The sequence below is a fragment of the Protomyctophum bolini genome, assembly GCF_963924005.1.
Source record: "Protomyctophum bolini genome assembly, chromosome: 11".
NCBI classification, from domain to species: Eukaryota; Metazoa; Chordata; class Actinopteri; order Myctophiformes; family Myctophidae; genus Protomyctophum; species Protomyctophum bolini.
In genome coordinates this window covers 24,389,971-24,532,615 of record NC_137872.1, presented here as the reverse complement: position 1 = coordinate 24,532,615, position 142,645 = coordinate 24,389,971, and the positions used below count along the sequence as shown (strand labels likewise).

Below are 142,645 nucleotides of genomic sequence, written 5' to 3'. Positions count from 1 at the left end.
GGGTTTAGAAACAACAGTATAACCCGCCATCATGTATTCCATCTGGGGTACAGATCATATCACTAGGGGTCCGTGCAGGAAGGAAGAGGTTCAGGTTCAGCCTTCAAGCAAACAGTGAATGTATGCACAAACCCCTCCCATGTTCTCCACCGGGAAAAAATCATTAAAGGGATTGAGGTCGCTTATCTCGTTCAGTTAGGTCCCACAGTCCCAAGTATTTTCTTATCTCCCTCTATTCCTCATCCATGTTATCACACTGCATTTCCCTCGTAGCGCCTGCATCATCTTTGATCTAAATGAACTCGGATTTCTTACAAGCACTTTTGCAGAGAGAACAATACTGTGTTTCCATCTCCACAAATGCAAACACATTATGCTCTCTCTCTTTCTCTCTCTGCATGCACACATGCACGCACGCGCACACACACACACACACACACACACACACACACACACACACACACACACACACACACACACACACACACACACACACACACACACACACACACACACACAATGTAAACAAGAGCCAACACTAGTCTACAAGATGCTTTGGCGTGTTAGGAGCACCATTACCTAAATTCTGCCTGCAGTGCTGTGCATGCAATATGCTCCAAAAATAAACTGGTTCTGTCTGTGACAACTAGGACCTCTGTATGCTCAGACTACTGTATGTTTTTGTGTTGAAAGGTGATGCATTTCCCACTTGTTGATCTCTGTTCTGTTAGCAGCATGAAAACAAATGGCACCTCAGTGCAGCTTATATTGGTGGATTCATCAACACAGCCACAGCCGGCTATAGGGCAGCTATAGGGCAGGGGTTCCCAAACATTTTTCAGCTCGAATCAAGAACCAAAAGAGAAATTAGCTGTCTGCCAGTCCCCGGGACCCAAAATACGTTACGAATTAATCACTTAAGTCCTGCAAAAACAGCCGTGTGTCTGTGTGTGTCTCTGAACGGCTAATCACATGGCACCGCTGGAACGTTTGGCATGAAACCTTGCACGCACACTCCCAGTAGGCCAAGGGACACAGTCAAATCCTCAGTGTTCCTCAAATTACTTATTTGAACGCACACGCACACATTATACAAATGTATGCTTGTAGAGTAGGAAAAAACAGCGAGACATGAGACCTTAGGTGCGTCAAAATAGCTTTACTAATGTTTCCACATGAAAGGAAATTACAGTACACTAGGTCTGCATTAAACAACAATACTTCGCAACCGGAAATCACTCTTCTTAACCTGTGCTCTTAAAGGCACACACCCTCTTTTTTCGTAGGCACACACCCCCTCTCAATATGTCTCTATCTCTATAAACGTTGGTCACCACACATGCTCAGTGCTCACACAAAAGAGGTCAACTGTGAACCACTTATGGGTGAAGCAGAACATACTGTTCAGCCGGCCCATGAGACCAACTGGGAACGCATGTCCAAACGCTGGTGGTCCTGGTTTGTTGCTGCTCGTCTCATTAGACAGGACAGCCATACAGTGTTATTGTTTCTCTTATCTGCTGTCTGTCTGCACATTGTAAAAGGACACCCAGCTCTGCCTCGTCCCTCTCATTGCTGATGGGGAAAACATGTAAAAATGCAGTGCTGACATTCTAATTGCACTCATGAGAAACCCAACAGAAGCCAGATATGGTACAATTTACCATACAATTAACATTTTAGGCATTTAGCAGATAATAATCCATAATCCAGAATGATTTACAAAGTGCAAGATCAAGAGTAAATCTTGAGCCCTATAGTCAACAAAGTAGAGTGCAAATAAATTAATAAAGAAACCTATAGAGCATCACAGTCCCGCCCCCTTTCATGATGACGCCAGGCCCAGGAAATGAATCCCAATGTATTTTTCCCATAGACATTTCAAAACGTATTTATTTAAAGACCTTATAAGCCTTATAAGCCAAATCATGACAACAAACACAATATTTTGGACGAAACAAATAATTACAAAGAAGAAGAACAACAAAAAAGTGTTGTAACCTGCCGTTTTCTTCTTCTTTCTAATTATTTGTTCAGCCCGAAAAATTTTGTTTGTTGTCATGATTTTTCACAACAAGAGTTGGCGTTTGTCCACGGCATAACCGTCTTTAAATAAATACTTTCTGAAAAGTCTATGAGGAAAATTAACAGGGATTTATTTTCCGGGTCTCTCGAGGGGACGGGACTGCGACGCTCTCTATACTGTAGCAGAAAACTATGAAACCTTGCGTTTTTGACACCGAACCCACTTTCCCTAGGTCGTACCCCAGCAGTACGACCTAGTGCTGGTTGCTTATAGTGTTCTAAGCATACCCTTGAGCAGACCACCGTTGGGTGGTCAAGCACACACACACACACGCACACACACACACACACACACACACACACACACACACACACACATACAAACCCAAGCACAAACCCAGACACAACCTACCCACCCAGTAACAAACACAAGCACACATCCAGACAACCAGACACTCGTGTGTGTGTGTGTGCGTGCGTTTGTGCAATTTGTGTACGTGTGCAGACAGTTTTGTCTGGATGTGTTGGTGCTCATTTCAGCTGTGCAATCATGTAAATCGTCATAAACAAGTCTGGTTCTACTCTTGTGCAGATATTTGAGGTCACCATGCAATGTTCCCAGAACAATCCTGTCTGTTTTTTGTTTTTTTTTGTGGCTTTCGACTTTATTATATATTTTTTATGGAGAGACAGACAGTAGGCTGACAGAGAATGGGGAGAGAGAGATGGGGGGAAGACATGCAGTAAGGGCCGTCAGGATCGGGAGTCAAACCCGCGGCACACTGCCAGACTGAATTACCAGCCAAGGTGCCTGGACCACTGAGCCATGGCCCAGGCCCCTGTCTGCACTTTTAGTTGAACTTAAGTGAATTAACTCTCCGGATTTTGTCATGTGCTAACGTAATCAGCAAACGGAGACTTAATTGGGCAGTAAAACAGATGTGAACACAAGCACAGCATACTATGTGAGCGTGCACACGTAATACAAACAACAGATCCATCACCCTCAAGCTCAGTGTCAGTACACAGAACTACATAACCATTACTTTAAGCACCAACGACACTAGTGTGTGGGGTCAACGGCAGGGACATGCTGGGCCTCTCTACTTCAGCCTGGGAAATGGAGTTGGAGAGGCCCTTCGGCCACGCGCAGAAAAGAAAAATTGCCATCCGGCGGCGCGGACCCAAATACTAACCGGTGAACGGTGACAGTGATTTGGCCTCTAATTCAGCCTGGGAAAGCACGTGGCTGAATTATATAGGCCTATATACAAAATATTTTTCCTAAAACGGCCAGCCTGGTTCAGACTGGACTGGACCAGCCGTTTCCTAATGGTCAGCACGTCCCTAAGGGCAGTGGTTCTCATGTCAAGGACCCGCAGATGCATATATGCATTTTGCCGCGGGCCCCCCGTTTGAAAATGCTTTTAGAATAGTGGTTGTGAAGCATTTGGCCACGGAGCCCCATTTGAAAAGACGTTAGAGACCCCATGACAGAATATCTGTCAACATTTTTCAATAGATCCCCAGACTTCTCCTTATTGAACATCAGAAAGCCTCAAACGGGTATTTTTATGTACCACTTTTTCTATTTGTAGTCGTTGCTGTCGGGTGGACTGTTACTTTTCAGGATCAAAGTAAAAAATAGCAAAACCTTTGAGCTTGTATGGCTACTTTTGTTACTTTTGAATATTGTGACACGTACTGTACAGAAGTTAGTGTAGTATGATAAAGTAGGGCATGAATTTATGATGGGGATAATTTAAATGCTAAAATATGGAGATAAGAGATGATGCATTACTTTGATTAAATTAACTCCAGTTTATGTTCCTTTCTTTGAGCAAAACGATCAATATGACCTAAGAAATACATCCTATTTGGTTTTGTTTTGTTTAATGAACAGTTTCTGCCCTTTTTTGCTATATACTCGTGTAATACCTTGAGGGCTTGAACTGCATTATCGAAAACCCATATTTGATGCATCAAAGCTTTTACTATTGCTCTGTTAAAACACAATTCACTCTTTATTGATTAGGTGTGGTGATCAAGGAATGAGAAAAAACTGAAAAAAGTGAAAATGGAAGGAAATGGATATCTACTGCATTACATCTCCCTATAATTTATGAACTAGCAACTGGCAATGTAGATAAAGCAGTGGACGTGTAAAGTTCACTCCATGATGGAACTGCAGGGATTCCAGCCCCCGTCTTAATCCTGCTGAGATGTGAATCAAGTCCCTCAGTATAGTCAGTAAGCTGTGTAGTACAAAGCACTACATGGCTTTGGGGTAACGGATTGATAAAATATGAAGATGTCCTCTTTCTCGCCGCCTCTTTCTAATCATGAGGATTGTCATCTTAACCGGAGCGCTGACATTAAAGAACACCACTGCTGAATTGAACTTTATTTTTCAATGCTGATCAAAACTTATTAAACTTATTTTACTGCTGAAACCAACACTACCACTTATGCATGGATGGTGCTGGCCTGTCAGAGTAACTCAGACATCAGCAAGTGGTGTATGTGTTAAGGTCGCCCCTCCCGAAAACTTCTGGGAACTCGGACTACAGATTACTACAGACTGGCAGTCGGATGAAGTCAACAGCAGATTCAACAGTGTACCCACTGCTGCTTTCCAACAATTACCGCCGACATCGGTATGGTGGAGAGCTACCTTTAAAGGTGGAAGAATGCCAGATATTTGGGTCCTAGACGAACCAATATTTTGACCAATATTTGTCAACGCTATGTTTTATTGATTTAAACTGTGGGGAAACTTTTGAAAACGTTTGAAATCTTTCGGCTAATGTCATCATGCCCAAAGTAGGGAGGTCAGTTTGAAAGCGTGACACGTTTGGCTGCATAATTGCAGATACAGACACTATGAAAAATGTCAAATAATGGACGATATATCGTCAGTCTGTCTCTAGTGTGTGTTTGTGTGCATGCATGTGCATACACATACACTTACATGTATGTGCAACCTCTATCCACACAGTGTGGGTGGATAGAGATCAATGTCCCCCGCTGTGTGTACACAGCACCTGAAGGTCCATTGTCCATACCCCCCCCCCCCCCACACACACACACACACACACACAGGTCCTTACCACGCTGACCTCAGCGCTCCAGTCAGTGACGCAGGTTGACAGGTTGAAAATGCTTTTGTGCCAGGGACCCCATAAGAGATTTGTCAACATGATTATTGCCACTTCAGTGATGCTTGCGGAACTCGACTACGTCTCGTTCCTGACCGCATCACTGTCGTGGCAATAATCACGTTAAACCACACCCTCTCGTGTAATTGGTTGCTTAAGTAACTAACTAGTAACTAGTAAGTTTTCAAATAATTGTAGTGGAGTCGAAGTACAATATTTGCCTCTGAGCTGTAGTGGAGTAGAAGTACAAGTACTGACATTTTGAAATACTCCAGTAAAGTAAAAGTACCTAAGTAAATACTTGAGTAGTCTACATAGTTACATTCCACCACTGGAAGCTATGTCCCTTGGGGCAAAGGAATGATTGCGACACTTTCCAGCTGAGCAGTTACTCAGATAGAATGACTGTTTGTGCTCTGTACTGTGATAATAGGCTGTGTTGGGGAGCAAAGAGAAACTCCACTTGTCCTTCGACCCCACACAGGGAGGAGGGAATATTTTTAGTGCAGCACCAACATACCATAGATCTGAAGGGAAAACTACAAAAGAAAAAAAGAAAAACACGCAATGGATCAATACCTTTATCTCCTCAAGGGTTTATAAAGAGCTTTGGGGAAAATGCTAAACCTTGCTGTGTTCATGTGTCTTTTCAATCCGCCCCGGTGGTTTTGTGGCTGTTTATCGATTCTACTTTGATATCCACCTTTTTGTATTTCCATCTCCAGTTCCACCTCTCATCTTACACAGATGTATCACAGTGTTCACTGAATGGGAGAGTCTGAAATAGAATATAGATGGTCCTACAGTACAGTACAGTACAGTACAGTACAGTACAGTACAGTACAGTACACCAGTGGTTCCCAATGGAAATGTTCAAACTGTTTTACATTGTTGAAACCTGCTACCAATAAACATATATATATATATATATATATATATAAAAAACAGTAAACAAACCAACATACAGTATACACTATACAGGGTATCTGGCTGCACAGGACTTTTAAGACCTTTTTAATACCAAATTGGCCAAATTGTAAGAGGCAAACAGTGTGAAAATAGCTCACAACACCTAGTGCAGTACAATGCAGTGCATATAAAATGGGTAAAGGCCCTAAAGGGTATTCCAATGAACTCAAGTTATATTGATCTGTGTAGCCGGTGCGGTTCCTTAGCAAGTAGTCATGTAGCCACCCTCTGGTGGTGTGTACAGTAACTCATCTGGAAGTAGTGCAATGGGGCCAAAAGTTGACAAGGAATGTGCTTAGCCTTCCATCATAGTGACATGTTGGTTTTGCATGTGTTGAATACTGTATAGGTTATTTCAGCCATGACCCTCTTAAAGTCAATCTGCTATGCCTTTTACACCAATCAAATCTAATTGGCAGAATGTAAAGTAACTAAACAATGCTATAAATCCCTTCCTGCTGTACAAATCCCTTCCTGCTGTTGTAGAGGTTTAGAGGAAAGAAAGACCCCTTCAGAACACTTGAAGGGGAGTAGTTGGCCTAATTATGAATATTTGAGTTTGAAGGAATTACTGTATTGGCTGAGTGCTCTCGCCCTCTCTCATTATAGTTGATCTTATGCAACAAATGCTGATTTGGTATTCAAATATGAAACTAAGAATTGCAGAGTTGCATAGAAAATGGCAATATAATAGATCTTAAATTGATCTTAAAACCTGGAAAGCATCAGTGTAATTTGAGATATTTTGGCTATTCAAAAATAGTAGATATACAAGCTCATAGCGTGGCACTTTGTGCCGTGCTTGAGCTTGGAGATTTGCTATTTCTTTTTTAAACCCTGTAGCCTATTTTGATTGAGATTTGGTATAGAGAGAAAAAGGATGGGGCCAAGTAGAGAGCCCTGGGGGACGCCAGTCAATGAAGTATATGGTTAAGCCCTGATTATCTCTGTGCCTACCTTTCATTTATATGGTTAAGCCCTGATTATCTCTGTGCCTACCTTTCATTTTGGGTCTTTAGGTGATTATCTTAACACAGGAAGGATGTGTTTCAGAATTACATCACTTTAGAGGCTGTTACCCAACGGCAAAAGTTGCAAAACCCATAAACAAGAACACGGAAATGCAATGGAGGATGACTTCTCTCCAAGGTTTCTCTCCAAAGAACTGCACATTCAATTTGTTTCTGCAATGTAACAAGTGCGCTCCTATGGGAAGTTGATGTTCTGGGGCCTGACAATAGACGCTATTATACTGAAGTCTCAATAGCCTGAATAATGTTAGGTTAGAGTTTGGGTTATAGTGCGTACCGTGAGGGCAATGGTCATGCCGGACTAATGTTTACGATCCAGTTACAAAACACACACATGGACACACACAAGCATGCACACATGTGTTAGGTGCATGCATGCATAATTGCATATGCACGCACGCACACGTGCACACACACCACACACACACACACACACACACACACACACACACACACACACACACACACACACACACACACACACACACACACACACACACACACACACACACACACACAGTCACATTCTACTATTATATATACAGTACACAATCTGATTATCTCCCCTGTGAGATTCAAGGCTTGGTTCTTAATTTGCTCCAGAGATTCAGCAGTGGCATAAATCCTCATTTACAGTATAATCCCTAATACAAAAGGTATTATTGGTGAAAATAATGATTGTCTAGCTAACAAGCTTGTTAGCTCGAACATCAGATATCTACTTCCAAAAGCGCTAAGCTACTCATAGACAGACAGACAGCTACTCATAGACAATTGGGCAGGCAGGCAGACAGCTACTCATAGACAGACAGCTACTCATGGACAATTGGACAGGCAGGAAGGCAGACAGCTACTCATAGACAGGCAGACAGACAGCTACTCATGGACAATTAGGCAGGCAGGCAGACAGCTACTCATAGACAGGCAGACAGACAGCTACTCATGGACAATTAGGCAGGCAGGCAGAGAGCTACTCAGACAGGCAGACAGACAGCTACTCATGGACAATTGGACAGGCAGGCAGGCAGACAGACAGACAGCTACTCATAGACAGGCAGGCAGACAGCTACTCATAGACAGGCAGACAGTAAGACAGCTACTCATTGACAGACAGACAAATAACTACTCATGGACAGACAGACAGACAGGCAGGCAGGCAGGCAAAGAGCTACTCATGTTATGTTATTATGTTATTATAACAGCTACTCATGTTTTCTGCAATAATTTGTGCAGTTATGGAAACAGCTCTTTGTGTTTATGCAAGAAAATGTAACACATTTATTTATTTACATATTGTGTGCATGCCATGCACATTGTACTTTGATACATTTTGCGAAAATAAAGCAATTGAAAGAGAGAAGTTATCAAGTATCATTAATGTCGTAATTTTATCTACTGGCCCCTGGCCCCTTGCCATTTTTGTAATGTGGCCCACAGGTAAATCTATTTGAGTATCCCTGTTGTAAGGCACGCCGTACTGTTGCTATACCCACTATTTTAAATTGAAACATTTGCTTTTGAATTGTCTTTTGTATCTAGTTATGCTGTTGAAACGACAAAAGTCCTCCCATAATTATCTTGAAAATCAGCTTGCTTTGTCTGTATGTTTCACAAAAACACGATAGAATACTAAAGTATTAAACCAAACCGTTTTCCCATGAATACAACAGTATGCATGATGTGACTGTGTGCAGTACAGTTTCTCTGTCACAACATTATGCGTGTACTTACTACTGTACGTGTTTATTGCCCTATAAAAATCTGATATCAATAATTGCATTTTCTGCAGGAGATAAAGAGCTCTGCTTGAAGAGCTTTCATTATAGCAGACCGACAGTTGTACTTTGCGACTTGCACACTACGTGTGCTTGGTAAGATTTAATAAACTCACAGCTTATCCGTTTAAAGCTGCACGTGCCTGAAGGGCGCGCAACATAATCAGCTATCAAACAGAGGCTAGTAGCAACATGGGAGTCGATGTCAATTCAATCAGGTATTTCCTAAACCGCTAACAGGAAAGGATTGGTTCTGATCCTTCCCATTCAATTGTGTATAAAACATTGGATTGGATTTGTGCGTGTGCGTGTGACTGTGTGTAGGACGTATCAGTGATGGAAGAAGTACTCACGTGTTTAACTCAAGTAAAAGTACTGCAACGTGGATAGGCTCTGTTACAAGTAGAAGTCCCGTATTCAAAATGTACTTGAGTAAAAGTGCCAGAAGTAAATGTGCTCATTGTGCAGAATGTCCCATTTCACAAGTTTCCAAATCTATACAACAACAAATGTATACAACAATGCAACGCGCATGTGAGATCGGCTATTTTCGAGTATGCATAGGGTTGAAGTGGTTAAGAATAAACCAGCCAGAGGACAAACACACACTTATAAGGTGCTGCCACACTTACTAACCGCAGACGTTCTCGGCTGTCCACAGCTTCTTTTCCATATTTTTAGACAGCTGGTGGATGGAAATTAAGCTCCACCTCGAGAGCGTTTCCAGGAATCTGTCCGTCGTGGCAGTCAGGTGGAGCTTCTTTTCCATCCACCAGCTGTCTAAAAACTGTCCGCGGCTGTCGGCCGTTTTCCGCTCAGGTGTGGAAACACCTATAGGGGAGCAACAACAGGTGGACTCCATAGGGGGTGTGGTCGTCACGTTGATTGGTTTTTCATCAGGAAAAACCAATCAATTTTGCCATTTCGAGGCAGGTAACCATGCATAATATACAAATATAACCAGAATAAGTAAACATTCAATGCACAAGATGTGTTTACTGTTTAGCTATGTGCAATAATAAATACATTTTAAGTCATTGGTTAAATATTTGTAATAGCATTTTTATATTAATTTAAGAGATTTAAATACATTTTATAAATATTAGAAAACATCTAGAAAAGCTGGGGAGACAGAATATATTAGTTTTACAGAGAAAACACTCAAAACACTATGAAAGGTAAATAAATTAAATGGAACAGGGCAGTTCTTTGGTCAAACTCCTGAAAGAGAGAAGGCCGAATTGGTAGGGCACCTGAGGGTCTGTTATATTATAGACCATACTAATGTAATTACTGTACAATTCAAGTGGCAAGAAGATACATTTCGATATCATAAATAGAACCCATATTCAAAAAAGATTTACATTTGCAGTAAACACTGGAGGACACAGGTAGAGGGGAATGGGTTTGAAAAAAAGGTTTGCTAACTTTAAGCTCTACTAGCTGTCATAGGAAAACTGTTAAGGCCGTAATAAGAGCCAAGGGTTGATATCCAGTAGGATTCTCTCTCCAGGAGTGCTTTGTCTTCTGTTGGCAGGGACCTTTTCGATGCCTATATAACGGAGAGCAGAGATATGATGGCCAGCCTATAGTGTGTAGCAACAGGAGAAGAAAGATTTTACATCTAATGGCACTGCAGTGCTCACTAATACGGGTCTTAAGGCCACGTGTGGTTTTGCCCACATAATATTTGCCACAAGGACAATAGATTACTGTATATATATCACCCCTTGTGTAGTACATGTGATAATACTTTTAATGGGAATGTTTTTACCTGAATGTGGGTGCTTGAAACTTGTGCATTTTACAGTGCTGTTGCACTGGGCACAGGCACCACATTTGTAGTTTCCCTGTGGGATGGGGGTCAAAGTGCGCTGAGAGGGGGGAGATCTGAATGGACAAGTGAGTCCCTCAGATTTCTCCCTCGTTGGAACACAACTCGAGGGGGGTCAGTGAAAACATTACACAACTGTGGATCCGTTTGAAGTGGTTACAGTAATGTATGTGGTTATGGTTATGTATGTGGGGTAATGTACATGTGGTTACAGTAATGCATGTTTTGTAATATTCGTCAAAATCTAGAGTAGAAGTAGAATATCTTCTTCTGAGATCGATGTAGTGGAGTAGAACTAAAAGTATTGAAATTGTAAATACTGAAGAAAGTAAAGAAATACCTCACGTATGTACATAGTTACACAAAGTGTGTGCGTGTGTGCGTGCATGCGTGTGCTCACCAACGTATGCTTGGTGTGTGTGTGGGTGCGAGGTGAACATTACTGAGCTGATATTGGCAGACACACATGGCTGAGTGGAGCCCATGCAGGCCAGCAGCCGTATCCAGACAGGCCCTTATCGTCTTTCTGGCATTTGCTCTGTGGAAATACGGGCTGACAGCCTTTTGTAGTGGAGGCTATTCTTAGACCTCCAGGTCAATCAGAAGGGGACCGTTTAAACCTGAGACCACACGTGTGTGTGTGTGTGTGTGTGTGTGTGTGTGTGTGTGTGTGTGTGTGCGTGTGCGTGCGCGCGTGTGTGAATTTTATCCATGTTTCAGTCTCTCTTTCTGCTGCATTCTTTCTATCACATCTATCAATCTGTTGATACATTACCAATACCATGCACTGTTCTTGCTTATAAATCACTCTGGATTAAGAGCGTCTGTAATCTTGTCCTACAATTGAAAGCCCACACTATGAACCCATCCAGTCCTACTTTCTCAAAACCTTTCTTTCACCTGTCTCTCAACTCGATCCAGAACCTGATAGACAGTGGTATGTGGTAGGCGTGGTTAAATTCGTTTTTTAAGCCTTGACTAAACGACCGGCTTCAATCTTTTCAGTGTTAAATATCTGATACCCTGCACTAACCTAATTACAAGTCCAGGAAATCAAACGTATGTATTTGCATTTTCTTACCAGTGGCCAAGCCATAAGTGGTAAGAATGAGTATAGCCGACCCCATGGGAATGCACCACACCTCTTTGATATTCTACAGGGCTTCCTCTTGTCGTAGTTGATTTGACAAGACTTGACAACATGTTCCAGATCAAAGAGGTACAGTGAAGCCAAAGAAAGCCTACGTTGGCCTGTGGAATTGACCTCAGCACTTTTGACCATGATCTCATGGTACTCTTCTGTTCACAAAAAGATGACTATAGATTCCCTGTTCTCCTGTGATCTTCAAGTAGACTATAGATTCCCTCTTCTCCTGTGATCTTCAAGTAAACCAAGCAGTATGAGAAACTGTTGTAGCCAGCATGTAATTGTCTACGCCAGGCCGAAGGCATAGCCGAGGCTATGTTTTCACCCCAGTCTGTGTGTGTGTGTGTGTGTGTGTGTGTGTGTGTGTGTGTGTGTGTGTGTGTGTGTGTGCTCGCGTGCGTGTCCGTTTGTGTAAAGCTAATTTCCGACACCTTTGGCCCGATCGACATGAAACTGCACACACACACTCCCTGCAGTGTATTTTTCACATTGGCCTGTTACAGCGCCACCAGGAGGCCGCTTTACAAAGGAACAAATTGCTGTATTACTCTTGCAGATGTTGTCCAAAACATCCTGCAAATTGATACACATTATATAGTCATGTCATCAAGATGGACCTGTCTGATTGTTTCATATTTCATCCCGATTGGCTAAGAAGATTGACTTCTACTACCTGGCCTGGTGGAGACCTGGACAGCACATTTTTGTAGTTACTCATCTTATTTGCAGACTATGACAACATCAACTGTCATTATATCCCACTGTGCACTGGGAATGCAAACCCCCATGCCTGCACCAAGCAAAGCTACTGCATTTGAAGTCTAAGCTCTAATTGTAATTTGCACAATGCATTATTAAGGAAGAACTTAACATTTTAAAAGTGAGTGTTTCACTAACAGATCTGAGAAACACTTAGAGGTCTCAGTTTCCTGTCAGAACAGAAGCGATCGAGTCCAGCTCTAGTCTGTGACACATCAATTGATGTAGGGAGAGACAGTGAATGAGAGAGCAAGATGTTATTCAACCTGCAATGGCAATAAAGACCTGTCATATGGACCCCGCGGATCCATAATGTTGGCAGGTCTATTTGGTTCTCAATTAAAAGAGAGAAGTTTACTCTCCTCAAGGCTTAATTATAGTCAATTAACCACTAGGCTTTTACAGTGGATGTTGACGAGAATCAAAACTATGTAATGTATTAATCATGAATACAACCTATAATCCTTCAACAACATTTCCATAAACATACATTAAAGCCTTTGCTTTGCTGACCATAGCGCGGTGTTTGCAGAAGATTACACAGTTCATCATAAGGGCACTAAAGCCTGAGTTACTGTAATACTTATTTGTGTGTGTGGGTGTTGATGTGCACTGAAAATAGCAGCTCTACAAGCTCACAACGCGTCACAGCGTGGCGCATTGTGAGCTTGTAGAGCTGCAATTTTCGGTGCACACGACACCGGCGAGCCACTAAGTATAAAACGGGCTTAATGTGTGTTTTGCATGCATTGGGAGTATCCGTGCGGGCTGGACTGCTAATATTTGCAAATTAACTCAAAGACATACAGCATCGCATCGCTAATTCATCGAGTGTGCACCTGTATAAACAGGCTAATGCGCGGCTAGGGAACATGCATCACTGACAGTTGATGGCTTCAGCAGATGTGCTACGGTCGGTGGCCAGCCATGAATATATTTGCTCAGTCAGTTAGCCACGTGTGGAGTTTACCAGACAATAGTAGCAAGTATAGCTGCACTCAGTGTAATGGAATATGACATGCTTGGGGAGGGGGGGGGGGGGCTGTGCACTCTCACATACAGTAGGCTACATGGTTCAAGTGAATCTAATTGGAGAAAATTACTTTTCAGACAATTAACTCCTCTGTGAATTGAATTGAATATGAATAATTGTCAAAGGCTTTTGACAATTATTTTACAATTTTCTGATTGACATACTGTAGCTACTAAAAAGAAGTTGAACACATTGGCCAGTAGAGTGTGCAGACTCTACTGTTGAATGTAAAGGGAGGACGGAGGAGAGACATCCACACCCCAAATTGGGAAGGGTGCTAAGCGAAAAAATATGACATGAGAACTAGAAAGAGAACGCTCACACACTGTAGGCTCCAGTTGTAGGTTATTTTTTTATTGCACCTGCATGAGTGCTGCTGTGATGTTTCAGGCTCTCGCCCTTCCTCAGACTAAAGTGAATACAGAGAGACCCCCATGATATACAAACAACATGATCACACAATAGTGATCACAAATAGTGATCTGACTGTTAGGGATCTAAGTACCCGAATCAATCCGGCAGTTTAAATCCAAGACCTGTCAAATCTACCAAACACAGTTGACGCTCAGTTGACACTCAGGAGCTCCCGCACACCTCCGCACACCTAGACCTCTCCACTTTCTCTCTACTAAGCATCTTTTGCATACACAATGCATTGCAGCTGTGGATTGCAGACTACTGTTGACCAGTGAAAAGTTTGCATTGGTAGGCCTACCACTTAGTGCAGTGCACCGGTGGAGTTCACGAGTCATGTCAATTTGATGAACGGTTCTCAAGACATGCAACAGACACACAGACACATAGCCTACATACATACTGTATGTAGATACATACGCATACGCACACGCACACACACACACACACACACACACACACACACACACACACACACACACACACACACACACACACACACACACACACACACAGAGATATGTAGATATTGGTATGAAGAAGACTCTCTCACATCTATAGCTCATGATGTAAATGTGTCTCTTGTGGTGCGTGATCTTTTGCTGTACATCTTCACTGCCTGAAATCAGCACCAGTATTATCAAACATTTATACAAAGCTATCATTACAGACTGTTCTACCCAGTAGTAGAGAAAAACACTTCCAAGTAGAGGTCATATCAGTTTTGAGGGGTTTCGCCAATGTTTTCATCTTAGGCAGACCACTTCTGGTATTGCATGGTTTTGGACTTGATCTGTTTTGGTTTTGACTCAATGAGGTGATCTTGACTTTGGCTACAGCCAGCCCATATGTCAATATGTAACATAATAATAGAAATTATAATAATCATTATACATTATGTAGGCTATAGGCTAAGTCAAAGTCACTAGTTTTCCATTAATAAATCCAGTTAACAGAAAACTAAAAACGTGATGCTGGCTGAAAATTCAGCTGGGAATTTTTTTACCAAGAAACATACAGATAGACTTATTAGCTTTAATTCGATCTTTTGGATTTGTAATATGTTTATAGGCTTATAGGGGTAAAACATTACTTTTGTATCACTTTTTTGTTTTCAATCTGTGTAAATTAAGATAGCTTGTAATTGTGTCATCCAACTGAGTCTGAGTTATTTTGATAGTTATTTTAATTGATAGGTTTAATCTAATGATATTCTATTCACCCAGTGTACAGTGTTTAAACAACAATCAGCTGCTGAAACCATTAATCTCCGCAGCAGTGAGTGACTAACATTTGTCCAAATGCCAAGGAGCAACTGGTCCCGATAAATAAATTAATATAGGCCTACCACTGACAGCATGAGGTTCCGCTTGTTTCCCAGTCTCCACTTCACATTCGCGACTGCTCATCTTCTGAGAGGCATTTTCCTTTCAGCTGCGCGCTGTAATCCAACTTTCAAAACAACGCCAACTACTGCAACGTCAACTGACAAACGGGTCAAAACTCACGTTGTAAAGTGCAGAAAGCTTCGCTGCCTCTGTGTGTATCAGAGTGAGACGCACTGAGAGGAGCGGCTCTCGGCGGCTTGTGTTTGTAGACCTACTTGAGCCTCTTACTCCCGTGTGTGACGTCACGAGGGGTCCGTAGCTGGAGAACTGGAGAAGTAAAAGGAAAGTGAAATTACAGCCCCGCGCATCACCGCTGTGTGCTTGTGCTGTGTGTATACCTCGAGTCTGCACTTCTGTGGAAGAGAGAGAGAGGCATTAAAAATGCATGGTTTCCTTGTGTCCATGCGCGCGCGTTTGAGACGAGCGTGTGTGTGTGTGTGTGTGTGTCACGTGTGTGTGTGTGTGTGTGTGTGTGTGTGTGTGTGTGTGTGTGTGTGTGTGTGTGTGCGTGCGTGCGTGCGTGCATGTGCACTTGTGTGGTGGTGTGTGTAGTGGTTGTGGTTCCCAAAGTGGGGTCCGTCCGGGGACCCCCATGAGCCTCCCAGGGGTCCTTGAGGGAGTTCCAGGGGGTCCCCAGCTAAATTATAGTTTGGAACCAAATGGACCCTTATGGGTCTGTAACTCTGAGAGTGGACAAATGGAACCATTCAATTAACATTGATTTTACAAAATAAATTGGGGTCTCAGAGATGGAAATGCCATTAAATGGGGGTCCGTAGGCTAATGCATGTCAAACCTGTGGTCCTTGAAATTAAATGGGTTGATCGAAAACGGGTTTTTATGGATAGAGCCATAAAAATCTTATCATATGGGGGTCCCTGGCACATCTTTTCAAATAGGGGTCAGCGGGCCAATTAGTGCCAATTTGGAAGTACATGAAAAAGGAACCACTGGTGTATAGGCTATAAAGCCTCGTGTGTGGATGGGGAGCAGAGCAGAGCACGTGCACATATTGTCCCGTGAAACCTCCTATAGGTTTTCATATCACATGGTCACAGTCACCACATAAATAATTGGTTGATTCAGTGAGATATTATACCCACTGGAATAGTAGTCTATTGTTCCCTGTTGTCAGCTGGCATCTTTATTTGTGCCCCTCATCTCTTGATGATCAAAGTGTTCTGTTCTCTTTGGAGAACAATCATGTTTTATATTGTTTTCTTCGTGCCCAAATGTTCAAATATCTTCTTTATAATTGATTGATTGATTGAATACTTATTAGTCAGAAATGTAAACAGCCATGGTACAGTCAACAAAAAAAGTTCTGGGACTTGTTTACACAGTATATGTAATTCAATTCATCAACATAGCATGAAGAATAACACAGTAATATCAACAACAAATACAAAACACTGTACAAAGGGGAAAAGGTAAATCATTGAAATGCTGGTGATAAACAATTGTTGCTATATGTCCAATGAAGTTATGTTTCGATCAAAGAATCTATCTTAACGGTGCAATTTGTAAGTTGTAACTTATTGCATTTGAGGGAGAAGTTACTACCTGACAGTGTTTGTTACACATTGACATGTCAAATATGACCTTTGAACCCCCCTATGGGCAAAGTTCACATTTAGAAGAGTGAGGATTTTGAAACAGTTACACCAGGAATTCCTGTTTTTCCAAATAAGCGGATAAGCAAATAAGCTGCTTGTGTGGTTTTCTGGTACAATAGTGATATGACTACAACAACATTGCAATCTACTGTACATTTCTCACCACGTGCAGTAGTTTGTATAGTTTGTTGTTGATGTTGTAGGAGCCAGTGGCCTTATGGTGAGAGTGTCCGCCTCCCTGCTTGGCACTCATGCAGCATGAACGATTGGATTGGGGAGTCAAATCAATGAATCAAATGATGACGATGACGATATGCAAAAAAACAACAACAACAACAACAACAACAACAACACAGAGAGCAGGCCTAGGCCCATAGCAAGACATTAATCAGATTACTTGAGTCATGCAAACTTGAATGCAATTTAACATTAAAGCCTTAAAGCCATTGTCCTAGATTCCCTATAACATTGAATTTAGGTTTAGAGCCATGCAAACATTGGATTCTAGTTTACTATGGAAGCATGCACACATGAATTTTAGTTCAACATTAAATGTACATGTTTGAGTAATGCAAGACTCAAAACTATAAGGTGGAGGCTGGGGTGGTGGAGGTAAGCTGTGCTAGCAGCAGCAGCAGCGTGTGGCAGAAATTGAAAAGCTGAGATCCAGTGAAGGAGGTAACCATATTTAAATAGACCGCCTTGTTTGAGACAATGAGGTGTGGTCATATTGTAGAGTTATAAATAATAGTCGGCACCGGAACTCCCCTCCCATCCACTTGCATAGAGTTGCTCACCCAGCGCATACTCCCTTTTCTCCCCTTCTTCCGGGTTGGAAAAGTGGTGGGCTCGGCCCATTTTGGGCCTAAAAACGTCATATATTTGAATTCATGAATGCGCCGGGCCGAAAGCATGAATAAGCACTGCGAATCGCTCGTGCGTGCGTGCGCGTGAGAGTCACGAACGAGCACCGCCACTGTGGAGTGGGCGGAGCAGAGCGTGCATTCATGTTTTATGCCCGGTTTAGCTCAAGCTGCAGTACCTACGATTTGGCTTCAATGATTCCTCTCGGTGGCCGGCGCTTGGGTGTGGTTCGTGTGTGGAAAAGCATGGCTGATTGAAATTCGCAAGTTGTATGACTTGTGTGCCCTGCATGAACTAATGCGATGCTTCATTTATAATGCTGGACTGGACTGGACAGCAATAGTAGCCATCAGCCACAGATTAGGCCTACTGTAGTTACACTGTCTGTCTGGTCATTTGACCCAAAATGAGCCTGAAAAAGAGAACACTTTCTAAACTACTTAACATGGTAACGTACATCAAAGACATTTTAAATACTAAATTGGATTACTAAATAATTTAATAAAATAAAATATAAATAGCCTGCTCTGGGTTCATGGAGATTGGTGCTGAAAAATCTCCTGGAAAAGGAATACAGTGCAGGCTATCTGAATCCCTTTGGTCGGAAAACGTTTAACCATTTAAACCATTTAAACCCTGACAGGAGTGTGTGTGTGTGTGTGTGTGTGTGTGTGTGTGTGTGTGTGTGTGTGTGTGTGTGTGTGTGTGTGTGTGTGTGCGCACGCGCGTGTTTGCGTGTGTGCACGGTGCATGTGTGGCTGAACAAGCATCCAGCAGAGGGAGACAGTGAGGTCAGACAGCAGTGTTTCATTGCTTTTTATTTGGTGCAGGGTGTTGATTTTGACAGCATTTTTTAAATCATAGTCTTTTGAACAAAATTCTGTTTAGTTTTAGTCATATTTTAGTCATCTGAAATGTTTTAGTCTAGCTTTAGTCTAAGATTCTTGTCGACTGACCTAGGCCTATACAAAAATGGTAAATGGACTGCATTAATATATAAATGGAGGTCCATTTACCAGTTTTAACAATTAAATACAAATACCGGTAGTTTAGACTGAGTCTAGATAAGAAATCCTGTGCTATAGCCTACTGCACATTATTCGGTGCTCTCTGGTCTCTCTGATCAGTATTAGGAATGGGTTTTTTTGTTCTTTTATTTGAAATCAGTCTACACAAATACAACTCCCAACTACAACTGTCTCAGGTTTTATACCGTCATGTCAAATGAAACACAACATTCTTATTCCCGTCTCCTTTTCCTCTTACTGCTTATTCTCTCTCTCTCTCTCTCTCTCTCTCTCTCTCTCTCTCTCTCTCTCTCTCTCTCTCTCTCTCTCTCTCTCTCTCTCTACATGCTCTCTCTCTCTCTCTACAGGCTATTATCTTATTTAATGTTACTCTGCTGTCAGGCATTAAAAAAAATGCACATAAAGTGCACAAAGACCCGCACATACACCGTCTGCACTTGCAATATGAACAATTTTATTTGGCAATGTTTCGGTCAAAGACCTTCTTCAGCATTATTTGGACTCTGCTGTCGGGTAACATTAAAAGCACACCATCCCTGAAGGACTGCCTGAAGGGAGATATGTCTGCAAATGCGGAATAGACTGAATTTATAGTTCCACAAATTAGGCCTCTGAGAAAAGAAAACTGATGGTTTCTTTAGCTTTAAAGGATGATACAAAAAAAGACATTTTTAATGAACTCACTTGACTGTAAAACTAAATTACAAGAAGGCAATTGCATTGGATTCATTTCATTTTTAAATGCATTTACTTTAGTTGCCTTTTAAACCGTATTTATTTGGTTCCATCTACCTCATCATATCCACAATATCCTTACTTTGATGTCCAACAAATATTTAAAGATGTCCTCGCCTCGATGCACGTCGCGCTGGAAGGAGACCCCTGCATGGGCAGACCAAGGATGAGGGTTCACTGGAAGGAGACCCCTGCATGGGCAGACCAAGGATGAGGGTTCACTGGAAGGAGACCCCTGCATGGGCAGACCAAGGATGAGGGTTCACTGGAAGGAGACCCCTGCATGGGCAGACCAAGGATGAGGGTTCACTGGAAGGAGACCCCTGCATGGGCAGACCAAGGATGAGGGTTCACTGGAAGGAGACCCCTGCATGGGCAGACCAAGGATGAGGGTTCACTGGAAGGAGACCCCTGCATGGGCAGACCAAGGATGAGGGTTCACTGGAAGGAGACCCCTGCATGGGCAGACCAAGGATGAGGGTTCACTGGAAGGAGACCCCTGCATGGGCAGACCAAGGATGAGGGTTCTGAAGGAGACCCCTGCATGGGCAGACCAAGGATGAGGGTTCACTGGAAGGAGACCCCTGCATGGGCAGACCAAGGATGAGGGTTCTGGAAGGAGACCCCTGCATGGGCAGACCAAGGATGAGGGTTCTGAAGGAGACCCCTGCATGGGCAGACCAAGGATGAGGGTTCTGAAGGAGACCCCTGCATGGGCAGACCAAGGATGAGGGTTCTGAAGGAGACCCCTGCATGGGCAGACAAGGATGAGGGTTCTGAAGGAGACCCCTGCATGGGCAGACCAAGGATGAGGGTTCTGAAGGAGACCCCTGCATGGGCAGACAAGGATGAGGGTTCTGAAGGAGACCCCTGCATGGGCAGACCAAGGATGAGGGTTCTGAAGGAGACCCCTGCATGGGCAGACCAAGGATGAGGGTTCTGAAGGAGACCCCTGCATGGGCAGACCAAGGATGAGGGTTCTGAAGGAGACCCCTGCATGGGCAGACCAAGGATGAGGGTTCTGCCGGAAACGCCTCGTTGCATGAAGTTACTAATGTCTGGAGCTCATATGTTGGTAGGCCTACCATAGGAGGGATAACAGGCAAACGTTCAAAATAACCATTCTTCTTTAACTCTAACTTCTAATTAACTCTTGAGAGTGTAAAATGAAACATGTTATACTCTCAAGAGTTAAAGACCTATAAGGGTCCATTTGGTTACCTATAGGCCTACTCTCCATCATTTACAGTAGCTGGGGACCAACTGGAACCCCCTCAAGGACCACTGGTTGAAAACCACTGCCGTAGATTTATTACTGTATCCTTTTGTCGCTTCAGGACCTCAGTCCCTATACCGGTATATTCACATCTTGAATATTTTATATGATTCTAAATTGACTGTTCTCTTCAGTTAATTTCAACAGCTGATGGTGGTTGGTGGGGTGGATGGGTGAGCATTCTGAGCAAGCTATCTGGGTATGAATGTATTTCAGTTTGTGTTCAAACCACACTGACACATCATGTCCACCACTGATATTACGAATACAAATAACTATCCCATTTCCTTGGGTGCTGTTTTTGGATGTAAATAAATTGCTCATGGAAATTGGAGATGGGAGGCAATATTCACTGCAGAGGGAAAGCCAGCGGGCCAGGCAAAAATGTCATGCTCGCCAGCCATTGCATACCACACCAAAAACAATATGTGAGAACTCAGTGTTGAGAAATCAGCACACGTTCAGAGAGTGAAACCGTTATTTTTACTCTTAGGCCTATGTACAAGATGAACCTTATGGTGGCATTTCAGTGAGTCTGTCTGCACAGCAAAATCCCAAATTGACATTCAGGTCAAGTTTTCTGAAAAACTTGACAAGTTTTATGTTGCCATAGGTCTGTCTGTGTCTGTGCCATAGGTCTGTCTGTGTCGGGTGGAAACATGTCCAAAACTGTTACTTTTCAGGATTCAAATTCAAAAGCATCAAAAGTAGCCAATTCTAAAAGCTCGGAATGTGGCACGAAGCGGCACGTTTTGAGCTTGTGGATCTGCTCTGCTTTTGTGTGACGCTGTAGTATGATCAAGTATACTGTAGGTGTAACGGTGACTGAGAAGTACCAGTAAAGTCTTTTTCAACTTTGAGTGCGGTTTCCTGTCCCGTTTATATGTTATGTTTACCCATTTATCCCCAGACATTCTGGGTCGTAACATACAAACATAGGGGGTTAGGGTTAATTGAACTCTAACCCCTATTGCTCCTGTGCAAGGTTGGTGCCTTTCATGGTTTCCTCTGTATGTATGAATGTGTGTGTGTGTGTGTGTGTGTGTGTGTGTGTGTGTGTGTGTGTGTGTGTGTGTGTGTGTGTGTGTGTGTGTGTGTGTGTGTGTGTGTGTGCATGCGTGCGCACGTGCGCACGTGAGTGTGAATGGGTGAATGTAATGCACAATTTATTATAAATGCACCATTTACTATTCATGCTGCATGGGGACAGGCTTGCACGGTGATTCAGGAACTATATAAAAGGAAACAAGCAGTAAATGAAAGTAATTAACCTTTGCACATTTGACATTGAAAATAAATGTAGCTCGAAGCAGATTTTACTTTGGCTAATGGAAACCTTATTGTGAATGGGTGAATGTAATGCACAATTTATTATAAATGCACCATTTACTATTCCTGCTGCATGGGGACAGGCTTGCGTTCTGAATCTGTGTCAGTGTCAGTGTTACCATGGCCCTCATATAACTTCCTTTACACTTTCAAATATGATTGGTTGGACGTGGGCTTTTGTTTATGTGATTGCTCATGTTCCATCACATCACAAGACGAATGAGATAACTAATTCAGTTCTCAGTGAGAACTGAATTTGTTAACTCATTCATTTTACTATATCTTCTCACACAATCCTATAGTACATTTACAAGTACTGTACTCTATTTATCACTGGTGTCATTTCATACTGTCCGCTGTACAATGTTTATTGTTTTCCTGTAAGAGCCATTTGAGCCATGCATCTATTCTGTGCCGTCATTGAAGGACTTGTCAATCAAGGCCTTGGTTACCATGGTTACAGGGAGGGGTATTTAACCATGGCCCTAATCAGGTGCAGGTGTTGCTGACATGCAGAGGCAAACCGTTTTTAGACTGTGTTTGGAGGGCTCATTGTCTACCGGTATATTCTTTTGACTTATGTAAAAGTATAGGGCTTTGGCAGCTATTAAATATACATCAACTGAATGGACATGTTTGGACATCACTTTCTGGAGCACACGTACGTCATAACTTCAATCCTGGCTGTTGGCAACCAGTAATAATTTTTAAGATCCTGCTCAAGGACTACAGATGTAAATTAGCTTCTGGCTAACTCTGGCCCATTTACATGGATGTGAAAACTGACATGTTGATTAATGCGCATTGTCCTTGTCAAATAAAAAAATAAATACTTAAGTACAATTTTGAGGTATTTTGTACTTTCAAATGTCCAATACTTTTGCTATACTTCACTACATCTCAGAGGCAAATATTGTACTTTTACTGCACTACATTTGTTTGAAAACATTAGTTACTACTAGTTACATTTGAATTATTATTACAAAACATAGGCTACATTAACCACTGCAGCCCTATTTAAACTTTGGTTATTTGAAAATGGCTGAAATGCAAGCTCACAAGAGAGCTTGTAGACCAGCTATTTCATTTGAATAAAATCTTTTGAAAATAGCCGATTTATATCGGCTATTTTCATAATGTATAAAATTGTTTTATTCATATGATACCTTGTGAAACGGGACAATAATGGGTACTTTTACTTTTGTACTTTAAGTAGGCTTACATTTTGATACCAATACTTTTGTACTTTAACTTATTTTGAATTCTGGACTTTTACTTTTAGTAACATTGCTGTATTGATACTTTTACTGCAGTATAATTGCATTCTTCACCATTCACTCACCCTTCCTAGAAACCGTATACGGAGGTATGAAATGTAGGACAGGGCTCTGTTGAAGTATATGCCTATTGACGTGAAGGTCACATTCTTCTTCCTTGCTTTTCACATCATTTGAAAGATTTAAGTGTTATTCATGAACCCACACAAAATGTTGCATATTATGATATACAGTGAGGAATATAAGAGCGTGAAGTACAATGCAGGCCATCTGCTTTCAAACTAATGAAAAAAGGAGCCGAGCCATAAATGCAGGGCACATGGTTCGGCTATTGTGCTCTTTCAGAAAACTTTCACCAATTCATCACTGCTAAATAGGCCCCGCGTGACGGTGATTCAGGAACTATATAAAAGGAAACAAGCAGTAAATGAAAGTAATTAACCTTTGCACATTTGACATTGAAAAGAAATGAAGCTCAAAGCAGATTTTCCTTTGGCTAATTGAAACCTTAGGTAATAGGTACTTATTGGCAGAGAAATAATATCCGCATGCCACACAGGCATTCCCATTCAGCGGACCTCAAGGCATTGTGTGTGTGTGTGTGTGTGTGTGTGTGTGTGTGTGAGTGAAGGGGTGTTACTGAACTGAGAGGAGAGGAGATATGACAGATATGTCTATAGTCAGACTGAAAAAGCAAAGCTGTGCTCGTGGAAATGAACACCCTACAGTAATTGATCATACAAAAGCATCAAAAGTAGCAGATATGCAAGTTCAAAACATGGCGCAAAAAACCGTTCAAGCTTGTGGAACTGCTACTTTTGCTTTTTTTTTTTAAAACTTCAATCCAGTTCATGAGGTTTCCACCCGATTCACAAAACTGTTCGGATTTAGCAGGTGTTTATAGAATCGGCCTCGGGTCTCAATGTGTTAACCCTATACCTATAGCATCCCTATTCTGGGCATTTCATAATAGGCGAAGGGATTTTTGGTATAGAGGAGAAAAGGAGGGGAATGCCCTTTATATCGTATTTATTGCATCTCTTTATTGTATTCTATGCATTATTATGTTTTTATTGTTTGAAGGCAGAAGGCATATATTCAATCAGCCTCCTAGGCTTCAAACAGGTCAATCTTTTAATTTTCAGACTTCAATGAATACTTCACAGTGTATTTGAGAATGAGAGCGGTGCTTTCTCAAACAGATTCCAGTGTGTACAATCAGTCTGAGAACTGTGGCAGGTGTTTATGCTATATGCACTGTCAGATAGAATAGAGCTGTGTATGTACATCACCTTACAGACGTGGAACAGAGTGACCCTGACCATAAAAATAACCTTTTGTTTGACACATTGCCTGTTATCTCTCTCTCCACATTTCACCACCTGACTGACAGTCGATTATTCAATATCTTACCCCAGTGATGGAAGAATTACCTACCGTACATTTATTTAATTATTTTGGAGTGGTGACCACTCCATTGCGGAGCTATGTGTGTCCGTCCGACCCAGGCCCCTACTTACGCAAGGAAAAGTATCATAATGTACAAATTAGAATTCAGTACCGTGGCTGTACACCATTTAAATAGTAAATAGCAGCAAACCCATTTCTCCTTCTTGAAAATGTATTCCACACAGACATATTGGTGGATTAAGATACATAATGCAAGTGTAAGTTAAAGGACTGGCTGCTAAAGGGGACTGGAGAAGCAATTTCTCTCATGAATACACTGACGGAGAGTTCCTGATTCGAGATCTGGCTAAATGTGACAGCTATAGTACTAAATGAAATGTCATTGTAGTTATTGGTTTATCATCAGCCGGAGAATCGGAGTGGCAGGGGCGGTATTGCAGTCGCTGTGCACTGTTGTGACGTAAAGAGAGTTAAGAGCCAGAAGGCAGAGCTCTCTGTCTACAGAGCAATCTTCGTTCCTACTCTTACCTATGGTCATGAAGTGTGGGTCATGACCGAAAGAATAAGGTCGCGAATACAAGCGGCCGAAATTAGTTTTCTTCGACGGGTGGCTGGCATCTCCCAGATAAGGTGAGAAGTTCAGTCACACGAGAGAGACTCGGAGTAGAACCACTGCTCCTTCGCCTGGGAAGGAGCCAGCTGAGGTGGTTCGGGCATCTGGTTAGGATGCCTCTCGGGCCTCGCACCTTTCACACATGAGCCCTCTTGCTCCCCTTTTCGGAAAAAACTTTCCAGGTATACAGCATACTTTGACTGGCTGAAAATTAGTTATCCCACCTACTAACTACTGTTCTGAGGAAAGATACTGAAGATGGTTTTAGTGACTTCCGAACTACAGAATTTGAACTACTTTTCTGTAGTGATTCTATAGTGAATTCAATGTTTGCATTTTGACCAGACTTCAAGAGCCTCAAGGCTTCACGGTCTGGCTTGAGACGTTATTGTCTCCACCAGGCCAAAGGCATGGGGAGAGAGTATGTTTTGCACTCTGTCCGTGTGTGTGTCGTCCGTGTGTGCGTCCGTCCGTCCTTCTGTTACCAGTTAATCTCCGGCACCGTTAACCCGGTGGATGCCAAATTTTGCACACACACTCCCTGGATGCCAACGATGAACCTCTGCCCCAAATTCTCCAGAACGACCTGTTATAGTGCCACCAGGAGGCCGACTTTTGTAAAACATTTTTTTTATATTACTCCAGATACTGTCCAAAAAACGTTACACAGTATCTCTATAATCAAGTGTTCAAGACAGATCTGTCCGATATTTCATATTCCATCCTAATTGGCTAACATTGGCTTTCAAAGTTTGCTTTCAAGATTGGCCCGTTTTGAACAAAATCAAATCAAATCATGAACGCATTTACGTGAAATCTTTCACAGACTTTCTTACTAGGCTGAGGAATATATCCCACCCTTTTCACATTGGCCTGTTATAGCGCCATCAACAGGTGGATTTTTGGAAAACACATTTTTAGAACAAAATGTCTCAAATCATCAAATTGCCATCCAAGGCGTATAAGAAGAAATGGCACCCTTTTCACATTGGCCTATTATTTCCACCTGTGATGAGAATGAAACACTGAAGATGTCAAAGTCATAGTTCTATTCATGTGTCACATTCAACACATGTGAAGCTTGGAATTCAACATTTGTGAACTTCACCAATAAGAAGTGCCTTGGTTGTAACCACTTGGGACTGGGAGGCATTTTGCTTGTAGTTTTCTTTCTTTTCTTCCCACAACCCACAAGACAACATAGGAAATCGAGGAGATTTACACCTCGGCATGCATTGGCCATTTGGCCATAATGCTTCTGATCCACATACTGTATGTGACCGTACGTACCCATATCGGCACGTGGTTTTCTGTGTGGGGACTGTCTGAGGACCTCATGTATTGTCTTGGTGATGTTTTGTGCTTCATGGTGTTGTTCTTCTTGTTGCTTTTGGAACAGACTGTGAAGACAAATATCTTTCGGGATTTCCACTAAAGAGGAGAGGCTGGTCTGAGTTCTATGTGAGATTTAAAAGCGAAAGTAGTAGAGCCTTACTGCAGCAGTAAGGCTATGGACCAGAGCTAGGAGACCACTATAAGGTAATAGATGTGCAGTAAAATGTTCCAAGAGGAGGGGGAGAATCAGACGTTCACTCCTGTTTTGGTGTGATGCTTGATTCATTTATGACAGAGAGAGCCAAGTAATGTGTGCATCAAATTGGGATCTAAATGGCTGCCGACCAAAACTAGAAATATTTAAACATAAAATTACATTCAAAGTGTCTTATTATGGATATATAATATAATCCCACTGAAGTGGTCTGGTTAGTATCGTTGTCATGCATGATAAAGAGCGTAACGGTAGCCAATATCTTTCGGAATCATGCATGATAATGTATGCTCTGCAAATGTGCTCCAAGGAGCCAATGCATATTAAAAGATATTTGCACATTTGATATACTGTAGATCATAATGGGAGAAAGTGACAGATGTGTCAGAGAATCAGGAGATATAATTATGGACCTGAGAACCCACTCCTACACTGAACACTCCATTCAAAGCTGTTTAAACGTCTCTCTCTCGCTCTCTCTTTTGTGCTAGTTCTGGACAACCGGAAATGCAGAGTACCCATTCCAATATGTCTCTCTGTGACTGTCCCTTTATTCCTATGGAGTTCTGTGTCATGCCCAAATATGGAGTGTCACAACAGGCCAGCTCCATATATGGACCTTGGGCAGGGGCCCGGTCCAAAGCCCGGGCAGGGGCCTTTTTATGGCGGTTCTGGACAACCGTGGGTCGACCGACTCGACACCCGGCACTGCACTCCCTGTGGGGGTGTGGAACGCGTGTGTCCAATTTGAGGTTGGGCGAACGGTTCTCGAGTTACGTGGATTACAGACGTACACACGTACAGACATACACAGACAGAAACATGGTGCATTTATAGTTAGATGCATAATCGCTAACTGTTGATTTATTGCAAAATGAACTCTATTAAGTAGCGAATCCCAAATTAATTACTCTAATCATCCCTTCAACTAATGGCTATAATTATGGTAAATTATCTATATTTAGAATGCCATAATTAAAGGGGGGATTTAATTAATAGAATAGAATAGAATAGAATTAATAGAATTAACTATTTGTAGAATTTCCTTGTATCACTTCTTGTTGCCTATTTTGATATTACATCTCTCCCATGCAGAACTGTGAGGGGTTAATCCACACATCTCCAAGCTGCAGGTAAAGGTAATGAAAACATCTGCACTATATGCCATAAAGGTTAAATGTTAATGAAAGCCTGAGACCTGAAAACCTTATATTTTGAAAACAAAGCAATACTCCTCATCAAAATTGTCAATTACTTGCATAAGAGGGGGTGAGGTGGTGGAGTTAGTTGTTTTAGCAGACAGTTTGAGGGTCCAATGGAGTTAAGAGGTTTTGTCCGAAGCGCTTTTTACTACTTTACTACTACCAAAAAATAATCTAAAACCTCACAAATTGAGTTAGGTGGTTTCCTCCCGACAGCAACGTTATTGTATATAACCTCTGTCTTTTTATCTGTATCCTCACTTGTTCTCTCTCTTTTGTTTAATATGTTCTTCTTTCTTCTGTCTGAGACACAGCGCAGGCTTTGTGATTGATTATGCTTTCAGACGGTATCTGCTTTAAAAATAAAGGTTTCAGTTTCAATCTGTGCGAAGGGAACATTTTATATTGAATAGGCATGGGATGAAACTGATGAATAAACGACTCTAATAGGATTATCAATACAGAAATAATAACTGAGTGGACCCCAGGTAGAGTGAAGGTTTGAAGTGATCAGAACAATCTAAACCACTGCCGTTTTCAGCATTGCTTCTAAAATCCTGCAATGATTTATACTTATTTTTGCGCAGTTGTCTCCCACTGAAAAATAGCAGATCTATAAGCTCACACAACACGTCGCTTCACCACACGTTGTCTGTGACACTGTGCAATGCAAGTAAAATCAGGGGTAATGCGGAAAAGTGATTTCCTTCTGCTCCAGTAGAAAGACAGCCCCACTGTCTACAGTCTACACAGTAAAGTCCTCTGAATTAATCTATACATTTGTAACTCTGAGATAATGGACCCTGTAACAGCTATTTAGTGATGCCTGTCATGGCCATCTCTCTGGGCATGCACCAGGCCCTCACCATGCACATACACCAGATATGGCACTTAGGATGAGATCTCCTTGACAGGACACAGACGGGTGATGTGATGTGTTTGGTGGTGTAAGTGCCAGCAGAGCAGCAGAGTATAACTTCTCTCTCTGTTGAATGATTGAACACAGTACCACTGGTAGGCTACACACTACCAATGTCACCCTTCTGTCAGAGTTTAATGTACCCACTCAGATCATAATATTATACATAATATATACACCTCGATGCAGTTCCTCGATGCAGTTCATTCTGATGCTGTCGACCTCTGTCACAATGTACTGTACAAAAAAGGAAAGTATTGAGTTCACAAGTTCACAATACGTTGTGAAACTAATTATTGTGAAGCGTCTTGTCCATCTGACATAACTGATCAGCCCACGGGTGTATGTTTGGTTTTCATATTTGTGGAGAAAGATGTTTTGTTTTCTGTTTGTTGTTTCTGTCTCTCTCTCGACTGTCACTCGAAAAGCCAAAAATATCTTAAATTAAAAGGAATTGCAGCACCCATTTCCACAAATGACTTGATTTTGTTTCTCATAATTGCATGGTTTTCCTCACAGTGACATACAGTATCTCATAGATTCTCAGTATTTTCTCTCTGAGAAAGAAAACCGCCTCCAAATTCGACATTCCAAAGTGTTTATGTGGAGGATTCGAGGTTCCATTATATGACACTGGTAGAAATGACTATATGCTAGTGGGTCCTGCATGGGGATCTTAGTACAATCTGATTTTCAATTGGAATTGACTTTAAATCAAACTATAAGATCCATGACCCTTAGAATGGATCAAGCTTCGGCCTCTTTCGGAGGGTTTTAGGTGGTGTTACTGAGTTAAGTTTCAATCACTGCTGCTAGCTCACCTGAGAAAGAGAAGCCATGAAGTAAACAATCAAAAGTCGTGCTGTTTTTCCACTTCACCGTATATTGATTTTTGTAAACGTTATCTCTTTTATTTTGTTTTGGATGAGATGCCTGTAAGGCACAGATGGCCTGCTCTGCCCTCAGCTGTCTGCACCAGCAGCCATAATCTGACCTCCCTCCACCAGAGAAGCAGGGATGACAAACAGCATCAGACAGATAAGACATAACACTGACGAACTATAAGCTTACAGCGCGTCACATCTGCATTTTCGGCACACGACACCGTATGACAGAGCATAGAAGTATTGCTTGAATATTAGTACATTTAGGTAGGGTATAAAAGAGTGTCTGTCATAGACCCTACTTTCTCCATTGCCAATATATGTAATATTCTTCAGTTGAGATTCTTGGTCACTAGTGTTTAGTCTTTTTCTTTACATGAGTTTTCCCTATAGGCACATATAGGTTGGCTATGTATGCCTTTTGCGCAAGAAAACATCTTTCCTCACCAGGTAAATGGAGGGTCAGAGACATATTTGTCAGTGTTTGATGGCTTGTCTGAATACATTGGTTTCTTCTATGAAATCAACACCTGCATGCTGGTCCTTTCCTTCCTTCCCCCGTCATATACTGTACAGTACACCAAACCATCCAACAGTATCACAGTGTCAGGAAGTGAAGCCGTTTCTTTCCCGGGGACTACTGTAACTGGGTCATTCCCCTTCTTCACTGTGTGGTAACTTGTTTTCTAAAAAACATGTACTGATTGGACAGACTGTTTGTTTGCACCTTCCTTCACACTATTAGGGAGGAAATAAAGCTTCAGATTCAATTATCAAACATCTGAACTGGTTCTGGTTCACTACTGCCTCCTGTGGCCCAATGAGACAAAACAGAAGGTGTTTTTCTAACAGACTCTGCTTCTTTTGATCTTTAATTCTCTTCAACAAACTGAACTCTGTCTATGTTACAGTCATTATATTACCATCATTTCAACTCAGTGGTTTATTTGCATTAGTTATCTAAATCAAACCATATTTTGAAAAGATAAATTGTCTAATCAATGTGTTACCTAGTGCGCGTGTGCGTGTGCGTGTGCGTGTGTGTGTGTGTGTGTTGTGACGGTTCCCTGTATATAGTATGGTATGGATATGGTATTATTTATGTAGTATGTGGTATCTTATAGTATGTGGTCTGGTGTAGTTTTATATACTGTATATTATAGTTATAGTACGCTTTGGTTAGTAGTTTATGGTTTCTTTACTTTGCTGTCCTAATTTCTGTTCTCCTTATGGATTGGGGAGCAGAGCTGTGATGTCATGACAATCAGTCAAGCAGCGGCACCTGGGCCCGGTGCCGACGCCCTGTATAAAAGCCTGTCTCCCCAGTCCCTTCCTCAGTTCTGTTGTTTTCAGTTCTCCTTTTGCTCCTTTTGCTCCTGTGTGTGTGTGTGTGTGTGTGTGTGTGTGTGTGTGTGTGTGTGTGGTATGTGTGTCCTATCCCCCCATACTTTTTACGTTTGTTGCCTGTGACTCAGGCAGTGTCATTGTTTCCACGTGGGAACAGAACATTGGGTTCCAATTATCCACGTAGAGGGCCAAATCCAATTAACCAACCTGTAAAATAATCAATACCAATAATCTCTGACACACACACTCACAGATGGGCATTTCACACTGCCAAACAGCGTTTCCCCCCACTTCCAATTGTTCTATAATGAACAATATATACTGTGCAATACAGTTCACAGTGCACTGCCTGAGGCATTTATCCCATTAAGACCTAAGGCGGATTCAAAAAATGTTCTAAAAGGATGTAAAACTGTTTTCTGAAAAACCTATGTTATGTCAAGGTCCCCCAAACCCCATCTCAAAATATGTTCTTCCAGGGACCCCCAGAAGCAAAGATTTGAGTTAGAAATGTTCGCTTTAAGATATATATTGAAAGATTTGCACAAACTTTCACGATATTTGTGACGCACTATGAGCTATGAGGTGAAATATTAGTTGAAGTGGTTAAAATGATTGTGATGAACTAAAATGACACAGCTGCTTTACCGGTTTGAATGTGTTATATTCCACTGTGCACTGAACACAAATAATAAAGTAATATAGTGTAATAATTATGTGCATACAAATGTGACACGTTGCATGCAATCTAGAGTCAATAAGGTATATCCATGCAAAACATCAATCAACCCAATGCCATCCCCAATGCCATCCAAGAAGAAAAAAGCAGCATACAGTATACAGGTAGCCTACATGTCATCAACGGTGACATTCACTTTTAGACAGTGAATAGTGTTCTGTTTCTGTGCAGCTGTGTTCACTGTTTCCAGACGACATCAAGGGGAGAGGGTGATGGGCTGCGTGTCTTATATCGCTGCAGGCAGTGGTGGAAAATAACTAAAGTAACATAATTATGTACTCAAGTATTGTACATAAGTACAATTCTGAGCTATACTTTCACTTTACTGGAGCATTTCCAATTTCCCATACTTTTACTTCTACTCCACTATAATTATTTGAAAACCTTACTTACTATTTAGGCTACTTTGTAGATTTTGATTATTATTACAAGCTCACAATGCATTACGATGCGACACATTGTGAGCTTGTAGATCTCCTATTTTCAAAAAGTTTTTTTAGACATGATAATTTATGGTTATGAAACGAGACATTCTGCATAATGAGTACTTTAAGTATAATTTTATGTCAATACTTTTGTACTTTTTTACTCAAGTACATTTGTATATATACTGGACATTTACAGATGTAACAAAGTGTTTCTATGTTGCAGTATTGATACTAACATTTGGAGTACTTTTTCCACCACTGGCCGCAGGATATATCCACGGGTCCTTGACCCTTGGATTGTCATGATGGTGACCTGAAGACCCAGGAGACAAGAGAAACGTGGAAAACACTAAACAACGCAATCACAACCCCTAACACTAGACAATGTCAGGTCCTCTGCCCCAAATTGTCTCTGCCCTACAATAACTGGAAGTTACGAGAACGCTTGCCCCAAAACACGCTCGCCGGGAACTAGGATCTGTGGCAAACAGCACCCCTCCTGTCTGAGCTCCACGGGAATGGATGTGCATGCCTCGGGTTAACAGAGCTTATGTAAGACACGTAGCCTACAGACCTCCCATGGAGGGAAGAGATACACCATGGAGGACCACAATGCAATGTTCAGTAGCCGAACAGTAGACGCACGCACGCACGCACGCCCGGTAATCAATAAATGCTTTCACCATACTTATAGCCACATGCATATGTCCCATGTGATGGAAATCTGTGCAAGGGGCTATTCTGAGTATGGTCAGATCTACAACAACAAAACCCTTCAAAGCAACTAATGTTTGTTATCATAACACAAGCCGCAATTTTATCAGTTCTAGATTATGGCAATATTATTTACATCGACTCTGCTCCCTCCTCACCAGCCACTCAATGCAGTCTACCACTCAGCCCTGCGGTTTATAATGGAGATGGGTTTCATACCCATCACTGTATGGAAGGCGACTGTGGCTCAAGAGCTAGAGCAGGTCGTCCATTGATCCGTGGGTCGGCGGTTCCAATCCCGGCTCCTCCTGTCTACATGTCAAAGTGTCCTTGGGCAAGACACTGAACCCCAAATTGCTCCCGATGTGCTGGTTGGTACCTTGCATGGCTTCCGCCGCAATCGGTGTATGAATGTATGTGTGAATGGGTGAATGTAATGCACAATTAAGCGCCTTGGATAAAGGCGCTATATAAATGCACCATTTACCATTTTTATGGAAGGTCCATTGGCCATCATAGACAAGAACAGCACTGCACTGCACTGTTTTTTTTATCTACAGAGACTTACTTAGGAAATTGCCTAATTAACTTAACAGCCTAAAGTTTTGCCATCACCATACTCGCAAGATTATTGTCTCCACCAGGCCGAAGGCATGGGGAGAGTGTATGTTATGCATAGAAACTACCCTTCCTCCCAGTGAGATCTGTGTCAAAAGGTTCTCTTTGTGTACGGTGTACCATCTTCCAACATACAGGTAGCACCATCTGCATAAAGTCACAAAGATTTAAATATCTTATGCACATGCTGACCAACAACAAGGATACAAAATGCATGGCACTGCAAGAGGTGTAAGAGTATACTTTATCTACGGTAGTTGGGTTTTACAATGTCATCCGTTCATTCTGAGCTGGATAAGACTGCTTTTCATTATGCCCTCATGTAGAACTGTCTACAATCAGTTTTAAAACTGGAGAACTTAATTTCACTTGATCGCTTTAAAACACTTGTGTTGCACACTTAACTGGATGAAACCCACCCCCCATACTATACTAACAGTGGCTACAAAACATTAATGGTATATAAGATGGAATATATGACAACCCAGTTTCCTAATTTAAAAAAGAGATGGCCGTTAGTGGCGGAATATCTGGACGGAGAATCTACAAATGGGTAGAGCTGCCGCTTGGATATTCTTAAAACCTCCCATATGACAGTGAAGAGGTCAAGTTCACCCCTATAACTCGCAAGGCAATTAACATTATTACTTTTCTATTTATCTTTATCTGTATTTATTTTTGTGTTTTTTGTTTTCTTCTTGTTTCATTATTTCTGAAGATATACTGTATGTGTGTGTGTGTGTGTGTGTGTGTGTGTGTGTGTGTGTGTGTGTGTGTGTGTGTGTGTGTGTGTGTGTGTGTGTGTGTATGTATATATATACACAGTCATACATACATATGTGTGTGTATATATGCGCGCATGTACAGCATGTAGCCTATGTGCTTGTGCTTCTTATTTTGTTTTTACACTTAAAAAGAGAAAATTAACATGTGTTGTAATATGAAAATGGCAATAAACAAGTTATTATGAATTATAAACCGTTGTTATGAAGGACCTTGCAAATGTTACACAGCTGTCATGACCTAGCTGTAACCTGTAGTCCAGAGGCAGCTACTAATTATAACAAGTCAATAAATACAACAAAATACACACGTGTATATATAGTGCTAATGTTTATTCAGCAGCAGCTTTCAGCCACTCATTTACCTGTCTAGAAACTGCCCTTCCTCCCAGTGAGATCTGTGTCAAAAGGTGCTCTTTGTGTACGGTGTACCAAAAAGGAGGAGAATAACACCACCCCATCTTCCAACATAGCACCATCTGCATAAAGTCACAAAGATTTAAATATCTTATGCACATGCTGACCAACAACAAGGATACAAAATGCATGGCACTGCAAGAGGTGTAAGAGTATAAAATTATCTTTTGTATTTTATTCATTAGTCATTTAATTACACTTACATAAAGCAAATACAAAATTGGACATTTTTTCAATACTGAGGTTGAGAGAACATTAAAATTGCGAAATAAAATATGATAAAACCAACAAAACAAAACTTGGCTTTTGTCTATGGTTATACCATGACTGATATATTTTCAATAAAATAATAATTTGAATCATCCACTGAGATGTTCACTGATCCAACAATAACCAACATCAATGGACAACATCACACCAGCCACCATTGGATCTAAATTCGGAAGTACTAGGGCGCCATCATGTGTACAACATGAATTCAACATGGTAGAAAGACAATGCTACATCGCTTAACCACTCAAACAGTCTTCAACAGGGGGTCTGGGACCCTTAAGGGGTCCTCAGACTTACTGCATGAGGGGGGATCCATGTACTGTATGATAAGGACTTTCTTCTTTTTTTTTTACATTAACCACTTGAACCGTTGCATCCCTATTCTGGGGGGAACCGAAAATAGCAGATCGGCTATTTCCTGCGAAGATGTTTGGTGTACAGGGAAACAGACCAGATCAAGTACAGAACCAAAGGTCAGGTTTACAAAGTATTCAGGGTTTAAGTCCATGATTGAATGTCTGAATGAAATGTCACACATTTTACATGAATCCAATATGTAGTGGGGGTCCCTACTTCATAAATTCATCCCTCTCTCAGCTAAGAGATCCTTGGACAAAAAACATTGATGACCGGGGGCCTCAAGGGTTTATTCTTGGCCCCTAGTCATCCTCTCATCTATGCAACCTCGTGACGAACACATTCTCCTGGAGGATTTTTAGTGGATACGTGCTCTGAGTATAAAAATATGGAAGCAATGTCTCTGTGAATTTGTGTGTAAATGAATAAAGGACAGAATCATCGGCAGAGTCCAAAAATGCCACAGTCCCCATGTCATAATCCAGCTTCACTTTGACTCGGCAGGGTTTCCTCGCCACTGCCAGGGGCGTCGGTGGGGAGGTCATTGCTCTGAGCTCTCCATCTCGTAAACACAGTGTCCAGAAGCCATTCTCAGGTCGGGCAGAGACCTCCAGGTCCCTCGGGGCGGACGCAGAGGCCACGCCTAGGAGCCAATCATGGTTGTTTCCCGTTTCCACAATCCAGCGGTGACTTCCTGAACCCAGGGCGGTCGTGCCTACCACCTCGGCGCTGACATGGAAGCGCTCTGGATTGTTGGGGAAACAGAGGGGCTGGCTGGAGTAATGGAGGGACGTGAGGTCATCGGACAGGATGAGGCATGGGTGTGCTGTATTTGGGTCCAATGTCAAGGGAGCTAAAGGAGAGGGAGATGGTCAAAGAGCATACTTTAGTTTGCACATACTTGGAAGAGGGGTGTTACTATTTTAACCAATTTACTGAATACATTACTATAAGTATCACCTCTTGGGCTATACATGTACTCACTGTACTGAACATGGTCGTGCAGTTTCTCCCAGATTCTATACTTGAGGTTGCATAGATGCTTTGACACGTCGATCAGTGCCCCGGGCATATTCTCAGAGCCATGTTTCATGCTGTTGCCTCTGTATAATGACAATTCATTCTGCACTGAAATGTTTTTTCCTCGATGACATACAATATCAGATTTTAAGAAGATTAATAGAAAATGACATACCTCTCAAGTGTGGCTTTGAAGTTCTGCAAAAGTAAAAGAGACTGTCAAGTTGGAAAGATTGTTTGAACAGTAATTGTGAGGTTTGTGTAACTAGTCCGCAGCGCTAACCTGCATATAGATCATGTCATCGGCTCTCAGCTTCTCCTCCAGGGTTTGGATGGTTTCGGTGAGAGACAGCATCTCTGCCGCAGTCTCTGACATCTTGTCCTTCATTGCTGTGATCTTCTCCTCTGCTTCCATTTTCAGGGCAGCTATTTTGACCGACTCTTCATTGTAGAGAGCTTGGTGGAGTTGCTCAAATTGGTTCTTGATTAATCCCTGTGTTTCCTGTGCCTGGTTCTAAGGGAGTGGGAAGTTATTCAATGCGACTGAGATACATTTTTGCTATTAGCATTTGAATGTATAAGACATGATCTTTAAAAGATACCTTTATGTGACTGAGAATGGCTCCAGAGTTCTCTTGTATTCTAATGAGTTTTTTTTGTTGATCTTTGAGGTTCTCCAGGGTTGTAGTGAGTTCTTCCTGAAAATAAATGCATGAGATTAACCACATGAACCCTAATAGGTGAAGTTTGAACGTTTGGCAGAATTAGCAGATCTACAATGTCACAACACATTGCATCGTGACACATTATGAGCTTGCACATCTGCTATTTCCAGCAATGTTTGGTATACAGTAGTAGCTAGATGGAAATAGGAGGGCGCAAAGTAAAGACCCCTAGGGGGACAATGAATATCATTCATGGGTATAGTATAGCCAAGCCGCATCATAAGTATATAGTTATAATCAGCACCAATATTCCTGAAGATACTTTCACATACTGTAGAGTACGCATACTGTACATATACCTGACAGACTGGATTCCAGCCTTCAGGCCTACGCCTTATGGTTTTTCAAGTTCTGAATCTACGGAAGATAGTCTGTGTTAGTTTGTCTGCGTCATATTAGCAACACTCCCAGTCACAATAATCCGATATTACTAACCCCCACCTCTAACCCTAACCGCACGCAGAAGCCACGAGTGAGTCTTAACCGGCCACATATGTCGGACTAACAGGACTTCGGACTAATGCGTGCCCCCCCACAATATCACGATGAGCTTCCTTACTTTGCAATCCAGCATTGTCTCTTCTATGGGAGCACAGTCATGGTTCTTGTGCAGTTTAGAAGATTGGCACACCACACAGATGGGCTGCCTGTCCACCAGACAGAAGAGCTTGAACTGCTCCCCGTGGAGGTCACAGACGATGACCTCCTTTCCCACGCTGAGTCTTCTGTTCTTCACGTGGGCCTCGCAGAGGTTCTTCAGAGCCAGGTTGGACGGCGGACAGGACCGCGAGGCTTTCTTCCTGCATACCGGGCAGTCACGCACACTTGAGGCTTCCCAGCAGCGTTTCACACAGCTTCGGCAGAAGCTGTGGCTGCACGACAGCAAAACGGGGTCCGTGAAGATGTCGTAGCATATTGGACATGAAAGATCCTCTTCTGGTAGAGACATGATGTGATCTACTCCAACTCGGCATGTATACAACAGAGTCACTCCAGAGATTAAAGTCCTCAGGCTTTAACTTTGTTACATTCCTTTGTGAAAGATATGAGAGTGATTTAGCACTCTCAGTAAAGCACTATTTGTTCTCTATTAGTCTCTAACTAGCAACTATATTGGGAAAGCTCCGGCCGGCCTTCCATTGTTCTTGACGCGAGTCAATAGTGCTTTCTGTGTCTGCCTTCTGTGGGAGTATATTTCCAAACTAAAGAGCTGTGTGTGAGGCAGCATTGCATGCCCCTGGGAAGCAGGAAGTAAAGCCCTATTGGTTGAGGGCTGAATAACTTAAAACTGCAGGTTAGTAACCTGTTGCATGTTTGGAATATATTGATGCAGGATATAGATGTCTCTGTATGTATAAACAGCTCAAGGCTGACACCCTAGCCTAAGTGGAGCAAATTAGGGTGTGTTGCTCAGGCTAGCCTGTCAGTCCCAATATTTACTATTTACATTACTTTTTCATGCACACCCCTTCCCACACGCACGCACACGCACGCACGCGCGCACACACACACACACACACACACACACACACACACACACACACACACACACACACACACACACACACACACACACACACACACATGATGATATGTATTGTTCATATGCAGTGCCCCATCTAAATAAACAAATACAAAATAAGTAAAGACCTTCCATGTGATTTAAGACTTTTATATGACAGAATGCATATTTTTGCTAGCTGCATATTTTTTCATGCTTTTTGTGTTCTTTTTTATTTTCCATTCTTTACTTCTAATTATCTTTTATCTTTTGATCTTTTATCCCTTGTACTGTCCCTGGTACCACTTTTACCTGTAGCTTGTTGTGACAATATAGCTGATTGATTGATTGATTGATATCATCCAGAAAACTGCAATCTCTGTTGCCATCAGGGTGTTGTTATGTTACACGGGGCTGCTTGCAAAACTCTCTCCATTCTAAATCCTCTCAACAATATGACTTTTAACCACTTATACCCCATGTGGTACTATTGTCTTTCCTGTTTTCTGTTGTTGTGTGTGTGGAAAAGCTTTAACTGTTGTTTGGGGAAATCTTTCGCTCACAACGCGTCACGCTGCAATGCTTTGTGAGCTTGTTGATCTTCTATTTTTAGGATCCTGGGCTTTAAGTGATTAAATGCTCTGTAGGTTGTTTTTGATTCATTCTCCTTTTTTATTTACCTTTTAATGTTTTATACTTTATATTGTCAAGTCAAGCCATATATTATCGTGTATTTATATAGCACATTTCATACAACAGGCGTAGACAACAATGTGCTTCAATATAAAATATAATTTTATTCCACCTTTAGTTTCTTGCCGTACATGTTTGTTTGTATATTGTTGTGTGTCTCTGTATTCGTATTTCTACATGCTGCTCCAAACACATTTTTGGGATTAATAAAGTTGTTTGAATTTAGTTTTAAGTTATTTTATTTGTTCTATTTTCCATAAGTCACTCTGGATAAAAGCATCTGCTAAAAAATGTCTATTGTAAATTGTATCCAAAGCCTAAATGTAATATAATAATATGCATTCTTCTTAATGTATGTGATGATGACTGCTGTACTTTGTACTAATGTGTCTGGCCTAGCTGCTCTGGGCCATGTTGTCCACTGTTTTAAGCCAATTTTGGGTAAGACAAATGTTTTATTTTTATTTTTCGTATTTCACTAGAGGATAAGCCCCTGGAGTTGCAGAAACTCGTTTTCAAGTAACACAGAACAAACAAATATGGACATACACAAAGGCTCTTCCACCATCTCAACCCCACCACAAACCCACTACACCAGTATACTTGTTTCCTTATAGAAGTTCTTTAAGAAAAGAAAAAAATAAAATAATAAAAACAGCTAGAACCATATAGGGATGTTGTCGCAATGTCTGGTTGGTGGCATATCCAGAAATGGGACATAGTATGAACCTTTGAATATCTATACCGGCAATTCAAAAATAAAAGATAATAAAAGCTACCCGTCCTTAAATTAATGAATGCTTGCTTCCACTACATGGACTGTCACTCACTGCCATTCATTTGTGGATTTGTGAACACAAAGTGCAAAGTCAATTTTGATGTGGGTCCGCCAGTCGCCAGATCAAACATTGCCTTGAAATTGTTTGATGACCACACTGGTGTGTACAGTAGGCAGCTATAGCAGTGGGTGCTGCATCGGCATCAATCCTTATCCTCTCCTCCATCTCCACGAGCGTCAGCCCCTCCCTTCTCTCCTCCAGTCTTTGGTTACCATGGGGATGACGTCAAGTTGCACCACCAGCTCGGCCCAGTCGACGTCTGTCTGAGAGGCGGTGCACCGTGTTGCCATGTTTGTTTATTATAAGCGACCTTGGAATAATTTTTCGCTATTTCAAACCAATTCTCAAACATTTGCATACGCCCAAATTAACGTATTTTCAGACCTTCATATCCCTCAACTTCTCCTTTTAAGATACCTTTAAAAATCGCCAACGTATGTAGGTTTTAAGTAGCCTACTCATGTAGCCTAGTCGCTTCTTTTTTGCTTATTTCACAACACATACAAATTTGGCAACAGTGGCGGCGCATCTTGGAGTTGGACATCAAGCAGCAAGCAGGCAGTTGACTCTCTCAGCCTCGATTAGATTTCTGATTAACACATCCACTTTCCAGTTATCCAAAATGCGCGAAATTTTGCATTTGCAAGCTGGCCAGTGCGGAAACCAGATCGGAGCCAAGGTATGCAATCACATTCATTCTATTAGCTTTGTAATCAATGAATAACTGGCTGCAGCCTTTTAGGAATAGGATTCGATGTAGGAGCCCTTTCACGGTGAAAGCAGTCATTCATCTTGAACGGTATCTACTAGCTAGACACCTACAGATCAGATGTCACGTCGTTCTTCAAGCAGTCGTGCAAACATTGCAATATGATTATTATGAAAGGAGACGTACAGTTCGCATGATTTAGTTTTTCTGCAGCCCGAATGTGTGCTTGTAAAATCACGTGCAACTACAATTTTGCATGGATTACGCAACGACTATAGGCTAGCCCTATATATAGCCCAGAATGGCTGATATTGCATGAAATGTGCAGACTATTGCATCATCAATATCAGCCATTATAGGGCTACGACTAGCCACATGTGTCCATTCATTGAAATGTGAACATTATAGCAAAGTTGCATGTCAAATACCATATCAAATACCGGTATCTGCTATCCATTTTTGCAGATGTTATGTGCAATTAGCTCGATCATCATTGTGACAATGGCATGATGGATATAGCTACTCACCCATCCCCCTCCATATAGCTGGTGACCTATTTAACCCTGAGATGTACTATATTTAGGTCTGATATGAGTGTCCAAATGACCTATATTCTAAGTTGGTAGTTTATCGAATAGGCTAGATTTCCACAGCTACATTACCCCAGGAGCGTGACTCATCCGCTTTCCATTGATTTGCATGTGCATTAGCCTTCTCCTTCTGCCGGTAAACCTTGCTCAAAGTATAATAAATCTGTCCCATATTTTCCATCCTGTTTCACATTTCCATTTGTCAGTTCTGGGAGGTGATCAGTGATGAACATGGTATTGATCCCACCGGTTCCTACGTTGGAGACAGCGACCTGCAGCTAGACAGGATCAGTGTCTACTACAACGAGGCCTCAGGTATAGTTTATACTTTATACTGTCACACATGGCTGAGTATGGTGTGCGTGTGTGTGTGTGTGTGTGTGTGTGTGTGTGTGTGTGTGTGTGTGTCACGATTACAACATTAAGTTGTAAGTTGTAAGATTTGGAGAAAAAAAACACCACTGATGATCAATTTCTCATCCACTTCAGGTGGAAAGTATGTCCCTCGTGCTATCCTTGTGGACCTGGAGCCCGGCACCATGGACTCGGTCAGGTCCGGCCCCTTCGGTCAGATCTTCAGGCCTGACAACTTTGTCTTTGGTAAGTCTGGAGAATTCAGCATGACAGGAACCATCAGCTGAAACTTGAGACTCAGAGACTGAACACACACAGACCCTCTTTATGATCACGTTCTGTTGGGTACACTGTAAAATCCTGTGTGTTTATTTAACTCTGAGAGTGTGAAACCAGACCTGGGTCCTCTTGGGTTCCCAAACCTTTTAGCTCGAGACCCAAAAGAGAATTTTGATGTCTCCCTGGGACCCAAACTAGTGAACATTTTTCACTACTACAACTAAGAAATGTTGAAAATGTCATGATTTTTCTTTATCTTTTGAAAGATTATTTAAGAGTTAAATGAACACTCAGGAGGATTTGACTGGTTATATGATGACCGGTCAACTCATTGAGTGTTGGATCTCTGCTGTACGTACAGGCCAGAGCGGTGCCGGCAACAACTGGGCCAAGGGTCACTACACGGAGGGCGCTGAGCTGGTGGACTCTGTCCTGGACGTGGTAAGGAAAGAGGCAGAGAGCTGCGACTGCCTCCAGGGCTTCCAGCTGACCCACTCCCTGGGCGGAGGCACCGGCTCCGGCATGGGCACCCTGCTCATCAGCAAGATCCGTGAGGAGTACCCCGACCGCATCATGAACACCTTCAGCGTGGTGCCCTCACCCAAGGTGTCCGACACCGTGGTGGAGCCCTACAACGCCACGCTCTCCGTCCACCAGCTGGTCGAGAACACGGACGAGACCTACTGCATAGACAACGAGGCCCTCTACGACATCTGCTTTCGCACGCTCAAGCTCACCACGCCCACGTACGGCGACCTCAACCACCTGGTGTCCGCCACCATGAGCGGGGTGACCACGTGCCTGCGCTTCCCCGGGCAGCTCAATGCCGACCTCCGCAAGCTGGCCGTCAACATGGTGCCCTTCCCCCGCCTGCACTTCTTCATGCCGGGCTTCGCCCCGCTCACCAGCAGAGGAAGCCAGCAGTACCGCGCCCTGTCGGTGCCCGAGCTCACCCAGCAGATGTTCGACGCCAAGAACATGATGGCCGCATGCGACCCACGCCACGGCCGCTACCTAACGGTGGCGGCCGTGTTCCGCGGCCGCATGTCCATGAAGGAGGTGGACGAGCAGATGCTCAACGTGCAGAACAAGAACAGCAGTTACTTCGTGGAGTGGATCCCCAACAACGTGAAAACGGCCGTCTGCGACATCCCGCCACGTGGCCTCAAGATGGCCGCTACCTTCATCGGCAACAGCACGGCCATCCAGGAGCTGTTCAAGCGCATCTCGGAGCAGTTCACCGCCATGTTCCGCCGCAAGGCCTTCCTCCACTGGTACACCGGAGAGGGCATGGACGAGATGGAGTTCACCGAGGCCGAGAGCAACATGAACGACCTGGTGTCAGAATACCAGCAGTACCAGGACGCCACCACCGAGGAGGGCGAGTTTGAGGAGGAGGGAGAGGAGGAGGCTAAATGAAACCCATGCAGGTCGATCCTCTCCTTTAGCCAATTCCCAGGTCCATTGCGTTTGTCTTTGAAACGAAGGGTGTAACCCTCGCTCACTATAACGCTAGTGTTACTGATAACGAGTGAGGTTTTTCATTTAAAGCAATTGGGTTCTTGTTCTTCTGTTGTGAATGCACTGCATTATGTCCTTTCCTCTATATTCAAAAGCAAGTGATTTTAACTGTGAAGCCTTGAAATTAGAGAAGGATTAAAAATGACGTTTCTCATTAATTGCCATTTCTGCCTCAGTGTTTGTTTTATTCATTTGTGGGCCATTGGCATGTTGCAGCATTCCTTTTGAATGCCATTCCTTTGACGATAGGGGGCAGCCATAAGCAGTTCCTCTGTATAACAGTATGTTCGAGGTATAAGCAATATTTACAGATATTGTACATATAATATAAAGTAAAGAATATTAGGCAATATGAGGCATCTAAAAGCAGAAGTTTGTGACCTTGTGGAGCCTCAAAAACCTTAAAAATAAATCTCAGTCACCTGCAGATCCTAGGATTAGTAAATTACTAGCTCTGTGCGTGCCTATGAATTTGTAGCCCTGCAACCCATTTGTGGTCTTCATCCATAGATTAGATAGATATATAACAATTCTGCAAAGCTAAAATGATGAGTGGTAACTGGTAAGTATCAACTTTTCTCAGTATGGCATGTTATTCACTAAAGACTTAACTTCTTAAATGGTGCATTTACCAAAGTGCTTTACAATGTGCATTACATTCACCCATTCGCACACACGCGCGCGCGCACACACACACACACACACACACACACACACACACACACACACACACACACACACACATTGATGGCAGAGAAAACCATGCAAGACAATACACCAACTTGCTCATCAGGAGCAGTTAGGCTAGGGGTTCCATGTCTTGCTCAAGGACACTTACAATAACACATGGGAGCCCGGAATATAACCAGGAACCCTCTGATTCTAGAATGGCCGATCTGAGACAATGCCTCCCGTAATAAATAAAGTCTTGCTGTTTTTTCCCCAAGTGCATATAAATAGGCTTTATTTCTTCGGCTGGTATAACACGTGGTCTTGTGAGTTATCTGTCAAGTAGCCTCACAAGTCACTTTCTTTTTCATTCACACTTTGCTTCATTCAACATATATTAGTCGCATAAGCCTCAAGACCATCATTTATCATTGTATTGGCATGTCTAAAAGTTAATATTTTATTTACTCAGATCCATGAGTCAATAACTGGTCCAACTATATATTATTAAAATGTCGTAGATTAATTTATTGACAAATTTGAGTAGGTGTTCAATCAGCTAATGGGTCAGTTCAAACTAATTAGATATGTGACCTGCTATGTGAGATAAGAAATTTGAAGTGCTCCACCAGGCACCCTTTATTTCATTACAGTGGTGGGAAAAGTACCTGAAAGCCACACTTGAGTAACGGCATAGACTGTAAAAAATATGGACAAAGCGTTCCCCGGGTCTAACATGAACGTAAAATGAAGCCTGAAATCCCTTGCACTGTAAGTCGCCATCTTTCTAGATCCGTTTGGGCCCAGCTGAGCCATTGGCTGGCCCAGACAACGAGGCGGGACTTCCCCCCTTCTTCTTTGTTGGTTTTTATTTTGACTCGAGTGGGTGGGGGATCCCGTTCATAGACTGTAACGGTAGCCACGCCCCTCAGAACATACGCGACTTTATGGTCATTTTTTTAATAAATGGGACCATAATTTTCCAAAAAGAATATTATGACATTAGAAATGAGACTTTAAACTAGTGACTGGAAGCAGAAAGTATTCATGACCATGTTTATTAAGGTAATACAGTCTAGGTGAAGTTGGCCCCAAATACATGGATCTCTATGGAGCTATGGGTTTTTTTGAGCCCAATGACAGCGCCACAACAGGCCATTATGAATTTTCAGGAAATCCCGATGTCCTTAGTGGCTTCACAAAATATCTGTCTGACTGCCCCCCTGGTAAAGGCAGAGATATAAACCTCATTCGAAAATGGCTGGTAAAGCTGAAACTCTTCTATTAGAATACCACCAAAAGTGTGCAAGAAATTCAGTATCGAAATGATTATAGACAAAGACAGGCGAAGAGTCGCACATGATCAAAGTTTCTTAACTTTTATTCCTCCATATGCCATAGTTACAACAATTGTTTCGGCTCTCCAGCCTTTGTCAGTGTGGGAGTCAGATTTTTATTAGTTTGAGAATGTTGGAATTTCATGCCCTCATGGCAGCAAGCCAGCAACAACACGAAGTGACGAAGCCCATAAGAATTTGTCACTTCCATGAATTTGAACATACATAAATTATACAGTATCTCTTAGATATGGCCATGCATGATGATTGCTGCATTTTCTGCTGCCCTCTTCCTTGGTAGCAATAACATACTGGCCAGCAGGCTGAACATGCAGACCGCATTAATAGCTTGCCTTGCACACTATTTTCTTTTCATTTTTCCATTGGCTTAGAATACTAATGTAACAAGTACTGTGAAGGTCATGGGGAAATGTATTAGAGTGGAGTAAAAATGTAAGCAGGCAAACGTACGCAAGTAAAGTACATAGGGAACATAGGTATGACCCCCTCAGGAAAAGTACTTTCATTTTACATACCACCTGCCTCATTGCTGCACATTGTTCAGGACTGCAAAATTTACTTAGAGTAAGTCATGAACTCTCAGTGAAACTTTCCCATTTCTTCTGAATGTTTGTGTTAGTGAATCAATATGACTTCACAAGATTGAGGTTGTGGTATGATCTCTTTTCATTAGCTCTATTCAGCAGAAAAATAATTGAATGTTCAGTCACTCCCATCATTTATATGACATTAGGTTGACATAATGTTTAATGTAAAAAAAAACTCATTTTGATTGGCCAATGTCATATTTTCTGAGGTTTGTGAATGGTCGAGAACTGGAGAGTCTAAGAAATTATGAGTTGACTTTGCAATTTGAAAGCTATTCTAAAGACATTCAGTGAGATTTACAAAAAATGCTGTGCCTTGTAAAATAACACATAACAATGCGCAATGCACAGGTAGATCTGACGTAAAATTAGAAATGATGTGACTTTAAATTATTACAATTATAATGAATTTAAATATATGCATACGTAATATATGTAAACAATCATTCAAACTTGCTTGAAATATTTGCTAAAGCAGATGTATCTAAAATCAAGAGTTATGAAGAATAGTTGCTTTTTGCCTCTAAGGCCAGATATGATGCAAAAAGTTTGATACAAAATGGACTCATCGTGGACTCTTGATAGAAAGAAATTTGTTTGAGGTAACAGGATAATGGTACAGATACGTACATAGTAAGTTTTGCCGTGAAATGATTCCAGACGATCACTAATGTTTTTCTCGTAAACAAAGCTTACATGGAGACCAGAATCATAAACACATGAACTTATGTTAGCATGTGCTTGTATGTCATATAAATATTAGCCGGTATTGACAGAAAATGTATTAAGATTAGACTGTGTTAACCGTTAAGGCATGATAGGGTTATTTGATTTGAAAATGTAATGAAATGTTAAAAGATGATCATCTGTGGTGATGAAATACTGCAGCTCTTACTTCTTTTTTTTTGTACATTTAGTGCAGAAGAATTGTCCAGACCTTCCTTGAATTGTAACAAGTCATTATACATGTGACACTTTAAGGTATTCCAGTGCTTTCATCATGGCCCTCATCGAGAACAGGGATGCAGTTGAAGTTCAAATACATTTCCCTTATTCCTCTGGGATATTCCACCATTATCCAGTTCAGGAGAAAAAACTAGTTCCCCCACGCCCAGGGCCTGATCAAATATAAAATATTTTATAGAATCTAAAGGCACAACAACTCAAATAAGTCTTTCCTCCTTGGGCAGTTTGAGTGCATCGGGTGTTTCCACACCACGTGTTCCAGACTGTTCCTCAGCGCTGGGCCTGTACGTCCCCTCTGTCTGGCGTTTCTTCTTCACCACACAGAAGAGCCAGGCGAGAACAGCTGACACGATGGCCAGCACGCCTAGTGTCACTGTAGGGGCCACAATAGCCGCTATATTATTAGGTCCCTGGAGAGAAAACAATACGTGAAAAAACAAGACAAAAAACCACATAAAAAACATAAATAATAATAATGTCTGATCTTATTGACAGAATATTGGACTGTAATTTTCCACTCACCGTGCTGTTATTAGGAGCTCCGACATTTATAGTAAAGTTACTATTTCCTGTGAAGAGTAAAAAACGGATCAGCGCTGAGTAGGAATATATATAACTTTTTTTCCAGGCCATTTACACTGGGATACATATGTCAACATCTGCAACTGCAAACAGTCAGAAAAAGACTTATCCAATCTGCACTATGATACATAATCTGTCTTCCTGCTAACGGTGTTCACATAATCACGTACAGTATACACTTGGTTGACCAGTGGGTCATAGGGCTATAGGCTACTATTTTCCTCTACCGAAAATAGCTGATCTACAAGCTCATTGCGTGTTACGTTGCAAAAAAGCATAGTTCGCCCCACAATAGGGACACTCGGGTTCATGTGGTTAAACTATTGATCAAAATGCTTATTTGATAAACAAATGCAATAAATCAACCAGATATGCATTATGTGCAGTACTGCTGCAGTGTAGCAGTACTGCACATAATGTAGTAAGTTAAGTCCAGTCAGAGCCATTCTTTTGCCAGCTACATTCTCCATGACCAGCCATGTGATCACTCAGTGACATCACTGAACTACACAGTAACAACTTTACTACTTGGAGAATGGAGGGGGAGAAGGACTTGCCACTATAGTCAGGTAGTACAGGCTGTGCTTGCCACTAGTCAAGCACAGCCTGTACTTGACTAGTGTCAACAATCAGAAAAAGAGAACTCCAGCTCAAAATGTGTTATACAGAATTACTTCAAGTCGGAGCTCCATGGAAAAAAGTTTTTATTTTTTAAGCCCACTGAGGATTTTCTAACCCTGCAGTCAATCATTCACCAGGCAAATAGTAAACAGTTCTCAAGGACAAAAGTACACCTTGATAAAAGCATGGGTTGAGGGAGGGGGTAGTTTCTACTCAAAATGTAGAAACTAAGTATGTCTATAATAATCTAATAAATCCTGCTAAACTTAATTTACAACAGCACCACAACAAGTGTTGTAAAAACTTGTTATAATAATAAAAAAATATATATACAGTGTTTAAAGGCAAAAACATTCTATTCCACGTCTGAAAAGGACTTGGTGCATGCATGTATAATTGGTAAAGGAAACATAGAGTCAAGACATATGCCAGGAAAGAGAGAGACACATTCCTTTGTTCAAAATCTTCAGTTGTATGTTTACAAGCATCTGCATGTTTCAGATTATCTCTGCAAATGCATGTTATATTTGTATCAGGATAAAAACAGCAACTGTGGTATGTATATGTAATATGTTGTGTGTGTGTGTGTGTGTGTGTGTGTGTGTGTGTGTGTGTGTGTGTGTGTGTGTGTGTGTGTGTGTGTGTGTGTGTGTGTGTGTGTGTGTGTCAATGTCTGGTCAGAAGGTTTTGTGTGGGAGTGTGGGAATGAAGGGTGGTAACTGACTCACCCCAGACAGGATTACTGCCCAGAACCAGCAGTAAGATGCCCCCGACCACAAGATCTGGCCTCATCATCATTATATCTGGAAGTGCTGCCATCTCTACCCTTAACTAGGTGCGCCTAGTGTAGGTAGACTGGCATGTAGGGCCTCTTGAGCATCAACCTGGACCCATTTTGTCGGGATAAACATTTGCCAAAGGTTCTTTTGAGGAGAGAGCAGAGAGAGGGGACATATTATCAGACCACAACCATTTCAAATATGTATACAGTGTAACATTTAATGAACTCAGTACAAGTGGTATAATCAGGCCTATAGGCTATATATTTCATGAATTCTTCTAATCTGATATTGAGCATTGTCAACAACGGAACAAAAGCAATGTGATGCAGACTGCAGTCATGTAGCCTGATGTTGAATCATAACTTCCTTCAATTGGAGAGACTGCAAACACTAGTTATGTGGCAGACAGTGTAATAAGCTATTAATAGACCAACACAATTCAAGTGAATAAAGCTTAGCCTATACTTCAATTATAGGTCGTTCGATTCAGCAGACGCATATAATCTATAATCATATGTTTCAGTATGCTATAGAAGAAAGTCACGATAATTAAATATACAGCCCAATAGGAATAGCGAAAGGGATGAACATATACATACCTCACGTTGTTTTCAGGTAGGTGATCGGGAACGGACTCCTCAGTCACGAATGAAAACCATGATAGTCGCTTCCGCCTCACCTTGTCAGGATGAAACTGTGCAGGTCATAAAATAAGAAATGTAGGCTATTCATAAAACCTAATCCAGCAGATCGGAACAGCTATAGTCTAGAGTCCAGACGCCCACTGATTAAAACCACCTCTGATTTTAATCACTTCATATTCTACAATACTGGCTCCAGTGTTGGTATGGTCTATATGCATCGGATAGACTCTCTCTGTCTCTCTCTCTCTCTCGACTATAGGCTACCTGTTGGTTGGTTTCTATGTAAAACAGTTTTTTTCCTCTACTCTCCAAATCGTCGCTGATGATCACGTGACTCAGTTTCATGTTACAGTGTACCTGCAGCACAGTATCAACCTGTTGCGGCTTTAAACACAGACGCTCCATTGTTTGCGCGCCTTTGCGCATCAAAGGATTTCCCCCCTGCCCTGTGCGTGATCTGTATTCTATCTCCACAGTCCCCACTCCTCTCTCTACAAGAAGTGTTCAATTACTGCCTAAAATAGAAATAGCCTAGTCCACCTCCACGATGAAAAATAAAAAAACAGGTATAAATCCTCTGGGTGCTAGGCTATTTACAAATATTGAGTTTAGATTCAATAAAACACAACAAAACATAGTCCTATATATATATATCCCTGGACCCTGTCCGTTTTCACTCACCTTTTCGTTTAGCCTACTGGACTCTGGTGGAACAACCTGCAGACCTTACCAAAGTTTTACCAGAAGGTATTGATAGGCTGTGAAACAGCGCCCCCGTCAGACATTACATTTCTTTCTATTTGAAAACGACAGCATTCCTGAAATAGTTCAAGGATGAATGCGGCGGGTAGCCGGTCCAGTGGTCTCTAATCCGCATCTAATCTCAGTTTTACAGGCACAAAGTGGCAAAGAAAAGGGTGACCTGACGATGGTCAAAAAGACTAAAACAATTACATGTTTTACTGTTTTCAGAGAAGAATTAAGAATAGCCTCAGCACAGGCCTGTGGGCCATGACTAAACGGGCACAGGTTACAATCAAAAGATTAAATTCGCACAATCAGTGTTTCTATTTAAAGATATGTCCACTCCCCATAATATGCATATGGTGGAGCCATGGAGCCCCAGCAAACGAGTATGCTATAATGGATAGTTGAGCTGAGCATTATTTCTAATCTAGACCAAAAGGTAATGTTTGTGTTATCACTTGAATTATAGCTGGTTGCTGTTTTTATTTGTCATGAAACGCTGAAAGGCATGGCACTATAGAACCTGAACAGTTAAATTGAGTTGTCCTTGTACAGTATCAGTCAAAGTTCAAGAGTATAGTCTAGAGACACATTAGCCATTGGGCCAGTGGGGCCGTGGCCCAGGCGCCCTTGGCTCTCAGGGGCCCTTCGGGGAAATTAGACCGTGAGGTACTAGGTTTGACACCCTGAAAAGGGCTCCTGGGGCCCTTCATTGGCTGTTGATTTTGTTCAATTTTGTTCAATTTAAAAATATGATAAAAACACGCACACACGCGCACTATGGGGCCTTGCAAATATTACCGGCCCAGGGGCCCTCGTGGGGGTTAATCCGTCCCAACAACAACGTGAATGTCAATTAATTCTCTCAGTGCAGTTCCCAACATTTTCAGGCCGTGTCACCGCCGTGACCCCCCAAAATAATAATCTTTGAACTGGGGACCCCCCACGGGCCTACCCTGACAAGCACTAGTTGGAATGTAGGCTAGGAGTGGAGGCATATTCTCCACGGTAACAAGACAGACAACTCACCAGGGTGCAGGGCCGTGCAGAGAGCACTGAGGGGGCAGGGGCTCAAACTTCAGAAAAGGGCACATGTGTGTACACGTAGCGCACGCCGATTTTTGGGGGTGGTCTTTTTGTGGAGTCCTTCCCTTGTGCCATTTCATGTCAGAAGGACAGTAAAATAAGCAATATGTTCTCATTAGTCTGAAACTAAAACTGACTGACATTATGATAGTGGAATTTATCATTACTTGTCAAATGTTCGTCTTGAAGGGCCAATGGCACTTATTGGCCCCCACACAAGCCCTTATTGGCCCCCCACACAGACCATTATTTGCCCCCCACACAAGCCCTTATTTGCCCCCCACACAAGCCCTTATTGGCCCCCCACACAAGCCCTTTTGGCCCCCACATAAGCCCTTATTGCCCCCCCACACAATCCCTTATTGCCCCCCCACACAAGCCCTTATTTGCCCCACACAAGCAGTTATTGGTCCCCCACATAAACCCTTATTGGCCCCCCACAAGCCCTTATTGGCCCTTGTATTGGCCCCCCACACCACATGTCCTTGTGTGGCAAAGAAAATTAACTTTTTTGCCCTTTCTCTTTTTTTTGGGGCACTTTCTGCAACTGTTCCACAGATTGATTGATTGATTGAAATCTTTATTAACAGTTTGCAGAATTACAGTACATTTCAAGCACAAACTCAATACAAAGACTGTTAACTGTGAGTGGACGACCCAATTAAGCCTTACACTTGTTTACAACAGGGTCCACATTGTTCAATTCATCAAAACATTTAGAGACAACCAAATAGACACTTCTATGTAGTTAAAGAACAGAACAGGAATTCATCATATAGGAAGCGAAAAGGGAAAAAAAGTATATATACAGTGAGGGGAACAGGGGGATAAAAGAAAAGAAAACGAAAGACAGTGTAGGGCGCCTGCACACAACACCATGCGTTGATGCCATGTGTGCATATGTGCAGGCACCCAACACCACGTCCATACAAAAACATAGTACAATCCATAGTACAAAGACAGAGTGTAGGGCGCCTGCACACAACACCATGCGTTGATGCCATGTGTGCATATGTGCAGGCACCCAACACCACGTCCATACAAAAACATAGTACAATCCAGATACAAATTCAGCTTTTACAGAGGCCAGTTTCGAATTGCAGCCATCCGTAGGTGCCCTTTGAGAGCAGTTTTGAAGGAGCCAAGGGATTCACATGTCTTAATGACTGTTGGTAGGGCGTTCCACATTTTGGTCGCATAGGAGCGAAAAGAATTTAGTCCCTTGTTTGTGCCGAATCTGGGTTGTACATGGTTTGTTGCACTCCCTCTGGTGTTGTGGGTGTGGACTTCGTTTACATTAAGGAAGTATTTAGACAGGTACATGGGTATCTTGGTGGTGTATCTAATCTTGTGGACCAGACCCATTGCAAGATGCTGTACTCTGTCGTCGACCCTAAGCCATCCCAGCCTGTCAAAGTGGGCAGGGGTGAGGTGGGTTCGGGGGGTGAGGCCAAGTAGGAGCCTGACCAGTTTGTTTTGGGAGGTCTGGAGCCTTGTTTTAAGGGCCTTTGAGGTGCTGTGGTACCAGGAGGTGGATGCATAGTCAAAGAAACCTTGTACAAGGGCTCCTGTTAAGGTCTTCAAGGTGTTTTTGTCGACCAGTGAGGAGATCCTGTAGAGGAATCTTGTTCTTTGATTGACTTTTTTGATTACGTTGGTGGCCATCTTATCACCGGAAAGATTGGCCTCCAGGATGGAACCTAGGTAGGTAATTTGATCCTTCCGTGTGATAATATCATCACCAACTCTAACCAAGAAGCCATCTGCCTTTTTGAGATTACTATTTGATCCGAAGAGAATGGATTCAGTTTTTCCCAGGTGTAAGGATAGTTTGTTATCAGCGAGCCAGGTGCAGATTCTACCGAGTTCAGAGCTGAGGGTCTTTTCAACCTGCAGTTTGTTCCTGTCCGAGACCAGCAGTGCTGAGTCGTCTGCGAACAGGAACAAGTTGCAGTCACAAGCTGAAGTCATGTCGTTTACATATACTAGGAACAGTAAAGGCCCTAGTATGCTTCCTTGTGGGACGCCACAGCTCACTGGGAGGGGGGGGGACAGTGTTCCGTTCACTTCCACCATCTGTTCTCTCCCCTCCAGGTAGGATTGCATCCAGCTCACTGATGTGCTATCAAAACCAATAGCTTTAAGCTTGTTAACCAGTATGGAGTGGTTCACGGTGTCAAAAGCCTTTTGGAGGTCCAGCATGACCATGCCGCAGTATTTTCCAGCATCCACCTCGTGTTTGATGTGGTCGCTCAAATAGAGAAGGCATGTGTCAGTGGAGTGGGATGTTCTGAAACCAGATTGGAACTCGTACAACAATTTATTAGTGGCAAGATACTTTTCAACCTGTTCATAGACTATTTTTTCCATCACTTTCGAGATGGAGCTTAGAATAGAAATAGGGCGGTAGTTGCCGGGTTCTAATTTGCTCCCTTTTTTGTACAGGGGGGTTACTTTGGCCAGTTTAAAATCTCTGGGGACCTGTCCTTGTTTGATGGAGAGGTTAACTATGTGGGTGATGACTGGAGCTATGGAAATGGCTGAGTCTCTGAGAAATTTGGAGGGAATATTGTCATGGCCAGTGGCCTTGTGGGGTTGGAGGGCACTCAGTTTCTTAAGTACCTCCTCAGTTGTTACCATTGTCATTTTAAAATCATCTTTACAAACACCTAGGTTTTTGTAGAAGCCTTTGATGTGCTCTACACCAAAACGCCCAGAGTGGGAGGGCAGTTTGTTAACCAGCATTGTTGCAATGTTTGTAAAGAAGATGTTCAAGTGATTGGCTACATCAACCTTGTCAGTGATGAGGGTGTTATTTGATTTGATGTTTATGTTAGTAAACCTGGTTTTAAGTTTCTGACCACAGCCTAGTTGGTTGTTTAGTAGCTTCCAGAGCTCCCGAGGATTGTTTTTGATTTCCTCGGCTTTATCATTGATAAAGTTACTTTTGGCTGATTTGGTCATGGCAATTACACCGTTTCTTAGCTTGTTACATTGGGTTTTAAGGATGCACAGTTTGGTTTGGAGATCACTGTCGAAGCGCTTAGCTAGCTTGGACTTGCATTTAAGAAGTTCAGAGCATTTGTTGTCTCTGGCTTTCATTGCAGTCAGTATGTCCGAATTCATCCATGGCTCCGAGCGGGTTTTGACCCTGATGGTTCTCAGAGGAGCCATGTTGTTTAGTAGCCTACTGTTGTAAATTTGGTTTTAAAGCCAAGCCATGCTTCTTCGACTAGTGAGCTCCTGAGCACATCGGACCAATCCAGTCTCTCCAGTTCTAGGTTAAAGGCCTCACTAGAGTAGGTTTTGAGGTCCCTAGATATGACTGTTTTGTGACAGATATTGTGAACATAGCAGATCTAGAAGCTCGCAACGTCTCGCAAAACTCGAGGGGTTGTTGTAAGCGTGTAGATGGGCTATTTTAATTTAAAATGTTCGCCTCTTTCTTATATTATTTGACAATTTGGTCAAATTTTGACCAGTTTTTCATAAAGTAGCGAGTTGGGTTTAATACACGTATGTTGCCACGAGGGGGCGATAATGCAATTGCCTTCCTTGTTGTTGTTGTTTTTTACTTGTCAGCTGAGCTCCGCCTCCGCGCCGCGGTGCTTCTGTCAAACCGGCGGGAGACTGGGGAGAGTCGTCGTTGCGTTCCTAGTATTTTGTAGCCGCGGCATAAACAGAAGAGAAATAATCACCGTTTACTTATTTTTTTTAATGACCGTATACCAGTCGGTGTATCTGTGCATTTACAAGGCATTCGCAGTAGTAGATAGCACCAGTGTGTTATTTATTTGTCGCTCGAGTTGCCGTAGCGTTGTGGGACAAAGCGGTTCCCGGGAAATTTTGTTTTGAACATTATTGTTCTGGTCATTTTTTTTAGCGCATCTGAAACAATGGCGAAGGTACAAGTGTTGAATGTGGCCGTGTTGGATAACCCGAGTCCCTTTAGGAACCCGTTTCAATTTGAAATCACGTTCGAGTGCATGGAAGACCTTCCCGAAGGTAAATATCAACAAAGTCGCTGCCGATTCGTTTCCGAGTCAAAGCATTGTGTGGCTCAGTCTACTTGCTGGACAACACACAGCTAGCTGCTACCATTAGCAACCCTAGCTAATGTACACAATGGACCAGTACCAGTTGAACCCCGTTGAACCCTACTTAACATCTGTGATCAGATCACTGCATGTCACATTATGTTTCGATGTAGATCCGTTCCTGTTTTCTTCTCTTGAATGTCAATGGGGGGGTCATTACTACTTAAAATGTCACTGCAATTATACGGGTATGGCTGTTTGATTTATTGCAAGTGCGCCATCTTGAGGATACACTGGGCAAGTGGGCATCTTGTTAATCGGGAGAGTCTTTCTTGCAGAGCCTGGGAGTCTATGGTCGCTGAGGGGACGCTTGTTATACAGGTTAGGTTTCTGGTTCAAGGACTTCAGTGTTTTGTACAGAACAAAGAATGTTTGCTTTCGCCATCTTTGTTGAAGTAGAGTCTGGGCAATTATGATTTAGTCTTACTAGAAACACTAAAAGTTTCTAAATCTTATATTTAGATTTAGTCTCTAGTTAGGGTTAGGTTTAGGCATAGTTTTTGTGAGGTTAAATGTGGAACGCCCTACCAACAGTCATTAAGACATGCGAATCCCTTGGGCACCTATGGATGGCTGAAATTCGAAACTGGCCCCCGTAAAATCTGAATCCCCCACCCACTCCTTTCCCCCCTCTCTATATGTTTTTTCCCCCCTTTTTACCTCCTCTATGATGATTTCCTGTTTTTGGAATTGAAAATGGTGGACCCTATTGTAAACAAGTGTTTGATTGATTGAAATATTTACAGTTTGCAGAATTACAGTACATTTCAAGCACAAACTCAATACAAAGACTGTTACCTGTGAGTGGACGACCCAATTAAGCATTACACTTGTTTACAAGAGGGTCCACGTTGTTCAATTCATCAAAACATTTAGAGACGTACAAATAGACACTTCCATATAGCCAAAGAACATAACAGCAAAAGAAACATATACAGTGAGGGGAAAAGGTGGTGGGGGGATTCAGATTTTACGGGGGCCAGTTTCGAATTTCGGTGCGGTTTTGAAGGAGTCAAGGGATTTGCATGTCGCATGACGGTTGGTAGGGCGTTACCGCCACCTAGCGACATTATAGCGTTTTCATAAAGTGTGCGTTCTCGTGTAAAGGGTCGATAAAAAATGAGAACGCAACGGGACTTTGACGTTTTATCTGGAGATGATCGCCGTGTAAAAGAGGCCTAAGTATGCACCCCGGTGAGGCCAAGTAGGAGCCTGACCAGTTTGTTTTTTGAAGGCTGGAGCCTTGGTTTAGGGGCCTTTGAGGTGCTGTGATATGGCATGCATAGTCAAAGAAACCTTGTACGAGGGCTCCTGTTAAGGTCTTCAAGGTGTTTTTGTTGACCAGTGAGGAGATCCTGTAAAGGAATCCTGTTCTTTGGTTGACTTTTTTTATTACGTTGGTGGCCATTTTATCACCGGAAAGATTAGCCTCCAAGATGGAACCTAGGTAGGTAATTTCATCTTTACGACGTGTGATAAATTATTGTCACCCACTCTAACCAAGAAGCCATCTGCCTTGCTGAGATTACTATTAGATCCAAAGAGAATGGATTCAGTTTTTCCCAGGTGTAAAGATAGTTTGTTATCAGCGAGCCAGGTGCAAATTCTACAGAGTAGTCTCCTTGTTAATCAGTATACCGGTACATGTGCTGTTCAGTATGTAGTACACTATACACAACACAACACTGATGCATCTGAACAAAGTGGATGTGCGGATATTTCCTTTGTATAAACACTTACTATCACTTACTCTAGACAGTGCTTCTCTATATTTTATCTAGATACGGTACATGGGTAGAGTGTAGATAGATAGATAGATATTGTATTGAGAAATCCCATCACGATATTATTAAAATAACTTTTTTTGTTTTGCAGACCTAGAGTGGAAAATCATCTATGTTGGCTCTGCAGAGAGTGAAGAGTACGACCAGACCCTGGACTCTGTCCTGGTCGGACCGGTACCAGCTGGAAGGCACATGTTTGTGTTCCAGGTGCGAAACACTGTTGCCTCAGGCAGGACTACTTTTTAACAGCTGCCTGCAATGTTGCACAATATTTTAATTAATCCCAACTGGTGTCAGTGCCACGTGATTTGGGATCGCACTGGAATGCCCAGATCGTCTCCAATTTGCTTGCTGTTCCCAGAATGTATAATAATAACAAAGTTCATCCGTTAAAACTGCTATAAATAAGAGTTTATAAATAGATAGTATAGAGATGTCCGTCTTTTTTTTTTTTACGCAAATGTAGAAGTTAATTCAATTCAGTTCACGCTTCTCCCTCTTGCGCGCGCATGCACGTAAAAACATAATAATGAGCAGAGTTCATATAAAGTGGCTGTGTAAAATGATATCAATTTGCATGCACCTCCGCATCTCTCTGTCTCTCTCTCCCTCCCTCTCACCAACCACCAATATTGTAATAGTATAGCAGAAGTGAAGTCCACATACCCGCTCTGACAGTGTGATAAAAAACTGTTCTGGAAACAGTTCCAAATGTGATGGAATGCCGGTGCATCCGACCGTGTATGAGAGGGGATGGTGTTAAGGAATGATACAACTTTGGAGTTGTAAAAATAAAGCCAACATTTCTAACTCAAATCTTTGCTTCTGGGGGTCCCTGGAACAAAATATTTTGAGATTATGGTCGGCCGGATGAATATATAATTTTTGGGGTCCTTGACATGAAAATGTTTGACCACCCCTCTTATTGCAACATTATAATGTTTTTCAGAGAACTGTTCTTAATCAGGTTTTAATGGGTTAATGAATTCAGATTCAGACGTCAGATGTCTTGAGCCTGTTTGTACTTACTACTTACTGCAGGGGTGGGCAACTTTGAAGATGTAGAGAGAGGGCCACTACATTTCCGCACTCACTCCAGAGGGCCACATTGTATATTGCGTTACTGTTGTAGCAAAAATAGCCAATCTATAAGCTCAAAACGCATCACGCTGCAATGTGTTTTGAGCTTGTAGATAGGCTAATTTTGCTATTATTTGAATTGAAATCCTGAACTTTTTTGCTATTTTTTAAATGGAATGCTGAATTTTTATTTAATGCCTTTCAAATGCCTTTAATTGTAGTTATGTTAACTTTATGAACTAAATACAAATACATTGGACATAAGAAAATTACATTTTAATACTACTCATTAAGCTACTAATTTTACATTCTAATTAGTGATGCACCGAATATTCGGCCGCAGAAAATGGCTAAAAATGCCTATTCGGTTTCGGCCCAAATAGGCAGAGAATATATCACCGAATAGTGTATGCAATTAATGCATTCAAAAGAGCTGAATAAATGTTTATGGACCCATAATAGTGATTATTATTTAAGTTAAGTTTTGCCATAACCATTTATTTTGCCATAAATCAGGTAGCTTTAAGGTACGGCCATGACAGCAATGGTAGGAAAAAAGATGTATAATATTAATCATATTCGGATATTCGGTATTCGGTTTTCGGCCAACTGTTTCCTAGTATATTCGGTATTCGGTTTCGGCCAAGAATTTCAATTTCGGTGCATCCCTAATTCTAATACTACTCATTAAGCTACAAATTTGACTAATTTACAAGTAATTAAAGCAGGTCATGTTTGCAAATCAATAATGTAACAATATTTACCTGAGGGCCACGTTAAGTGAAGGTGGGGGCTGCATGTGTCCCCTGGGCCACCAGTTGCCCATGTATGACTTACTGTCTTACTGTATTGTTTTGATCTCCACAGGCTGACGCTCCAACCACTGGTCTAATACCAGAAAGTGATGCTGTAGGTGTTACAGTGGTGCTCATTACCTGCACGTACCGTGGCCAGGAGTTCATTCGCATTGGTTACTATGTCAACAATGAGTACACAGACCCCGAACTGCGTGAAAACCCACCCATCAAACCCGACTATACACAGGTCAGAACCCAGAGTGTGTTATACAGTTATGACAAGTGTGTGTGTGGGGGTGTGTGTGTGTGTGTGTGTGTGTGTGTGGCTAATAGTGTGTGTGTATGCAAGGTAAACCTGACTTGAGTCTGTATGAGATATTTCATTTTGAATGTTAAGATTTGTTGGCATACATACACTACATTGGACTATAAACATATTACTTTGTTCAATTTTTTTAATTTGCCTTGCTGTCTTTTTCACGTTTCAGCTCCAGAGAAATATTTTGGCATCGAACCCACGCGTGACACGATTTCATATAAACTGGGACGGCTGTGCAGAACGAATGGAGGACTCTGAAAACGTGGACCCTGCGCCAAACTCCATGCTTCCTCCTTCCTGCCTGCCGGGGAAGGCCCCACCCCTGGGGCTAATGCCAGACAACTCCATGGACTGCTTATAGAGACTCCCCGCCCTCCTTGTCTGATGATGGATGAGCTTTCACAGCACTAACGTACGCCTTTTTTCTCTCCCCCTTTTTTATTTTAAAAGAATGCCCATGGACATTCTAGTGTGGATGTACAGACAACTTTGCCTCACAGGTGACCTTATTTCCCTGAAACATGTCAACAGTAGACGTTGGGTTTGACTTCAGGGAACTGCTCCTTTGGGAAGAAGATAAAACACCTTACTGGTACAAGTCATCAGTATGCATAGGGAGTTGGTTTTACGTGACTTATTGAACAATGTTGATGCAATAGGTTAACTTGCTTAAATTTCATGGAAGGGAAAACACTGACTCAAAAAATCAGCTGAAAAAACAAAGCTGATGTGATTCAGCTTGCTTCCTTTTTGCGCTGCGGAATGAATTAAAGTATACAAAAAAAGTGCTGTCCCGATAATCACCCACTGTATTCAGGTTCCTTTTTGCACTTAACATCATACTTTTTCCTATATAGGTTATTGCTGGGACTTGGATGTGGTATTGTATATCTTTGTCTTCAATTGTTTTTGGTTTTTGTCTGCCCTTGTTTTCAAAATAAATACATATATTGTATCATGTGTGATGGTATATGCATATGACCGTTTGACATGGAATATGGTAAGTTTGTATTCATTATCATTACGTTTAATGCAGTAATGATCTTTAATCCAATCCACCCCCACCCACCATGTGGGGACCTCCCTGGGGGTCCCGACCATAGAGCTATAGGGTCCTGACGCACAGGTTGAGAACCACTGATCTATGTCACAGAGATAAAGTAAAACGGGTCAAATGCCACACAAATACCGATTTACAGTAGCTGTGCCATAATTGGAAAACACGTCCCCCCGTCCCCCCCGACAAAACTATGCGCGTGGCCCTTTAAATTTGGCAATTTCTTACTAAAAATAGACCATCTTAACGTCACATCCAATCACAGATCAGTGGAGTGGGAGGGGTGGCAAGGTTCGAGCTTTGGCATTGAACACTACCCTCCTAAAATAACACCTGACCAGTGTGGTTCGAGATCTGCTGTTTTATGTAAAAGAAATAACGGTGTTGTAATCAATGCAGTCAGTTAATCTACTTCAAGGCTAGATGAACTGGGAAATAATAACATACATTTAGCCTAATGGCACAGACGTATGGTTGATTTGCCATATTGTAAGAGGCGGGACGAAGATCCTTTGACAGACAAATCACATCACTGAGATGATTGGACGTGTGGCTGTGCAACCAATCGACGGTCGACTCTTGATGATTGGCACGCACGCGCTGACCAACCAGTAACACTGTGAGGGGCGGGGCGATGTGTGGCTAGTTGGCTGGAGTAGCTGGGGTTGCTTGCTGCTGTGGTTCTACGGATTAATGGAGGAGGGGGGCAGTAGCTGCTTTTAGACATTGGATAGTAGGAACCAACAAACCGCTGGACGTGACGCCCGACTGACAAATAAAGGGATTTATTTAAATAACACCATCAGCGCCCGGGGGATTAGAAGTAATTAGACTGCAGTTTTGTGGTGATCCAGGTCTGAATTCATTGTTTTTTTTAAAAAGGGCCTGGCTGCATAGGTTAGCACCTGGCTAACTTAGCCAAGTTGTGTGGACAGGCCAGGGTGCACTACGACTGACAGGACTGCTAGCTAACTGACAGACCGCCAAGCTGCGGGTTTTAATAAAAGGACTGGTGGGTCTTCGACCGACGTCGCAGAGGATGGCGATCTGAACGAAACCTTGTCGAGCCAGCAGACAAGACATTCAGGGGGGAACATCGATTGGCGACGTCTCCCGTTGACCAGCGCTGCTTGGAGGATTTGCAAAGCTAGCTACAGCTAACTAAACTCCAAATCTCTGGGATTGCTACGCCGTTAGCTCTGCTAGCCCCGATCCTAAACGGATACACATACAAATACATACGCCCACTTGAGCTCGAGTTAAGGAGTCGTATAATAAATATACACGTATATATTTACACCTGTGTGAGTTAATAATGATAGCTGTTAGCTAGTAGCTTGCTACGGGCGATAGCGTTAGCAGTTAGCAACACAAAGGTTCGTGAAGTTAAAAGACAGTCCCGAGCCCCAGAGAGAGTCTCCCTCATCAGCCTGCAATCATGGGCAACACGCCCACCGCCAAGAAGGGCAACGAGATGGAGAGTGGTGAGTGAACGTACACTGTTGTTGTAACTGTTACCGTTGTTACACCTCACCTGCTGCAGCCAAAGTGCTGCTCAATTCACCTGTTTCACATCGTATAGAACGTAACCACTGAATAATGTCCCGTTGCTTTACTTACGTTACTGCCCTTTACGCCTGGTACGTAAGGGCAGAGTCGACACCTTGTCGTGGTGGTGGGGGGGGGGGGGGGGGCTTGTTGTGTGCCTCAGGGTGGACCCCCTAGAGCAGTGGTTCTCAAACCTTTTACATTTCAAGTGCCCCCATAACTCTTGAGAGCGTACAAATGGTACACTCTCAGACCCATTGGGATTTGGGAACCCTGGGTCAAACATATTTAGAACCACTGCCCTGCCTAGAGCACTCCTAGTAGGGTCACCAGAGAGAGGGGGTCGAAGCCGGGGTACAGGCCTGTCGCCTGACCGAGAGCGATGCTCTGGTCCTCTGGGTTGTTGTGTACAGCGCTAACAAACCCAGTACTGTAAAACAAAAACAGCCTATATAAATTGGAACACCCCGGACTAGATACACCACATCGACTGCATCTAAAAACCTGAGTGCTTGGTACAGTAATTTAACTCCTTGAGTGTAAACAATGTAATCAAATGAGTCCAGTTACATGTTTTTACAAAGGTGGGTTACATACACAAGTGGATCAATATAACAGGAGTTTTACTGTGTGTGCAGTATGCTACACCTGGCCTGGTACAGTACACTAGTTGCTCCATAATGGGCTGGCAGAGCTAGAGAATTCTCAGAGCAAAGCACCCTCATGTCATTCAGCCTCACACACAAGTGCAATGTTAACAACTTAATCTAGCTTCCCTCAAGTTTGCGTGCCGTCACATTCCAGAACCGTGTACTGGGTTCTTAACTGATTCTGTCCAGTGTAGCTCTTTTTGAAACGTCTGTTTTCCAAGAAATGCAGGTGATAGTGTCATGTAAATAAGTCATCTTTCTGAATCCAGCTTTCATCTCTTTCCATCGTCCTTTTTCTCCAACCATATTTTTAACCAATTGGAATACTAATAACTACCATAATACAAAATTATCCCATATTTGGTTTTTATTATGGATTACAAGAAGTATCCTTATCAAACGCGGAGAGCGCTACATTTTCTTTGCAGGAAGTTTATATAATTGTCTCTGTACTCATGAGAACCTTAATGTAATGTGGTCATGAGTCTTGAGTCCCACACACTGTGTTTGACAGTAATTGAAGAGAGGGGTGGGGGGTGGTTGGTTGTTATCCAGAGTAGGAAAAAGCCACTAGGGCGGGGTCATATGATGCAGGCAGTGTGATCCTCTTCAGGCAGAACCTTGAAGTCGAGGAGTCTCTTGAACATCATGTGATGAGCAGCATTGTGTGTGTGTGTGTGTGTGTGTGTGTGTGTGTGTGTGTGTGTGTGTGTGTGTGTGTGTGTGTGTGTGTGTGTGTGTGTGTGTGTGTGTGTGTGTGTGTGTGTGTGTGTGTGTGTGTGTGTGTGTGTGTGTGTGTGTGTGTGTGTGTGTGACTGTGTGCGTGCACGCGCACATTTGTATGATTACCAGACTATACCTTGCTCTGGGCTACTGTTGGCCCCCATTACTTTGTTTTTATTATTGTCAATATTATTATAGGTCCAGTGGGTCCACCTCTTTTTCGCTGCTCTCTCCAGGTTTCCGTTACCTCACATTAAGCTCTGTCGGTCGCCTTAAGATGTCCCTGTCATGATTACTTTAGGACATCTATGTTCAGTATGTTGTAGAAATATTTATGAATCACAAATTAATAATGTAATCTGTGCATTTCCTTTTTTTTGTATAGTGATATTTTGTATCAAGGGAATTCTTAGCCGCAATTTGCAACTCTAGATTTTTTTTATAATGGGATGAATCTAGAGTTGTATACCCTCCATTGACTCCCCACTCATCCAATTTGGTTTGCGATCTGCTTGTCTTAAACGACGTTGAACTCACCAACATTGCAGCTGTAGTCCAAGCTTGAATTATCCTCTTTCAATCTACCGAGCTTGTTTTTCATAAAAATCCACCGTAGACATGTTATGAGCTACTTTCTGTCAAGAAATTCTGTGCAGGTGATTCTTTTTCTAAGTGCTGGAGTTTGGAAGCACTCGTCGTATGTCACTGAACGGCCCTGCGTACCACCTGTTTCGAATTTGCACATAATGCAGGAGGCAGCAGCGCGACTCGTTAACAAAAACGAGTGCTTCCAAACGAACACAAAAATAATCACCTGCAGAGGATGTCTTGACAGAAAGTAGCTCATAACATCTCTACGGTGGATTTTTATGAAAAACAAGCTTGGCAGATTGAAAGAGTATAATTCAAGCTTGGACTACAGCTGCAATGTTGGTGAGTTTAACGTCGTTTAAGACAAGCCGATCGCAAACCAAATTGGATGAGTGGGGAGTCAATGGAGGGTATTGTAACTCTAGATTCATCCCATTATAAAAAAATCTAGCGTTGCAAATTGTGGCTAGGGATTTTTTTTATATTTCCTACTTTCTATGGGCAAAGGGTAACTAACTACTGAAGAAGAGATTTCTAATTAATAATTTTTATCCCACGATTTTGTAACTCATTTTTAATTGACACCCAGTGTCAATTATCTAATGCTACACTTCCTCTGGGAGAACATGCAAACTCCACACAAAAAGGAGCCCACAGCGTCCCCAGCGGGAATCGAACCCAGGTCCTTCTAGCTGTGAGGCGACAGCACTACCGACTGTGCCACCGACCACCGTGCCCCCTAAATGCTCCGTACTATTAACCCAGCATTCCAAAAACCCCTCTACTCTGTCCTAGACTCTTAGCACCAGCCGTCACCCTCTACGACCGAGAACGGCTGTTCCCAAACTTTTTAGCTCAAGACCCAAAAGAGAACCAAACTAGTGAAATTAGCAAATGTTCAAGCTTGCGTTGTGACTCGTGAGCTTATAGATCGGCTATTTTCAATACTGAATTTTTTTTCAAAATTTGAATTATGGAAGTTCTTTTTGGTATTTATTCATGAAATTATTTAGAAAAATGTCATTTTGTTTCTGACTCATGAAAATGTTTTTTAAAATGAATAAATTCATAATAAAAAACTAAATTAAAAAAATTAAGGGGATATTTACTTAATACCCATAAAAATGGACCCGGCCGCGACCCACTGTTTGGGAACCAATGGTGACTGCTGGCTGGATCATGTTTGGGAGGACACTGTTATGTTCAGTGTTGGCTAGTAACATGTAATTCGGAATACATAACATAATCGGATGGCTTAAAATAAGTAACTATAGTATAATCACAGGCCAGATTGCGTTTGGAAAAAGGTGTAATTCGATTATAGTTAACATTGTCGAGGAAGCTTGATACATTCTTTTGATTACATCTATGGTAATTTTCAACTCCTGCAGGACAGTCTGTCCCCCTTTTATCAATACAGTTCCAACTGGTATTTGACATATCTTCTGTGACTTTTTCTGTGACGTATTTTGTAATGTTCGATTTTGTAGTAATCCAAAAGTATTACATTAGATGGTCATTTGTTTTTCTAATCTGAGGGATGCCATGTAAAGAGAACTTAATTTGTATTGAGTAACTATTAGTTGTATTCAAAGTAATGATCACTGGTTATGTTTTCATCCATAACATTTCGAAACACTCAAGTGTGTTAGATCTGAACAGGTATCTGTGAAATGAGCCTCATCTCCTTGTTGCTGGTCGAGTGTGGGTGTGAAGAGTGGCCTTCAGTCTGACTGTAATGTTAACCCCTGGCTGGGTAACAAGGCCAGACGAGCTCTCAGTTACTTGTTACTGCCTGCCCGGCGTTTAGTTTTTCTAAGTGCTCTGGCATTAATGCAGAAAAGGGACGATTAGCAGGCTATAAGCAGGCACTGAGATGGTCCTAGCGGCTGGAGGTTTGTTCACATGCCACACTCCACATCCTTATCAGCTTGATCACTGCGAGCCCCCCCTGATCCCTAGAGACGGGTGCAGACCAGGGGTCCAGAGGCCCACACCCGTGAGCTCTGTTATCCCCACAGCAAGGCAGAGAGAGAGGACACTATGGCACTAATGGCAGGTCGCTGATAGTTTTCGACCCGGCTGAAGTCTTCGACCCGGCTCAGGTGCACACAGGGACCGTCACTCCTGTACTTCCCCTGTGTCAAGAGCGGAGAATTGGCGCGCTAGTGCAGTGGTGCGGAGATCTGGGATCAGGCCCACAGGAAGGAGCAGGGCGGACAGAGTAGATGGTGTGAGTTGCAGCAGGAAGTGGAGGAGCAGGGAAGGTCCAGCCCTATCCCGGGGCTTTGCAGAGAGTCAGGCTTCGTCTCCCCTGCACAATAAACCCAGCACGGCCACTCCAGGAGAATCTCAACCGCCTTGGTGCTCAGAACAGAAGACCCAATTAGTATGCTGGATTTCCTTCTAGTGGATATATATACTGCTTCCCGCAGTGTTGGGACGACGCCACGTGTCTGCTGCCTACCTCCAGCCCTGCATCATGTCTGTTCTGACCAGGCTAGCAGGGAGGCTGTTTCAGCGAGCAGGGCCCTGTCTCGGGGACACGGGCAGTGGAGATGGGAGGCATTGCCAGCTACAGGAGGAGCTAGAGGCCCGTGAAGATGGGAGGCATTGCCAGCTACAGGAGGAGCTAGAGGCCTGCTGCTGTGAGTGAGTTTTCAGCCTGGAACTGGACAAGAGCAGGGGGTGGAGCCATGGCCGAGCCCACGCTGAGACCCAATGGTTTAGCTGGTGTGACTGTGGTTGTTTGTTGGATATGCAGAGCAGACAATTCATTTTTTTCCTATTCTAGTTTGGTTTGGTGCATGACATGTCACTAGATTAATCTTGTGACTTAGGTGTGTGTGTGTGTGTGTGTGTGTGTGTGTGTGTGTGCGCAACCGTGAAAAGTTTGCATATTTGAAAAAGAGAAGGTTGCTTTTGGTGCACTGTCCATATTCACAACTTTTGGTTGAACTTGTGTTTGTGTCCAGCAGCACGTGTATATTCATTGTCACACACACGCACACACACACACACACACACACACACACACACACACACACACACACACCATTCTATTAGCCTGTTCTCTTGCCTGTTGTCTAGTTACAACACATTTCCAAGGAAGCCATTTGTTATTTGCTGTGGAAGTGTTTCAGGACGGAGTCCATTGCATGACGCTATCGGCATTTACAGTAGAGATCTGTGTAATAATAAATGTTCCCCCTGAAACGCATTGTTGATCATTGTGTGGTCAATCATTTTCCTATTCAACCTCAATGTAGCTCACTAGTCACTACTACTACTACTACTACACTTTCTTTCCAATGTCTACTGGCTGCCAAATAACTTTTAAATCCTTTTTAAATGCAGTCAGTTCCCATCAGATCAGCAGGGCTGCCAGAGGGGCCAAGGGGCCATTTGGAAAGGGGGGTGGGGGGGATTTAATTTCAGTTCATAACATAACATTGTACCAGTTTAACCACTTGTCAACCTGGTGTTTAATACATTTTTACAATAAGAGTGCTGCAGCCAAAGGCTATGGCGATTTGGGAAACCCTGAATTTGCCTACACCAGTTATCCTCCTAGTCACACAATTAAGTGGCACGCTGGCAAAGAGTAACTTTACTCTTTGTTTGGCATAGCCAGCTGATCAGAGATCCCTGCCTAGTAGCCTACTGATATACGCCTGTAGTCTAAAGTTAATGCATGGGCTAAAATGGGAAATTGAAAGTTGTTGTTCACCCCTGAATTGACATTTTTGAGTGGTGCAACTGCAACCACTCCATTGAACAGCAATGTATCCCTTTGTATGCGTGCAAGTGTGTCTGTTCAGAGTACCAACAGGGGACAAAGTGGCGCTGTTGAGCGGCACAGCTGCATGACGGGAAGCTGAGCCATTACGTGATTTCGGGTGTGACAGTATAGTACAGTAGAGGTACCCCCATGAATTCAGGCTTCGTGCAGTGAGTGATTGATTAAACTTTTTTTTGGACAGAAAACAAGTATTTCTTTTGACCCGAGGCCAGTACTAAATTCCTCCCAAATCAGTAGTTGTCACACTTAAAGTTAAAATAGTCGGTGTACAAGCTTGTAACACTAAAATATTTCCAGATTTTAATGGGTTAAATAACGGCATTGCAGAACCATTGGGGCGGCAGTGGCTCAGGGGTAGAGTGGCGGGTAGAGCATCCGGATGGGAACCACAAGGTTGCCAGTTCGATCTCGGGCTCCCCCAGAGTTGGTGTCGAAGTGTCCTTGAGCAAGACACTGAACCCCTAATTGCTCCCAATGTGCACGTCGGTGCCTTGCATGTGTTCCTCCGCCATTGCTGTATGAATGGGTGAATGTAATGTAAAGCACTTTGCTATATAATTACCATTTGTTTACTATTGTAAAGACTTTTAGCGCTGTCCTTCATGTTGGGCCGGTATCATTCAGGATTGGTTTTGAGTAGGTTGTGACGGTTCTGGTACACAATACATATTGCATTTTATTGAATGTAGAACATATCCACTACCCAGACATGTCGGTAGGGTAGAGATCTCTGATCTACAGATGAGACTACCCCGTACCCGCCTCCAATGATAAATAAGAGAGGGGTGTCCTGGAGTCCTGGACACGGCCTGGCTTGTGTAATAAGAGCTGGTTTGTATTTGTGTCGTGGTCTGGGCTTTTCCTGACTCCACTGAAAGGGATATTATGTTATTATATGCTGATCACAGCTCAATGTTGTCAGAATACAGTATGCTCCAATAATGTACTCTTAACAAGGCGAGATGACACAGTATACACTCAGTAGGTATAGTCCCAAGTATGTATGCCTTAAACATAGATTTCCCTTGGACTCTCACATCAACAAGCATTTTTAGAAATGGAGTAGAACCACTATTGTTTAACCATTTAACCATTGGTGGTCAAATTTGACTGAGGGACTGCCATTCGATTTTTTAAAATGTCATATGAAAGCAGGGAATCATTGCTTCAAATTGAAATATTGGTTCAGTTTGACCCACCAGTTTTGGAGATTATGGCTTATAGAGTAATGTCTTGCAGAAAACAGCGAGTTGAGAAAACGGGCTTGAAAGGTTCACTTCTGTGGACTCTTAACATTACACCTAGCTACATGTTTAAGTTTTAAGCATTTATTTCATATGTGCATGTCAATTTCAGACATGCTCTAGTATGTGAAGATTCTGCCTGTGCTAATAACTCAATTAAGATAAAATATAAATAAATGTCGTTTTTCTCCACTGGTGAAAAGCTGGAGGTTGCACGATGGCAGGCTCTCAGTCAAATCTGGTCACATTTTACTAACTGCCTCGGTAACGGTAAACACTGTACCATATTTGCTATTGTCCAATTCTTTGTTTACAGTACACGCACACACACTTCTGAATCAGATATGTGTGCAGTCTTTCTAGGGTTGCAATGGTTTTCAGATTAATATTGAACCATACGGTCCGCCATCCATGATTCAATACGACTTGTAAATTGAAGCTTGCGATTTTAGTACTATTATAGTATTTTTGCACACATTTCTTCTGCTGAAATTTCAGTGCATCCAACAGTATTAATATTGGCAAAAATTGCTGATCTACAAACATCCCCACACGTTTTGAGCTTGTAATGTAGATCATCTGTTTGGCAAAAAACACATCAGATTAGCATAATTATTTATTACCCTCCTCTGCATTGATGTAATGTCATCTTGACTCGCTTATAGCTTTAGTTATTTCCAACATGGGGAAATAAAAGTAAGGTTGTCGATTATTTGAATAATCATTTCATTTGTAATAGAATATAGTAATGGATTTAGATTTTGGTCACTTCTACACATCCCTACATTGTGACAGTCCCTTTGCACAGTGAAGTCAATGATACACATGACACACACACACACACACACACACAAGCTAACTCTGGTCCCTGTGATCTTGCCCCGTTTAAATCGATATATATATATGTGTGTGTATATATATATATATATATTGTGTGTGTGTGTGTGTGTGTGTGTGTGTGTGTGTGTGTGTGTGTATGCGTATGTATATATATATATATATATACTGTATGTCTGTTGACAGGAGAGAGAACAGGAGAGAGTACTCTGTGTGCAGAATAAATATTGATACAAACCAAGCGAGGGGTCCGATTGATCTGTGTGAGTGTAACGGGAGCAGTGCTGCTGTGGGAGCTGTGTTTGACCACACAACAGCGGTGGTCGGACACTGCCTTCTGCACTCTGGCACAGCAAGTGATAGTCACAGGAGGACGGGAGTAAAAATATATAAGGAAACGTTTTTTGGTGGCTAAAAAGAGCAGCCGGCCTAGCAGCGTTGGTCTCGGCACTGTGGTGGGGGGAGGTGTGGGAGGTCATGAGTCAGTCGCTGTGACCGAGAGGCTGAAGAAGAAGGTAAACGCAGGGGGAGTCTTTGCTGGTCTAATGTATGACAGAAGGAGCTCCAGGAGGCATGCAGGGAAGAGGGAGTCAGCCGCACGGTCCAGCGACCCAGGATCGTGCTTGTTGGCAGAGGAGGCTACAGCACCAGAGGTGCCCATAGTCCTTCCAGATGGTAGGTGGGAGAGTGGATACATGGGAGGCTTCAAGGTAGTTGGGCACCCCACTCTCGGTTGAACTTATCACAGAAGCCAATCTACCAAAGGGAATCCATTCTGTCTCGAGAATGTCTCTAAGCCAGGCTGTTGATGCAACAGTCAAGGCCCAAGCTAGGTTTTTATATGGGCAGACATCACCTTCTTCTGACTGGCCGTAGTTAAGTGAACAATACATGCGCTGCACTAGCTATAGCTATGCTTAAATTCCCTAGTGGAAGTGGAAATTGAGCAGCTTTCCTGGGAAATGTTTTTTTCGCCCCTGTTGGCCTGTCTGCTCTCACTATGGGAGAAACGTGGCTGTAGACATGTTTAATGTTTATGCGAACTTTGGTCTTTGCCGTTTTGGCACGCCTTCTCCCATCCTTTTGTCGAAGCTGCTGGTCTCTGGAGATTTGACAGGAAATCGCATTAGCTAGATCTGTATTAAGCTTTGGTTGAGTTGTATTTGCATCTCTTGTGTGATTCCTATTATTTTCAGAGACGTTCATTTAAAAAATTTGAATGCCATCGCTGTCTTCTGTTGTCTCCCTCAATTACAATTTAATTTGATATACATACTCCATACTAATACTCTAAAACTGGCTTCAAAGTTGATTTCTACAGCTAGCTGGCTGAATTCAGATGATGCTGTACAAGGACAGGCAATTGTATCTGCGGCGCATTCAGAAACACATTACACACTGCAGTAACCTTACACCATGACCACACACACACACCAATATTTCAGACTTTAGGACATTAGTTAGAAATAGATTTATCGCTCTGTTGACCGGCCAATGATGATTCTTGCTTTTATCTAGGGTCCGACATGAATTAAACCTTTTCCAAAATATCGTAGCTCTGAGACCTGTGCGCTCCTGATACAGAAAGCATGATGGGGTTGGTAGATGTTGACCTTGCTTGGCGTTCACCGAAAAGAGTCTTTTTGCACCACAATAAACTGATAGTGGGCCAGTGAAGTTGGGTCTTTTGCTGGTGTGCTTGTCCAGTAGTTTTCACCACTGCACCCTCCTACCATTTTTAAGTGGTGGAAATAGCAGCTCTAGCTGGTGTCAACTGGCATCCATAGCAGCAGACTGCTGCCAGCAGTAACACTAACACACACAGTATCTCTCTCTCTCTCTCACACACACACACACACACACACACACACACACACAGAGAGAGCAGGAATGAGGAAGGTGTCATTATCTACATGTTCCCACAGACTGTGATTAGCCTCATAAAGATAAGAGTAAGTGAGAAAAGTGAACTTGCATTATCATGCCACATGTGTGTATTAGAGTAAAGTAAATTCTAACCAAAGTTAGAAGTGATTTAAAGATAGTCAAACATGTGAAATTAAAAGATGGAAGATATACAAATATAAGCTCCTGACACGTAAGCATGTAGATCTGCATTTAATTTTGTATGTGTATAATGAGTACATGAGCACAATAACGCCAGGTTGATAGTTTAAAGATAAATCAGTATATCGTTCAGGCTCTAGTCAGTGCGTAAACCGCACATGCTTCTTCTGTGTATCTACAGTACTGTGTGTACATTATATGCCAGGCAAGCCATTAACTGGACTCACACCAGAATGTTTGTAGGCTTGGCTTTTTTCCCTGTGCAACAGTGCAGCCAACATTCCAGAATTGTGCATTTTGAAGGCACGCTTGCCCTGAGTTATGCTTACAGCTAGTCTTTGTCTAGCCTAGACTTAATTCTATTCTTAGGTATGTCCCACCCCCAGGACTAAGAATGTACTGACTGTAAAAAAAAAAAACCCGGCAGTGCTCTTCACTGCACTTACTTTCACGTTTCATCCATTCACACATAGCTCTATTTTATTGATTATTTATCCCTTGCACTGTCAATGGTAGCAGTTGATCGGGCTCTTAACAGCAGTGAAAATTGGACCAGACCCTGGACAGTGTGGGAAAGGCATGTTGTCATAGACACACACACACACACACACACACACACAAACACGTGCACGCCCTAAGAAAATAAGCTAATTATTTTTCTCACATAATGCTGTTGAATATGTTTTGTGGTCTTTTATGAGTATGGTAAAACATTACATGTTTTCTATTGTGTTGTGATGTGAATTTTTATATTTTGTTATATTGTATTTATTTTGTTGTGGGTCCCAGGAAGAGTAGTTGCTACTGGTGAATAAAGAATGGGTATTTTGACTAATTTAGTACTTTATTAGACAGAAATTTAAAACAAAACAGCACGAGGTACAGTCAGACAAATAAAAAGGATATTATGATGACACAAAAGTCCTGGGGGGAGGGGGAACTTGTTTCCAACTTTCCATTGTGGTTCTATGTATTCCATTCATCAACATAGCATAAATATAACACAAAACTAATATCAACAAATATAAAACACTATGTACAAAGTAGGGGCGCTCTTATCAGCATACATCTCAATCATACTCTCATTCCGGACAATCACAAGTTGCGTCCTCACTTTTGTCTTCAATATTTGTGTTACGCATTGATTGTATTTGCACGGACACTCAAAATTGTCCATTCATCGTCAATGGCTTTTCATGTTTGTATTGGGACAAAGTTTGTGTTTGCACATACACTAAAAGCTGGACATGGGAGGGGCTAGTGCCACTCAAAAAGTAAATAGTTCTATAGGTGGGTGGTATCAGGTGGTTGTTGTCGCTCCCTCTACTACTAGTATTATGGCTGTGGGTGTCACTCACTGGTGAGGTAGTTAGTCAGGTATGTATATGGGGTTTGAGGCCATTGACTATCTTGAAAACCAATCCCATTTTTAATTGCTTGTCTTGTCTTCTGTGCTCTTCTGCCCTGACCCTGAGCCATTCCAGACAGACTAGCACATGTGTTGGCATTAGGTGGGTCATAGGCTCTGCTCCAAGCCGAGAAGTAGTCAAATCTGTTTGTTTTTGGGGGGGTCTGAAGTCTGAACTTCTCTGAAGCATAGTTTTTAGTGACGACATTAGGATGTTGGAGAACCAAGAGACGCAAGCAAAATGGCATTGAATGAGGGCTCCGGCAAGTATAGGAGTATATGATCTGTACAGACAGTGCCTGGTGGTGGTAGTAATGCACTGTAATTCATTTGAATTTTGTTCTTTTACAGTGAAGGAGTTTCTTGCCAAAGCCAAAGAGGATTTCCTCAAGAAATGGGAGAATCCAGCACAGGTAAGTGACAATGTAATTTTAGGTCAAGTGCTGCTGTGTACATTATATTTAGAGGCTATGTGGGTTGTCTGTCTACATCTTAAGTATATTCCATTTAGATGTTATTGTTTTGATTTCCACCTGCTATTGTGGAGTTGTTTGTTAAGAGATAATCTTAAGAGAGTCCTAACCCCCATGTTCATTCAATTTTATTTGAGAGAGCACATGCCCCCTCTGCTGGACACGTGTGGAATATGATTTATTTTCTACAGTAGTACACATCTAATGTTGGGACATGGAAACAAATGCAGTCTAATCTACTATAAAATGCTGGATACCTATCCACAATCTTTATTGACTTGGTACACTGCTATAGGAGGAAGGGTTGTGTAAGTAAGGCACCGTGTCAAGTAAAGCATGGTTGGTGTATATTTATATACAGGTTATCTTAGGTTGCTGGCAGAGTCTGCTTCTTACCTTATTAACATGAACTTCTGTCCTCCAGCAAACGGCGGCATTGGACCACTTTGAGCGCCTCAAGACCCTAGGCACCGGTTCATTTGGTCGAGTCATGTTGGTCAAGCACAAAGAATCGGGCCAACATTTTGCCATGAAAATACTTGACAAACAGAAGGTAAACTCAGCTATGAGGAGTGGGCTACATAATGTCAATACACATGATCACCAGAATTCCATTTGTTTTTGAGGGGCGTTAACCCCCCCTATGTCCAGTTTTGAGGGTTTGTGTAAACACAAACATGAGTAAATACAAACATTGAAGACAAATTTGTGATTGGCCAGAATGAGATGATGTATGATGAACATATGATGATAAAAGTGCCCCTCACTTCATACAGGTGTGATTTTATTACTATAGAGATAGTCCAATAGTATTTCAGACATGAATAAATGTTAAACGCCTGAATTGTAACTCCCACTGTCATTTTTAGTACTACAATAACATATTATCGACACCAGATAAGACGGTTTTCATATCTCTTCACTGGCACTCGATAATCTCTACTGGTCACGGCTCACTCCACTGCTCCATGACATCACTCCCGAGCATAGTTTTCCATTTCAAATGATGCAAAACTGAACTGAACGAGTAGACAAGACAAGACAACTCCTTATCCTTCTCCTTATTTTCCAGTGTCTAGTAGTAACTCGATACCGAAAACGGAGATAAAAATATAAAAGTTTATAAAAGTTATAAAAGCCCCTAGAATATCCAAAGAATAAAAACGAATTGTGATCTACAATGTACACTAGACTAGAGTGCTCTATTGACCACAAATCAGAGACATTTGATGGACCCACAATGTGACGATGTCCATACACTTTGTTTCTTCCCCAAAGTGTAATAAAGTGCAGAATAAGTGGAATAAATACAAAGGAAACCAAAAATCTTCTTAGATTGACAACTTCTCCTCGACCACCACCAGACAGCAAACTTACAGAAAAAGCCATTTCTTTGAGCTATTTCTTTTCCCACTTTTTCATTTTATAATGTTCACACAAAGTTGGCCTAACGGCTAAATTGGGGAGAAAAATAAATAAAAACGTTGAGCTCCTGTAGTGTAATCAGGCAAAGCCAATTTGTCACCTTTGTTGCATCTGTCTTGGTTCCCCCTAGGTGGTGAAACTGAAGCAAATAGAACACACTCTGAATGAGAAACGCATCCTGCAAGCTGTCAGCTTTCCCTTCCTGGTGCGCCTGGAGCACTCTTTCAAGGTATGAATCGAGCACAATTTATGCTACATCGGCAATCTGCAAGCTCACAATGCAATGCGATGCGTTGTGTGTAGATTAGTATTTTTGTTTTTTTAATTTGAATTTTTGTTGACAAAGTAAGCTTCTGAAGCCTGTTGAAATGTGTCTTTTTGTTTCTCTACAGGACAACACTAATCTCTACATGATAATGGAGTATGTACCTGGTGGAGAGATGTTTTCACACCTAAGGAGAATCGGCAGATTCAGGTGCGTAAGAGCACGTCGGTATTCTCCGTGCACACCTTGGCATTCAACCATGGCTGACAGTAGGGGTATGCACGGATATTCGGTTACGCTGCTCTGCCTGGCATTGCATGGTTCACATGCAAACAATGCAGTGAGTGAATCTAGCTTACAAACACTGTTCAGTTTGAAAGAAACTTAGAAAGTGCAACGTTTGTGTGAGTACTTTGATGGGAAAGCGTGGCGATGGATGTGAATCACTTGGCCTAATCATAACTGTTTGCTGAAGAAAGTGGAGATCCAATACAACATGTCATATTATGGTTTAACCTTTCAGGAGAGCTGGTCAGTTAGTAGTGTGCTAGTTGATGGGGCGGCCGTGGCTCAGGGGTAGAGTGGCCAGTAGAACAGCTGGATGGGAACTGTGAGTTCCATCCCAGGCTCCCCCAGAGTTTGTGGCGAAGTGGCGACCACCTGTGTAAAAAATTTACAGATTTTGCCTTGTAGATCAAAATGTGCTCAGTTTTGGCTATTTTCTGGGTGTTGATTTAAATAAATAACATTTTCGACTATTTGAATAAACTGTTTGAAAAATGCTGTGTACACGTCAGTGTAATTAACAGTACCTGTGTCTTTGCAGTGAACCACACGCTCGCTTCTACGCGGCCCAGATCGTGCTGACCTTTGAATACCTTCACTCGCTGGATCTCATCTACAGAGACCTCAAACCAGAGAATCTGCTCATTGACCAACAGGGCTACATACAGGTATGGCACTTTGAATTTAGGTTTTCAGTCTGTCTGCTTTCTTCAAAATGTTCAGGTATTGCATTTTGGGGATACGGTGTATATATATCTGTATAATTTGCCTCTTACATACCCGTAATGCTTGGACCCACAGAATTCTGGCTCAAGTATTACCTGGAATAATTTTCTAACATGCTGCAAAAACAGTCCAATAGGGGTGTATCAAAGCAGTACCATATTCAATGTACTTATTTGTTCTCCACCCTCCACAAATGTTTTGTTTCTTTGATATACACAGTTGGACTAAAATGTTCTTGGTAAATCGAATTGGAAATATGACAAGTTGTAAAGCAGGTGCACTTCCTCTGATTGCCTACGTGGGTGCTCAGCTAGCGTGAATCTATTTTGCGTCCGAGCATAGACACGGTAACGCCCCGCCTGCCTCTGATTGGCCTACCGACACTGCCCGTCTTTACTGTCCTCTGAGACGCGAGGTTACTCTGTGGTGGGAAATAATACAAGAGAATGACAGCTTGGCACGTGCGACAGAATGCATCAACTTGTACATTTTATTTTTGTAGAAGAGGCAAACTAATATTGTTTATGCTGTTTGCTTTGATTGAATAATTGATTGAACACAAGTGTACGTTGTACTATGATTTGATTTGGGTGTGTTCTAATTGAAGTGTTAATGTTGATTATCGTGTATTAATCTAAATACTATAACTAATACTATTATACTAAAAAGATAAAGATCAAGGGAAAATAGACAGTACTTTTTACAGTACAATAATGTTTCAAGTTTACACATAATTACACAAATTACATAATAATCAACACAAACACTTTATTTAGAACACACCCAAATCAAATTATATTACGGCATACATGTTCAATCAATTATTCCATCAAAGCAAACGGCATAAACGATATTAGTTTGCCTCTTCTACAAAAATAAAACTTGCAGTTCTCTTGTATCATACTGTACTTATTATTTATTTTCCACCACGGAGTAACCTCGCATCAGACTATCCAGCATAGCTATATCCACCTCACAGGCAGTGTCGGTAGGCCAATCAGAGGCAGGCGGGGCCATGTCTATGCTCGGACGCAAAATAGATTCATGCGCTCAGCTACAGTCAATTCGTAGAAGAAAAGAACACAGCAGATGGATATATTGCTTCAGCAGCCTGAAGTACTGACGATAATACAAAATGTCAACCTGAGCTCAAAGTATTACGTTTGTATTTTTGACCAGAATCAGAATTATATGTTTTTATTACAAATATACAAGTAATTTTCGTTGGTGTGTTTCCAGGTAACAGACTTTGGATTTGCAAAAAGAGTGAAGGGCCGGACCTGGACGCTGTGTGGCACCCCTGAATACCTGGCTCCAGAAATCATCCTTAGCAAAGTAAGCCATGGATTAATGTTCTCAGTCGCTACGACTGATTTCACTCATTTGGATTACATAGAAGTCGGCAAGTATTTTATGGAATCATGTCATGCACATATTGTGCTATTGTTTATGAAACACGGCTCCATTTTGTGTGTGTGTGTGTGTGTGTGTGTGTGTGTGTGTGTGTGTGTGTGTGTGTGTGTGTGTGTGTGTGTGTGTGTGTGTGTGTGTGTGTGTGTGTGTGTGTGTGTGTGTGTGTGTGTGTGTGTGTGTGTGTGTGTGTGTGTGTGTGTGTGTGTGTGTGTGTGTGTGTGTGTGTGTGTGTGTGTGGGTGGGTGGGTGGGTGGGTGGGTGGGTGGGTGGGTGGGTGGGTGGTGTGGGCTCCTTTCTGACCTCATAGTCACCTAAGAGGGCATGGGCTTTGTGCCGAAATGAGAGCAGGTTGCACCAGCTGGTTGTAAAGAGTAGGCTGCACGTAAAATGGCTATGAAACTAGTTCAGACCAAAGACTATGTGATGAAACTTGAATGTTGGAAAAGAATTAGAAGAAAATGAGTAGTCTGAATCACCCTATTGCAGGTCAGCTGATGCCCTCTGAGTCACAAGAGACTCATCTGTTAACGTGCTATGGAAACCGTAAACTTGTCAACTTGATGTGGACTGTCCAGGTTTAGAATGTTGCAAACCACTGTTTTTGGTATTCGGTTGCAAGTAGCAACTCGACCTGTCTTGACGAGCAATGTTTTAGTCTTGTCTTGAATATTTGTTCTAAGCTTAAAGTCTGATGTAGAATTTTCACCTGTTGCACCATTAGGGCTGTTATTCCTTCTAAAAAAAACACATGGGTCTGTCAAATAAATTATCGAACACTATACACACACACACACACACACACACACACACACACACACACACACACACACACACACACACACACACACACAGTATATTTGATTAATAGGTGTGGTACTGGCTACTTCTCAATGTTTTATATTGTCAATTCAGCCAAAGTAGTGTAAGTGTGCACTGACTATCTTTGATACACCACCGTGTGCATGCACAGACACATCAGCCTCTTGTCCATAGTGGCTGATGATTCAATTCATGTACTGATTCTTCTAGTGTCCGGTGTGAACGAACATTACACAAGACTCTGGCTGTTGTTTAATTGCTTGTTTCAGCATGACCTGGCTACATTTCATTTTCAAGAATTAAATTGACAACATTTGACTGGACCCCAGATCCACGCAAGACTTGTGAGGCAGACAGCCGAAGTATTGTCAAAAATACATTTTCACAAATCGAATGCCAATTATAATTTAGAATCTTGCCCTGTGCGTGTCTGGGTGTAGCTCTACACCTAGGTGTGAATATGTATGAATCTTTTTGACTAGTTTCCAAGGTGACAATTTATGTCATATTTGTCAGGTGAAATGAGTGCTGTCTCTGTTCTCCCCCTTCCCGCATATTATTTTTGTTATTATTATTTGTAATGTTTCTGTCACAACCTCGCGGCTGTTGGTTGCATTCGTTTCCAACGTTCTGTTCGTGGCTCAATCACTGTGTTGTGGCTTTCCTGCTGTCCATGCAGTTAGCTCAGTCATCAACATTAGCATCTGTTGTCGCTTCGAGCTGCGGTCTAGAGTGGCTGCTGTGCGGTGTTGCCAGACTGCCGCAGTGCGGGGCAGGGCTTAGGAGGCAGCCAATCATGACTAGGTCGCTACTACGTGATTGGCTACACGAGTGGTTCAGACTCCCATTGGCTTAGGCGGCGTTTCAGACTATACCATTGGCTTAGGGGGCAGTCAATCATGACTAGGTCGTTATTACGACAGGCCTGTTGTATGTCAGGTTTCACCTGAAAGTAAAACTATCACAACTGCAGTATGGTTTATCTAATTTACTGACTTCATGACCAACACTCTTTCAGACTTGAGAGATAAAGAGCTCATTATCCCCTCGAAGGGCTTGAACCAAATCGTTGATAATGAACTAGCACTGATAGTTATAAATGTAATGCTGGGTACCCTGCCTGACCTTCAGCCAAAGAACATAACAGAAAAAGATAAGAACTGGTCTTGGGTAAAAGAAAACACAATCTGGATCTTCAAAGTGCGTTGATGGAGAGTAATTCAGAGAGTGGAGATGGAATTGTTGCAGGTCAAGGAGGAGAGGAGAAGTTGGATGAAGCGTAGACGAGTATTAACATCGTTTACATTGGTAGCTAGCAACCTATAATAGAATGCTAGAAATGTGTATATTCTATGCCGGGCAATGCAGGCATAGTGGTGACTAGTGGTACTTTGTAGTTTGTGCAACTGGTGTACATTTGAATGTAGCTAAGCCGGCCTTGGGGCTTTGCGTCTAAAACGATGAGTTTTAACTTTATGACATCAACAGTATGTAACTGTGGTTATCACATTCTAACGTTGACGAGTTTCTGGTCGTGTCTCATGTGAACTCCCTCTCTCTCCTTTCCTCTCTCTCTCCCCCAGGGTTATAATAAGGCAGTGGACTGGTGGGCTCTAGGTGTGTTGATTTATGAAATGGCTGCTGGCTACCCGCCTTTCTTCGCAGATCAGCCCATTCAGATTTACGAGAAGATTGTATCAGGGAAGGTGAGTTTGTTGTGGGGTTTTACAAGAAATATCCCCCTTTTTCATATTCAAACTTAATTTTCAGTGTCCCTGCAGACGTTTGATTATTTAAATCCAATGCACTAGTGTCTGTTCCTCTGGTCTCCTTCATGGGAACAGCCTCTTTCCACACCTTACTTGGATGATCAGATTCCCCTACATTATCCATTTTAAGCACTTACACTTAACAGCTATACTTTGTTAACCGGATTCCCATGGGCAGTCCTTCCTGATTTCACTCTACTATAAATATTGTCACAGAAAATAGCTGATCTACAAGCTCACACCGCATCGTGAAGCTTGTAGTTCTTTTATTTTTGGTTCCTCCCAGAATAGGGATGCTAGGGTTCATGTTATCAACCCATTAAAACCGGGAAAGCATCCATGTAATTTTAGATTTGAGTGCTATTCAAACAAGCACGTTTCTTTTTTTTTTCTTCTTTTTTTTTTTTTTTTTTACATTTTTGAAAAATCTTGAAATTGTGAGAAGGTATTTTGTAGAATCGGCCTCAGGTCTTAATGGGTTAAGGCCATGGGTTCATAAATGCAACTTCCAGCCACAGGTTTCAATTTTGTATGCTCACAGCACCACAGATACTACCTACAGGTTGGTCTTTCTCTGCCTACTGATACGATCTAAATTCAATGAATCGGCTAAGACTGGAAACATCACCAACAGCAGAGCCAATGCAAAAAACTTGGTCATACATTTTGGGGCTGTGTCAGGATTGGTTTTCAAGGCGGTGAGCATAGATTTGTTGGACCTGGTTTTCCGCACTCTTCTAATCTACCCTATATATTGAATTTAGATTTCTCCAGACATGAGATCTTTGACTGGTTGACTACACGAGACCTACTTACAGGGTACATCTTGACTTGCTGACAGCATATATGTGTCTGTCTTATTAACACCATCACCGAATCAAATGAGATGCATTGGCGTTTATATGTTTAACGCATTTTTGGCGGGAACCCCTTTTGGTGTTTTAAACATTATGTTGTAATTTAGCTATTGAAAAATAGCAGAACTACAAGCTCATAGCTCACAAGCTCATAGCGCGCCACCGAGTGGCGCGCTACGAGCTTGTAGGTCTGCTATTTTTGAAAAATCGTGAAAAGAAAACTGGAGGATTTAGATTATTTTTAAATTTCGACATCAGGCCTAAATGGGTTAAATTAGCGTGTACTGTAGTACAAACATCCCCGTCCCTTTCTGCAGGTTCGCTTCCCCTCGCACTTCAGCTCAGACCTGAAGGACCTGCTGAGAAATCTGCTGCAGGTGGACCTGACGAAGCGCTTTGGCAACCTCAGGAACGGAGTCAACGATATCAAGGGCCACAAGTGGTTCGCTACCACCGATTGGATAGCCATCTACCAGAGAAAGGTAAAGGTTTGGCATCCCTTGAGTGATGAATAACGGGCGACTAGCCCTTTAGATGGAGCGGGTTAAAGTCTACTTTGACTGGATAGCACACCAAATGTGCCCTTTACAGGTCTGTAACTCAATTTTTTTTTTACAGACCCATAAGGGTCCATTTGAACCAGATGTTGAGAAAGATTAAGATAATCTAACAAATAATCACTATCTCTGGGTTCAATTCCAAATGTCCTTCCCCCTTTCTGCCTATGACTTGTGTCTATCTTTGATCCATTCTAAAGGTAGCTTGCCGACATCGGTGGCGTAAGCATTGGAAAGCGTCTGTGGCCGAAGATCGGTTGTCAAATGGGCACACTGCAATTTTACACAATCGTAAATTGTAGGGGAGCGCCGAAAGCCAACCAAACATGCTAGGTCTGCTACCGGCAAAGGGGGGAAAGGCTCAGTAGAGCTCCCTAGTTGGCTATTTCACTTTTTACCCCCCCTTGGTACACAGTCTCTCTAGAGCCATTCAACGAAACGGGTCTTTCAGATTTTTCAGACTCCATCCTGATTGGCTAAGATTGGCTTCCAAAGTTCGCAGGAGTGCTCAGTTTCAAAAGAAATGCTGCAAATCATGAACACATCGTGTGATTTCCGTGAAATTGTGCACACACATTCCCACTAGGCCGAAGAAGAAATGCCACATGAACATTTTCAACTCGGCCTCATGGTGGCGAAAAGTGTTTTTACCTCTAACTGCACGGATCTGTGGATAACATTGTATGCCAACTCCCTAGAGGCCAAGGAAAAACCTTTGCCTGGCATTTTTCACATCTGCTCTTTATAGCGCCACCAGGAGGCCGACACATGTAAAACACATTTTCTAATATTACTCCTTCAGATTTTATCCAAATTTCACGCAAATCGGTACACATGCTCTCCATAGTCATGTGATCAAGACGGGGTTGTTTGACTCATTGGCTACGATTGGCTTCTAAACTTTTCAGGAGTAGCCCGCTTTGTACCCGTTTTGTACAAATCGCCACAATTACTCAACGCAGTGTCCGATTGTGGTGAAACTGTGCATGCATATTCCCACTAGGCTTTGGAAGAAATGCCACTTGACAGTTTTCGCCAAGCCACGTCACACACACACACACACACGTTTATATTGCTCCTAAACATTTTGCCAAACATCACACACACACACACTCCTATCCTCCTGGTGGAGACCTGTGCCCAGAAGGTCACTTTTTCTAGTTTAATCTGATTTCTGTCTAGGTTGTCCTTAGACAAGCCCTCCATTGTTGCTTCCAGTCATCCCGGTTCTCCATACATCTGGCCAGCTTATTGGGGCACTGCTCTGCTCTCCTGCGTCTTTCTTGAGTACATCCATGTACTTGTTAATGTGGGACGTCCTCGTGACCGGTGCCTGTGTGGCTGCTATTTTCTGGCTCACACTTGGCATTCCATCATACAGGTTCTTGATGGTAACATGTGTACTTTTGCTGATGTTAAGTACTGCATGCAGCATCCTGCTGTAGCACCCATCTAGAGACTTCTGCAGGGTTGTCTTCAGGGTCCAGCATTCACTGCCGTATAGGAGAACAGACTACCTTTGCATAGAAGAAGCCGAGTTTGGTTTGGCGGGGGAGGTTGGAGTTCCATACGCTGGCCATGGCCTTCAGGGCCCTCAATGCAAGTGTCTTCCTCACTTTACCAGGTTCAGTCCAGAAGGATTCAAAGGACGAGAGAAGGATACTCTAAATGTTGTTGTTTTTTTTTTCACCTCCCTGCTTACCGCTGCAGAAAGAATGCCTCGTCTCTCCTAATCTAGGGCGCTCTCCTTGGATTTGATCTGATGGATATACTAAGCTCTTCATTTCTGACTCTCGTTCAAAATATGAACGTGATGGATTATTTAGCGATATTATGGAAGCGAGAGCAAGGTAAGCAAGCAAAAAAGGAATCCCGGCACTGATTGTGTTAAGATCTTGTTCCGTTGAGTTGACCCATGAGTAGTGTTTGATTGTTGGTGAGAATAATGCTGAAAAGTGCCATTGTTTGCAGCAAAAATGCACTAGATTGGCTGTTGTTCAAGGTGGGTGGGTCCACTGAGCTGTGTGAGGTCAGGTGGAGAGGTGATTCTGGTGGAATAAAAGACGTGTGTAAGTCGACGACATCCAACATTGCCTTGTTTTCATTCTGCACGCATAGCGTGCCAGGTGGCTCGACAAATAAGGTAAAAACACTGCAATTCACTTGCACTGGCGGATTCTCTCTATTTGCTCACGTCAAATAAAAATAATGTGTTTGTTACTGCCTGACTGTCACTCAAACGGCCAAAATGTTGTGTGCGGCACACATGCATGTGCAGGGGGGCCCTTCGAGCTTCAGTGCCCAGGGGCCCTCAGAGGTGCTAATTCAGCCCTGAGAGCACAGAGCAGTGCCTCCTGTTGGTGGATGGGATGTTATAGGTGATAACTTCAGTTTTCTTGGTGTTCAGCCGGAGGCTAACCTTGGCACCCTCGGACTCGGCTCCTGAGCTTGTTTCACGTGGTCCGAGAGCATGCTGATGTCGTCTGCGTAGTCCAGGTCTGTCTCAGGACTACTGTGGCGTGTCGTTTCGACCTTCTTGGTGTTAGGGTGAAGCCAAGATTCTTCTCTCGTCCATTGATGGCTTTCCTTGAAGCGTAGTCCAGGACTCTGACAGGCAATTTCCTTTGACGCATGCACATAACAAAGTGCCGTCGGCCGACCATTTGCAATGGTTTGTACGGTGTGGCGACCAGAACTTTGGTCACCTGAAAATCCGACATGGACTCGACTGTTTGGTGGAGAGCCACCTTAAATTAAAATGTAATGATCTGGATCATGGTAAGGGCGTTGCTCCGATGTGGATCTCGGACTTCATGTGGTCAGCCTGTGAAGTCAGTCTTCTAACATCATCTATGACTTATGACAGGAAATCTGGCCGCAGTTTCAACCCGATCCCATTGACTTCATCATTAGAAAATGTTTTTAAAAAAAGTATAAAACCTGTGAATTAGTCAAGGTACTAAGTTAGCATAGGCAGTGTGCACAAGACATTTGGTGCTGATCGGTCCAACGGCTTGCAAGATTTCCTCCAGAAAAATACATACAGACAAACACGGATAGTCTCCCACAGACAGAGCCAGGCTGTATACAAATAAATGTGATGGCAGTGGCTTTAGGGTGAATAAGTCCACACACACACACACACACACACACACACACACACATATATATATATTTTTTTTTTAACTGGGTTTTCCCTCCATTGTTAATAAATTATTGTTAAGCACAGTTGAGAAAAATCCACATGAAATTTTAAAAACACGGCTGTTTAAAAAGCAAATCCATATGAAAACAAACACGACTCATCGTGTCAATTGACTGTCAACACCTGACGGTCTTACAATGACAGTCCATAAACTGCCCAGTCAGAAACATACTCTGTGCTCTTTAGATGCCTCAATAAAATATGTGCATGTCAAAACACATCAGAACATGTTATGTCTTCTTTTATGTTTTGATGTCTTCTTTTATTTACCTAAATAATGTATCCATATGCTCGTGCAGCGTCCATTGACTTCAATGCATTCCATTAGACTTTTTGGTTTTGCTCCCTGTGCCTAGAATATGACCTCCCCTTCTTTACCGTACCTTGTTACAGTCTGCCCCCTTGATCTCATGTACTCTGCGTCCTAAGTATTGGCATTTTAGCTATCAATGTGTGCAGCCGCTTTCTTGTTCCTTCAATATTTCTATTCAGTTTACTCTCTCCTGTGGACAAGGGCTTGGTGTACGTAAGCATCCTCATGCACAGTGTCTACTACCTACCAGTAGAAGGCTGGTCTGGTGGAGTCTGCCGTCGAAACCGTTGGATGATGTAGCAGTGATCTCCATACAGTAGCTAATAATCAAGCATCTGTTCCTCAATCTGGAGGAGTAGTACAGTAACTGTACATTGATGTGTAAACATGTAAAGAGTTGTTGGCAAGGTTAGAACAAGCACAGTTTTGTTCCACATGCATGAAATGTCTCTTCAAAGAAGATAACGGTGCACAACGTGGCAGCAAAATGTTGTTTTTCAATATGTTCACCTTGGAAGGATGCTTTCCAAAAAGCAGGGCCCAAAAATCCAGTTTTGCATGTGGATGAAAGAGTGCACTTGTGGACAAAACCTCAGATGTTGGCTAATTACAGTATTTGTTTTATCTAGATTACATTTTATTTACCACTTGAAGTAATTGTGGCCGTGTTAAGTTTTATCCTTCATGTGGCCACTGTAACACAGTATAAATCCAATATCATCAGCTTTTAATGCACAATATCAACACATTGTGCAATATTGACTGGGACAATGATTATCTCCTGTGTTTCAGGTGGAGGCTCCTTTTATTCCTAAGTGCAAAGGCCCAGGTGACACGAGCAATTTTGACGACTACGAGGAAGAGGAAATCCGAGTCTCCTTCACAGAGAAGTGTGGGAAGGAGTTTGCCGAGTTCTAGACCCAACCAGGAGTAGTGATGAAGAGACAGGGATTTAAGAAAGGAAAAAGGGGGGCCTGGGATGAAAGCAAATTGCGGGAGTTGAGGAGGACTGCTTACTTACTTCTTTGTAATGATGACAACAATGTTAACCCCCCACCCCCCTACCCCCCGACCCACCCCCCAGTGGAGAGATAGGCAAATTGAAAGAAACATCCAACAGAACCAGCAGTGTTGCCTTTTTCTGATTGTTTCTCAACTGATTTTAGTTTTACTTTATCCCCCTTGTGGTTGTGGCAGGGCTTCAAGGAGAGGTGGAGCGTAACGGTCTCACTCTTCAGTGAGTTTTGCATCTTTCTGAAGGTGTAACGACATTCTCTCAGTCTTTGCAGGTGAAGGCATCGATGTTTAGGTACTGAATCTGCTATAGGCTCTGTCTGAGTGTGTCCCTCCTACAAGCCGTTGTCAACAAGTGATTGTTGTACCTTGTTATGCCTGATTTATACTTGGTTGCGCGCCAGTGTCGTGCACTGAAAATAGCACCGATATACAAGCTCACAAGGCGTTGCAGTGCGATACGTTGTGAGCTTGTTCCCGCGTGTAACATAAGTACAACTCAGACTTAATCCTAACCCACCCCAACCCCCCCACTTCCATTGCTCCATCCTGAATCTGTCCAAGCAATACAAAGTCCAACAGACGTGCCTATCGTAACGCCAACTTGTTGCAAATTGGCGTGTGGAAAGCATTGGCGCAGGGCTTTGGCTATGGTGGCATCAGCCCTAGAGCCCGTTTTGGTTGAAAGCGTCACACACCGCCTTTTTTGTCTGGTCGTTGTGGCATGGTTGATTGGGTAGATGAGACATTCACTGCTTGCAGTTAAGGCAGTAGCGACCTCTTTGATCAGAGTAAAAAAATGATTTATCATGTTTAACTTTATCTAGGTCTTACTCTTTATTTTTTTCGGGACCTTTGAGAAATGGTGTACATTAGCACCGCATTTAAATGATATTTCCGTCCATTTTCAACTTTGGCTCTATTGAACTACTGCATGACGATTTGTACCGAGTAGAATTTCATCGCTTCTTTTGGTGTCAAGTTTCAGTACCACTCGAGTCGGTATGGTGGCTGCTATTTGATGAATTTCTAAGCGATACCAATTGCCACTTTAGACAAAACTAGTTACATGGTGCCCAAGCTGAAAATGAAAGGAATTATCCTTTAAGCCTGTCTTTCTCTTAGCTGCATTTATTAACATTTTAAAGCCCTTTGGTGATCATTTTGTCTTTATGTCAATCTCTGTGCTTGTGTGTTATTTAGTGCTCATGGGTGGGTTAAAAAAAGCAGTGATTTGGCAGCGACTAACATTGTGGTCACACACTCCTGGCTATTGTTTATTTAATTCATAGTACATTTATATATGTATATTGCTATATATATGATAGAGAACATGAAATATCCATTTTTTTTCTCAACATTGTCTCATAGCTGTGAAATGGAAATTAAGATTTCATAAATAAACAAGTTTGAATTCTGCCAAATTTGCAACGTGAGGGCATTGCAAGTTTTCTGTATGTAACTGATGGTGGTGGATTTTAATACGCAAAAAAAGTAGCAAAACGTTTCAACAAATTGTGCATGTTATTTTTGTACAATATCACTTTTAAAGAGAGATGAGAGAGCGTTAAGCTTTATATGTGTTGAGGTACCGGAGATTGTGGTTTAATGTGGTGACTGTTGAAATGGACTCTTGGCGGCCCTGTTTTCAAGATGGAGCAAAACCCAATTTTAATTTGTCAGAAGTCCTGACGTTGTACGGGCTTTGTTCAGTGTTGAGTTGTAGGGAGACAGTTTGCCGCTAAATGTCAATACACTAGTTCTATTCACCGTGATTATTATTTTCTTGTAATATATACCCTTACATGTAACGCCTTCATATAGACATGCAGTCTTAACCAAACGTTTTGGACTGCAGTGTGGAATGTTTTGTTTCCTTTTTCATTTTTTTCTTCAGCTTTCTATAATTTAATTAAGAGGGGGTATCCTTAACCTTTTGCCAAGTTTATTTTAAATTTATGGATGCAAGACAATCTCAGACCAAATCTAGTGGCTGGTTTGTTGACTGAACACATTGTCTTGATTTTAATGAAGGATGTAAGCTTTTACCACCGCCCTACATAAAGCCCTATAGGTGCTAGAATTGGTCATCCCACTAAAATGCTTTTCTGTGAGTTGTTTGATGTGCATCAATCTATTTGTCATAAGGTCTCGTAATATGGCTTATTTTTTCGAATGTTTTTTTAGAGTCTAAAATATAGGCCTGAGTAATTATTTTGGCAGTCTATTGATGTAATTAAGATAAAAATGCAAGATGCCTTTGAATGTCTTGAGTTGTCTGATGGAGAAGTCACAGGAGAGACAGGGAAAAAATGCTGTTTTGAAACAAACGTGTATTTTTTTAGAATTCATGTTTCTCCTGGGAGCTTCATTTTTCTTGCATGTGGTAAAACAACTTGACTGCAAGAAGAGACCTCCCTGACCTGGGATTATGTTGAGACTCCTGGAATTGGAACTATTGTTTCTACGGCCCATTCATTTTTAGCGTCATTTCTGTTCACCCCCTTGGTAATGCTTGCATTATTTGAGAGTTTAAAAGCATAATGTAATGTTTTGAAGAGAACACATGTTAATACCCCTTTTGTCTTTGACTAATGTTCTGACAAAAGGGTCAAATCTGTTAATGGATAAAAGGCTAAACCCCTTGATCCACTTAAGAGAGTGAGGTGTGTTTTTTTGTTTTGTTTTTTCTTTTCTTTTTGTTGTTGCCCCCCCCCCCCCCCCCCCTCATTTATTTGCCTTCTGATTGCATCTGGTTAACACACTACTCAAAACACTTCACTTTTTACATCCAAGGCGTTATTTTGCATTCATATTTTCTAATTGTATTTTCAAAACACAAAAGCTATTTTCCTCCTGACCTGGGTACAGTGATTGTGTAGTTTATTGTACCTTTTGGGAAACAATACTGTATATCTGCCTTTGACAGTCTTAACTATCTTACCCTCTGGAGAACTTGACAGAAAAACCCTTAGGACACAATGAATATTATGTTTTAAAAAACAAAAACAAAAAAAAGTAATATTTTGCAAAATGTATCATTCCAATAAAGTTTTACTTGTTAAGACTAATATCTCTGGGTCATTTGTAAGCCCTCACCTCAGTAACTCACTTGTTGAAAATCAAGCCAAAGTTGTATTTTTCTACAATTTCATGGAGCAATCTACAACTTGCGCAAAAAAATTATGCCCAATCCAATCTCCCTATCCACACTGTAACTATCTTTTACTTATTCGTTTACTGTTATGGTCTTATTTTGTTTGTTTTCTGTGTAGGCCTATGTTTTATTGTTTGTTTCTGTAATCTCGACAGCATTGCAAATAAGGGTAAACCTCAATGCTTTATGAGAATAAAGTTTTCAATCAGTATTTTAGAATAGTTAATACATTTAAAAAATGTAAAATTCAACGATGCGCATTTTGTGATCTTGTGACTGGTCTAAGATTATCTAGTCTCAGCACCGGCCATTTATTTTATCTCTATAGCCTACTATAGTCTGCAGACTCGTCGGATCATATAGCTGTATATAAGAGGTCTTTCTTGCTGACTAGTCTCCACCTGTGCGTCTCTCTCTCTACCTCCACGAATACAAGCGTGTCACCATTTTGCGTGTCGGTAGACGCTGCGCGCGCCTCGCATCGCACCACGGGTGAAATTTCCACCTTAAAAAAAGGGGGAAAAAACCCTTTCGTGGTGAAACTTTTATGCCCGTATCTGAAGCGGTCCACCTTAAGCGCACACGCAACGCAGGCATACAGCGAGGTTTCCGCTTCTCAAAGCTGGGCTCCGGTGTTGCCATGTCCGCTTATAAGCTACTTTGGACTTCATTTCTGTAAAGTTGCTGGTAGTTGCAGGGTTTTTGCCTTGTTTCTATCTAAAGCATATTTGCTTATTTTTGGGCTTGCTTCATTTTTTAACCAGTTGCTCTCAAATATATTAATTTAAAATAGCCTACCACCAAATAAAGTCCCCCAAATAAATTAGTATGTATTTGTGTTTGTCTCATCTAAATATCAGGAAATGTTTTGTACTTTGTACTGTCATGGTACTTTGCCAGTACTATGCTATTTTCCAAATATTCCAACTTTTCCCCCCAAGAAGTTGCAAATGTAGCCTACAACACAAGTTATGCGATGCGTTGTGAGCTTGTAGATTGGCTTCCAAAATAAAAGGCTGTTTGTTTACTTCGTTTAAAGTGTCGCTTCTTTATAGGCTATTTGGGCTTGTTTTCCTAGACGTGGTTGGCTTGTTTCTCTCGCACAACCGGGCAACACTGCCGGGCTCTCGGACCGCGGCTCGCTGATAAAAACACCGTCTGGAACAAGAAGAGGTTGACGCACCAAACGCAACAACGGCAAAGAAAACCAAACCCACCGAAGCAAAGGGGAGAAAAAATGTCCGAATCAAAGTACAGAGAGTGGATCCTGGACACGATCGACTCGTTGCGCTCCAGGAAAGCCCGACCGGACCTGGAGCGGATCTGCCGAATGGTCCGCAGGCGACACGGGTCCGAGCCCGACCGAACCTGCGCAGAACTCGAGAAACTGATCCAGGAGCAAACTGTGCTCAAAGTTAATTACAAGGGCTCCATATCGTACCGCAACGCCGCCAAGGTCCAGCGGAGAAGCAGGAAAAACAGAGATGATAGTAGTAGCGTGACGGCGAGCGGCAGATCACGGAGCGTGTTGCTGGAGGAAGGAGCCAGCCACTCGGATCTGAGCAACGGGGACAGCGCGCTGGGTCCCGCGGACCAGGACCAGGATGACACGGAGGATCTGGAGGTAACGCGACCTCGCATCGCACCGCCTTCATGTATTAATGATCATCACTATTATATTATTGTGACATGTGAACAGGGTGCGAGAACCGCACGAAAAATCTAAAACTGGCTTTTTCCCCTTCTCTTTACCTCCTTCCAACACGGGGAGTGGTGACGCGAGTGTGAACGCAAGTGCACCCAAAACTGCCGCAGACGGGGAGCGGCTGTACCTCGGCACGGAAAAAAAATCACCAACAATGAAAGCTGTGCGCGTAATGTTAGACTGTTACGGGGCACACGCAGGGGTGTGTGTGGAATGGGGGGCGGGTGTGTGGCGTGGGGGCACTTTTATTTGATGTTGCCGTTAAGTCAAAACAATGCGTTGGGGGAAAACTTGCACACTTTGCGGTCCCGTCTCTGCAACAGACAGCCCTCCTCCGCCGCCTCCTCCCCCAGCCAGTCAGAACCACCATTATCACATTCAGCAGCCTGACTGTGAGCCGAAAGCGCTTTTCAAGCCCAAAACTCGTTGGTGCGGGACGGTGTGGTGCGGCCGGGGTGGGGGGGGGGCATCCAGAGAGAAAAGTCTTCACAAACACCGCGGAACATCCGAGGCTGATAGGGAGGGAGGGAAGGGGGGTATTTATTTATTTTTTGGCGTGAGGATTAAAGATAAAATAATGAGAGATGATGATGATGTCGCACTCAAAACAGGCGATAGTCAGATTATGATCATAACCCGTAAGCTTTTGTGTTCCACCGTCCGTCGCATTATAGAGAACATTGACCCGGTGCAAAGTCAAAGTAGGTTGGCTATGGAGGAGGCTCTAGTGAGTCTAGTCTGCTGGCTGGCTGCTGGGAATGCGCTACATCGCTGTCTGTTTGGCTAAAATGGCTCGATCCGATTCGGGGAGCGCTCACAATTTCATGTGGGGCTATAAATGTGAGCTGGCTAGTAGGCTATATATACTATACTCTCTTGTTCGTACGACAAACGGAGGCGCCGCTCGCCGAAAAGAACTGATCTCAAGCTAACGACGCGGTAGACCGTAGACGTGAGGATCTGTTCTTTTTGGTGAGCGACACCGCCCTACGACGAAGTATAATTTGGCCTTTACAGCGGAAAACTCGATGTCTTTTTGCGCGACTTTTGTTTTATAGACGCTTCTGTATTAATTATCAAACAAGGAGGCCTAGAGACGGGAATGCAGTAAATGCACCGAGCACATCCACAGTTTATCTACATTCAACCGGCACGGGCTCTATAGAACTCGGGGGGCTTGAATAACGTGGGGTTTTTTTTCTTGAACTACAACAAACAACGCATTGAAAGTTGTAATATATAAGCGCCCGGCCCGATGGCTAAATGCCATAAAAGCGTCTCTTTCTCAGAGAGGTGCGGGGCGGGCTTTAGTTGCGCGCTCCACTCGCACTCGGCCGTGTGTCTTTGGACACGCAGTCGCACACAGTCTGTCACACTGTAAGCTCTTTCCCCCACGGATAGGGAACCGTCGACCAAAGCTAAGCAAGCGTCCGACTCGAAACTACTTCTATGCATCCTATTTTCAACAATAAGACTTGTTTAAGAAACCGATTGCGGTCGAAAGGGCGCATGATTGAGTGTGTGCTGTGTAGGGAACATCCTGCGTGCATTCAGTCACCACGGGGAGGGACGAGGCTTTTCAAAGGCAATTATTTACCACAGCGGTCAAATTGCGACATCTGTATGAGTGTTCTTCATGTGACACAGCCTTGGACCAGCGCACTGACTGACATGAAAACACTCTCCCATAATAACAACACGCATGGCATTAGCACAGGTTTTACACTCAAAATAACAAGGTTTTTGCTGCTAGCTACCCAAGTTGCTCGCAATCATGAATGGGGAAATAGACGAAACCCTGTGTCTATCGCAGAATATGATTGTGGAATTATGTGATTTTTTTTACTTTGCAAGTGAGCCATATCCTATATGACTACCTGATGTTAAGTATTCTATGCTATTTGTATTTCTCCCAAATATTGAAATACAGTTTCTAATCCCCTCCCCCCTCAGGCTTGCTATCATCCATGTGTTGATCCAAACATGGATAAAGGTGCATTGCACTGCATTCAGTCCACAGTCACAGACCCCATTTGATAAGATTTTATATTATTATTATTATCTCGGGCACCGCCCAATCTAATACATTTTTTGTTGTTGGACATGATTTGGTCCTATGGTCTGTCATGCCATGGACACCCCGTCCCCTAAGGACCCCTAGGAGTCCCTGGACACCACTTTGAGAACCACTGTTCTACACCCACTTCATAGATCAACGATTTTTGTTTGTATGGTGAATATATCCCATGATGTTGGAAAGCTTAATACAAACTTTCCCTGAAATGTCATGTTGCTTCCATGTTCTTATATCCTGCAGGCTGATGGCTCAATGGCTATGGACACAGACAGTAATGCAGAGGAGGAGGCGGCTGACGAAAGGAGCCGAGATGGGCCAGGCGGTGGGCGGCCTCCAGGCCACACCACCACATATGAAGACACTGCCGTTAAGTGTGCTCCTGTGCATGCCTTCTCTGCACCCTGCTCTCCCTCTGGGTCGCGTGTTGGCCCCAGCTCTAGCGTCAGCCCCAGCCCTACTACCCCTGGCACGGGCCTGGACAGTGTGTCGGTGGCTGCCTGGAAGGCTATCGGGAGGCCCAGCTCCTTGCCCCCATCCAGCCCCAGGGCTCTCGCACACAATGAATGGGCTTATGACTCTGCTTTCTGCCCAGCAGAGCGCCAGCACCCCGGAATGCAGAAAGACAAAGGTAGGTATCTGTGCTGACTAGCCACTGGCTATTATTATGCAACATATAATATTATTGTTATATAATATAAGATGAGAGTCCTATAGGAGTTGTCAGCCAACTAGTTGTTGCTGGGTGAGTACTTGTTGCTATTCCCTATGCATGCTTACAGTGTAGCCAGAGCAAAGCATTAGGACTCACACGTGCGACAGTGATCCGGCCTTTCATTGTATGGGAGAAACAGGGCAGAGCGTTGTAGGCGATGAGGTGCATGACGTGCATGACGTGTGAAGCATCAGTTCTGTAGCAGCCATTTTGGTTTGTAGTTTTCTTTCAGTGGGCCAAGCCCAACACAGTCCATTGCAAGTCAAACAAACTACATACCCGAAACCAGCACTCCAATGGGTCTGATGTTCCGTCAGCGTTCTTGCTTGCGTTTTCAAATGCATTGTCTGGTGTGTGTGAGTTTGCCCATAAAGTTTACAACTTGAACTTATATTTGCATTACCCAGTTAAACCCTATATATTAGTTAGGACTATACTCGGTGCATCTCCCCCCCCCCCGCCCTCTACATTAAATATCTTCACTGAAAACAGCGGTAGCCGATCAACAAACGAATACAATCAAATTGCAGAGAATAGGCAATCTACAAGCTCACATTGAATACGTTGTGTGCTTGTATATCTGCTATTTTTGAGTGGTGCAACCACTCCAAGGAACAGCAATGTCCGTGTCCGCCTATGTGTTGTTTGTGACATTAATGAGCACGAGTATGACTAGTACCAGTAGGGGCGCTGTTGTGCCAGAGAGAGAGAGAGAGAGCTGCACTGTTGCCTGCTAATGAGAATCACACAGGTGTGATTATTTTCAAATGTTTGTCCCAGAAGGGCGATGCTAGGCAGTGGCGCCGTCGGGAAAAAGTTGGAGGGACAATATTCGAGATGGAGAGTTGTATTGAGACTAGAGAGCAACTGCAGTAGGGTATAGGCTATAGCCAGAATGGTCATTAGACTAGAGAGCAACTGCAGTAGGGTATAGGCTGTAGCCAGAATGGTCATTGCGGCGAGAGGCAAGCATGCAGCGGCAGCCTGAGCCAATACACAACGACGATTGTGCAACAAAATGGTGCTAGAGACACCACCAGCGCCGGTCGGGATAATTCAATAAATAATAGACCAATCATTCCCCAATAGTTCGATGACATCCAGACCCAAATGACCCCCTCTCCGGCGCCTATGATGCTAGGGGTTATGTGGTTAACCACGGCACCAAACAGAATAGACCACCCTAATTTGATAACTTTATATCAGTGTATGCCCCTCAGAATGAAGCAGCTTACACAGCTAAACTACTCAAAGGACCATATCAACTACAATCAACACGTGTCGCTGTTTATACGTATTATGCAAGCATATAAAATAATAATGAAAAACGGAGTCCGTACACTTGATCCAGCTCCTAATGAAGAAGAGACACTTTTGGCTCGAAATGTCACCATTGGTGGTAATAAAAAGTACCCTTAGAGCTGTATTCAGTGTGGACTCTGTTTTTCTTAATATTTGTCTCTGTCCAGCACCTGGCTTTTGGATGTGTGCTTTATTCAGTGTTTGCATATATTGCATTATTATAAACGTAGACAATAGACATTTTATATACATTCATTAAAATGTTACCAAGCCTACCTGAATAACTGAGTAAATGTTGGCTAAACATCATTCCTCTGCTAGTTAGTCATGGATGTTTGAATTTGGTTCATAAAGCAATCATTCTTCCAGGGACTAATTCTAGCTAACCTATACAGACAGTAATGCTCACTTTGGTTGTTGCTGCCAGTGTTGGACTGGTTTCTGTCCAATTGGGCTGTTTTAAAATTCATTGGGCTGGAAAAAATAGCATTGTGCGGCTTCAGTTCAGGTGGATCACCAGATTCACCACCCATCACCACCCACCAGGCATACTTAATTAACTGGTAGGTGTGTCCACATAAAAGCATGATTTTAACAAATACTGTACACTTTTTGGAAAAAGTTCTTCCTCCTTATATTCTAATAATACCTGTTGATCATGTTTTAGGGTGGAAAAAAATCGTGGCGCTCCATCTTTAACACACATACATACACTGTTTCCGTATCCACTCTAGACCGGACATTTATTTGATCCAACAACAGCCATGTTGTGTGTACATAGGGCGGGATGTGGATACCCATCTGTCCAACTGCACGTAGATTTATCTATTATTTATCTATTAAGAAAAACGGACAAGGAAGCACCAGTCCCGTTCTTTGTCAAATCTAGGTACCCATGTAATGATTTTACGGTTTTATATGCATGGGTTTGGCCGATTTGGGCTGTTTTTTATTGAATTGGGCTGTTTTTAAGTTGTGCTTTGGCTGGAAACTGTCATTCTGATCTGGCTGCACACCAACTCCATTGACTTTATGTCTGCAAAAGGCTCACCAGCTGCCATGGGTCAACATAGGCATAGGGCAGACATGGAATGGATGTGTCTGCACTTTTATATGACATTTTGACTGGGTAGTTAGTGGTGCAGATCCTTAAAAACATTTAAAAAATATTAAGGCTTGGAATCTATTAACTGTGTCCATTCGAACACAGAAGCAGGAAGTATTATAATGACATAACATGTCATTCAGACCATGGCCTCGTCAACATAAGTCATGGAAAATGTCATAAATATGAGTATAGGCTACAATTCAAGCCAAAACACAATTCTAGAGATTTGTTGACTGCGTGCATGGTTAACTTCATTTAATGTTCAGCAAAACTACAACAGTAATAAATAAAAATGTAATAATAACTCATGCTTTTAAAGGCTAGAAGCAGTGGCATTTAACATAACTTACTTTGACTGCTGCATTTCGAATGGATTCTGTTTGGAGAATTCAGGCCATAAAATATATGGTACATAAAACGTGGTTTGGTGACGTTGACGTACCCTGTCAATGTTTTGAATACATTATACTGTAGGTGAGTGTGGATGTGTCTATTTTTGCCTCTCTGGGACCCAAACTAGATAGTAGATGTACAAGCTCACAACAGAGATCTGCTATTTTCACTACTTCTTAAAAGTATCTTTCCCATTTAATTAATGGATTTTCTTGAATGGAACTCATTTGAAAAAAAGAAACATTTTAGATTATTATTTTGAAATCATTAGAAATAATAGTAGTGAAAAACAAGATGTAGGAAAGATGTAATAAATAAAGGGGTAATTACACGTGACCCATAAAAATTGGTCTGTGACCCACATATGAGTCCCGAGTCCCGACCCACTGTTTGGGAAACAGTGGGGAAAATAATAATAATAATTAACGTGTTGGATTACCTATCTCAAACAAGTTTGAGTTGCAAATAAGTGGTTAAAAAGTTATCTCCATGAAAGGCAACAATATGTTAATTTCAAAAATGTAGATTCAGACACACAAAGAAAATCACACATGGGAGTCCTCCAGGGTCCTGTACTTGCCCACAAACTATTTATTATCATACTATAATTCAGTCAATGTCTGTCTGTCTGTCAGAAACACAGCCGTATCTCCTCACCCCCTGCACCAATCGCTCCCACTTTTCACACAGGCATTGACCATAATAATATGGAGGTCTTAACGAAGCCCCTTTTCCAATTTAACAAATTATAATTAATAATGACAACGGGTAAGGGCTAGTGTATATAAATGATAGGACACAAGCTTATACAGCTCAGACCTGAAACAGCTTATGTGTAAAAAGAGAGCTAGAAGCCCTCAAGAAGTGGTTTGATACAAACAAATTATCGCTGAACTTAAGTAAAACAAAATGATCTTTAGTAATAAAATAATAGAGAACATGGTTAAATTAACAATAAATGACATAGAAATTGAACGAGTACATGAAAATAAATTCGTAGGTGTTATAGAAGATAGTAAACTAAATTGGAAATCACACGTAGTAAACGTACAATCAACATTTAAAAAAACAATAGCTATATTAAATAAAATAAATGACCTAGTAAAAAAAGACTCATACTTCCATACTTAATGTATTGTGTGGAGGACGGTATGGTGGAACACATAACAACGATAACAAAACCAATTTTCATGTTACAAAAAAAAGCCATAAGAGTCATAAATAAAACTGAATATCTTGCAGCTACAAACCCACTATTCATCTGCAAACAGCCAAACACGCACTAAAAGGTGAAGATATAGTCAGCATAAACACTGCAATATTCATGTACAAGATAAATAAAAAATATACTACCATCACCCATACAGGAGCTGTTTGAAATGAGTACAGTACAATCTCAGGGGGACCTGTGTATTAAAACAAAAAGGGGCAAGGAAGGACCAACACGTAGGGTAGATGTATTGTATCTATAGGGGTAGACTTGTGGAATAGCCTGGACAATGAATTAAAGCACACCACTTTTAAAAGCTATTTAAAAGTAAGGTATTCAATAGATATAAAACATTATCATAAGATTATTATAATTATTAACCATTATCATAATTATTATCATAATCTAATTATCATAATTATTATTAACATAAGATCAAAGTTCTCTTGGCTTGAGTTTAAATAGGCTGATCATTGTAACTTCCATCTTACTGTTCTCCATCTGAAAGTTCTCATTCTGTCAGACTAAGTTCTAAAAATTGCTTTATTTTTCTTCTGTTTCCTTTGTATTTTGTTTCTTTTCAGAAAAAAAGGCTACGCAAAATAAGCTTTGGCTTCAGCCTAGACCTTTTCGGTGCCACCTCTTTATATAATATAAATGCTAATTATGAAGTTTACCATGTTACTGTACAGCACCGAAGTAAACTATTAATTCATTCAAGTTTCAAGTCTCTGCAAGTTGATTCTCATACCATACTGAAATGAAAATGGAGTCTAGTGGCTTCCCTGCAAAAATGGTGGGCAGTAATGTCAAGTGTACCGAGTGGAAGTCAATGTTCTAGACCTGCCAGACACTAGAAATGGTGCCTAACCTGAACCAGCTGCAAGCTAAGCATGTGACTGCCTGCCGGCCAATCAAATGGCATAGATCCCTGATGGCTGAATTATCTACTAGGTTAGATTCACATTTGTGGTTATTACATGAATTACAGCTTGTTCACTTGGAATAATAACAACAACAATAAATAATGTGACCCTCTGCATTTATTTACCCAGGTAAAGGAGCAGAATTGGCAGGGGCAGTGAAATCAGCAGGACCGCCTGTGGCTACAAGTCCACGTGTTCTGAAGAATGCAAGTCTGTGTAACCCAAAGAATACAAGTCCAATGACCCCGAAGAACATAAGTCCATGTACCCCGAAGGATATAAGTCCTTGCACCCCCCCAAAGGATATAAGCCCTTGTACACCGAAGGATACTGTAAAGAAAGAAGGATGGAGGACAGAGGACAGAGGACCTTCCTATGACCAGATGGTCCCTGACAACAATGGAACCAAACTGGTAATTGGCCTATATCTCTCTGTGATAGACAGCACTGCATTTCTGTCTGCGCTGCAGCTTCTTCACAGAGGAGAGGAACCACGATGGAAAAATAAGCCATTGGGCTTTATTGTGTTTTTTTGTGTGTAATGACTGCAGTGCATTGCTATGTGATAACTTGAATCATCAAATTGATTAAATCAGTGTACTACTTGCTTGTCATTTTCATGCATATTTTCCATTCCCCTTCTGGTCAACAGGATGAGACCAAGAACGTTTGTGTTGGAAGCCCACAGACGCTGCCTCTGACCTCTGATAACTGTGAGTGTGTCTTTATTTTAATTGTATCTGTTTAAGGGCTAACCTATATTATATTGAGAACTCAGAGATAACATTAAGGAGCCTGATAACATGCCCCTTTTCTCATTTTGGGGGATTGATTTACAGTGACACAGCAGAATGTTAATGGGATTAATTAGATAGAAGTACTACCCTGATGTTTCAGAGGGCGTGCGTGATAAGTGAATGCTGCTCACTGCCTCACAGGTGTTGCTCATTCTAATGATAGCTCTGTTGTTTGAAAGCTGTACCTTCTGTTCAGTCCTTGTAAAGCACAAGCGTCCTTTAACTTGCCTTTCAGTTGCTGAGTTACACAATGTGAATGAAGCCATTAAAGACCTGAGGCCCATTCTAAAAAATGCCTTCCAAATCAGTAGTTATCACACTTTCAAGAGTTTTCTAAAGAAAATATCTGTGCAAGCTTGCAGCGCTGCATGAAGTGATGCACTGAGAGCTTGTAGATCTGCTATTTTTGAATAGCCAACGCTAAAATCAAAATGACACGGGTGCTTTCCCGGTTTAATGGTTTAAGACCTACTGCAGGGTCTACTCTATATAGGAGAGAGATACTGTAGCTCTGGTCCATAGTTCTAATGCGTTTCATTTAGAGCTATGTTACTCTCAACTTCCGCCGCTCGCATGAATTCAGACCAGCCTCTCCTCTTTAGTGTAAATAAAAAGAACATTTTTGCTACTCACCAAAACTACTCACCAAAGGCGGGTTATGTCATTAGAAAGCCTACTTTCCTTAGTGGAAGCACTCTGAGCCCCCCACCACACGTATAAACGGTACTTTTTGGCCAAAAGGGGATTGTGTTTTGGAAGCAAGCGGAAGGCAGCTGCCATCCAATTTAAGACTGATCCAGGTACATTTTTATGCAGGTAACATTCATTTGAACTATGGTAATTTTGGCTTTCGAAATCAAAACTTTGCTGGCAACTCCAGCCATAAGTAACATGATTGTATGTTCAGTAATTAAAAGCATACAAACAACTAGCTGTAATTGTTGCACTGTACAGTATCTGCTGTGTACTGCACTGCCACCATGTGGAGATGTAGGATGATGCAGGCAAGGATGAAATTACACACAAAGGCTAGTATGCACCTGCATTACATTAGCACTGTTTGATCAAATAGTTAAGAAAATGCATTATGTTCAAAGCCAGACCTCCCACACCACTGTATTATGTCCCTTAAATCAGTACTATCCTTCCTAGTAATATGTAACCCATATTCAGTATGGCTAATCATGTTTTTTCTGGTTTTAGGTGCTAAATCGAAAAAGAAGCTAGATTTGGACTCATTCATTCCAGCTGAGGACATTTTCCTGAACGGTGGCAAAAATGGCGACGTGTGAGTGTTCTGTAGTTACAACCTAAACCTTAGTGGAGCATGAAGACCACTTGTCCAGGAGACCCTCTCCATCTATTCAGGCCGTGACCCCTCAAAATAATAATATTTTAACTGGGGACCCCCCCGGCCTGATATGCACTTGGAATGTAGAAGTTGAGGCATTCCAACTCCCCCCCCCCCCCCCCCCCAATAAATAAATACAAATAATAATCAATCAAGTCCCAACCCACAGGCTGAGAACCACTGCACTAGAGTTTCACCATTACATTTGTAATGTAACTTCATGTACTCTACACTAGCAACCGCTGTCCTTCATGTAAATAGCCATGCAGCATATTTGATACTTTCTTTTTGTGTAATCTCATATTACATCAGGAGAACTTAATTGCCTAAGAGGTTGACTGACAAGGCAACAAAAAAGGGAGAATTTATTTGGTGAGAAAACTCTTTGGTGGTCACATTCTGATTATTCTCTCTCTCTCTCTCTCTCTCTCTCTCTCTCTCTCTCATACCTCCAGCTCTGTGAAGAAGGAGAACGTGAGCCAGAACTTATTGCAATGGAGTGTGGCGGATGTAGCCAGTTATTTCTCTACTGCAGGCTTTCCAGAGCAGGCTGTGGCATTCCGAACACAGGTTAGTGCACTAACTGTGATTCGCCACAAGGTGGAGCTCGACCCCCATTCACTAGAGAGATGTGTAGCCAATGTGCTGATGTGCCTGTTCTGGTCCTTGTTGCATAATCATATAATAGGGAATGTGATCCCTTGACCTACATTAGTTGTGTACTGTTGTCAGTGGTGTAAAGTAACTAAGTACTGTACCTAAGTTCCATTTTAGGTGTTTTTTGTGTAACTTTACTGGAGTATTTTCAGTTTTCATTACTTTTACTTCTATAAAAACTAAATGAAAAAGGTTAAAGACGGCCCCTCACGCATTAGAATGACAATATCAGTCACTAGAACCAACGACAGGTCTTTTCAATTAAACTATCATGGTTAAAATGTAGCTTGACGTCACAAACATGTTTGAAAGTGAAATATCCCTTTAACCACAATCTACAAGCTCACAATAGGCCTATCTCACAGCCATTCCCTGAGCCCTTTCCACGTCCCCTTTCCAGACCTAGTGGTTGACGTGACGTCACTCCATAGACATTACATGTTAAAAGACCTACATTCAGAAGCCATAAACAACGCTTTTTCTGAAGGTAAACTTCATTCTATTTGGTTTAGCGGTCTTAACATCTTGTTTTCTACATAATAATATTATTCTGTTACATTTAACATTTGGAAACGGCCTTAAATGGTGCAGAGAAAGCATGTAGGGATGTAGCTCTGGTCCATAGCCTTACTCATGGACCAGAGCTACAAGATGTTAAGACCGCTAAAACAAATAGAATAAAGTTTACCTTCAGAAAAAGCGTTGTTTATGTCTTCTGAATGTAGGTCTTTTAACATGTAATGTATGGAGTGACGTCAATGACGTCACGTCAACACCACTAGGTCTGGAAAGGGGGTGGGGAATGGCTGTGATACAGGCCTATGTGACCTAAGATGTGCTATTTTCAAAATATTTGTATGCTTTTGAAAACTTGTGAAATGGGACCCTATGCATAATAATTAGTACTTTATTTTGATACCAATACCTTTTACTTTTACTCAAGTAGATGTTTAATTCCAGACTTACTTACTTACTTTCTAGTTGCGGTATTGATAGCTTTACTCAAGTAAAGAATGTGAATACTTTTTCCACTGTTGTTAAACGTGTACGGTAGTTAACACCTTAGACGAGTATATATTAATAGAGACGGCACCGGATTTCCCCTCCCATCCACTTGCATTAAGTTGCTCAAAAGCGCATGAGGCGATTTCACTCCTCCTTCCGGGTAGAAACAGAGTGCATTCTGGGATGAATTGGACCCAAACACATGAACACACTGCCGTTGACTATCATTGCGCCGTTTGCGAGCTTTCACGTATGAAACATTGACGTTCACGTATCATGGACCCAATAACATGAACGTGTCTGTGGAGCGATGCGTTCGGTTTTGATATCAATAAAGTTCCGTCCTTTTATTATTCTCTGTCCTGAGCGTCGTGCGTTACTATTTGATAGGACGGAGACCTCTGTTTATGCCACTCAGGGTGTTAAATGTGGACAGTCTCTTTGCACACACATTCTCAGTCTATTTATATCCCCTCCCCTCCGGGCCCGACAGGAAATAGACGGGAAGTCTCTTCTCCTAATGCAACGCAGCGACGTGTTGACCGGTATGTCCATCCGCCTCGGCCCGGCCCTCAAGATATACGAGCGACACGTGAAGGTGCTGCAGAGGACCCACTTCCTGGAAGACGAAGACCTCTGAGGTGTGTTTTATTATGATCCAACACAAAGCATCCACCTGAACATTTGGACGTTGTGTATACATGCAGACAGTAGACTACCTTCTGGGGATATAGTCGCATCCCACCACCACTCATCTCCATGTCAGATATGGACATGGACTGGCATTCTCTTTGTGGCTGTGAAAAAAAATGACAATTAATAGAAGGTTGTCCTATACCACTCCCATTGTGGTCTTTGAGGAAAGGTGTTCATTTCATTTGTTTTGCCATGCGATAGATGCGTCGACAATGGGAACGGTCTTCGATGCTCTGGGGGTTTGATTTGGCATAGTCTCTCAAGACAGATTCTGCTAACAGCTGAATCTATCTGCACCACTGCCCTAAACCTGCAGTGTTGTTGTTAGTGTCGTTGTTAAACACAGAAGCATCCGGGAGGAAGTGGACTAAGAAAGGGAGAGAAGCCCAGCCGGAACTGTCTCTACACAAAAAGGAGGTGGTGCCCCAGAGGTGAAAACAAAGGAAACCAATATTTCCCCTTTTTTTTACCGAGTGGGTACCCAGATTGTTTTTTTTTTACATGGACCTTTCTGCTAGCTAGAGGAACATGCAGGAGGCCCGGTGCGACCTCTGGAAGGGACTAACCTTGCACCAACTGGACCACCTGCGGACTAATGGACCCACAGACTGATGACCACAATACTGCTGTGGCTGACGACAGTGATGTCACAGACAGTAGTAGACCAATCAGAAGAAGTGGGCTCTGTGTTGTGACTGATCTTAACATTACATTGTTGGCTCCTTAACCTAAACTGGTTCTGTGACCTCTCCTGTTTATTCAGGAACAAATGTCTGTCCTCCTTTTCTTTCTCTCTCTCTCTCTCTCTCTCTCTCTCTCTCTCTCTCTCTCTCTCTCATAAGGAGACTTTAAAACGAGACCCTGTTGATTAAAGCATGATTTATAGTAGTGTTGTGTGACAATGTTGCTCACCGGAAATCTGATTTGTAGCTAAAACGCATTCAGCGAGCAACATTGCTGTACAATTAACCCATTTAGATCCAAGGCCGGTTCTAAAAACGCCTTCTAAATCTACTTAAGTTTTCTGAAAAACGTAAAGATGGAATGCCATGATCCCCCCCCCAATCATGATCATCAGGTACTATGATTACTAGGAAAAAGATTTCTTTCAAAGTTTACAGAAAGTGTTAAAATGATTTTTTTTTATGTAGCCACACCCACCAGTTCATTAAGTATACCTGGTTTTCACGAAGAAACCAAAAATACACAGGCAAGACATATTTGAATATTATAACCACACCTGGGGGTCTATTAGAGTAATGTCAACTCCATAGACGCATACAAAACAGAAAAAGTACAAAAATCACGGTAGTCCATCTTTAAAAAAATATATGTTGCTATATATCGTCTCTGTCGGGTGGCATGTCCAAAACTGTGACTTTTCAAATTAAAAAATGTCTAAATTAGCAGATCAAAGCTTGTAGATGTGCTACTTTTGATGCTTTTGTGTGATCGAGTAGGGCATTCATTTACAAAAAACTAAAAGCGTAGAATATGGAGCTAGTAGGTTTCTGCCCGACAGCAACGATATATATAAAATGACAGAGATACTTTCCCGGATTGAAATGTATAACAAGTTACAACATATAGGCTTTCCAGGTCTAAATGTAGATATTCTGTTGGGCTGCCCGTGTTCTCCATCAGAAGTCACAATAGAACCTTGTTCTATGTTGTTTGTCGTTCATTTTCAAATGATTGTGTCCCGGTTTAATATGGTTTTGGCACAAGTTCAGAACCAGTAAATATGCAAGTCCAACTACATGTAGTTATGGAAAACAAATAACCTTGAGAAATATTGTTATAATGAATTATATTGTTCTCAAATTCAATATAGCAACACAATGTCCTTTTTTTTTTTTTTTTTTTTTTACAGATTGGACATTTTGATCAAATGCAATATTCTGTGTTCTGAGTGATCATCTCTTGATTTGTCTGGTGTTTTTGCATTTGTGTTGATCTAAGCCAGCCATTTTGAAGTGTAACATTCCATTATACTGTACTGAATATAATCTGTAATGTTTGTATTTATGTTAATGTTACTTCCAGGGTCACCAATAAAAGCACTTGTCTCTTTTCACCCGAGTGTGTGGTATTTATTACAGAGCACACACTTGAGGTTGTGTTAAGTGGTGACAGTTCACTTCAGTCAGTGCTAATCGTTTAACAATCTAAGATACATTAACGAGTACTTATGGTTTACAACACCAGAATAACCACTTAAGCCCTATACATTGTTGCGTGACAGTGAAAATTGCCGATCTGCAAGCTCACAACGTATCGCAGAGCGTATCAGATTTTCACTATTTTAGATTTTTTTTGTTTGCCGAAAATAAGGAGAAAATTTACTTTACATTCAAAATAACTATGTGACACAGTGAACATTCAATGCTGTCTCCCATTACCAGAACCAAGAGAAAACATCCTATGCTGTATGTACAATGTAAGGAGTCAACTGGTAATGGAGGAAATGGTGACAGTCTGGCTTGGTGAGAAGATTTCCTGTTTAATAATATGATTGAAGAAAAGGAATAACCTCATCTGGTCCAGTAATTTAATGAGAGGAGAAGAAGCAAGCACTCAGTTGAGTAGTTCAAAGTAATAATGTATCTGGTCAGGTGGTAGAAACAGTCCATAGAAAATAATACCAGCACTCACATCGGGTCAAAGTTTCTTTGACCCGATAAAGAGCTCGAAATGTTATCATTACATTACATTGAAGCAAATGAGTGTGCAGGTTTATTCTTTTTCTTCATGATACTTTCCAACCTAGCACCTCATCCAAGTGAAATGCGTATTCTTTAGTTGTTGTAATAATATGTGATAAACAAAATGTGATTACTGAAACTGAGTCATGATAATCTATAACCACTTTAACCTTGACATCCCTATTTTTCATCAACATAATTATTTAAAAAATGTTCACATATTTTCCAGATTTGTAAAAATGTTCACAATTGTTTGAAAATAGCGAATCTACAAGCTCAGTCACAACACATCTATGGCGATCCTGTTCCTCTGTGAGCTATTTTCAAATGGTATAAAATAGGGTTTAATTGGTTAAACAATTGATCAAATATAGCAGAGTAAAATAAAAATAAAAAAGCTCCTTGACTCCACATCCAGTAGATTTCATTACATTAAGACTGTACGGCATTTAAATTAAAGTCTATAAGGTTCCTTTAGCCTCCTCAGTGCCGCGATCCCCCCCAGTCCAACCATCTGAGGTTCTGTAATTGAGAACTCCTTCATTATGGAGTATACGTAAATGGCATGCAGCCTCCTCATGGTTCCCATCTGTCTGTAACTCCAGGACACACATTCCAAGTTCCAAGCAGAATAGGAGGATCCCTTGCTGAGCAGGCTGTAATGGACTGCCCCCCTTGAGGGGATATACGGGTGTGTGGGTGGGCCGTATGATTGACTGACGTTCTCTCTGTACTGGTCAACAGCAATGGTTCTCAAACTTCTACATTTCAAGATCTCTCCTTAACTCAGATGTACAGAGAGACAATGTGGAAACAAATGGACCCGTTGGGGTCCATTTGGTTCCATTTGTACACTGTCAGAGTTACAGACTTGTAAGGGTCAATTTAGACCCCCCCCTCCCCCCTCTATAGGAAGCCAGAGAGTCCCTGGAATCCACTTTGAGAAATACTGATCTACAGGACAAAGGGGAGTATGGAAGCGCGCAGGGTAGGGTAGTCACGGAACTCCTTTAGGTAGCCACGGTGTTTGCCTCGGGCCCATATGGTCATCTGGATAAAAGCCACGATCGTGAAGAATGCCACAGGAACACACTGGGTCATCACCGCAAAGCTTATCCATGTGCCCAGCTGTGATCAAGAAAGTTGCACGCACGCCCGCACGCACGCACAGTAGAAGCAAACATATGGTAATATATTAGCACAGCAACCAGCAGATGGTGTTAACATTGCATTTGAAATTCCAGTGATAAAATGTAGCCCATTAGACTACACGGCTGCATGCTAACAGCAGGATGGATATGTTGTACATTTATCCTTCACAGTGAATGTTCACTGGAGTATAAATTTGATTATTGCTTTTTAATGAACAGCATGAGATGCAGGAATGGTCTCACCTCGTATGTGTAGTTTGGACAAGACACCAAGAAGAAAATCCACGTAAATGGATTCTTTGTTGGGTATGGAATCTTCTTGGCTTTTGAACCTGCGGTAATGGATAAACAGAGACGATTGAGTGTTTCCTTGAATGAGTGCATTGTTTTTATTCATCAGAGGATGACCTCGTGTTCTTGCAGAGACAGGGGCCTTACCTGCTTGTTTGAGATTACGAATGGCAACATTTATGGAGAAATTCCCCAGCTGGCAGAACTGTGCAAGACAGAGACATAAAAAGATGGCCCGTTACAGAGAATTTGACACAAATAAATGGTCCTGTAAGTGTCCAGTGTTGGTTACATTTGTATATTCTTAGTTATGGATAAATGGACATGGAGGATTTTACTGTATATGATGAAAGCATATTACTGTCTACAACCCATGTCAGACTTACCAGGAACACATAAAGCGCTGTTTTCACTTGCTGTTGCCCATAATCTGTGAATATATACAGTACATTACAGTAAAAAGTACAAGTTTTCGAAATTCAACTTAAGAGTGACGACTTGAACTCATCTTCACTTACAGGGTGTGGTGTAGAGAGGGTGGTTAATGTAGTATGCCATCCAAGCTGCAAAGCACCAGTAGAAGCCACAGTTCTGAAACAGGAGGCACTACATTAAGTCAAGATGCCATATTCATATCCATATTCAAGGTGTGTGTGTGTGTGTGTGTGTGTGTGTGTGTGTGTGTGTGTGTGTGTGTGTGTGTGTGTGTGTGTGTGTGTGTGTGTGTGTGTGTGTGTGTGTGTGTGTGTTACACTGTTATACTGTGTACCAGAATAGCAACAATAGAAAGTAGATAGTAAAGAATAATGGAAAAGTATTTACATCTGTCATAGCACAATTTGAGACGCTTGAAGTCTCTTGACCACAATAGTACCATCTAAATAGTACCATCATCTATGTGCTCACTGTGCAGTGCAGTCTGCGTCAGTATCCATTTACATGAATAAAGTAAATATAGTGTAGTATATTTACAAGTAGTAATTATATTTAGAATTCAACATTTGATTCTTCCGAGAATTGTAACGCGGTATCACATTACCGGCAGTAAATAACCACAGTAGTCCCAGTCCAAAGGTCACTCAGCGCACGAGTTGGACTTTCTTTTTTACCTTGAAAATATTTCTGAGTGGCATGGTGCCGTGGGAGATGCGGTGGACGAACATGGTCTCTAGAAGTCTCTTGATGTAGTGCAGGGAGTGACAGATGCAGGCCAAGCTGCAGCATAGAGGGGGGGGGGGGGTAATGTGACACCACACTGACCACAGTACAGAGAACCATCAGCGTTACATGTTTGGGCTTTGATTAATACATTGGCAGTCCATTACGCTTGGCCCCGGTTCAGAGTCAACAGTGTGAGCAATGTGCTTCACTATCGCCGCTGTTTAAAGGGGACATATGTGCAAAGCCAGGGGTCAGGGTGATACACAGTGACGAGATTACGCGACATCCTTGGAATAATGTAGGTCGACACTTACTGTACGACCCAGTGCTTGCTGCTGGTGAAGTCATACTTCGGAGGGTAGATGAACGGCATGCGGAGGTAGAACATCAGATAGATGATCAGAGGACCGGTACATTCTGTCAAGAATACCTGCACAATGACAGTGGTGGATTTTGTAGGCCTACTTATGTAAAAGTACCAATACCGTACATAAAAATAATCTGTTACAAGTATAAGTCTGGAATTCAACATATACTTGAGTAAAAGTGCAAAAGTATTGGCTTCAAAGTGTACTTTGTACCAAAAGTACATTTTGAAACTGGCAGATCTAGAAGTTAAAAATGGCCGAAATGCATACTGTATATGGCTGAAGTGGTTAATGTATGTTTTGTATTAATGATCAAAATCCACAATGTAACGCGTATTACACGTTTTAAATAAATGTAGTGGAGTATAAGTAAAAGTACTGGAAATTGGAAATACTCAAGTAAAGTAAAACTACCCCAAAATTGTACTTACTACTTACTTAGATACTTTCCACCACTGACAAAGGAAAGGCAAATACAAAGACCATCATCTCTTGTTGTTACTACACACAACAAAGTGTAATAACTTACTTGCCACCCATAATGAATGAGTTGCTTTTAATTAAAAGTCAACATAAGTTTTGTTTTGTTAAACAAAATGTGCCACTCTACAGGCTTTTTCATGTCACGGTCCATTATATATTCTACATTTAAGCCGTCGACCACCATTTGATGAGATTTAGCCTCGCGGACCCAAAACGATATATTCTGTTGTCGTTGGATGTTCTATGCTGTATTGATGTTGGTACCATAGGAGAGATTGAACAGGCAAACGTTGATCAAAATAACAATTCTTCTACATTCTCTAATGTAGACTTCTTGTAAATGAAGTAATGAAACCAAATGGACCCGCAAGGGTTTACGCTCTCAAGAGTTAATGATCTATTTGGTTACCAACTCTCCATCATTTAGCTGAGGGAAGGACCACTGGTGGTCCCCAGACCACTGCTTTGAAATCCACTGCTATAGAGTACGTGTTTGTTCACTTACAATCTCCCCGTCTCTTCAGCTCTTTAGTAACCAGAAAAGAGAATGTCCAGTTCGGGATACCAATTTTATCCAATCAGAATTCCACAAATATCATTTATGAGTCACTTCCCCCCCCCCCCCCCCCTCTCTCTCCATCACTTCCAATATCCTGTATCCCACATGAGTTCTTTGTCCTAATTGGAATCCTGATCTAAAATAAAATAAATGTTATGGTTACTAAAGAGCTGGGGGGAGACTAGTGGGAAACACCTTGAACAATGAACAAACACAGATTGCTGTTGGAATATAGCGCTAAATACTCACAGAAAACAATATCACTCACACCCCCTTTAACTTCTCATTGGTACACTTTCAGAATTAAATGAACACACTGGCAGTTGCTGCAGAAACTCTGGCCCCTTTCCCAACGGGGTTGAACCGAGTCAGTTATTTTATCCTGCCTAATATTGTGTGTTAATTTGTTTCTACTGGAAAAAAGAATGGACGTCGGTTCCGTGAAAGCACCAGGGTGGTTCCAAGAATCTAGAATGGAACCAGTTCTATAAACTTTTGGTGGAAAAGGGGCCACAGCCCACAGTGTAATAATAACGTTCAACGACTGCCAGTGAGAGAGCCTTCCAGTGAGAGAGAGAGAGCATGGCATTCCTGCATGCCACAAGTGATATGATCAAGCAAGGCTAGTGCTGCAGCTGACGGTTAGGCCTGTGATGGAATGGATCTCTGAATCAGCACCTCTGCCAGGGGCCTGGCTCAGCACAGCTGACTGATGGCTGTACTGCTCACTGCTGGAAAAAGTAGCGTTGTGAGCTTGTAGATCGTCTATTTTCATATAGCCGAAGTATATATTGGGCTGAAGTGGTTAATTCATGTTTTCTAATAAAAGTCTGGTGACGCGAGGTTACAAGGTAACTAGTAAAAACACATTATTTGCCTTTGAGATGTAGTGGATGAGTAAAATTAAAGTATTTAAAATTGGAAATACTATTTTTGTTTGTTGGGTCTGTGTCACCAACACTTAAGAGTGGTCTGACCTAATGTTTCTTATATAACTGATTGCACTACTGAAGGCTATACTCTTACTTGATTATCCTGTTAATTATTCACATACCATACCTTCTGACTTAATACCAATCATGCTTAAATACTCTAGCCTATATACAGTATATAAAGTTACAGTACTTGAGTGCATGTACTGTACTTAGTTAATTTACACCAGTGGTGCCTACCAACACTGAGTGGTTAGAGAGACCACCTGGTAAACAAAAGGCGCCAGGCCTAGTCTATGTGTCAAAGACTGAGGAAGACACTTAACCCCTGACTATTAATAGCACCAACTGCTCCTAATAGTTAGGATGGGTACATGAATGCAGAGGACAAATGTCACGTCGTATGGGACCAAATTATTATAATTATTATCAGTGGTAATTTCAACATTTCAAATTTTTATTATTGATTGATGCGAGAGCAATGGGTCCTATTTCAGCATGCACTGATGTGATATCATTGGTAGACCGGGTTTCTGATGATGTCATTGGTAGGCCGGGTTTCTGATGATGTCATAGTTTGGCCGGGTTTCTGATTATGTCATTGGTATAGGCTGGTTTCTGGACTGTCTACACAGCCTCTGAGACAATGAGCAAACTAGTAGAACGGAAATGGAGCCATCTCATAATCAGTGGTGGAACTACTAACTAACAGTGCATGTTTTCAGGTACTTTTACTTTACTGGAGTATTTCCGATTTTCTATACTTTTACTCTTACTCCACCATCAGAGACAAATATGCTTTTTTTAATCCACTACAATTATTTGAAAACTTTAGTTAATAGTTACTTATATTATTATTACACATCAACCACATTTAAACTCTGGCTATACCGGTATTTGAAAATAGATGATATAGGCCTACAAGTTCACAACGCGTTGCATCGTGACGCTTTGTGAGCTTGTAGATCTGCTATTTTCAAAAGATTTCAATACATTTTAGACATATGATAACTTGTGAAACATTCTACATAATGAGTACTTTTACTTTTGGTATATGCCTATACTTTCATACTTTTACTCAAGTAAATGTACTAATTACCGGACCGAGGACCGTATTTTGCGTGTCTTAAGTACCATGCAGATCTTATGACTTAACTTGAGACCTGGAGGGGTGGCCGATGCTTTGGTTGATTTGAGTGACCAAATACTAGCATTGGCCACGCCTCCAGGTCTTAAGTTAAGTTATAAGACCTGGTAATTAAGACACATGCACAAAATAGGGCCCTGAGTGTTTCTACAATGAAGTATTGATACTTTTAATTGAGTACATAATTTGAGTACTTTTTACACCACTGCTCATAATTAGTGAGGACCAATTATACGAAGATACAGTGTTGAAAAAGTATTGGTGAAACATCATCACGGCCAGTTGGACGGTGATTGAGTGGTCAGAGGGATAGACACCTGTGAGAGCAATGGGTGCACAAGATTATGTGTCCTTGAATAGAGCACATATCTGTCACCCCCGAGTGGATATTTATATGATTGAGTGAGTGAGCATGTCTGTTCATATCTAAAAGTACGATTCTCATGCTAGAAACTACTGTGTGTGTGTGTGTGTGTGTGTGTGTGTGTGTGTGTGTGTGTGTGTGTGTGTGTGTGTGTGTGTGTGTGTGTGTGTGTGTGTGTGTGTGTGTGTGTGTGTGTGTGTGTGTGTGTGTGTGTATATCACTGTCCTAGTAGACTCCTAACGTGCCATACATAGTGTCACATACACATTCAGAGGAAAACCTGGATACTGACATTCATTAATTTAATTGGGTCTTATGATCAAAATACGAACGTGATAATGGTGTGTAAAAAGAGAATGTAGAATTTGCCACACCATGGACACATGATGACATGTTGACTCCTGACTGACCATACATGCATTATGTACTTACAGTTGCATAGGAGACTTGAGGCCCCAGGTCAGCGAAGTAAAAGCTGGTTGTGGTTCCAACAGGAAGTTCCCCGAGAATTTCTTCATCCCTCAGACATTTGGCCTCTAGGGAAATTAGAAGATTAAAAAATGCGTGCAGTTAAGATCACTGCTGTTCACTTCCTGACTGGTGATTCTTCCAAAATAATCTGTGGCTTTGAGCTGAATTCTGCAAATGCAAAATACATTATGCAGATATTACAGACTTACTGGGATCCAGACGCAAAGACTGTCTGGCTGGATACCACTTTGGATCTAAAAAACAAACAAAGACTAAAGGCTTTCTTTTGATGCGCGGTTACATTTTGTTTTGTTACAAAGACAAACAAGGAAAGACTAAAGGACTGTCTAAAGCTAAATTGCATATTGTTATCTTGAGAACATATACTCACATGACTTGTGGAACAATGCCTTGATATCTAAAATAGTAGCAGTCGGCTCCACCTGTACACAAAGAGGTTGTTCATCCACAGGCCAAGCTATCCAATATGTTTGTGCAAATAACTAATATCTCAATCTTCGAACCCATTGAGAGACTAATATCAAAATAGCATATATATTAGCTCACGAGCTGTGAGCTTTTTTTAGCTGTGAGCTTCTAGATTGGCTATTGTTTTTTTGTATTGGTATTGGTAAGTATAGGGCATAGCAGTGGCGGGCATAGCAGTGGTGCCACAGATGTAAAACCCATTAATTTGTCCCATAGAGATTTCCCAAAATATGTATACATTATTTTAACTAAGCCTGGAACCAAGCGATCCAGCTGCAGAGTGGTGACATAAAAAACATTAAAAAGTTATAGATTTTTGTTATGTTTTTATGGTCATGATTCATCAGGAGCCTGGATGGCTTGCTTCCAGGCTTAAAATAATGTATATACAAAATTTCGGAAATCTCTATGGGACAAATGAATGGGGTTTGTATCAATGGCACCACAAAATGGCCACCACTGATATGTCCTATAGGGCATAAGTGGTAATAGCCATAGGTTACATGAGTAGGGAGACAACAAGCCCAAAGTGGAATAGCTATTACAGATAGTATTACATTTCACCACAGCAAATTATGTTTCCATTTCTTTGGGAATGTGTCTGTCATGCATTTCAGATGTGATCCATAATGCTTTTTTTTTTTACATATATATTCTCATCTAGTTCAAAGCAAACGTGTGTTCTGGCTGCTTATTGGCCCAGTGGAACAGACACATATACTGCACTGTAATGTGCAGTATAAAAAAGAAAAAGAATCTTGTCCAATGAGAGGGAATGTTCACCTCCTAACTGAAACACTACCTCGGCCGAAACCAAGCTGTTAATGGTCACACTTAGCCAAGCCCTATGTGAAGGAGATGATTAGCTTTAAAATTACCCCTCCTCTCTCAAAGTGATGACTCACTAGCTAGTACTTGAGTACAAACATTATATGTATAGAGATAGAAATGTATAGAGAAGGACATATTGTGTCCTTCTCTCACTCCTCTCTCGCTCTCTCTCTCTCTCTCTCTCTCTCTCTCTCTCTCTCTAATTTGAAGCACTCATGTCACGTGACTTTGAATATTCCCAAAAAAGACACGATGAGAGGCGATAAACTACAATAAAATATGAGCCTCCCAGAAGAAGATCCAACTGCATGCCATTATATACACCGCTTGTACCCTATCGGTTACTATGGACGTGACCCAAGTGGCAAGTGACCCAAGTGGCTCGTAAATGTGTCAGTTACGTGAACAGTAGGCTATCTGTCACAAAATAATAATACAAAAATCATTAGGCTATGCTATGCAGTATGGGTCCAATTTGAAACACACTTTCATTCACACCAACACTCACTTTGTCCCACAAGACAAGCCTCTCTTTTGTCTTGACGTCCAAGATCTCCAGCTCAAAGTATACTATCCTTTTGGCCTTTTTCGGAGGTTTTGGCCTGGGCCTTGAGGAAGACTTCTTGTCATTATCACCGGTACCTTGGTTCTTCGCCTCTAATGCAAGTGCATCCATGATTTTAGTGGGTGAATGCTCTCATGCAACCAGAGGCAAATCTCTGCTGACTGTATTCTCTCGTCCTCTGTTGTTGTGGGTTATAGACACTCCCAACTCGTCCTCAACACAGCCCTGCCAGACAGTCCCAACTGCTACTATATGTCCTCCTTGACGTCTTTACCAACAGCCTGGACTCTCCAAATATGTGAGCCCTTACAGAAGCAGAATGGTAAATGTCCGTTAGACCATGAACACCTGCTCCAATGCCAGTATATATGTGACGGACAGAGACCTTGTGTCAGCTAGAGATCGTCCGAAAGATATGTTTAACCTGCCTCTCACCTGAAAAGCAGCGTCCCAATGTCCGGGAGCTCTGCTCCCAACACCCCAGATCCACTGAAGACGAAACCCGAGAGGCCCCAAGACATAATCCATAGCGCGCCATTCACAAGGCTAAATATAAATTGCCTGATTTGCACTGCGCAAGCTTGGTAACCTTGGTAGGCGACACAAAGCCTTACCCAGTGACAGATCCCAATGTGTTCTCATAAGACCCAAGACACATCTCCCGTCCATTCTGCTCGGCTCCTCACTCTGTCACACACACAGCACAGCACAGTGGGCCCCTCTTAAAAGCCTTGATCCACTGGATGAAAGACAGCCAAACCTTCACATACTGTACCAGCATATTCCCCTCCCCCAGGCCACCTGTGTCCTGTGGCCCCCCATAACAATATTCCTTCATGTCCTTATTGACATCCACAACAAAGACAAACATATTAATTTCAATGCAAGTTGGTTTTTAAGCGTTTGTATTAATCAAATGTGTTTATCCATAATACTGCATGTGATGCTGATAGTTAGAAGGGGTAGGATGGAAAGGCTAAGCTTGAGAAGGTCAGAGATGTATTTGTGCTTTAAGCCATAAACACAAATGCACACACTTCAGATAGACTGTTTGTTTTTTTCCTTTTGTTTTTAAGATACCGGTATACAAAGTGGGAACAATCCAAGCCAGCAGCAGGCAAAAGAACACAGTGGCAATGATAACAGACCATTTCAGAGTCTCGGATGACCTCAAACATACAATATTACTGATTATTAAATGCTAAAATATCTTAAATTATGTATCTGATATATTCATCCTAGAGAGGGCCAACTCTAGGCTGAGCCCTCTCCTCACTACAAAGTGATGATATATAGGTCAGATTTTCCATTGAAGGCAAGATAAACCAGGATTTGTACTTGAACTCTGAAGATCTCTCAAGTGGCTGTAGAAATGAGATGTTGCCCTCTGGTGGATATAATTGTCTTCCAGTGAAGGCTGGGACGCATAATTATGGTTCATTTAAATACCCATGGGAATTATATACACATAGATTATGGCATTGGCATGGGGCAGCAAAAGTAGTTAACATAGCATCACACCACTTTATCTATTTATATCATATATGTTGGCTATTAAAACACAGCAGATCGACAAACTCACAGCTGGTCACTTTGTTCAAATTATCTTCCTTTCTTTTTTAGGTATTGTCCATTGTCATATGCATTGCACTCACTCACTCACACACACACACGCACGCACGCACGCACGCACGCACGCACGCACACACACACACACACACACACACACACACACACACACACACACACACACACACACACACACACACACACACACACACACACGTACTAATGAAAATAATGTAGGGGGGCCGTTCCCAACCTAGCCTTCCCGACCCGTAGAACCAGAGCCATGGCCCCGCCCCCAAGTACCACAGTTTGAGAAAGAACCACAAACCAACCAATGACAACGCGATCGTCCCTTCGGGCTATGGGACCTAGAAGATATTGACGTTGAGGAGGCCTATGGGGAGGCATGGGAGGAGGTTACACAACATCATCATGACTCACATCAGCCGAGCCTCTTCCAGAAGTTTCCCTGGTTGGCCGCTTGGCCACTTACTATAGCATCTGTCCTAAACAGAAGAACAACAATATTTAGTAGGCCTACTCGGAGTCGGAATATTATTTACGCTGATCATCATCTTAGCATATCACATACCAGTAGATTGTAACGTTAACAGATGTATGCATATAGCGTTTAAAGTAGGCTAAGTGCCAGCAGTAGTAACCTCTGCGCTGTGTAGCTTTATAGCATGCTATAGTCCGCTAACTTCAGCTAGACTGACAGCTGCATTTGACAACACGGGAGGACGTGCTTGTTTTTTTATCGGGAGCAATCAGGAGTTGTGACACTGACAAACAATGATCTAATGAAAACGAAGAGGAACTTAAGGTTGTTGTTATTGTAATAATGGGTAAGGATTATTACAAAGTGTTGGGGATTGCTAAAGGCGCGTCTGAAGAGGAGGTAAAGAAGGCGTACAGAAAGCAGGCCCTTCGTTATCATCCCGATAAGAACAAGTCCGCCGGAGCGGAGGATAAATTCAAAGAGATCGCCGAGGCCTACGATGTGCTGAGTGACGCCAAGAAGAAGGAGGTCTATGATCGATACGGAGAAGAAGGTAATTACTGGTTTTAAATCTACGTATCCATCCGTGAGTGTTGTGGTTAGCATACAGGATACAGTATAGGTGGGCATCTGGGAAGTGGGAACCTCCATTTATAATGGGATTGGGTTATTTCATCCAAAAAGAGTAAGACTAATGTCAAGTCAAGTATACATGACGTGAACGTGCACAATACATCATCAGATTAATTGTATGATATCCTACAACTGCTTGTTTATGGCCCCATAATGACTGGGTTTGTAGTTATGGAGCATATTTGCTGTGTGCTGATGTGGTTCATCCAAAATATACTTTACTTAAACATTTCCAAATATATAATTTTTTGTCATTTATGAAAAAATACACAATTTAACACCGAGGTGCCCACTCTGCTCTTCCTTGGTGCCCGCCTATCCTGTACCGTTATGATGTAACTTCGTTCATCGCCAATGTTGTTTTATTTATTTTTGTTATTTTAATGCCATTTAAAACGTCTGTCTTTATCAGTTCATTGTGCTTCAACAATCAAAACTGCAGGTGGTATCACTCTCTCAGCAAGAGAATATACTGGAAGCATCATGCTCTGCCTGCTGTGTTCACTTCAAATCCCTGTTGGACTCTGGTTTAGCAGTAGCCTTGGATCAAGACTATCATAGATTTCGTTATCGAGTCTGACTTTCGTAACTAACTATACAAACTAACTATACAAAAGCAAAAGTCATACTCCGATAAAATATGATCTATTGATAGTCTTGAGCCAAACCTAGTTGAGCAGGTTACAAAGTTTATAAGTGTTCGATTTAAAGGCATTTAATCAACGGGATGACACTATAGGGATGTATTTCATGAAGTGTGCTCTGCTATTCCCAGCAACGTCCATATCTATCATAAATGTATTCTATCGAGTCTGACTTTTACTTCCGTATTGAAAGTCAGGCTTGAGAAAATACATCTATAATATTTATCTCATTATGTCCATATCCCCTGTCAAAGGTTTTCATTGCATGGTAAAGAATCATTGACTTTTCTGTGCATCTGTCCCAAACCTCACTGGCACTGGCCTGTGTTCTCTTTCCCATCAGGACTAAAGGGTCCTACCGGTGGTGGTGGAGCCGAAGGTCACAATGGTCAAAGCTACAACTACACCTTCCACGGAGATCCCCACGCAATGTTCGCAGAGTTCTTCGGTGGCCGTAGCCCGTTCGATCAATTCTTTGCACGAAACGGGGACCACAACATGGACATTGACGACCCCTTTGCGGCATTTGGCATGCCGGGGGGCATGCAGGGTATGGGAGGCTTTCAATCTCAGAGGTCTTTCAAGTCCCAGCCCGGAGGCCCCCACAGGGGCCGTGAGAGAAAGAAGGACCCGCCGGTAGTCCACGAGCTGAAGGTGAGCCTAGAGGAGGTCTTCTCCGGCTGCACTAAGAAAATGAAGATTTCCCGCAAGCGCTTGAACCCAGACGGCTGCACGGTGCGCAGTGAGGACAAGATCTTGACGGTGGACATCAAGCGTGGCTGGAAGGAGGGCACTAAGATCACCTTCCCCAGGGAGGGCGACGAGACGGCCACCAACATACCCGCAGATGTGGTGTTTGTGGTTAAAGACAAGCCTCATCCGGTGTTCCGGCGAGAGGGCTCGGATATCATTTACCCTGCAAAAATATCTCTCAGAGATGTAAGTACAGATAGTTTCCGATACCCATAACTTGCATTTTGGTCGATACCAACTACCGATCCGATACCATTGTGTAATTTAAATTGGGTTCCTTGAGGGGGTTCCAAATGGTTATTAATATAAACACATAGTTACTTTCCACCACTGATGATTGATCAGAGTTATCCAAACATCAGTGGTTCATCATCATCATCATCCTAAAATTGTCTCTACCTTTTGTTGTCTTTTTTTCCATCAGGCGTTGTGTGGCTGCACAGTCAGCGCCCCCACGTTGGACGGCAGAACGATCACTGTGCCCTCCAGAGACGTGATCAAACCTGGGATGAAGAAGCGCTTAGTGGGTGAAGGGCTGCCCTTATCCAAGTGTCCCGAGAAGAGGGGCGACATGGTTCTGGACTTTACAGTGAAATTCCCTGACAAGTTGGGCCAAAGCACTCGTGATGCTTTGAGAGATATCCTTCCACCATGAATGAAAAACACAAACTGGTTTAGGGAGAGAGAAAAAGAAAGAAAAAAGTCTAACAAACACAGAGATAGTCGGCCCACATTCCTAATGCCACTTCTTGTCTGTCTTGCGTTGACTAGCCCTAAGCCGAGAGAGACTAGTTGGATTTATATAACGTTATTTGAAGTACTAAGTCGACATTCTTTACCAAATCGTATCAAGTCACTTTACTACAGTCTCATGAGACTCTGAAATTGGGAAGTGGCAGTGAAGTTGTGCATGTGCAATTGTGCATTGAACTTTGGTTCTGTCACAGTAATTATGTGTATGTGTCAGGTTCAAGGGGAGCTTATGTACAGAAGCCTCTTGTAACCACCCATGGGCTTCACATCTCTTGTAGTTTGGCTGTTCAACCTGGCTCTCACACTGTTTTGAAAGTGCTTCCAATGCAATGGTTGTAGAAACAATGATACCTCAGGTGCAGTGACACACGTCTGAATGTAGCGACACATTATTATTCAGCATATGTTTTTGGTTACCAGTATTACTATGCAGTGAGAAGTATGTGACTCAAGTACTGGGCAGAAACCTAAGACATAGCGTGCTGACTGAGAATTGTCTTTCATCTTAAAGGTATAACGAGTACTATTTGTTTTGTTCTGCCCTGCTCCTGGCTCAATGAAACCAATATCACACATCTATTTCCCAGAAACATCCCAAATTATTATTTATTTAAAGGAAACCGGTACAGTATTTCTGCTGACAATGCTCTATTGAATTTTTGATAGTGAACAGAGAGACAGGAACGATGGGAGTGAGAGGCCATTCACATGAAACAAAATGCCTCTGGTCGGATTTGAACCTGCGTCAGCTATGGAACTTCAGCCTAGTATGGTTTGCGCTCTTACCAGGTGAGCGACCAAAGCATTAGCAGAACTGAGCACCCATCTATACATTATTTTTATTTTAGAGGAATCTTAGGGAAACAAATTTTGTGCCAAATAACATTGTCTAATTAGTGTGTGTGTGTGTGTGTGTGTGTGTGTGTGTGTGTGTGTGTGTGTGTGTGTGTGTGTGTGTGTGTGTGTGTGTGTGTGTGTGTGTGTGGGGGGGGGGTGAGACATACTTGCATCTAAAAGTATGTACAGTATATAAATGCATGAGTGTTGTTAACCTCTTTTGACAACTATGAACACATTAATTTAGTTTCTGCTCCTTTACTTGAAGTTGCATAGTTTTCCATATGCAACATTGTTACATGTAACATGTTCATTTAGAACCGAAGAGGGATAGGAAATATAAGACACAGAGCTGAACAGAGACGTGCAAAATATAGTTCTCAAGCTAGAATCGAACCAGGGACAGGAAGATTATTTAATCTCGACTACGCATTGGCATCTGATTAGCATGCCCTGACTTTTCATTTGCACTCCAATCCAGTGTAATTGTTTTCCCTTTAAAAAAAAAAAAAGTTCTATGAGAATCTGGTTCCAATGCAAGCAAACTTCGTTTTTAAAGCTGTGAAATTAGCTACCTTTCATTCGTTTGGAGTCTCTAAGTTCTGCAGGTCTTTGTTTATTCTTTCACAAACCATAACCGTACTTTTGCAGTAGATGGTTTTATCTCTTGCTAATTCTGTTGTTGTTTCTGCTCCAGAAATTACATGTTAAGATTATTGTGATGAATGATAATCAAAATATGCTTAAAACTTAAAATGCCAGTTTTGTAGCATTAGCACTAGCATCCCTATTCTGAGGGGGAACGTTCGGCAAAAATAGTAAAAAAAAGAAAATCAGTAAAGATTCAGCAAAAATAGCAGATCTACAAGCTCACAATGCGTTGTTTGTGAGGTTGTAGATGTACTTTAGATGTCATAGGTGGTACTGAATTTGCAGCTTAACAAAAGCTTCTTATAGTGTATGACGGAGGATAATTTCATGACAAATTAAAATCTCTGCGATACGATTATTGTCCCATCCCTAGTCACAATTAGCCTGACACTCATTTAGTTTCACATTCATTATTCTGAATCGCCAGAACATATTTTTTTTTAATGGGCGTGACTAGCGATTCAGGGCTGGAGCCAGGCTAAGTCACAATATTTGGTGTCGAGTCGACCATATTTGAAGTACTTCAGTAGACTATCTTGTCTTCGTCTGAATGTCGGAGAGGGGCAAAGAACCCTGACAGTCACTATTTGGTCACTCCTAATGGAGTCTTATGTTTTATAACTGACCTGAACATGGTTTTACCATGAATGTAGAGATGTGTAATCTCTGATGTTTACTTTTTTGTTTTAAGAAGGATTTGCTTTTATTTTATTTTATTTTTGCAAATGTTCCCCTTTTTATGTTTAAGTGAAGATTATTTAGTTTTTTGCCTATTGTTTGTGTTTTGAAATGTTTGGTGGTATATCCTATATTTTGTTTCAAACCTTGTAGCTTTCATTATTCAATTACAGATTTTTGAATAAATGTTTCCTAAGCTGTGACAAAGAACTCCAAGAAATTAGACAAGACAAATATGTAATAAACTGAGTTAATAGACACCAACGATGCTTTATGACTACCCCCATTTTAGTTTTTTGACAATGGCAAAAAGGAAATCCTAGCAGTTAAGCAGTAACCGTTGTCATGTGAAGACCGAAGACAACAGTGTCTTCTCACCTTTTAATAAAAAGAGGCCATTACTTTGGTGCTTTTAAACAAAATAATGTTCACATGCAACCAAGGGTTTCTATAATCTTAATATTTTGTTTAATACATTTTAACTACAGTAAAACTGTTCTAAGGGCTTCTCTGAGTCTGCATTGCAGTGAGTAAGTAACCAAAAATCACACCGTGTGAAGTGAGTGGTGCAACTCCGTGTTGAACCACTCGTGCAGGGGGCCGGGCCCGGGGCGGTTCTGGCGAGCCGCCCGCGTCCGAAACGGTTGAGCAATTATAGAGTTACCGTGTGGGGGTCCCCATGGGGTCCCTCTACTGTACATAAGACACACTAGTCTTAACTGCATTATGCTGTGTGTGTGTGTGTGTGTGTGTGTGTGTGGCTGCGCAACAGTGTGACACTTTTTTGTGAAAACACTATTTTCGTGCACGGACACAGCCAGCCAGCCAGGGACACACAAAGCTCCTTAATGGAGTGTCTGCAGTGCAGACACACTGCACCACAAAAATAATTTAATATACTGTAATACATTTTGTGTGCAGTGTGCTGGCTTGTCCACTAGGTGGAGGTGTGCACCTTTTTTTAAAGAAAGTACCATCAGCATCAAACCAACGGTTGAATCTAAATCCCATAGCCCCGAGGGACAGTCTGAGGAGCACTGTGACTGGTTAGTTGGTTGCCCGGTGTGGGTACCCACACCGACATCAGTAGCTGGTCTGGCTGAATTTACACTTCACAGATTTATTAAATTATTACACACAATCACACAGTGTGAATCTAATAAAATCTATATCATATCTAGACACAATATTGAAACTAAAACTGTCTTTATCTATGCTTTGAGGTTGGCGAAGGGTGACACTGACACATATAGTCATTTATAATTAAGTCTTTACAGAATAGATTACACATTTGAACAAAGTTTTATGTAATTCACAAAATGTAATTTAAAATGATCTGGCATCAGAAGAACGTTCACTTTAATGTCAATACTCAGGCTTTATAATATCTATGAAGCTGGGCAGCTGTCTGGCTTACATACCAGACCAATGAGAGAGCGACCGTGCTCTCGAGCAATGGGATCAGGGCTATAATGTGTTCACCACCCAGGCAGACTGACAGCAGCTGAAACGGCGAACATACCGATAGATTGCTACCTTTCTCCTTTTTTAACAACTTCTCATGGAAAGAACTAGGCCACTTATCCACTTAAAAGTGTCATAGCAAGGTTATAAATGTACCACAATAACTGACGTTTTCTCTTAACGAGGTTTTGGTTCTCTATTCGGAAGTCACGTTTGTAGGTCTACCAACTAGCTAGCTGCTTGGCTAACTCCTGTTCTGGTAAGAATCATTGGCCTCCACTTCACAATTAGCTTGCCAATTAGCTCAACGTAATAATATTAGCAATTAACTAATATTGGCAACTGAGCAGCTATTTAGTCTTACTGAATAGCAACGTTAATGAAATCAAAGTCGTATGGACTGTCAATAATTTGAACTTGAAGCTAACACCATAGCAAGCAACTAGATGGCTTGTAATTCAGAGTAGTGCTACTAACTAATGTGTTGTTACTAACTTAGTTTGAAACAAGTTGGTTGTTTTTTAAGAACTAATGTTGACTCAATATGGCTGACTTACTAGGTGTTCGTTCACTACGATTATAATAATGCAAAAATGTCTTTAATAGGATGATGACGTTAGCACACATTTCCTCTGTCTTGATTTAGGCTGTAGGATAGCATATCATGGATGTATTTTTATCGTTTTTGACATCCATATCTGATATATGCTAATGTAAAAATCGATCAAATATATCTATGATAGTCCTGATCCATGGCTAGCTGTAGGGTAGCTTCAGGCGCTTATATCTTTATCAAAATCTTAGTGTGAAAATACTGAATTCTTATCTCCCTTCTACCTTTCACAGCAGGAGATAACCCATGCCAGGCTGGAGAGTTCCTCACATCTAGTTATGTAAGTGTTGCATTGGTTTCTGAATCACCAGTTGTGTTTGACAAACCTTTACATCAGTATCGAGGACGAAGACTCCGGCATCATCTTGTCTGCACAAGTGTCAGATTTGGTTTGGCAAACGTTAAAACCTCTGGCCAACGACACCACAGTGCACCTCCTCCTCTCCCCTGTCTCCCCTCAGTCTGTTAACTGTAGGATTACTATGCCTCTGGGTCTGGGCAGAAGGAAGAAGGCATCCCCGTTGGTAGAGAACGAGGAAGCGGAGCCCATCCGTGCGGGTCTCAGTGTCGCAGGTGTGTTCCGAATCCACACGTCCCACACTCTTCTCCCTTGCTCCTAAACTGTGTTAATTTTGTTGAATGGTTTTAAGGTAGACCACACCAATGCAACTCAATTAGTTGCATTGGTGTGGTTTACCTTAAAACAGTTTTGTCCCAATCCGACCCTTTGGTGTGGTGGGGCTTTAGACTAACGTTCTAAGATTAGACTAAACTACACAATTTCAGATTACTAAACTAGGGCCAAAACTAGCCCCTCTCGGGACCCTCCGTAAAGCTTTTCTGAAATTCGGACTTCTCTTTACGTAGGTAGCCACTCTTGGTGCGGGAGGCAGTACAATGGGAAGTCAATAAGGAAGTCAAGGAAGAGAGAAGCCAAAACTGTACTTAACGGCATCTGTGCCAAATAAAAATTCTCTCACGTTTCCGTTGTCTCCTATAGCAGTTTTATGCATCTTTTGAAACATCTCACCAGCACCACCAGGCCGCAGCACGGCCTGGACAGAGGGTATGTGCATCTGCCTACCATAGCGTGTGGAAGAAATGCACAGGCACCCTACGTAAAGTGAAGTCCGAATTTCAGAAAAGCTTTACGGAGGGTGCCGAGAGGGGCTAAGCCAAAACTAAATGTGTTATTCAAAAGACTAAGTCAGACTCGAAATGAACACTGCTCCCAAACTGTGGAACTGCAGACTCACTCCCAATTCTGCCAACACTCTTCGATTCACCTCTTCAAACTCCACCTTAGCCCGTAACACTAGCCTCGACGACCTTGCAAGCTTATGAATGGCATGTTATGTAGACATATGCCAGGTTGTTGTTGACCGTGTGTGTGTGTGTGTGTGTGTGTGTGTGTGTGTGTGTATATTATAATACTGTTTAGACTGATGATGCTGTAGGTTCTTGGTAATATGATCCCATATTACTATTTCTATGCATTTGATGTAATAATACCTTATGTTGACTTGCTCTGGATTAAAAGTGTCTTGCTAAATGCCTTGTAAACTGTAGACGGTCTGGATGGAGGCGTGGTGGGTCTGGGAGAGGGCGCCACGCCCGAGGGCCTGCCGCCTCCACACAGCAGCCTGCGACCGCGCCTCATCTTCCACACCCAGCTGGCTCACGGCAGCCCCACGGGACGCATCGAGGGCTTCAGCAACGTTCGCGAGCTCTATGCCAAAATCGGGGAGGCCTTTGGGATCTCTCCGTCAGAGGTGAGTCAGTGCATGGAGGTTGTGTGTGTGTGGTCGTATGGTATTCATGTTTCATATGATCTATAAATCAGTGGTTCACAATCTGTGGGTTATTAATTTTAAGACCTTTTTAATTCCTCAAAAGATAGAAAAGAAAAAGACCATTATTGCATCAAAATGTATTGATCGACAAAATACACACATGTGTGTATATATACACACACACACACACACACACACACACACACATAACACATATGTGTAACACAAACACACGCAACATAGAATACAATTTGTTAAATAATATATTAATTAAAGAGGCTAAAATTGTGAAAGTAGCTGATCTACAAGCCGATCTACAAGCTCACAGTGTGTAGATAGTAGATATCACAGTGTGATAGCTATTTTCATAATATATCTGTGGAACCAAGTCAAACAAAACGTCATACCTCGGCTCCAAGTGCTTGTCAGTTTGCTTCAGTTGATCTGTTTGGGGTATGTTTAATGCACAGCTCCTGACCAACACTTTTTATCTGCGTGTTGTCTGTTTTCCAGGTCATGTTCTGCACACTGAACACCCACAAGGTGGACATGGAGAAACTGCTGGGAGGTCAAATTGGGCTGGAGGACTTTATTTTTGCCCACATAAAAGGCCAGAAGAAGGAAATAGACGTTTTCAAAGGGGAAGACGCTCTAGGCTTGACTATAACTGACAACGGAGCCGGCTATGCGTTCATTAAGGTGAGCATTATTCAACCCGAACCGTGCACATTGATTGTGGCTAGCTCTTGTATCGTCGATTGAAAAGCCATTACTTTACTTGTGGCTGTCTAAACCCTTGAGTCCTGGGGCTGATTGTATGAATGCCTTTTAAATCAGTAGTTATCACACTTTCAAGAGTGAAAATTAATTATTGAATTGATGCAAAAGTACAAAAGTATTTCATTGCTACGGTAATGAAAGTATTCCATTCATTTATGCCAGGTGCGGTGGTCAGTCCAGTGTAACTCAGTCGCCTCAGGAAACAACAGTGTGTTGACAGAATCCATTTTTGGTTATTGGCTAACTCACGGATTAAAGTTCTCAGTCGCCACGACTGATTTCAGTCATTTGGAATTCCGTAGAAGCCAGCATGTCGTCTATAAGAATGTTGCGCACCAAAAATGGCAGATCTACAAGCTCACAACAGAACGGGTCGCTCTGCGACTTACAGTAAGCAAGAACAACACAATACATCAAATACATAGAAATGGTCATCTAGGATCAAAAGCAAGCTAAGAACCTAACATCCGTCTAACGGTAGAATATCTGTACAATGAAACCACTTTAAGTACACTATACAATGCTATGTCTACAAAATATCTAGATTACATATTTTATCCTTTGCATACGGGTCACCGAGGCTAGGTCAAGTGCTATGGGCTAAGGTGGAGTGTGACGAGGTGAGTTTTCAGCGTGCTTCAGCATTCTGAGTTTAGCTGTAAATGACATGGTGCGTTTGTTTATATGGCTGCTCTGTTGGATACAGCACAAAGGCAAGCAGCGCAGCAGGTGCTCTGAGCCTGTCATTGAGCTCAGTGGTCATTATCCAGAAATAACACACCGCTCTGAATTCAGTGATTGACCAATTAGAATCAAGCATTCAACCAAGCCGTGTCATAGTCAATAATACATGAGAGGCGGCTGTTGTAGAATGTATATCATGATTATATCACGGCTATAGATGATTCTGACGCAAAGCGTGTGTCCATGGTATAGTATGATATATTTTGGCCTTCAATTTATTATTGATTTTTATGCCATTGACGGCGAGATTCACTCACAGTTTTAAACAAAGGACTTGGTTAGCAACATTCATGTTCAATCCTCTCAGGCATAGTGTAGCTGAGTGTGATTGTGATTTTTCAACAGGGGGAGAAGTGTATTGAAATGGGGAGTTCCAATTCAACTGTAAGTTCACATAATAATGGGGTTCTCCTGTTTTTCAGAGAATCCGAGAGGGCAGCATCATCCACCAGATCCAGGTCATCAATGTGGGGGACATGATCGAGTCGATCAACGGCCACGGCCTGATAGGCTGTCGACACTATGAGGTGGCCAAGATGCTGAAGGAGCTGCCCAAGGGGAAGGACTTTACCATCAAACTGTGGGAGCCTCTCAAGGCCTTCGGTGAGTGTGAGCGAGGGAGAATCTCTGAGTCGTCTTAACCACCGGGGGCGGCGGCTCAAGGGGCGAGTGGCTGGATGTTAACTGCAAGGTTGCCAGTTCGAACCCCCAGAGTTAGTGTCGAAGTGTCCTTGAGCAAGACTCTGAACCCCTAATTGCTCCTGATGTGCTGGTTGGTGTATGAATGTGTGCACGAATGGGTGAATGTAATGCATAATGTAAAGCGCCTTGGATAAAGGCGCTATATAAATGCACCATTTACCATTTTTACTTTAGCACTATTTCATACTTGGGATAATTGAAAATAAGACAATCTCGTTACAGTACAAGACCACAATGCATTGTAGATAGATATGATATTTTTGATGAAGGTTCCAGAATTTGGAAAAATCTTAGGATGCCGGGGTGAAAGTGGTTAATAGATGTATAAAAGAAAACATATAAAATCGCGGTGGTATGAGTTGTATGAGGCTTGGACTGTGACAGTGCTGTAGGGGAGTGGTTCTCAAAGTGGGGTTCGGGGACCCCCAGGGGTCCTTGAGGGAGTTCCAGGGGCCCCCCACTAAATGATAGATAGTATAAGGGTGCAGTACTTAGTTCAGACTAGTCATTGGTCTGACAAACGACAGCCTACCTCAAACCCTAACCATAACCACAAGTAAGACGCGCAAACGCGGGAAGCGAACGCAGCTCGTACATATTTGTGGTTTTTTAAGTTAAGTTTTTATAAGTTAAGGTGTGTGTGTGTGTGTGTGTGTGTGTGTGTGTGTGTGTGTGTGTGTGTGTGTGGTGGCGGGCAGGTGGTGTAACAGCGGGACAGACAGACAGACATGCTTTTTGTTCTTGCTTAATGTAAATCGCTCTGGATTAAGAGCGTCTGCTAAATGCCTAAATTGTACAGACAGACAGACAGACATGATCTGCTAGGTCTCATAGTTAGTGCTCACTGCGTTCGCAACAAGCACGGGAGCAGCACATGTTCGAGCGGTTCCCACATGTCGGACTAATGCTCCATCGTTATAACGTGCAGATCCCAGATAGTATAGGAACCAAATGGACCCTAATGGGTCCATTCGGTTCCATTTGTACACTCTCAGAGTTCAATTAACATAGATTTGACTATTTGTACAATATAAATTGGGGTCCCAGAGATATAAATGCCATTAAATGGGGCTCTGTAGCGTAATGCATGTCAAACTGGGGGTCCTTGGAATTAAAAATCTCTTATTTTCTGGTTATTTTCAAATGAGTCTGTGGTGGTCTAATAAGTTAAAGTGTCAATTTGGGGGTCCTTGACATGATAAAGTTTGAGAAGCACTGCTGTAGGGTCTTCTGAGCTGACACAGCTCTGTGTGGTCTGTCTCAGACATGATAGGCCAGAGGTCTGGAGGCTCCAAGGCGGGGTCGGGTGTTCAGCTCGGGACAGGCAGGGGAACGCTGCGGCTCCGCTCCAAGGGTCCCGCCACCGTGGAGGAGTTGGTGAGTGTGTGCCAAGCTTGTTAGTCTGTTGTGTAATGATCGGTCGGTATGTTATTTTACTTCATATTATATCTGAACAGTGTTTTCCTTGTCTCTAGCCCTCTGCGTTCGAGGAGAAAGCCATTGAGAAGGTGGACGATCTCCTGGAGAGCTACATGGGCATCAGAGACAGTGAGCTTGGTAAGTCTGTGAAAATCAAATCATTTCCATAAATACTTAGTAGTGAAAATAGCAGATTTACAATGACGTGTTGTGAGCTTGTAGATCTGCTGTTTTCACTAGTTTGGGTCCCGGTCAAACGTCTCAATTTCTCTTTTGGGTCTAGAGGCTAAAAGGCTTTGGAACCAACACGGTAGATCCTACATTCACTAGAAAGAAAATGATGAGTCTTACAGCACAATTTTCATTATGCTTTGGCTTCATGTTCCTTTGGCCCGTTTCCCTGTCTGTCTCTCTGCCAGCGGCCACCATGGTTGAGCTCGGGAAGGACAAAAAAAACCCAGACGAATTCGCAGAGGCTCTAGACGAGACCCTGGGAGACTTCGCCTTCCCGGATGAATTTGTCTTTGATGTGTGGGGTGCCATCGGCGATGCCAAGGTCGGGCGAGTGTAACCACCATAAACGGGACGTGGACCTCTGTGTGAGTGTGCACGCGCATGGCACACTCGCTCGTGTGTGTGTGCGCGCAACACTCGCAACAAAAACAGCACTGCTAGGAATCACTACACTACCGCCATGAGTTGCTTTTATCCCAGCGCACTCCTACCGTTTTGTTTTAGACTAGATCGTACTCTGTGAGACTCTTCTTTGAGACAGGGGACTCTTTTATGGGAGAAGCTGACTGCGATCAACAGAAGGAACATTCATCCTGTAAGACAGTTCAGTGCAAATTAAAAGACTTAAGGTATATTCAGGCATTAAGTGCTATTACATGTCTTCAGGGTTTTTCCAGGAATTCCTCTTTTGACCACGTCACATGAACCTGCATGTTTTTATGTTCTAGTTGTCCGCGGTGCAACAAATAGAGCACAAGTCTCAAATGTGAGTGAACTGAGGGGACCATGGCTTACACAAAGCAAATCTTTGATATTTACTAAATACGAAGATTTACCACATTGCACTGTTGCACTGCGCTGTAAAAAGAAACACTGTACATTACCTAGACAGCAAAGCAGCAGCTACTACACATTACAACAGTCGTTCTCAACCTGTGGGTCAGGACCCCCCGACCCACTGGGGGTCCCCAGATGACAGTGAAGTGACCATTTCAGGACATTTAAGACCTTATTTCTTTATCTAATAAAGAAAGACCATAACTGCAACAAAAATAACTGAATTGAATGTCAACTTCCAAGTTCTTGGTTGGGGTTGGTCCCTAATACAATTCAAATATGATTATTTTGGGGGGTGGCGGCCTGAAAAGGTTGAGAACCACTGCATTACAAGAGGTCTGCATGGACTGTTATGTGCAGAGGTATGGATACAGTCTGTTACAGTGTTGTTCTGGACCACTTTGTTTTACAGTTATGGATCATGAGTCTTGTAAGCATGTGGCTATTATGTTTTTCGTCATAATGAAGGTCTGTTGTGGGTTTTTACCTTTAGGTCAATGAGCTGTTGTGATGTGAAAGACCATAGTAATCATAGTTCATAGGTCAGCGTCTGCTAAATCAAAGGTGTTTTATCACTATTAACACTCCATGCTGCAATGAAGCTAAATTATAGACAGCATTATTCAGTTTTGTAGTTTTTACAGAAATGACATGTCAGTATTAAGAGAATCAGTGTTATATTTCCTTTTATTGGAAGGATATCCCATGGTTTTATGTGAACAAAATGTAGGAATGATGCCTGTTGTGGTTTTGTGCAGAATTGTTTTTAGTGTTTTTGCAATATTTTTTTATATTAAATGATGTAATGTTTAGTTTGTTTTTATAAAACCAAGAGAAGGGTTGTATAAGCAGCAGGGTGGTGTCGTGTGGTTGAATCCGTTTTGGTTTTAAAGCTTTGCGGGGGGGCAGGAGACCAGATCATCAATGAAATGGAACCAAGTCATGTTAGTTATGTGTAAAACAATGGATCACTTAAGAAACTATCTTCCTTTCACTCTATCCTTATGCAATATATATTGTAAACTAATAAAAGAAACAGGTGAACAACCTGTGCATGGTGCTGGAGTCATCAACAACACTATTATTGGAGAATGAAAAACCATTTAGATCATGCAAACGTGAATCGTGGTTTTCCGGGGAGTAAAACACGTGCAGTGTTAACCGTATTGAATTTCCAAGGCAACCAGTCCACAACTAAGTATTGTCAAAACAAAAATGTTTGCAGCATACCTTTTTGTTGTTGTCGTCTTTCAGTATTCCCCAAGTATGGTTATTGGGATTGATTTTGTTCTTTGATGCTGATGAGTGGGGGATATGTCTATGAGACAGATGCTAGAACACTAACGGACACTGACTGGGAAACATTATTTTGACTGCTTTCTGTTACACTGTTGTCAATATCCGATTATGACAATACTAATGACATTGATCAAGGAATTTCTTGTCTCTTCTTTGTTACATGGTACATTTGCAGTGTGAAACCAGTGAGCACATTCTGAAATATCCCATTTGAAAACTTGTGTTAGCTGAGAATGAGGTGCATTCAGGTCAGCTCAATGTTTCCCCCAGCCTAACTCAATTCTCGCTCGTCTTGCCTAATGGAAACAGAAACCTTACCTCCCGGACTGTCTGCTATCATTCATAGAACACAACCCGAGTGTGTTTGTGTGCCGAGTGTTATTTATCAGAATCTTGTTTTGCTCCTGAAATATGTATGACTTCTAACTGCTAGAGCGTTAAATCACTCACTTGTAGTGTCAACGGTGCATTGGCGATACTGTAATACGATATACTGTTCATACACTTGATATGCTTAGTGCCCAGAAGGTCACTGATCGGTCTCACTATCAGACTTTGTAGGCCTTTGTTTTGTTGTGTACATTCGGCAGTACAGCGTTTGAATTAAAATAATTGTTTCTTTACATTCACAAACCGTATCAAAGTCTACTAGTCTAATAGCTCTGGTCCATAGCTCTAATCCCTTGCAAAGGCAAATACATTAGACAAATGCATTCGAGCTATGGACCAGAGCTACTAGTCTAATAGTTGTCAGTTGAGATGAGAATGATAACTACTGATCATTGTTTGGGTTTCTTTCTATATATTAAAAATCACACCCGTGTGAAGTGAGTGGTGCAATTCCGCGTGGGGGTCACCGGGGGGAGGGGGATGCACAGGAACGCACCCAGGGTGCCGGCCCGGTTCTGGCGAGCCGCCCCGCGCCCGAAACGGTAGCGAATAAGATAAATGACAGAGTTACCGTGTGGGGGTCCCCGCAATATCCAAACCCCCGCGAACGTGCCCAGGTGGCCGGTTCTGGCGAGTCGCCCCACGTCCGAAACGGTTGAGAAATGGTAGAGTTACCGTGTGGCGGTTCCTCTACAGTACTGTACTGTACTGTACTGGCACACCTGAAATCATCATATATACAGTTAATATGTGTGCGTGTGTTTGTGTGTGTGTTAGGTTGCGCACAGGTGGTGAAAAACAACCATGCTGTTTTCGTGCTCAGACGCACCCAGCTACACACAGCTCCGTAAGGAGACCACTCAAAAAAAGGACCGTTGGCTGACTACTGGACTCTGACAACAGTGACAAGGTTTTAGTATGAGTGGCCAGAGAGGAAAAGGGGTGGCAACACATCCCCTATTTACTAGAGCTGAAGTAAACCTGTTCTTCAAGTCTTTCTGTTGATCAATATCCCCTGTCCTTTACAGTACATACTGCAGTCAATTTGCTCTTCCCTCACACAGCAGTCGAGTCTCTTACCCTTATATTGCACATTCTGCTGCAGTGCCCTTGAAAAAGACCCACCAGTAAACTTCCAACAGGAACCCAGCCATGGCGTTGCGCCGCCCACGTGCGTCCTCCCAGCCCGGGAAGCCTTCCTTCCTCCAGAGTCCCAAGATAGCTGCGGTCCTGCGTCCGCGGGCCGCTTCCTCACGCTCGGGCAGCCTGGAGGACGAGCTGTCCTGCCCCGTCTGCTGCGAGATCTTCAAGGACCCTGTGGTGCTGAAGTGCAGCCACAGCTTCTGCCGTGACTGCCTGCAGCAGTTCTGGAACAAGAAGAAGGCCAGGAGAGAGTGTCCCGTCTGCCGGAGGAAATGCTCCCTGACGGAGCCCACGGTCAGCCTGGCCCTGAAGAACGTGGCCAGCTCATTCCTGAAGGAGCAGGAGCTGGAGCAGGCCGCGGGCACGGCCGGCGGCATGATGGGAGGTGACCCAGCGGTGGTGAGGTGCCTCGCACATGGCGAGGTGCTCAAGCTCTTCTGCCTGGACGACTCGGAGGTTCTCTGCCTGGTGTGTCACACCTCCAAGAGACACCAGGGCCACAGCGTGTGTCCCTTGGAAGAGGGAGCTCACGACCTCAAGGTGAGGCTCTCTGCCGCTCGTTCCAGGTGTTGCTCTCTTCAGGAAGTCTGTATCTGGACGTAATCTCTCAAACTTCTTCTTGTGCATATTGCCAGTAGGCCACAGAAGTACCTCCACAATTTGTTTTTCCTTTCACATGTTTTACATTTTCTTGGAATATTTATCTTACACTTTATAGTGGAATTCAATGGGGCTCTGATTGGTCTGAAACCTTGCCCTTGAGTCACTGACGTACTGTATAGACAACTGACATACTGTAGATGACTGATGTGCCACATAGATATGATCTAAGATCTAATTGTGGCCATGCTGTTCCCACGTTGATCCTGAGTTTGGTATGATTTGACACACTACGTCACAATGGAATGTGTTTTAACATTCCGATTTGGAAAACAAAAGCGTAAATCTGCAGAAGCTGTGATTTTAAGTATGCTAGCTGGGAACCAGAGCCATTGGTGACCATAAGCAGGGTTCAGTTCCCATGGTCATGAAATTCCTGGAAATGTTTTGAAATGAGAAAAGCGGTTGTCCAGGCCTGGAAAAGGTTTGGAATGGAATGAAATGCTTTGGAATATATTTGCATATCTAATATATATTCCACCGGTTGGGAACCGGTTCAGTTCAGAACCAGTTGTAGTCCATGAGCCAGACCTCCAAAATTGGAACGTTAATTATGAATTGAGTGTGCATTATATATAAAATATTTATATATAATTGATAACCCTTCCACAGGAGTAGCTTTTGCACACTCAATTCATAATTAATGTTCCAATTTTGAAGGTCTGGCTCATGGACTAAAATCTGAACTGAACCGGGTGGAAAAGGGGTCATAGTGTTGTGCTATTGATTTTGTGAAATACCTGTGGCCTAATCCATATACAGGAGGTCACATGACAAAAATAATAGATATACAAGCTAACATGTTGCATGATTGCATTGTGTCGTGATATGTTAGCTTGTTGATCTATGTTTTGTTTTTCCTTTTTCTCCTCCCCCCCCCCCCATTTTTACATGATTGTACATTATTGATGTGTTGCTCTAATCTCGGCACCGCTGAAAAAGAGGGTCCCAGCCCTCAGTGCATTCTCTGAGAACTAAATAAAGGTTGAAATGAAATCTGTTCTTTTTGCCGCGTGACACCTTTCGCTCGAGTCTGTCTTGGCGCATTGATGGCACACTGGTGTAAAGAGCCTCATGCTATAGGCCCAGAAATGGGGTAAAATAATTTGAATTTAAATTATTTCTCCCTCTCTCTGTCTCTCATTCTCTCTGTCTGGATAGGAGGAATTGAGGAAGGAGCTGATTCCTTTGAAGAAAGCTCTGCGAAGCCTGTATGAGGGCAAGCAGGAGTGTGATGACACAACCGTTCACATGAAGGTATCAATAAACACGTTCTATTGTAGAACACCTGCATCTGTCAGCTCTGACATTAAGACACATACACACTTCGAGGAATGTGTTTGCAAAACTTGTTTTCAGGAGAAATGTTATTAGATTCTGTGACATGGTGTACTGTATTGTTCTCTCTACAATACATAATGCACAGTTCTGTTTATTTAAATGCTTGTTTGGGTTATTTTGTAAATGTATGTTCAATATTCCATGTATTCTAGCTGCTATATTATTGCTACGTTTTTCTTTAACCATGCAACTTTCACCATGCACATGAAACTGATTCCATACCTGCTGCTATAGGTTTTTAATACCTGATGTTTTTCACTTTAACCATGCACATGATACTGTGATCTACTGATTTATTTTATATACCTACCTACTGCTTTTCTACAATATATATCTGGATATGTTTTCAACCTGGGCAGGAAGCATTCATGCCTCATCTATCCATTGCAATGTTTAATCATGCACCAGTAGGTACACCACTCTTTGGATGTTATTCTTTGACTGTGCCTTCCTGCCATTTTTGTTCAGTGTTCCTTTCTTTATTCATGGATTCATTACATCATAAATGTCATTTTATACTTTTGCTACGTATATGATTTTGGTTGTTTTTGTGCCATTGTCTTTCTTTCTTTCTTTCTTGCCTTGCCTTCCCATCTTTCTCAACATAACATCTTGATTTACAAATGTGAGTAGGTACTCTTTCCACCGCTGGTGTTGTGACAATATAAAGCTGATTATGATTGTGATGTGTGTGTGTGTGTGTGTGTGTGTGTGTGTGTGTGTGTGTGTGTGTGTGTGTGTGTGTGTGTCATTTAGAACCAGACGCAGGCTACAGAGATGCAGATCAAAGAGGAGATCGAGCAGCTCCGGCAGTTCCTCCAGCAGGAGGAGACTGCGAGGCTGGCCACCCTGAGGGAAGAAGACACGCAGAAGAAACACCAGATGAAGAAGAAGACCGACGGCATCACCAAAGACATCATCACGTTCTCACAAGCCATCATCGCCATCGAGAACGAACTTGCGTCTGACGATGCTCAGTTTCTTCAGGTAAAGGTGCACTAAACTTTAGTTTTGTTAACATAATACGTAGGTGTTAAATTGCTCTATATTCTGGTAATCGTGGCTATGGAGTGCGGGTTCAATAACAGGGGTCTTCCTGACTCTGCAGGTCTTTAGTAAACAAAATATACATTTGCAGGTCAGGATATCGCTCTTATACAATCAGGAGAGAGAACTCATACAGGATTCAAAATAATCAATTGGAAGTGATGAAACAAATAACATTTATTTTGTACTAAACTAAAGAGCGATAGAGAGATGGGGAGACGGTTACTGAACAAACACAATGATTATTACTATTGACATGTAGATTTAACCTTTTAACAAAAATATAATTTACATGGCATTTAATAGTATTTCTCATTGTTGATTTACATCTGACCAAACATATGCTCCTTTTATGATTTCAGAACTATAACAATATCAAGAAGAGGTAAGTTTTATCCCAGTACAATTATTTTTAAACTTCCAAGACTACGCTGCAAGTAGTAGAGTATTCATTTCACTCTGAGTAAAAATGGACCCACAGATTTCACTGTGTACCCATGCGCCTGACACCCATGTGGGATGTTATTTCCACAGAGCACAGATCACTCCAAAGGAACCAGAAAAACTACCTGGAGTTCTTATAGATGTGGCCAAACACATCAGCTCCTTAAAATACCAGATCTGGGAGAAGATGGTGGACCTTGTTCAATACAGTAAGCAGCACCCCCCTACTCTAGTATGTAATGGCTGGAATACAAGGACGCTCGCCCCCAAAACACGCTCGCCACGGGTCAAATCTGACGACCTCAGAATGGTCACCACCAGGTATTCCTAAAACGTAACCTCAGGAAAACTATGGCTAAAACTAACCTTATTCCTAAACGTAATCTCAGGAAAACTATACCTTAAACTTATTCCTAACCTTATCCTCAGTAAATGAATACAAGAACCACTCGGAACGAGCTGGCCCCAAAAAAAAAATGTTGGCGAGTGGGTGAGCCTTCTGGCTATATATGTTTTTATTTAATTTACATGACTATGTAAAAGGACATTTCAGGACTATTCTAACAACGTCTCTCCATCCAGCGCCTGTCAGCTTGGACCCCAACACGGCGTACTCCTGGCTGTCCCTGTCCAAAGACCTGACCGCCGTGGCCAACAGCGGCTCCGTCCGGCAGCTCCCAGACAACCCCGAACGCTTCGGCCACTTTGTGTTTGTGCTGGGCTCCGAGGGCTTCACGGCGGGCCGCCACGCATGGGAGGTGGACGTGGGCGACAAGGATGACTGGATGCTGGGGGTGGTCAAGGGCTCCATCAGCAGGAAGGGCCGCATCTCCGGGTGTCCCGAAGGAGGCTTCTGGATGATCACCCACTGCGAGGGCGAGTACTCGGCCATGACTCGGCCCAGCACCCCGTTGGAGCTGAAGGGGGAGCTGACCAGGGTGAGGGTGCAGCTGGACTACGACTCCGGGGAGGTCACCTTCTCCAACCCGCTCAGCATGAGCCACATCCACACCTTTCACGACTTCTTCACCGAGAAGATGTTCCCCTTCTTCTGCCCGGGAGCCAACATAAATGGGAACAACCCTGCGCCCCTTAGGATCTGCCCTGCTAAAGTGGCTGTGTGGAATAGTGCCACCTGGTGAAATGGATGGATTTAGCAGGCAGTGCTTGTACATTCAATGAACTTTAATTGTAATTGTAGTATTTGGCGTGTTTTAATCAGTTGCAGTGACTCGCACAACAAATCTTGATGAAAATGAATCTTGAACCAGAAGTAATCAGAAGTACACAGTTGTCCTTGTTTATCTGCAGTTGAAGTACAGAGTGACTGTCTGTGTCTACCAGGGTATGGTCTTCCCCTGATAATCCAGGAAGGCCCCATTCTGCTTGTCAGTCAGGGAATCCATCACACGGAGCAGCCCCTCCACACTCTCTGGAGCTTCCATGTGTGCCTGGTGGTCACAAACACACACACTTTACGTTTAGCATGTCGTTGCTGTCGGACAGAAACCTCCCATCTCGATATTCTAATGTTTTTTTGGTAGCCCTACTTGACCTACAGTGTCACACACACAAAAGCTTCAAAAGTAGCAGATCCACAAGGTCGCTTTTGAGCTTGTTGATCTGCTACTTTTACATTTTTTAATTTATTCTGACAAGTAACAGTTTTGGACTTGTATTGATTGATTCTCTAGTCTATACTCCCAGTCACCCAGCCAATCAGCAGCTCGAGATCAGCTGCAGACTTTGCCCTTTGCAATAACATCACACTGTCTGGATGCATTAATTGCTCTGGTTTCTCTGTGCTTCAGCATAGCCGATTATTGATTCCGTTCCCAACACAGTATGTACTATGCATGTCACCATATGAATTACGTTCTTTGGGAATTTAATAAAGTTACTTTTAAATACATTTATTTGCAGTTGCATTTTTACGTATTATAATTGGCATGTAGTAATTATTTTATTTGGCATTCCATCTTGATTATTTGTTTTCCCCACGCACACGTAACGTGTCTTTGAGTACTTAGAAAAGCGCTATATGGGTGTAAAGAGGGTATGTGCATGCATAAAGTGATTGGCAAAGTGAGTTTAACGTTTAATGCAATCAGGGAGGACTTTTCTGTTTGGATGTATGGGCTGTCAAGACCAGAAAGTCACATAACTTCCAGGTATGATGATGACTATACCCTCTATAGTATTATTATTGTTATTTACCGCACTTCCGCCCATCTCAGTTTTCACCCAGCCAGGGTGCAGGCCTGCAAACAGAATCTCATCCTTCCCAAACTCCTCCGAGCAGCACAGCATCAACATGTTCAACCCCGCCTGACGCCGGTTACAGGAGAGACAGAGAGAAGGAAAGGTGGGACAGGAAAAATAAAAGGCCAGTCAGGACTCAGGACATTAGGTGAGGGTTCACCAGTTCCCCTGTCACATGTTTAACTACTTACAGCTCACAGCAGTTTCTACAATGTCTACAGTGTGTGTCGTATGCATTGATAAGGACATTGAATGGTCTACTGTAGTTATCTGTCTGTCTGTCTGTCTTCACCTTGCTGACTCGGTAGGACATAGCAGGCATGTGGGAGTATGAAGCTGCCAGAGAGGCCATGGAGGCCATCACTGAGGAGATATTGATGACGGCCGCCTTGCTACAAGACATCCTCTCCGGTGCCCCGCTGGCCCTCGCTGCTGTCTGCACCAGAGGCAGGAACTCCTAATGGTCCACGGCCAATAGGGGGAGAGCAGTGTTACGTTGAAAAGCAACATTTTAGTCATAGTATTTTGAATAAAACTTAATTTAGTTTTAGTCACATCTTTGTCAACTGATATGTTATATATCATATAGTGTAGTTTTAGCCGACTAATACTAAAAATGTATTTTGGCAGGCCTTAATGGCATCGTAATGCCTGTTTTTACACTTCGTTCCAGGCTGAAAATAGCAGATCTACATGAAGCTCACAACACCGGAGTGTAACCAAACATAAAATGTCTTTTTAGACTAGAATTGTCTTAGTCTTAGTTTTTCATCACAGCCTAGTTTTTATTTGGTTTTCGTCAGTGAAAAAAGGTAGTTAACGAACATTTTCATCGTAGATTTAGTCACTGGGGGAGAGACACTGAGAATGAGCTGAGAGACCGTGATGAAACTGTCAATGGAAGTCCAACTTCCGAAGAGAATTACTTCAAAAAAAATGAACATAGAAAGAGGTTGGGTGGAACAAGGTGTGCCTTTTAAACGATTTAAGTACTGTAATCGTCTGCTTGCCTAGGCAACCACACTAATGTTTGATCAGATAATTGGCTATTTCCGCCAATTGAACAATTTTGAATTTTGAACTACGTATAAAATTGTGATTTAAACCAAGAAAAGACACAACTCACCATATTACAATAACCAATATAACCGATAACCATATTACGATAATCCTAAATATCTAGTTTTATATCATATCGATATAATACGGTATCTATATATTTCCCAACCCCATAACCAACTCATTGATTTGTATATTATTATTATTATATTTTTGTTAGAAGACTCGTCTTCGCACATCCTAGTCTATACCCTTACTTTAGTCACATTCATAGGGCCCATAATGTTGGTGTTGAACGCAGCCTGCATGTCTTCTGGGCTGGTGGTCATCACGGTGCCATGGGCAAGGACCCCTGCATTGTTGACCAGCAGATTGAGACCACCTGTCCCCACCAGAGAGCCTACCTTCTGGGCAGACTGCTTTATGCTAGAGAGGTCAGTGACATCTGACAGACGGTGAGAGAGAACAGAGAAGCAGTCAATACCAGGCACTCAGATAAACATCAGAACACTGGGGTTTAGTGTAGCGCATGGCTGGTCCCACAGGGGGTTTGACAGAAGAGCTATTGAAAGATTTAATGGTTCGATAACAGAGAGAGGAACAGAGCTATTTTACCAAGACGGATGACCGTGATGACGTTAGGGTGCTTCTTTGCCAGGGCTTGCAAGGCCTGTAAAGTGTAAACACACAGGAGAAATTGTTTTGGTATTGGAAGCACTCTCACAGATTTTTGTGAAAGAACATTTTATGTAGCACAGCAATCTGGGTAACTATTGGCAAAACAAAGGAAAAACAGTCTGTCTCGAGAGAATAGTACCACAGAGAACAAGTCTCACCTCACTTCTGGGTCCATCTGGGTCCCTGCAACAGGCAAATAACTTTTGTATTGGACGCGTGGCTTCTACCATTTGCTTAACCATCTCCAGGCCTATGCCTCGGTTAGCTCCCGTGATAAGCACACTGTATGTTTTAGCAGCCATTTTTCCCCAGTCTCATTTACCCAGTGCATCTCACATGGTTGCATCTCACATGACTCAGGCAAAGTCCCTCTGATTAGTTGAATGTTTATCTTAGGGGCTAGCCAGACCACACCCACCAGTTTTTTTTTTTGTGTTTGTGCAGATACCGGTTACACAGAGAATAGAATGTACTGCACTGCTTACATCCACTTGGAAATGATTATAACAGATAAGAACACAAGGCTGCTATTTTGTTTAAGTGGTATGAGATTAAGCACAATTTGCTTGTACTATCAATAACATGTTCACAGCACATTTCACAAGCATTTTGTGCATAGGCATATACTTTCATTGGACAAAATATATTTGTTAGAGCTGGTCCCAGATTCAGACATTTGATGTTCGTTCCTGGCTGGGTGTCTCATTGTGAGCATATTCTGATTCTCAAACTGCAAAAATAAGTGAAAATGAGAGCTAAATAGTTGAACACACTGCGTTTAATTAACACTTTGAA

At 42.3% G+C, this 142,645-nt stretch overlaps 12 protein-coding genes across 13 annotated transcripts in view; 7 read left to right on the top strand and 5 right to left on the bottom strand.

The window, feature by feature from the left end:
* The window catches only part of gcgra (glucagon receptor a), a 51,416-nt gene extending 35,800 nt beyond the window's left edge, over positions 1-15,616 (bottom strand). The window contains exon 1 of one of the 2 annotated variants that reach the window (XM_080775476.1): positions 15,494-15,616. The gene's annotated coding sequence lies outside the window, so the exon portion shown is untranslated. The remainder of the gene's footprint in view (positions 1-15,493) is intronic. The other variant, XM_080775477.1, reaches the window with a different exon arrangement.
* A 20,248-nt stretch (positions 15,617-35,864) lies between these two features.
* LOC308324223 (E3 ubiquitin-protein ligase TRIM35) lies at positions 35,865-38,831 on the bottom strand. Its single transcript, XM_080776217.1, has 6 exons — positions 38,215-38,831; positions 37,533-37,628; positions 37,214-37,444; positions 37,106-37,128; positions 36,895-37,013; positions 35,865-36,763 (listed from the first exon to the last, which is right to left on the bottom strand). Exons 1-6 carry the CDS (start codon positions 38,602-38,604, stop codon positions 36,225-36,227), a joined length of 1,398 nt encoding a protein of 465 aa, XP_080632343.1. The 5' UTR covers positions 38,605-38,831; the 3' UTR covers positions 35,865-36,224.
* Positions 38,832-41,233: 2,402 nt separating this feature from the next.
* On the top strand, positions 41,234-44,046 carry tubb4bl (tubulin, beta 4B class IVb-like). Its single transcript, XM_080775588.1, has 4 exons — positions 41,234-41,367; positions 42,194-42,302; positions 42,477-42,587; positions 42,982-44,046. Exons 1-4 carry the CDS (start codon positions 41,311-41,313, stop codon positions 44,037-44,039), a joined length of 1,335 nt encoding a protein of 444 aa, XP_080631714.1. The 5' UTR covers positions 41,234-41,310; the 3' UTR covers positions 44,040-44,046.
* Positions 44,047-46,790: 2,744 nt separating this feature from the next.
* On the bottom strand, positions 46,791-50,585 carry crb3a (crumbs homolog 3a). Its single transcript, XM_080776229.1, has 4 exons — positions 50,306-50,585; positions 49,653-49,847; positions 48,244-48,290; positions 46,791-48,131 (listed from the first exon to the last, which is right to left on the bottom strand). Exons 2-4 carry the CDS (start codon positions 49,741-49,743, stop codon positions 47,919-47,921), a joined length of 351 nt encoding a protein of 116 aa, XP_080632355.1. The 5' UTR covers positions 49,744-49,847; positions 50,306-50,585; the 3' UTR covers positions 46,791-47,918.
* A 5,224-nt stretch (positions 50,586-55,809) lies between these two features.
* On the top strand, positions 55,810-61,215 carry asf1ba (anti-silencing function 1Ba histone chaperone). The gene is made up of 4 exons (XM_080775288.1): positions 55,810-56,188; positions 58,156-58,271; positions 60,012-60,188; positions 60,430-61,215. The coding sequence occupies exons 1-4, from the start codon at positions 56,080-56,082 to the stop codon at positions 60,619-60,621; spliced, it is 594 nt and encodes a 197-aa protein (XP_080631414.1). The 5' UTR covers positions 55,810-56,079; the 3' UTR covers positions 60,622-61,215.
* A 787-nt stretch (positions 61,216-62,002) lies between these two features.
* prkacaa (protein kinase, cAMP-dependent, catalytic, alpha-a) lies at positions 62,003-90,379 on the top strand. Its single transcript, XM_080776177.1, has 10 exons — positions 62,003-62,801; positions 74,539-74,600; positions 75,085-75,213; positions 76,216-76,314; positions 76,478-76,560; positions 77,177-77,303; positions 78,601-78,696; positions 81,177-81,299; positions 82,537-82,701; positions 87,087-90,379. The coding sequence occupies exons 1-10, from the start codon at positions 62,756-62,758 to the stop codon at positions 87,210-87,212; spliced, it is 1,056 nt and encodes a 351-aa protein (XP_080632303.1). The 5' UTR covers positions 62,003-62,755; the 3' UTR covers positions 87,213-90,379.
* A 1,248-nt stretch (positions 90,380-91,627) lies between these two features.
* Positions 91,628-107,222, top strand: samd1a (sterile alpha motif domain containing 1a). The gene is made up of 7 exons (XM_080775358.1): positions 91,628-92,089; positions 94,488-94,875; positions 100,028-100,311; positions 100,551-100,611; positions 101,899-101,983; positions 102,502-102,616; positions 104,202-107,222. Exons 1-7 carry the CDS (start codon positions 91,703-91,705, stop codon positions 104,346-104,348), a joined length of 1,467 nt encoding a protein of 488 aa, XP_080631484.1. The 5' UTR covers positions 91,628-91,702; the 3' UTR covers positions 104,349-107,222.
* Positions 106,942-116,568, bottom strand: tecra (trans-2,3-enoyl-CoA reductase a). Its single transcript, XM_080775359.1, has 12 exons — positions 116,357-116,568; positions 115,865-116,226; positions 114,428-114,479; positions 114,246-114,290; positions 113,998-114,101; positions 110,027-110,142; positions 109,661-109,766; positions 109,070-109,142; positions 108,938-108,981; positions 108,699-108,756; positions 108,504-108,592; positions 106,942-108,237 (listed from the first exon to the last, which is right to left on the bottom strand). Exons 2-12 carry the CDS (start codon positions 116,030-116,032, stop codon positions 108,064-108,066), a joined length of 1,029 nt encoding a protein of 342 aa, XP_080631485.1. The 5' UTR covers positions 116,033-116,226; positions 116,357-116,568; the 3' UTR covers positions 106,942-108,063.
* Positions 116,569-117,959: 1,391 nt separating this feature from the next.
* Positions 117,960-121,717, top strand: dnajb1a (DnaJ heat shock protein family (Hsp40) member B1a). Its single transcript, XM_080775739.1, has 3 exons — positions 117,960-118,545; positions 119,613-120,208; positions 120,447-121,717. Exons 1-3 carry the CDS (start codon positions 118,335-118,337, stop codon positions 120,675-120,677), a joined length of 1,038 nt encoding a protein of 345 aa, XP_080631865.1. The 5' UTR covers positions 117,960-118,334; the 3' UTR covers positions 120,678-121,717.
* Positions 121,718-124,431: 2,714 nt separating this feature from the next.
* On the top strand, positions 124,432-132,587 carry gipc1 (GIPC PDZ domain containing family, member 1). The gene is made up of 8 exons (XM_080776188.1): positions 124,432-124,664; positions 125,252-125,591; positions 126,588-126,790; positions 127,325-127,510; positions 128,758-128,938; positions 130,302-130,414; positions 130,513-130,594; positions 130,876-132,587. Exons 2-8 carry the CDS (start codon positions 125,501-125,503, stop codon positions 131,025-131,027), a joined length of 1,008 nt encoding a protein of 335 aa, XP_080632314.1. The 5' UTR covers positions 124,432-124,664; positions 125,252-125,500; the 3' UTR covers positions 131,028-132,587.
* A 1,505-nt stretch (positions 132,588-134,092) lies between these two features.
* Positions 134,093-138,995, top strand: LOC308323663 (E3 ubiquitin-protein ligase TRIM35-like). Its single transcript, XM_080775430.1, has 6 exons — positions 134,093-134,899; positions 136,181-136,276; positions 137,117-137,347; positions 137,770-137,792; positions 137,942-138,060; positions 138,434-138,995. The coding sequence occupies exons 1-6, from the start codon at positions 134,369-134,371 to the stop codon at positions 138,991-138,993; spliced, it is 1,560 nt and encodes a 519-aa protein (XP_080631556.1). The 5' UTR covers positions 134,093-134,368; the 3' UTR covers positions 138,994-138,995.
* A 51-nt stretch (positions 138,996-139,046) lies between these two features.
* Positions 139,047-142,173, bottom strand: LOC308323664 (C-signal-like). Its single transcript, XM_080775431.1, has 6 exons — positions 142,009-142,173; positions 141,788-141,842; positions 141,430-141,617; positions 140,406-140,570; positions 140,069-140,179; positions 139,047-139,302 (listed from the first exon to the last, which is right to left on the bottom strand). Exons 1-6 carry the CDS (start codon positions 142,150-142,152, stop codon positions 139,189-139,191), a joined length of 777 nt encoding a protein of 258 aa, XP_080631557.1. The 5' UTR covers positions 142,153-142,173; the 3' UTR covers positions 139,047-139,188.
* Positions 142,174-142,645: the final 472 nt, after the last annotated feature.

Bases quoted from the DNA above. Each gene is read 5' to 3' on its own strand.
- LOC308324223 (XM_080776217.1), bottom strand. From the start codon at position 38,604: ATGTCTCTACCAGAAGAGGATCTTTCATGTCCAATATGCTACGACATC. The intron at 37,629-38,214 runs GTAAGGAAGCTC...ATTTATTTTCAG, and splicing joins AGACAATGCTGGATTGCAAA to GAAGAACTCACTACAACCCT. The intron at 37,129-37,213 runs GTTAGCGCTGCG...TTACTTTTGCAG, and splicing joins ATGACATGATCTATATGCAG to AACTTCAAAGCCACACTTGA.
- tubb4bl (XM_080775588.1), top strand. From the start codon at position 41,311: ATGCGCGAAATTTTGCATTTGCAAGCTGGCCAGTGCGGAAACCAGATC. The intron at 41,368-42,193 runs GTATGCAATCAC...TCCATTTGTCAG, and splicing joins GAAACCAGATCGGAGCCAAG to TTCTGGGAGGTGATCAGTGA. The intron at 42,588-42,981 runs GTAAGTCTGGAG...CTGTACGTACAG, and splicing joins GCCTGACAACTTTGTCTTTG to GCCAGAGCGGTGCCGGCAAC.
- crb3a (XM_080776229.1), bottom strand. From the start codon at position 49,743: ATGGCAGCACTTCCAGATATAATGATGATGAGGCCAGATCTTGTGGTC. The intron at 48,291-49,652 runs GTGAGTCAGTTA...TACTCTTCACAG, and splicing joins GGGCAGTAATCCTGTCTGGG to GAAATAGTAACTTTACTATA. The intron at 48,132-48,243 runs GTGAGTGGAAAA...TTTTCTCTCCAG, and splicing joins GAGCTCCTAATAACAGCACG to GGACCTAATAATATAGCGGC.
- asf1ba (XM_080775288.1), top strand. From the start codon at position 56,080: ATGGCGAAGGTACAAGTGTTGAATGTGGCCGTGTTGGATAACCCGAGT. The intron at 56,189-58,155 runs GTAAATATCAAC...TTTGTTTTGCAG, and splicing joins CATGGAAGACCTTCCCGAAG to ACCTAGAGTGGAAAATCATC. The intron at 60,189-60,429 runs GTCAGAACCCAG...TTCACGTTTCAG, and splicing joins TCAAACCCGACTATACACAG to CTCCAGAGAAATATTTTGGC.
- prkacaa (XM_080776177.1), top strand. From the start codon at position 62,756: ATGGGCAACACGCCCACCGCCAAGAAGGGCAACGAGATGGAGAGTG. The intron at 81,300-82,536 runs GTGAGTTTGTTG...CCCTTTCTGCAG, and splicing joins AGAAGATTGTATCAGGGAAG to GTTCGCTTCCCCTCGCACTT. The intron at 82,702-87,086 runs GTAAAGGTTTGG...CCTGTGTTTCAG, and splicing joins TAGCCATCTACCAGAGAAAG to GTGGAGGCTCCTTTTATTCC.
- samd1a (XM_080775358.1), top strand. From the start codon at position 91,703: ATGTCCGAATCAAAGTACAGAGAGTGGATCCTGGACACGATCGACTCG. The intron at 100,312-100,550 runs GTAATTGGCCTA...TCTGGTCAACAG, and splicing joins ACAACAATGGAACCAAACTG to GATGAGACCAAGAACGTTTG. The intron at 101,984-102,501 runs GTGAGTGTTCTG...TCATACCTCCAG, and splicing joins GGTGGCAAAAATGGCGACGT to CTCTGTGAAGAAGGAGAACG.
- tecra (XM_080775359.1), bottom strand. From the start codon at position 116,032: ATGGATGCACTTGCATTAGAGGCGAAGAACCAAGGTACCGGTGATAAT. The intron at 108,757-108,937 runs GTAAGTCTGACA...TGTCTTGCACAG, and splicing joins CAGCGCTTTATGTGTTCCTG to TTCTGCCAGCTGGGGAATTT. The intron at 108,593-108,698 runs GTAAGGCCCCTG...CCATTACCGCAG, and splicing joins TCGTAATCTCAAACAAGCAG to GTTCAAAAGCCAAGAAGATT.
- dnajb1a (XM_080775739.1), top strand. From the start codon at position 118,335: ATGGGTAAGGATTATTACAAAGTGTTGGGGATTGCTAAAGGCGCGTCT. The intron at 118,546-119,612 runs GTAATTACTGGT...CTTTCCCATCAG, and splicing joins TGATCGATACGGAGAAGAAG to GACTAAAGGGTCCTACCGGT. The intron at 120,209-120,446 runs GTAAGTACAGAT...TTTTTCCATCAG, and splicing joins CAAAAATATCTCTCAGAGAT to GCGTTGTGTGGCTGCACAGT.
- gipc1 (XM_080776188.1), top strand. From the start codon at position 125,501: ATGCCTCTGGGTCTGGGCAGAAGGAAGAAGGCATCCCCGTTGGTAGAG. The intron at 127,511-128,757 runs GTGAGCATTATT...CCTGTTTTTCAG, and splicing joins CCGGCTATGCGTTCATTAAG to AGAATCCGAGAGGGCAGCAT. The intron at 130,415-130,512 runs GTGAGTGTGTGC...CCTTGTCTCTAG, and splicing joins CCGCCACCGTGGAGGAGTTG to CCCTCTGCGTTCGAGGAGAA.
- LOC308323663 (XM_080775430.1), top strand. From the start codon at position 134,369: ATGGCGTTGCGCCGCCCACGTGCGTCCTCCCAGCCCGGGAAGCCTTCC. The intron at 134,900-136,180 runs GTGAGGCTCTCT...CTGTCTGGATAG, and splicing joins AGGGAGCTCACGACCTCAAG to GAGGAATTGAGGAAGGAGCT. The intron at 136,277-137,116 runs GTATCAATAAAC...TGTGTCATTTAG, and splicing joins ACACAACCGTTCACATGAAG to AACCAGACGCAGGCTACAGA.
- LOC308323664 (XM_080775431.1), bottom strand. From the start codon at position 142,152: ATGGCTGCTAAAACATACAGTGTGCTTATCACGGGAGCTAACCGAGGC. The intron at 140,571-141,429 runs GTAAGGGTATAG...GTGGACCATTAG, and splicing joins GCCCTATGAATGTGACTAAA to GAGTTCCTGCCTCTGGTGCA. The intron at 140,180-140,405 runs GTGAAGACAGAC...AACCGGCGTCAG, and splicing joins TGTCCTACCGAGTCAGCAAG to GCGGGGTTGAACATGTTGAT.